We start from the raw sequence: 128,230 nt of genomic DNA on the forward strand, positions 1-128,230 counted from the left end.
TTGGATTAAAGGTCGCACTCAGGTACTAAACACCCTTGTACTGGTACTAAATACCAGTCCGTCCGGCTTGCTGTCATTTAGAAGAAATCAAGCATTGCACATGTCTTAAAACTGACGTGTTGAATCCAACACTTAGTGAGTTCGGTGAGAGTGACCACACTTTGAAAGTATTGAATTCAGCATTTTAAATATTCAATCCAGCATTTTAAATGTTACATCCAACCCTTAGGCCCTATACAGTTAATTCAACATTTGTCAAAGTTAACACTTTGAAAGCGTTGACTCGACATGAATGTTGAATTAACAGTTTAAGTGTTGGATTTAACATTAAAAATGCTGGTTTAAATACTTTCAAACTCAAAGTGTGGTCACTGACCGAACTCATGCAAGTGTTGGATTCAACTAACACTTCAGTTTCTATAGATGATTTCCAACGACCAGTCAAATAAAGAGTGCTATGAAAAGTAAACTAGTTGATGCAGCGTTTCAAATATAATTTTGTTTTCTACAGTATATAAAAACCCAGACGATCAACTTATCACATCCAAAACCAGCTAGACGATCCATTTATAGCAGATGTTACTCTTCTCACGAATCTATATCAGCTATTTGGCTCAAGGTTGTTATCTTTGGCACGTGATGAATGAAGATTCTTGTAGAATTACGAGCTAGCAACGGGGTCTGTTCATCATTTCACATTAGGGCCATCTTGGCACATCGGCCACGATTCAGCCAAGTTAGTCCACTTAAAGGCACAAGTTCACGGTACCTCTGTATTTTTTGAAATCTTGAAAAGTAAATTTATGCAAAAAAAATATAGTGCTTCAGAGAAACTGTTTCTTACTTAATTGTACAAAGAAAGTATCTTTTTATTATAGCCTACAAAGGACCAGCAGCGGATCTAGAGAGGATTGGGGATCGCAACCCCCTGCCAGTCGCTAATGTTACGAAACTAGTGAAATGGGGCCAAAAATAATGCTAAGACTTGTTCTCAAATTGCCTTAGAATGCAGGAGAAATCATCGTAGATTGCACAATTTCCCCAGAGGCAAGCCCCGGACACACCTATAACAAGGCGTGCTGCTGACCAGTTTTATATCAACTACCCCCTTCCCCGTTTCCCGAGGCTATAGATCCGAGCCCCTGCGAAAGACTGAACATCACTCATGCACGATCATTAACAATGCTTACCCAGTGTCATGTCTGCTTAGACGGTACCCTAAATAAGTAATAATAATAGCTTTAGTTACAGATGGTAGCCATGTCACCTGACAGATGATTTTCAATGGGCCATCTATCAATTAAAAACATAAAGATGCCAGCTCTAGGCCTTTACCCTAAGTTGACTCATTGGTGAAAAGTATCTTGCCTGAGAACACAACCAACGTGATCCCCAATGGCCGGACTCGAACATCCGATACATTGCCCCACTAGTCTAGGTCCCTTGACCCACCCCCTTTTTATTAAAGGGATGGAAGCGATGGCAGTGACATTATTATTATTATTTTTTGGTCCCAAAGGTCCAGCTCCGTTTCTCTTCCTCACTAACTGCCTGTCTGATAGTCACTTGTGATCCGGGCAGTGCTATCGAATAGGAATTCGTCATTAACGCTAATGAATGGGCTAAATGCAGCCCCACTGACCAGATGCATGGAAAGACTTTCAGTGAAAAGCCATTCCGGCTGAATCAAGTGAATACAATTTTGAGCGCTCTTATAAGTTATACCAACTTTACTCGGCTTACCTAATTTAGTTTTTAAAAACAATGCAACGGAAGTCTCATACTTTCAGTTTGCTCAGGCGTTATTATATCCCTTAGTGAAAAGGGTGTTTCAGTTTTATAGTCGGAACGTCGCGTGGATTTTTCATATTCTGTTTGGGTCCATCTTAAAAAGGGAGAAGACATTCCCACTAATTCACATCGATACGAGACTTCCTCTTGGCCGACTTACAACTGAATCGCACCGCCCATTGTGCTTGACTTTTGTTTGACTTTCATGTTGCTCTTGCCAAGTATAATGCAGCGGGTCCTTGGCATCTATGTTACTCTAACTTAATGGGGCACTCTCAATTTAGACACTTCGTCGATTAATTATTTAACAATTACTCAATAAGATTTGATTAATAAGCCTCAGATCACCCCTACTTTTCTACCAAGTGAGCACCCATTTACTGCAGTATACATCTTGTATACCTATGTGTTCTGAGTGTATCAATAAATGCAACCAACGCAGGCTCCTATAAACTGGTATTGCAAGTGTTATTCCTCAATCTTTTATTTTTTTTTATAATAAAGTTACTAGGGTACACCGCAACTTCACACTTTCATTTAATTGATTGAATTTTATGATTTGATGCTAACGTGCATAAATTACCTCTAGGCATACGGACAATACAAATGTCATGTAATCTTGCCCGAGGCTGCAAACATTGATTAGAATCATCATTGACTTTATATGGATTGCATGCCTTGTCTTTCCAAAATGAAAAGAAAGTTGCAAGACCGCCTCGAAATAAATCCCGAGTTCCAACTATACAGTAGGCTATTCGATCATCTTTGATAACTTTCAAGTATCCCAATGTGTGCAGACATCAATAATTGTTGCACTCTTTTGGCTTCGGATTAAACCAATTACCATTCTCCGACCCAACAACTTCAAACAAGCAAATATTGAAAGTGTGTGTGAAAGACCGAAGAGAGATCCGCTATGTATCCGCAAGCCAAGGGAATCCCTTATATGGCGGCCTGTATATCCGTACGGCCAACACGGTCTGGGAACATCAAACCACACGTCATACTACACATGCCTTCATTCACCGAGTGCCAGAAAAGGTCCTCAGAGACCGGATGCAGCCATTGGCTTTCAGCGTACCACGTGACGCCCTGCGCAACCGCAGAGTTCCTCCTGGCTGAGGTAATGTTGGTAAAGGACTGTTGAGTAAAAAAAAAAAAACTTCCCCCGGTCCTGTCTGGGTACAAGAACACCCCTGACATTCCTCGCACTCGGCAAGGTTACGGCAGAGATTGCGGCGGTCCGTCTTTTCCTCCACGTTCCTTGATCAGGGTAGTAGGCCGGCCAGCACTGCACTCACATTCCACGCTCCACTCGCCAACCATCAGTTGCACGGTGCTTTCTCTTTCTTTTTTGCGGGAGGCAAGACAGAAGGTTGGAACCAATACTGCCAAAATGGAGAACATAAAGAAGAAGATGCAGGCTCTGAAGCAGGAGAAGGAGAATGCTATGGATGCCAGAGATACGGCGGAAAACGAGATGAGAGCGGCCCGTGAGAGAGAGGAGGAGGTAAGTAAAAACCTGTCATCTCAGAAAACCAAACCAGGTACCAAGGCCTTTGAAGTACCGTCACCGTGTTCTTAATTCTAAACCTCATCTCATAATCTGGTATTGCGAACTTTGTCTGTGTAAGTTTACCAGGATTATTAACTTTATTTTTGGGATTATGCCACTAGGGACACCAAACACTGCAGGGTTAAAACAGAAGCATTTATAGTTATGACAACTGTGATCACAATGGCCGCGCTATTCGGGTATTTTGGGTGCGCATTTTACATGTCGTTTGCCGCACGTTCACACAGACTGCACCAGAAACCTTCTGACTCACGGAAACTTCCTGACATGTCAATTGAAGGTTCCAACATATGGGTTCATAGACCCTTGCGCTGCCAGACTCGCATTGTTTACACTGTCTGTACCCTCTCCCTGTTTACCGGGCCCACTCCAGTCACTATTGAGCCTTTTGAGGGCCACTGAAGAGGAACACGACCATCACTATATCAAAACAAATTCGTGAAACGAAAGTCATTCCAGAGTCTAAAAAATGTTTTAAAAAGGCACGAACGGCTCAGCCTTGTAATAGATTTTACACTACCGAGTCTGTCGTTCAATCAACTTAAAGCTTTAAAAAATCGGACTTCCGAGTCTTCCTACACTAACAAGAAAGTTTATTTTACGGGATATTTGCCGAATTTAGATTGGTAGCACCAATTTAATGTAATTGTATGTTCCGTTCTATTTTCGTCAACTAAGCTAAATTGTTTGGAAATAATTGAATGATCTTGATTAAATGGGAAGGGAAAACATAACTCTCGAATTTCCTGTATTCGATTTAGTCACAACTACCTCATTTGGGGAACTTGTTGAATGAAAGAATGCCAGAAAAAAATTCAACGTAGTAATTATCGGATCTTCGTTATCACAGGCACAGAACGGCCGTCGTATCTGCAGCTGCCCGTTGGTAGTCGCGTGTCCCAGTTGTATGTAGCAAGGGTATGCCCAAACGAGGCACATACCGCGCATACCAATCCACATTCCATGCCCAAATAAATAGAAAACAACGGCTGTTTGGAGGAAGCTCTTCCTAGTTGTTCCTCATGTTTCGGTTTACACTATGATCTTCTTGAACATTTTTTTAAAAAGAAAATTATGAATGCTTCTCTCACTTCGTCGTGACGTTTCTAAATTTTAATTTCCAAATTTAAAACGACAATAAATAAAGACAAAATCCAGACCGTGACCTTGATAATATTTTACCACGAATACGATGCTTATTGCATGGTCGCCATTTTGCCCAATGAGGACAACCTTGCACTGATGGCTATTAAAAATTGCCTCTTTTTTCTACTTCTTCATTTTACTTCTTGTAACGAAACAAAGAGAATGAAACGTCTTGCGCCAGTTTGATTTTTCTATATTTATTATTTTTTTTTTATTTCTTTTAATTGTTAGTATTTTGTTTTCGTAAATTTAACTGAATTTAATTGACATGATTTTGATTGCTAAATATAATTTACAGTACTAGGTGTTATAAAGACATTGAATTTAATTGACATGATTTTGATTGATAAATATAATCCACAGTACTGGGTGTTAATTATATAGACATTCTTATTCAGTAAATAGCCGCATCAGTTAAAGCATATTTGGAACTTTTTGGGTGGGGCACAGATCGATTAGATCATGTGCGGCACTCAACATAGCCTTCATCGAGTCGATTGGAACTCAATTTGATGCCACCTTTCTTCATATCGAAAGACCCACAACTTCTAAAGGCGGCTTCGATTGGCTGTATTTGGAAATAGTTTACTATTCTCTTTGTCCGTTTTTTTACATTACAGGCGCAAGATCAGATCAAGGAACTGCAGTCAAAGATCAAGACGATTGAGACCGAGCTGGATCAGGTGCAAGACAAGCTGGCAAGCAACGAGAGCAAACTGGCGGAGGCCGAGAAGGCACAAGCTGCGGTGAGTGCAATGGTTACCTCAATCTCTTTCACACACACACAAAATTACGGTGTGAAGGAAACACAGCGTCGCAGCTAAGCATTGTGGAAAGGTCACTTGCCATACACAATCCAGAGTTGTAACGAGTCACTGGATTTTGTGACTCGAGTTGGGTCGAGTCATTGTGAGGAACTGACTTGAGTCAAGTCGAGTCATTAGGTCAACAAGGTTGAGTCGAGTCGAGTCGAGTCACAGTGTGTGGCAGTGAGTCGAGTCGAGTCGAGTCGAGTCAAATCTATGCTCGAGTCAATTCGAGTCATGTTTTAAACACCATCTAACAAATTTAAAGACTTAAAATATGCAGCATGGTACCCAATATACAGCTTCTGCAGGACGTTTCTACCAAAAATCTACCAAAGATCTACGTAACAGTTAACAATGTATCTCTGGTTTGGCTTCGGATCTGGAATAATATTTTGTACAATGACAACGTCAAAACCAAATGCAATATATGAAACTGTTTCTGATTAGGCTGTATAGAAATTGTATCGAAAGTTTTTTTTAAAGCAGGACCTTAGCTGGAGTTCCATCAAGGGCTTAAAAAATCGCCCGAAGTCGATGATGAAACCAAGAATTGGGAAATGCGTTTAACGCCTGGTTCCGGGATAGTGGTTTGTGCACTATATTATAAGCCACGAGGTGGGAGTCGGTGATACGGCGTTTCTTTTTCCTCGATAAGCGGCCACAACTTGACGATAACACGAAGTACGCGAACAATAACTGTGTACTGTGCGATAATTAAGTTACCGCAAATATATTTTCGCACAGTTTTGGGACTCGAGTGTTCATTAGCCTTCGACTCGAGTCGAGTCTATGATGAGGGACTCGACTCGAGTCGATTTGCTCGCAGTGGCTCCAGTCGAGTCGAGTCGGTTACCCGTACGTTGGGATTCGAGTCAAGTCGCCAACTAAATTGTGACTCGAGCGGGACTCGAGTGAGTGGAGTCGAGTCATTGACTTGAGTCATTACAACTCTGACACAATGAGCGTGCAATTTCATGGGCATGAGTCGTGAGCACACGGAGGTATTGACCGTGGGTCACGCATGGCTAAATGTATCATTAATGAGAGCACCAAGACGTTACATAATAGTGTCACAAGCCCGTAACTCGAGCACAACTCGAACTGACTGTGTTGGGACGAGCGAAAGGGCAGAATTTCGCTCGTACCCCCGCCCTGCAAACAGGACGCTGGGATCATACGCTGATGAATTAACGCTCTGATTGGATAGATTTTGCGTGACCTGTGACCTGCAAGTCATCATGGCCACGACCCTGCACGGTTTTTAAACGGCCGTCGGCCGTTAAGATAGAGTCACTCTTTTATTCCCATTCATAAATGCTTTTTTTTCGTAGAAAAGGTAATAGAGTAGGAAAATCTGTAAAACGTGTCTGTTTTGTAAATTACAATTATTCACGTCACTTGCTCAGGCTCAGTTTCGAATTCACATTGCATATTATGCGACATTCATAAATACCTCAGACAGTTTAGCTATTCCTATTGGTCGAGAGCCCGTCACGTGGCCGGTCTTAAACGGATGATAAAGACATGGCTAGCTGGTCTTAAACACTTTTCCAGTGTCACAATAAAATGTGGACTCCTAAAAATCCAGTGCCTCTTACCGTTTCATTGGTTGAACGTTCATAATCCTCACGTAGGCATGCGCAACACTACAAGCGAGTCAGAATTTTATAGTTCTAAATTCAAAACGCAACGCCCCAGGTGCGTTCTGCGTGACATCGCGCAGAACATGTTACGCGCGCGTCAATCTCCATAAAAGGGTTGTTTAACACATTCCGGTATGTATGGTGGCCCTGAAGGGACATCGCATATCGCAAACGTGTGCGCATACGTATGCGATGTCGCGAAATTTATCGCGAACGTGTGCGCATACGTATGCGATGTCGCGAAATTTATCGCGAACGTGTGCGCACACGTATGCGATGTCGCGAAATTTATCGCGAACGTGTGCGCATACGTATGCAATGTCGCGAAATTTATCGCGAATGTGTGCGCATACGTATGCGATGTCGCGAAATTTATCGCGAACGTGTGCGCATACGTATGCAATGTCGTGAAACAATTCGCGAATATGTGCGCACACGTATGCGAATTTGTTTTGCAATGTCGTGAATTTTATTGCATACCTTGTCGCATACCTTTCAGTAAAATTCCTAATGAACTGGGGAGTTGTAGCAGCTAGTCTGGAATCTAGACGTACTGTTAGGTATAAATAGGGTCTGACTAATAAACCTTCGCGCGCACGCTGTTCCTCGTGCAATCGTTACTACTAGTACTGTCGAGCGCGAACTTGCTACTTGCGCAACTTTCAAATTTGCGCGCGCAAGTTTCAAACTTGCGCAAGTACCAAGTTTGCGCTCGACAGTACTAGTAGTAACGATTGCGCGAGGAACAGCGTGCGTGCGAAGGTTTATTAGTCAGACCCTATTTATATCTAACAGTACGTCTAGATTCCAGACTAGCTGCTACAACTCCCCAGTTCATTAGGAATTTTACTGAAAGGTATGCGACAAGGTATGCAATAAAATTCACGACATTGCAAACAAATTCGCATACGTGTGCGCACATATTCGCGAATTGTTTCACGACATTGCGTACGTGTGCGCACACATTCGCGATAAATTTCGCGACATTGCATACGTATGCGCACACGTTCGCGATAAATTTCGCGACATCGCATACGTATGCGCACACGTTCGCGATAAATTTCGCGACATCGCATACGTATGCGCACACGTTCGCGATAAATTTCGCGACATCGCATACGTATGCGCACACGTTCGCGATAAATTTCGCGACATCGCATACGTATGCGCACACGTTCGCGATAAATTTCGCGACATCGCATACGTATGCGCACACGTTTGCGATATGCGATGTCCCTTCAGGGCCACCATAGGTATGGAATGTGTTGAATTTCTATGGCAAAGTTTACGGATAGCATTTGCGCGCATTGACTAATGTAGCTGCAGCCAGGTGCTTTACACATAGGTCATGATAAGTTACCCAGAACGCCATCCCCAATCCCCACTTCCTTCACAAGATTCTGTGAAGCTCATTAGCGTATCCCAGCGCAGGGGGGGGGGGGGGGGTACGAACGAAGGGTAGAATAAACTTATGCATGATTCTCTGAGGGCGCTTTACCTTCGCGGGCCGTTCCCGGCTTCGGCAGCAGGTTCCAGAAATTTATTTAGCTGCCTGTTTTGAAGCCTGTGACTGAGGACACTCTGTCTCAAGGGTTCGGCCAAAGGGACGAAAAGCTGATTTTTAGAGCCTTACAATCAAGTTTATTTTCATATTTTTTTTCGAACGTTAAAGACCTTCAAATGGCTCCGGGTACACAAAGCCGCAGCCTAGCAAGGGACGAAGCAAAACGGAAACAAATTCCCCAGTTAGTTTGAGAAACGGCCCACATAATACGCATATCATATCATACGAAACCACCTCCATGTTTTAGTTTTACGGTTTGTACGCTCTGGCAGGAACTTCTACTTGTCACTTGGTGGTTTGTCTGTCTGTCCGTCCCGAAAATTTACCAAAAGTATGGTGTTCCACATGTGCCATCGGCGTCGCTCTTCGGCGTCGCATTTGTAATCTCTGGCAGAGACCATTTTGATCAATTTCATGCAAGACTTCTTGCAACACGGCCAGACCTTATTGTGCACTCACACTTGCTCTGTACATCTTCCGCGAACAAGGTGGACGCCATTTTGTGTAGTTGTTGGACGGCATCCAGAAGGAGAAAATGTCCCCAAAAGGTGGGCGGGTGCATTTTTTTTTAGCTCTGGCAGGAGCTTCTACATGTCACTTGGTGGTCGGTCGGTCGGATGGTCTGTCTGTCTGTCCCAAAAATTGACCATAAGTATGATGTTCCATATGTGCCAGCGGCGTCGCATTTTTCGCCAGAGCTAATTGTGCACTCGTGCTTGTTTTTTTCCCCTCCAGGTACACTGTTACGCTGCAATAGCGCCCTCTTGTGGCAGTTTAATTCAAATCGTATACTTCGCTCGTACCCCCGCCCTGTTTGCAGGGCGGGGGTACGAGCGAAATCGTATACATGCAATTCTGTCTTTTGGGTGCGTTCGTTTAGCTCACCCAGGTCGACACGGGTAAAGGCAGACGGGTCAGCCACGACAGCCGGGCTAATCGAACGCTCAACCGCGGACCATCACGATCCTCACGTGACACCCTTAGCCATGGCCGTAGCCACTGACAAAACGGGCGTTTTGTCAGTTTGAGATTTACTGCTTTTTTAGTCAATTGCAAAACTCAAAAAAGTTGGGCTGAAATTATAGCCTCAAAAAGTCACAATGACCTCATAAAATTAATGATTACAGACTTCAAATAAAGTCAACTTTTAAGTCCACTTGAGATTTCCGCTGTCTGGCCGCCATATTTGTCCGTTTCTAGGGAATGAACAACGCATGCGTGACGTACTTTCACCAGTGACTCTGCTCCACGAGCAGGGTCTGTGGTGGCTGACCCGGGTGATCCCCGAGTATGACGTCAGAGCTATTCGAACGGCATGGGGCTGACCCGTGTCGACCCGGTTAAGCTACACGAACGCACCCAATGCCAACCTGTGGTTAGCACTCTTTGCCAACCACGGATTGGTGAACTATGGTAGGTCAACGTTGCAAATAATATTAAAGAATAGCTATAAATGTTTCCAAACGTATCAATCGGTTGTTGAAAATACAAAATAACCAACAAAGACTTGCCCCTGGATGTAAGAAAATACCTCTTTCTTTAAAAAAAAATGAGGGTGTTAATTTGCAATTTTCGGCAAAATTTGGTTTAGCCCATACAAAATGGCGCCCAATCTTTGCAAACGAAAAAATAAGGTCTATATTCGAAAAATACTCGGACCATGATCATAATTATGGAGCTGCACCTTCTTTCTTGAGTAGCCGTTGCAAGTTCACTAAAACCCAGAAGTAATTTTGAAAGATAGACATTTTGAAGAGTACAACTCTCAGCTTATTTTCGCCACGTAAGCAGTGATGTCAAACTGATGTTATTTTTTTACACTTAGCCTGATATAGGTTTTCCCGGACAATTTTAGAAAACTTGTACATGAATTTGTAAACGAAGCATTCGTTTTCGTGCGAAATATAATGAAGGTTCAAAATGCCTGTTTCTTTTTAACAAAGGATAATTATATTTCCATGAAGGTGCATTCAGTCGTTAAAAAAAAAACCAGCGTACGATTTCCCGAATGTGCGCTGAATTTAGTATATTGACGTTTCATTTTAGCGCGAAATTGGAGGCACATCCCAATCCTGTTTTCCTTTAATTTATATATCTTCAATCTATTTCGCTGAATGCAGCCGATTTCCCGCACAGTGTTATTTATAACGTATGCCTGCATGGTCAAGCATTGGAATTCATTTAGACAGGTCATTGACGGATAGAGAATCGAACTGATAAAATGAGAGAGAACTTTCAAAAATACAGAAAGACATTAAAATACAATTATGACCAAAAAAACCAAAACAATAAAAAGTCCCCAGATCCCATGTAACATGACACGTGATGTTTCCCTTTACCGTCCCAATAATAGCCTACAAGATTATTTTGATTGATTATATTTTGGTCAGATATCATTTCAACATTTCATTTGTCTACATTTCACATAGGCCTTTGTGCATATAATAGTAAACGCATGAATGATTAATTAGGCCTACAATACATTGATTAAGTAATGAATCAATCAAACTTGTGTCATGATTTGTATGGGCCTGCATACTTATTTAAATTGAATGCAGAATATGCGAATTTAAATTATAACAAATGAAAAAGAATGTTCGATTTTCTGCGAATTGGATTGCACATTCGTAATAATCGGCAACGCATCCGTCAAACCGAAAGCCTTATCACGTATTTGTAATCCTTTAAATGAAACGTTATGCATATTCATTAATTTGAATGATGCAAAATGAAATCGAATGCTAGTTATTTCGAAAATGAAACCAGGATATACGTCGTTCTCAAAATCAGCGCCAAATTGAATTATGCTTTACAAATTCAAATGCACATTTTCCAAAATTGTCTGGGAAAACCTATATTAAAACTGAACTTCAATCATTTACAACGGAAATAAATTTGTGGTTGTTAATTCAACACGGAGTGGAGGTTATACTTTTCTTCCAAGTCTCACCAAAGAGTTAGTGGTATACGATGTATCTTAATTTTATGTATATACAAATTCATATTTTTTGCAGCAACACTCAAGAGTTTTAAAATTGAGTCACATTTTGAAAACCAGAGTCTGCGCTGTGCGTGGACATACAATTTGCACTCAATGACGTATATTTTGCTGCCCTTAAAGCTTATACCATAACGATTTCCAAATGATTATAACAAAATAATTCAAATCTCACAGTCGCACTTTGCGGTCGCCTTTAATACTATATAATTTCCTCTTCTTTTTTTGGTTTTATTATAATATAAAGGCTTAATTTTTTAGTGATGTTATTAAACCGGCGGGAGGTAGATCTAGAATGAAGGTATTGCATAGCATTCTACGTCATACCCTCTTATATGGAAAAGCCTCCCAGGACCTCGGTATGCATGCCTTTCATTCATTTTTCGCGGGAGCTATTTTTGATGGTGCCATTTGCAACACGAGTCCACGACCTGCAAAATGTGGGGAAAAGAGCTGAACTGCATTACTTCGTGTGACTTCCGCTATTTTAGGTTTTCGAACTAGTTTGTTAACTTCCAACACATCGGGGAGCTGATATCGGCTATCCACTAGTCTTTACTATCCACCCTGTTACTGTATAATGGCTCAGCCTCTTCTCCCAATATAATGGATAAATGGCTCAAAAATCATCCTCCGGGGCCAGTGTGGATGTGATGTGAGGGCCGTGTGACAATGAGACCCTTAATTTGTATACCCTGTTTTGAATTTGGAGAAGGGATCTGCGTATACGTAGTAACGCCCAAAAAGCGGCAGTCAATGATTTCCCTTCCATTACAACCGCGACAACAGCACCCTCTTATTTAATTTTTGACATAACTAGAACTTGCTCATTTCATTACTGACTGCAAAATGAAAATGACATACCAAAAATGTGCAAGTCCCGACCATTTTATATCAGCTTAAATAGTTCATGCACACTGATTCGATTCACCAGGGGCTAAAAATATATTGAATACATGCACTGTAGTGTGGTGACACACACTTCGGATTTCGTACCCATTCATTTGACACACATGAATACTAGGTACCGACACCGACACATCACCTGTTTTATCCATATCTCTCCGCGCAATTCCTAAGTATGTATTACACACATTTAGAGCAAATAGAGATTCCAACTTGCAGGCTTGATCTCGTATTTTGAAAGATCATGAGTATTTTAATGAAATCTGATGTATTTTGTCTGGAGAGAAACACACAATGTTCATTGTAATGTTGAAAGTAGTTTGTCGCGCAGTGTGGCATGTTATTTGGGTCAGTGACTCAGTCGTGAAATACCTTGTATGGGGGCACTCCTATTTATAAACGGGTTACATTGATACGTTTAATAACCATGCGCATGCTATTTTTATATATATATTTTATTTTAGGCACTGGATTTACTAACTGGTTGCCGCCGAATATTTCGTGAAAATTTGATACTGCTAGGAAATGTGTCTTGGTAGTAGCTGTATCAAAACGTTTTTTTAAATCTCTTTACAATACACAAATGACTCGCTCTATGCAAAATGAAAATTCTTCCTTTATACTATTTTGCCATGTGTTTGTTAATGAGCGTTTCAAGAATAAAATCTTGGGCAATGCATAGGGTGGGTACCCCCTTGGGGCTATGACATTGCTGCATAATGGCGGTGTGGCTATAAATAATTTAGCAAAAACCCGTGCAGGAAACAAGCTGCATTACTGTGGGGAGTGTCGCGCTTTATAGTGTGCAATATCTACTATGATCTGACAAGTGTCTGAAGCTGAGCTAGCTTTGGCAATTCCACACACTGACAGCTTGCCCAACTAAAGGCTGAAGGCTGTTGCAGTGTCGCACAATCCTGGAACAATATCCTTGAACGTCAGGGATTGTAACATTAGTGTGTAGTCTTTCTCTGGGAAATACCGTTGGAAAAAAATGGAGCAAATAAAGATAAAATTCGCGAAGCTGAAGGGAGAAGTTGAGGATGCCCAGGACGAAGCCATAGCACAGAGAAATCTCGCGATGGAGTTTAAAGCGCGAATGGAAACTGTAAGAGTCAACCTCTAAATTCTCTATTTTGTTTGGGTTTCTCCGTTGCATGGTTGTGCTGTTTTTTCAAGCATGCCCTTTTCCTGCCTGCGCCGGGGTCGATTACAGACGTATTTTTTCCCTCAAACATGTCAGAAAAGACGTATGATAAATACCATGGTCATGGAGGACTGTTAGGTTTTTAAACATAAACCCGAGAACGTCCTTCTCTTGCAAAACCAACATATTGTCAAAAGAGCGGCACAATATTGTTTAGTGAAGCATTATCGTAACTCAACATTTACAAGGGTTGTCGCTAGAAAATAAACATAATTTGCGAACGTTCTGGGAGGAGTAGGGGTTAGGAGAAGGGGTTTGATCGATATGAGCGCGCGTGAATAGTATGGTGGCTCATCATACTAAATTTCTCTTGTATACTTGAATACTGGGTACCAACCACCACCGTTGCAACACCTGTTTGAGTAATAAATAATATCTCTCCGCGCGATGCCCAAAATCCCATGTCCAATTAAAAATGAATATCTGCTTTATTGGTGTCATTTCTTCAAATTTAAAATATCAGCTGTATTATCAGAAGGGGACATTTTTTTCACTGAATGAGAGAACATGCCGTTTGTGGCAAAGTGGCATGTATTTGGCATTCTTGGGCCAGTGTGTGACTCAGTCGTGAAATACCTTTGCATGGGTGCACTCCTATTTACCAACGGGATAATTTTGTTGATGTATTAATTATTAAATTGAAGACAAGGGAGGGGGAGCCGGGGGGGGGGGGGGCTGGAGAACAGGATCGGAATACAGTACTGGTGTGACCACATGCGATTTTCCTAGAAATTTTGCTGAAATCACAGGGCAGTGGTACCTAAATTTATGCCCAAACTTCTCTTTTCTACTTGCATTGGGAATATATTTTAATTGAATTCTTTGCAAAAAATATTAGTATCAATTTTTTTGGTTTAAATCTTGTTTTCCCTACAAAAGTTGGCAAGTGATACTTGAAGTACATGTATATGGTTTTATCATTCACACAATAGCTGACCAGTTTACATATTTTTTCATGTAACTTCAAGAGCAACAAGGAAGAAAAACAGTTTGTAATTTTTGTCACATTTTAGTATGTTTGTTTATCGGTAGAGCGATGGAAACAAATTGAAAAGTTACTTGTTTGATCTTTTTATTTAATTTAGCGACCTCACGCGCGCAGGGGGCTTGACGTGTGAAAAACTGCCGTGAATATTAATGCATTTGAGCTTCGCAGCTTTGCATAGGGTGAGGTCCCCCGTGTAAAATGACACGGCTACATGTGGATATGGATAGCGGCGTGGGCTGTTATGGGTAAAACCACTGCATACAAAATCGTGTAGAAAACAAGTGGCGGTTGTATGTGGGAGTGCCGCCGATGATATAGCGTGTGTTGTATGTCAGACAACCTACCGGCGCCGAATCCTCTTTTCCACTACTCCAAGCTTGCTCAACCGAGGCCCATTTTTTTTCCACTCTCCGCCCGGATTTGTGTCTCAGAACCTCGGGGGCTACGTCGGTGTTTAGCCTTTTTCTGTGAAACATCGTAAAGTCGGCTTCAAAATGGAGAAAATTAAGGCCAAGTTGTCGGTCCTGCGCAATGAAGTTGACGACGCGAGAGAAGAGGCAATTGAACAGAAAAAACTCGCCATGGAGTATAAAGCACGGATGGAAGCTGTAAGATGAAGCATAATGTCTTCTCGAGACATTCTCAGTTTTCACTCACATGGGGATTTTTGTTTACATAACATATTGATAATTGAATCATTTTTTATCATTTCTTACAGTTTTAAAACGTTTTCGACATATTGAATCTAGGCTAGTTGCATTATGAATATGATAGGCAAATTGACATTTTTGAATGTCAATAAATTGATAATAACAGCCTAAATTATATAGGCCAAGTAAATTAGATCCCAATCCCATACAGTTGCAGTATATTTTGCACATATAGGCCTAGTCCTATTGTCTTTTTATTTGTTGCCAACAAAATGGTAGCTATGTCATGTAGGCCCTATGTAGAAAGGGTTATGGCTCCTTTGGACATAGCTTGAGTAACTCCAGCTGACATGCTCCATTTTCATTCATGTAACGCTGGAGGCATAACCTGTTCGTTAGCATGTGGTAGCAAGAGACCCTAAAAAAATGGCCTCTCAAAAATTGTTCATTTTCAACTCTAATATCATGAATATCCCACCCCAGAGTTCATTTACATACCTCATACATTCAGCAGTCATTTACGAAGCTAATGATCGACTTGGAACAGACCACAAAAAATCTTGATGATTTCGGTGGCTTGTCCGTCAATAAATGCCAGTTTCAACGGCTGTCTTCCATTTTGTTTTGGTAATAATGTAAATGTATGCATCACGTGATGACATCAAAAAAAATCTGCGCGAGCGATGTATGTGGGTACCACACCGCTTTCAGGCGCCGCAAGTGAGTTCAATTTTCGTCTGGTGCGTTGTCGCGTTGTCAAAAATGAGTGAACAGTTGATTCAAATGTGAAATTTTACGAATGCACGCCAAAAAACACAAACTTAAAAAAAAGTAATCGACAATCATCCCGCCCTAATTTTTTTTCTGGCTTGAAAACTTTAAAGCAAAAAATAAAATAAAAGTAAAATATTCAAAACCCACCCCCCTTTTTCCCCCCAATGTTATAGAAAGTACCACTTAAACATGCACATGTATACATTTACCATGCCTTTATATGGACATGTAAGACACATCACTGCATCTTGATAATATCCAAAGATTTTATCAAACACCTTAAACACTATTACACTATAAGCAAATGTTTGTTTTGGGGCTTTTGTACATGTGTGTTTTTCCCCTTTCTAATCTAAGGTCATTATAACCATGGAGCATGTATGGTACATGTACGTGCATGGTACATGTACATGTGCCAGTGCATAAACGACAAATGTACGCCATTTGCCGATTGCACGGAAGCAACCAGGAAAACGAGAATCACATTTCTCTGTAATGGAAAGGTTAAACAGCCTTTTAATTCTTTTTTTTTTTTTAATGCTAATCTCCTTTTTTGGTTTCGAAGTCTAACAGAAACCAATGGCTCAGTGAGTATAAAGCCAGTTGCATCCAACAATGATCCAACCATATTTCAGCAGTGAGAACAAATGGTTCTTTGTTCATGTTTCCAAAACTGAACATTCAGTAGGAATTGTCCACAAGTTGGATTGAGCATGCATGGGCGTCGCGAGGGGGGGGGCAAGGGGGCACTTTCCCCCCTCCCCCCCCCCCCCCCCCCCCCGGAAAAGCAAAAAAAAAAAAAAAAAAGGAAGAAAAAAAATGAGAAAAAAGAAAAGAAAAAGAGGTGCGAAGTCATAGTGGTGTAAATTTAATGGGGTGGGGGGGGGCCAAATGTCCCTGCCCTCCTCTAAAACTGATAAAATACAGGCATTTTTTGGCAAAAATATGTTTTGCCCCCCTCTAAAAAAAATCCTGGCGACGCCCATGTGAGCATGGGATAGGGTTTCAGTTACAGTTACGACCTTTTTGTAACGGGCACCATACATCACAATGTGGAACATGGACCCGTAGTTTTATGGATAGTTGCCAAACTAGATAGTGCAGTGAAGGTGTTGACCAAGACCAAACCAGCCATGTTATCACTTCTATCACGAGGTGTTGTACATGTACATGTACTTTCACAAGGCCCCCTTCAATGGAGAAATCATTGTGCATGCTATTGTACAAAGCAACTGCCCCATGCAGATTATCTAAACAACAGCTAGCGCAATGCTTTTCCAATTGACGGGGGGCTCATGGATGTGCGGTGATCACATGCCCGGAATCGTCTTTATGTTGCACTGCATTGTGGGACAGTATACAAATATAACATGGTTTGAGGGTGGACAGTCGATATTCGCTCCCCGTGGTATTGAAAAATGACCAACTAGTTCCCGAGGCGAAGCCGAGGGTACTAGTTTGTCAACTTCCAATACCGAGGGGAGCTAATATCGGCTGTCCACCCGAAATAAACCATGTTATATTTGTTTTACTATACTTCATACATATTCAGTTGCCGAATTTTTTTTATATATATATGCACCTAAAACAAAATTCGGGGAAACTTGTACAGCTCACCAAAAGAAGATTGTTGCTCAATTTCAATTACATACATGTAGTTTGGTTCGTTTGCAATATAATAACTACAGTTGTAAATACAGTTGTTTGTGTACAACTTTCTTTTGTACAGGAGACATCTTTACACGGTCCACACATTTTCTCCAGTGCGGCATCATTGAGCTCTGGAAATTAACATTTACCCGAACCATGCAACCATTCATAGCTCTCTTGGGCGATGTTCGCGCGTGCGTACTGCACCAGGGCGACAGTTCCTCGATTGCTCAGTAAAGCGCATGCGTAGTAGACTGTCGCACGGGTAACCCGTGCGACAGTCTACTACGCATGCGTATTACCCTGTGCGTGAATCCTCGTGAATCTGGCACGTGATGGTGAATTGACCAGTGAGAGTTCGGCTCTCGATCATGAATATGTATAAGGTATAGTAATATACGCTGCACAAAAACCCATTCATCAGCGTATGTCTTCACTGCATACTTCCGATCTGTCCTTGAAGGGTCTGTAGTGTTTTTGCCTTGGCCAAGTGCTATGCGCCTGAGTGTGTACATTCCTTGGCCATTTACTTCAGTTGGACTTGACACCTTTGTACATGTATGACACATACTAGGTACTTCAACTAATCTGTGCCTGTCATCATTACAGATTACCATTAACTAACCAGGTATTTAGTTGATAAGGAAGTTAACACTCTACATGCCTGAAGTTTACACTTGTACTTTTCTTCTGCCTGAATAAAAACAGAGACCAGGACATTGGTAATTTGGAAAACATGCTTTCTCAAGTTTTGTAATACATTGTACATACGTGTACATGTACTTAAAGGGAATGTACATCATTGGCTTTTGCTGTAATTTTCAGAAATGAACTATTTGAGGGGTTAGTAGGCCTATAATAGATCAAATATTGTTACACTGATATGTTTGAAATTTTGTGTTCGAAAATGCTGGAAAAACCAAGACAAACAAAAATGTTCAAGTAGTCTGGTTCCCTGACTCCACTAAAGATAAAATGGATCAATTTATAGATGCCAGAAAATTGTAAGGTAAGGGAACCAGTCTAGCTGCTCTGCACCCGTTAATGAACATGTAACAAATAGCAAACACAATTTAGACTGAAAAAATGGTAAATTTGGAGCAGTAGTTGAAAAATAGTTAGGTTTTTCCAACGGTGGTCGGCCGACCACCGTTGGAAATGTATACAAAAATACAATTTTCTTGAAAATGATTTCACACCTGGTGCCATAATTTAACAGGATGCTTTAGACTGTCATTTACCAACATCCTAGTAAGGTATTTTGTAAAAACTTGGTAGTTTTATTTTTCGATGTTTGCAAATGTTGTATATTCCCTTTAATGTTGTGCAAACCTGACCCGAAATTGACCGGACCGGAATTCTTCCATAATTTTGGTAACACGTGGAATACTGTTCTGTGCTTTGGTTGCTTGTGTTGGAAGCAGTCGGACACGCTTTGTGCTGAAAGAGGCAGATGTACATGTACATGTGTACAATGTCTGTACAGAGCAGCTTTCCATGCACACAACCAATCACAAGCTCAACACACTTGACCAAGTATACATGTACAGTGTACATGTAGGTAATGTGATTCAGGAATACCAAGGCCATCTGCACTAGTAATACATGCATAATTTCATATTCAATTGGGCTATGCTTGGGGCAATTTAAAGAGACTCTGTGTGTGCCCCATAAAGGTTTGAAATCATTGTCAGTCAATGCCAAAACACCCAGGTGTATTGACCTATCGCCGTTTGCAAGTTAGCCACGCCCCTTAGACAACCCTATGGAGTTTTTGTACACTAAGTTTTGTCTCAGATTTTGCGCGTTCCGCGTCCATTTGTATATCATGTAATTGGACAATATTTCACCAGCTGCATTGGCGCGAGGCTGACGCGATTCTACCGTGATAGGTCAATTGAATTTTAACCCTAACTCCCTTGGCATTTTTGCGAGGATGCAACCTCAATCCCGCGAAACCCTTCAACTGCCTCCATGAAAAAATTGCATACAGCATCAATCCTGCAAAATGCTCCGTTATTTCTTGAATGTGGTCCTCGGAGGGGTGATCACTACCTTAATCCTACAAAATCCTCCAGTAATCACTGCCAATATGTTGGGGCAGAGCTAATGATATCCTGGAGAAGTGTGGAGGATTTCAAGTATAAGGTAGACCTATATTTATGTACAGCTGAGCATAAACAACACAAGGTCCAGCCCAAGACCTTGACACAGAGCATTCTCCAAAATCAGCCACACATTTTTTGCCATATAGCCTCAATCCTGCAAAATCCTCCATTTTACAAAGAGGGTTTTAGGGGATTTGGGAAGGTTAGGGTTAATCCTAACCCACCTCAATCCTCCAAAATCCTCATGGCAGTTTTGGAGGATTGAGGATGAATAGTGTTTGAGAAACAAGAGGATTTTTTATACTAAAATGCATCTTTGTCAATTACTTGTGTTTAAAGTCGTAAAGAGGTCATAAGTAATGAATTTGGGGTTAACTTGATTTAAAAAAAAATGGCAGGTGACTATTTTTTAAGATTGTCTGAATTTGTTGATTATTTATTTTTTTTGCAGGCTGAAGCAGAGAAGGACGACTTGGCCCGAAAGGCACAGCTTCAGGATGACGACCTCACAAGAGTCACAGAACAGAAAGATGTGCTTTCCGCAAAACTAACGCAAGTAGAAGAACAAGCTGAACTACACATAAGGTAACGGGATGTCTGTATTTGCCAGCAAAATCCTCCGTTATTTCTTGAATGTGATCGTTGGAGGGGTGACCACTGCCTCAATTCTGCAAAATCCTCCGGCAATCACTGCCAATATGTCGAGGCAGAGCCAGTGACATCCCGGAGCAGTGCGGAGGATTTCGAGCATAATGTAGGCCTAAATGCACGGCTGAGCATAAACAACACAAGGTCCGGCCCAAGACCTTGACACAGTGCATTCTCCAAAATCAGCCACATATTTTTGCCATATAGCCTCAATCCTCCAAAGTCCTCCATTTTGCAAAGAGGGATTTTGGAGGATGTCAAATGATATAAGAAGTCATGAAATATCTGCACTAATAAACAGGTGGTTGTGGGTTCAAGTCAAATCTGAAAATGCTTTAAAAAAAATTCTCACATGTTCTAAGAAAGCTTTTTAAGCAAACAGTGCTTGATATTACACTGCGGCAGAGTAGGGCAATAAAGAATATTTAAAATCTATGTTTAAAATTTTTACATCAGCACAACACACCAAAAAACATTGTAAGTCAAACATGTACAGAGTGCATTGTAATTTTAGCTAATACTGAAGGTGTGCACATTTAAAGTACATGTATTCAATTGTCAGAGTTAGTTATAGGTAAGGTTACCACTCAGCTTGAGTCTGCCCCTGAACTGAAGGAAAAACATTCCATGAGTAGGCGCGGCCCACAACCACACTGAAACTTGTATTTGTACCGAGCTTCACAGAACATTCTGGAGAAAGGGGTTGGGTTTTTGTTGCATGTTTGTTTTTCTTAGAAGGAATATGCATGTACTTGTTCATTTCACTGCTTTAAGGGTTCATGACATGAATTTTACACTTGAGTATATTTGAAGCAATTATCCATTTCTCCGCAATGTATCAAGACATCCCTTTTTGATGAGATTTGAAGGTTTGCATGGTGGAAAGATACTAAGACAAGTAAAACGTTTTGCAAAGTGCACTTTTTAAAATCCTTTACAATATTTCATGCTTTTCCTGACAAGTGATGTCACTTTAGGAACACACTCTTCAGGTTAAGGTTTTTCTCTTCGAATTGTAAAGCCAAAATTTCGCACATTGAAAACATTATGCATACAATTTTCTCATTGTCTTACTGTCACATACTGAGACAACACTGAACCACCGAAAGTCTTTGGCCACATCATGTACCCTATGGTGTGCCTTTCCTGGGGCTAGACTGATAATTGATCTCCTTGGTATCTAAATGACCCTGCCTCGACCTCATGTGACCTTACCCCTTGAGGTCATCATCTTGAAGTATTGGTTAGTGCCAGCTCCCATGGAGACATTGAACAAAAAATAGAACATACAGTACACGTACACACTTCACGAGCATGGGCTTACTAAGTTCTGTGGAAATAAAAAATTACACATGTACATGTAGATCATAGATGTACAATGACTGTACATTATGCACATTGTGTGCAACTAATTTAATTTTTACATGGTCGATTTGTTAATATTGCATGCATGTTTTTGTAATATATAAATAAATTTCAGTTATTGTAAATTTTGTGGTGAATATATGAGGCTTTGATACTCATTTCATTCATTGAGCCATGTACCCAAAATGGAAAGTATACTTGCTCATTGTAAATTGAGCCCGTTTTGTTTTGTTTTGTTTTGTTTGGTTTGTGAAAAGTAAGTCAGGGTTCAGTAGTCTTTTCCTTGACTACATGAACAGGACATTTTGGGAAAAAATCTTGACTTATTCGTGTACATATGTCCTCTCAAGAAAATAACACTTGAAGGATACATTTGTAAATGCCCATTCAAAACTTTAACACCCAACACATTTTTCCACACCTGTGTTCCAGAATAATTTGCCAAAATTGACACGAATCCCGGTTTCCAATACATGATCATGGAGAACTGATCACGTCAATTTGAATAATCCAAACAAGAGATCTCAGGTTTCCTTCGCCTTGCGGCACTGTTTTACTACCCTTCGAAAATATTTCAAGAATTCCCTTATCCAGCTCTATGTCAAGGGCAAATTATAACCATGTATCCTGTTATGCAGCGTAATCCCCCTTGTATCCATGTACGTCAGCCGTGTGCGGTGTAAGTGTAACCCAAAAGGAATGTGGCACAAGCAGAATTCCAGCCTTTTGTGTTGACTCTTTGAATACAAACCCCAGTTCTTTTTTTACAGAACAACCCAGGTGATCACCATTTACCCAAATGTGCCTGACTGGGCCCTCTCAGCTGCACAAAGGGGTGGATTCTGCTGCCACCCCTTTATGAATTGGTCTGCACGGTTGGGTGGTCCAGATGAGGTTATTTGCCTGACAGGGAAAACACAATGCTTTTTACAGCTTTTTTGGATTGAATGAAACACCATCCCTGTCGTCAAAACTTTGTCTGAAGAAGTGGCAGAAAAAGCAAGGAATACAAGAAACATTAAACTTACAAAGAAATTGTGCTGTGCCAACTCCTCCAATTTTCCTACTATCTTAAAGAAGTACATCATGCACTGGCCATTTCATGGCATTTTCCTCTCAATTTTTTAAAATCCTAACCTCACCTGAAGCTACAAAATACTGGAACTAAAAGTAGTAAACTATGCAGTACTTCCGCACATAGGCCTATGTGGGCACAGCACTCATGGTATTTTTTGGTATTTGGTACCTACATACATAATTATTGTAGTACTCTTTACCCAAATGAACTCTTAGGGGTTAGGTTAAGGAGCTATTTTTGTAGCGACACAAAAGTTATTCAGTTTTGAAATTTGAATCGAACAGTCAACTCACAGGGCGGATATGTTTTTGTGCCAAAACAACCCAAAATTCAAAGCGTTTAGCAGGGTGTTACAGATGCCCCAAAATAGGGGGAAAATTGGGGGGGGGGGGGGGATATAAAACAAGTTTAAACATTGTGAGGATAAAATGAAATTCAATTTGTTGAAGAGAATGAATAGTCTGTATCCCAGTTTAGCTATGAATAACAAAAAAACGAATGCAATATTTACTGTAGTAACATTTCAACTATTGGGTGAAATGAACTTAACTCTGGAGTATTTGATAATGATACACACTGCAGTGTACTTTGCACATGTAAATCCACACACTGTGCATAGCTGATGCGAGTATTGATTGAATTCAGTGCTCACAGTGTTCATGTTCATTGAATGATACACCCCTCAGCTAGCCTAAGCCAGAATCACACATAGAACCCAGCATACAGTACGTACAATGTACATGTACATTTTGTACATATGCTCATGTAGCACACAGCATACATTGTCTGGTTGTTTGCGTTCCCCAAGCCATTCAAGCACCCCGCCCCATTCTTGTGTGTACTGGATTTTGCAGGATTGAATACCTATGCAACATAGAGAGCTCCTCGCCAGGGTCAAAGTAAAGGGTTCAGATGACCCCTTTGCAAACATGAACAGCTACTTTGTTCAGGAAAGGAAACTATGATCCCATTTCATTGTCTGGTTGATTCAGACTTCAGTCACCATTTTTATGATCAGACAGGCACTGCAACTGCATACCGCACTAGTATAGTACATCAATGATTTACATATGTACATGTACACACTCTGCATTTAGAACACCCCAATGTGGTTCAGCATGGAATCAAACAGTTAAGATTTTATCTTGCAGACAGGGGTCAGAGAGATTGGATTCTGTAGAGTTTCCTGTCACGCACTTCATAGGGTTAAATTAACATCGGCAGACCAGACTTTGACCTGGGTTTTTTTTTTCATCCATTTACTTTGCAATTGTAACTTGACCTTGGTACATATTTTATGAGGACTCACAAGAAACGTTGCTGTAGCAAGTAAAGATTCAACAAGATATAATTGGAGTCATGCCTTGGGATTTGCTTGCCCTAATTGATGATATCATATTTTTTTTACATCAGAAAATCAGATTATCAGAAAATGTTAAGGACTACAACTTTCTTGCCTTTTGTGTCAGTACAGTCATACTAGGATATCTCAGGATCTCATTTACCCCCCCCCCTCCAAATAGAAAGCCCGATAAAACCTGAGCTGCCAACATTGTACAACAAATTATTTTACAAATTGAACTATTTTTCATGCGGCCTTTAATTTACAGTACGTTGGTAAATGTCAGGGTTAAACTGTATTTAGCTATGTGCCCATCTTCTCTGCAGGCATACCCCTTGCGTGTCCCCGCTAGCCTGCAGGCCAGTTTGCATTATACATGTACACCGTCCTGTCTTTTGGATTGTGTGCAGTCAGGCACAGGGATCGCCTAGAAAAATGCGTCAACAAAATGGTCGAGGAATTTCAGTCCGAAGGCAGTGATTTGCATACGTGTACATTTGATGACCAGCGGACTGGCCTTTGAAATGCAAAGTATATTCAGTGAATGTTCTTTAAAGCTATAGTCTATCATTTGTAATTTGTGCATTTTGTTCGTTTGAAGCAACAAAAGAGTTCAAAATCTAATGAAGGATTCTGAACAACTAACCTGATGAAGTTTCAGCTAAGTTTCAGCTGTACATTCCATGAAAAACAGCATTCTAAGATCTCAATTTCAAATCAAAAGTTACTGAATCATGTTTTGTATTCGCACTGATCCGACGAATTATAACAACCGCGCGTGCGTGTGCGTCGTTCCAATACTTGTGCGCGCTGCGCTGAATAACAAACGAACTACTAATTTAAATTTTCCTACGGTGCTTCTTAAGAATCACCGTTGGAAATGCCTTGTTTCGTTGATTACTTCAAAATGACAGCTTCCCAGAAAGAATAATTTCACAGGGAGTTTAGTTCCCTCACTATCTTTCAACCAAGTTTGTTTTTCAACAATAATTACGCCAGTTACTTTTCGGATGGCTGCAAATGATGGACTATAGCTTTAAGTCTGACTTTAGTAAATGAACAGCCTAATTTAGTAATCAACCAAAGGGCTGGATTTTAAAAAAAAGTAAAGAGTTGACTATTGTTAATTGGACAAGGAGACAGATGGTTTGACAAAAACTAAATATATGGTTTTATTATCCTCAATATTGAAAGCACAAGGTCACAAAAATCATAGCTACATGTACATGGTTGCAAGTATTTCCAGGAATTATTATTAGCTCAGTCTGACTTGTTTTGTGCCCTGTGGGTGATTTTTGTGGTTGGCTTTGTCTGTTGTTTTGTGTGTACAGGCATTACGCTTGACTTGGCCAGTCTACTGTTTTATGGTTTTATGTTTTTATATACTGATTTGATTTATTGCTTTGTTCAGGTAAGTAGCAGTGGCACTGTTTATGCAGCTAGGGTTTTTCATGTCATGCAAAGTACCGGTACGTGGCTCTGTCTAGAGTTCATAGGTTTGTGATACTGCTCAAGTGTAATAAAATTCAGGACAGATGTTTGGGCCAAAAAGTCTCAATATACTGCAGTTACCGTGAAAAAGTAAACATTTGTATTTGCTCATACGAAGAGCTTATTGTCAATCATTTTGATTCAACCCTACGCTTCCTAAACCAAGCGAGATCCAACAGCCAAAATGTTCTGTTGGATTTGCATCTAGTTGATAGAAACAGTGGACGGCTGTACACATTGTTAAATTTGGCTGGGTCCTTGCAGAATTAATTAATTACATGTAGATCATCGGAGTATAACATCAATGTGAATAAAATACCTGTGTCAGCAAGATTTCCATGTATACTACGTGTAGGAATGGATCAGGTTGTAAAAAAGACAAAAGGGAAATGCAAATCATGCAAATACAGTATTGGGGGAAATTTGTAGGACACAGCTGTGGTCATTTACTGAAGGCGTGAACTCATTTCAGACACCTTGCATTTTGCCAGTAGTGTGGATCGCCTATTTACTGTTGAAAACACAAAAAGCTGGAAATTTCCGGCGATAAAAATGAAGACCACAAGCTAAGATAGGATGTCCTGAATCCCACCACTAGGTGGATTACGTATTAGTTGCATTTAAGGATATCCGATGTTATCCGGTAAAGATAAACCAAAATAGAGTGTAGAATGGCAGGAAGTGTGTGGAACTGGTGAGGCGAATTGTAGCCACCCTTATTGTAGCCGCACGTCCGAATTACAAGGCTACGGCTGGCGGTAACACACACATTGATGGGAAGTGGTTTCAGCCACTTCCTTAGTTGCATGTGTAGTTTCTAGCCATAGTCAAGTGATTCAGGCACGGCCATAATTTAGACCAACATGAACAAAAATTGCATCCGTTTATCATACAAAGGACATGTACATGTACGTATTCATGTTCATGTCTGACCGCATGGCTTGTGGTTTTGTGGAGTCTGGACCATACTGTCTGGACTCACTATTGAAATTTATCTTTTCCAAGGACTGTCTGTGCTCCGAACATTTTGGTTTTTTGGGGGGAATTTTGTCTTCATTTGACAAAAGGTATAAATGTTTAAACTAAATTGATTATCATCAGTCAATAATGAAGTCATTCAGTTATCAGTCTCCCCTCCTTTGAAGCCCAACTTCTGTTTCCTTTGGCTTTGCAGATCACCTGATATTGTGATTCTTGCTTTAAAAAAAAAAAAAAATATCAATCAGTGCTTTATATGCTGAGGCATTCATTATTTTGCCCTTGTGATGAAATCTGTACAAAAGAAATCAGAGACTGTGTTGTAGGTACTTGTCCTTCAATTTTCAACAATGAGGTTGGATTTGTGTCATTGTATTGACACCTGCATTATTCAGGTGAAGGTCATTCTGGATCCTCTTAAAATTGTAATGGCTTTAGCATCACTGCACAGTGCACATAGTAAAACAGACTCTTGCATAGAGGTACCGTATGTTTTAGTTGTTGTCCAAGAACAACCCTCATATTTCCATGCTGTCATTCGTGACACCTTGACCAAATAATGTATACATGTGTGAGCATTTGTAAGTTCTAGTATCAACATGGCATAAAATTTAATTGCTCCAATACATCCAGTGATAATATTGACTATAGGCCTACAATATTACATTAACCCTTCTACTATTTAAACAGTCACAGACAGTCAAAATTTCCATCCACTTCCCCTGTCGTACTGTTAACACAGGCTAGTCACCAGCAGTCAGATCATACATGTATGTGAAGGGAAGCACTTCGACTAGTCAAATTCAGTCAACAGACCATGAACAGACAAAGCAGGCAAGTTGTGGGTACAGCTGGCTTGCATACATGTACATGTATACATGTACATGTACACCCACAGCCAAAGCAAAGCTGTATCAAGTTACATGAACAGTCATAGTCAGTCAATCCTGCTTTATGTAGGCTGGGAATTCTTAACTGTTGAAAACAGTCACTTGATGGATTTTGACTGAAAGGACAACGTGGTGCAGAATGTACGTTTGCATAGGAGGGTTAAATCTCTTTTAGGAGTTTTTGCACGCACATGTATCCAACGAACCAGTGGGAAGAGTTTCCACTGAGACACGCAAAATCACAAAAGCGATTTTATGTCAGACCGTGCTACTGCAAACTTAACCCTAACTCCCTAGGCCTTTTTGCTAGGATGTAACCTCAATCCTGCAAAATCCTCCAATTGGCCTCATGGAAAAATAGCATATAGCCTCAATCCTGCAAATTCCTCCATTATTTCTTGAATATGGTCCATGGAGGGTGACCACCTGCCTGAATCCTGCAAAATCCTGCTGCAGTGACTGTCAATATTTTGAGGCTTGGCAAGTGACATCCTGGAGCAGTACGGAGGATTTCAAGCATAATCCAGGCCTATATTTATGCATGGCTGAGCAAAAACAACTCAAGGTCCCGCCCAAGACCTTGACAAAGTGCATCCTTCGTAACATTAGTAAATTAGTAACACACTTTTGCCATGTACCGGTACATGTACATGTAACCTCAATCCTCCAAATTCCTCCACTTTGGCAAAGAGCATTTTGAAGGATTCAGGGCAGTTACAAATTTTCTGATTGAGCATAAACTGTGACAAATATTGTACCGGGCACATAACTTGTTTTTTTCAGAATGTAGAATCCCTCTGGAAATTTATCAGAATGTAGATACGGTACAAGGTTAAAGGTGTACCGTAAAAGTATTTAACCTTAATCCATTGTGATCCTTTTGAGTATGAATGGGCTTTTATTTACTGCTCATAGCTCATTACATGTCTGTTGGAGTGTGTTGGATTCAGTAGACATTGGTAAAGGTGTATCTTCATGTAATCGATATCGCACAGCCTTTGGCCATGAAACTCAAAAACAGTTTATCTAGACATTTAAAAAAACACTGATTAGACAGTGAAGAGTAGACTCCTACAGTTGAATATGTACATAAACTGCATGTACATGTATGCATGTCCACTGAATGCAATGATTCATACATGTATATACATATTCACATTCAAAATGAAACGAAAACCGATGATCACACCCATACATGCACCATGTACATGTTGAGTGCACTGTAGGCCTACATGTACATTTATCTGCATGTCGGTTGTCAATGATCATATACATGTATGTAAGTGATACATTATTTATGTATCTGTACATGTACACCGTATACATTTCACATATTTATGTATGTCTACATGTACACAAAGAAGACAGCTTCAATAATTTATCATTTGATGTTTAGCATTTTGGTAAAATTATCTCCTGGACCTTGAGAATGTTGTGTAGTACAAATGTATGTGCATACATGTACCGTACATGTACACAAGGACTAATTTGTTCATATGGGTCCTTTCAGCACATCACATGCATGCCATGCCCTAATTGTCAAGCAGTGTGTGATTCCTGTCCATTGATCATATGTTCTTGTGTGTCTGGCTTGCGTACATGCAACGACCCAAGTGAATCTATAATTATTGCTGCATTAGTCACAGACTGCACATGCAATGTAGTCATGGCGACCCCTGGCCAGACACAGCCCATGAATTTATTATAATGATTATTATCCCAATTCTCGCATTACTTACGCGCTATGTAAATAACACCTGTTGGAGCAGTGTAGATTCCTTTGCCCTACATATTAATTCTACATCAACGCTTGCATAAATTGTACTTCATGAAAAAAAAAAATGAAAACGAAAAATCATGAGAAAAAATTGAATTTGAAACCTAAAATATAAATGGTATATGTTGAGAGCATATCTGTAGCATGTAGAGATAAGGCAAAAAAAAAAAAAATTCTGCTTCCGGTTACCCTACCCATCCTTTCCCTATGCTCTACCTACCCTATTTTGACAGCCCCTACCCTAATTTGTTTGGGAAAAATGAGAAAAAAAACCTGAAAATCATCAATTACTACCTTTTACCCTTGACTACACGCAGACACCTCCATATGATCGTACGCACACAAAATTCCCCCCCCCAAAAAAAAACCCCCAAAACTTCCCTACCTACCTACCCTATTTTCAAATGCAAATCGGAAGCAGAGCCTAATCAATAACTGTTTACAGATAATAATGTTTACAATAATGTTAACAGATGAGTGTTCATGAAAGTGTATTAAAATGATTACATTTTAATTTACACCCTCCCTCTCTGGCTGGCAATTTCAACAAGGCTAGCCCAGCTGTCAAAATAAATCAAGCGACTGTTTTTAACAGTTGAGTGCTTCTTGCCTTCATAAAGCACATTGACTGGCTGTGAATGATATGAAAACCTGATATGGTTATGCTTTGACTGCAGGAGATTGATAAGCTGGCTGTGCCTACCAGTTGCCTGCTTTTGTCTGTCATGTCTGTTGATGGAATTTGAGCATCTGACTGTTGGCGACCAGCCTGTGTAAAACTTATGGCATGGCAGGGGAACAGGATTATAATTTTGACTGCCTGTGACTGATCAAACAAAGGGAGGGTCAAAACATTGTTTAAAAAGCCTGTTCAAACCCATTGTGTATAATAAAAGTTTTGAATTATTTTTTTTTGTCTTTCTCTTTCTACTAGGGCAACCAAGGCACTGGAAACCAGAAGCATTGCCGATGATGACAAGGTTTGTACGCATATGGAGAGGCTTCAAAACCACAAAATTACCGTATTTCAGTTTCCACTTCGAGGAAGAATTGTTTCAAACTTGGTACCAAATCGTTACTAGACAGTGAGCACATGAGGGCAATTCCACGGTTACTCACGTTACATTTTCGTAACATGAGTAACCAATTTGTGCGTCTTGTTTATCATACATAACACATTTTTCTGGATGTCATCTTTGGTGCTTAGGTAGGTCTAGGTCTACTCTATCTGTTATTAAACCTATTCAGTAAGGTAATTACAGCCCAAGGAAACTCAAAAGTACATCAAAAATGTAACGTGAGTAACCGTGGAATTGCCCATGAGCTGAATTGTCCAAATTTCTTTACAAAAAAAATTGTCTTCATAAAAACTTTTGAATTGGGCCTTCCATGCCCAGTGTCTAAAAATTTAGACCATTGGACATTTTTGAACCTGACGAAGGTGAACATTCCAGTTATACTTACTTCGCTGAACTTTTTAGGAATGTTTTTAATTTCGTCACCAATTAGAGAGCTGTGAAGAAGTTACAAAAATGTTTGTTCCCTTTCACATTGACGTCAAAATAAAATTTGTGAACAATTTTCTTCTAACCTGCACTTGATCCACAACTGATTCTCATACATCGTATTTCGTTTTAGTATTGGATGCTATTTTCTTACAATGTACATTAACATGAATATGCAAAAACTAAAGCCAATAAAAAGTTTTAAAAAAAAAAACAAAAAAAAACTATTAAGAAAAATTAAAATGTGAAGAAAATAAGAGGCCTCATCATTTCTTGAAGTGAGAAGTAACAATTATTGACTGTTTCATTTGCCAAATAAGAAGCAACAGAGTTGCTCTCTCAAATCCCAGCTGCGATTCCAAGTTTCTGTAAACTATGCATTGTAAGATGGCTTCTGCATGTACATGTAATGCATGTTGGTGTAAAAAGCAAGGGCTTGCCCCACCCAGTTCTGTTAGCTGTGTATGCGTGGAACTTTTACGTATTTCTGAATTTTAAACCTTTATTTACATGTACCTAGTCACTTAGGGCCACCCCCAAATTGAATGCATTTTGAACATTTCTTTATATTATAATGAGCATGTAATATGGTGGTTAACTGCTATAAACCCCTATCTGGTGTTGTTCTAAGTATGTTCAAACCAATTCCCAACCAAAGAAAATGATTATGAACGGAAATGAAATTTCAAGCATAACATGTGTGTGATATGATCTTCTAAAAATATTTTCGACGTTCAAGCTAGCCTGCTGAATGCAAGATTCCAAATGTTAGCTTTGTGTCTTCTTCAAAAATACTTGATCTTTTGTTTGATTTGGTATGTGTGGTGATTTCCTTTTGATGCATATTTTCTGATGTACCGTACATGTGCTAATTTTTGTGCTTTATGTTGACAGTAATGTGGAAAGTTCGTGGAATGATTTTAGTTTGCTTTTACTCTTATTTATTTTATCCTTTTTGTGTTTGCTTTCTCAATCCCAACTTCTTTCTCCCCCCCCCCCCTTGAACTCTCTACCTCCTCTGCCCTGCATACCCCCACCCCACCCCATCCCTCGCCTTGTTGGATGTTCACTGTCTTCAACTTTTTCTTCGCTGTCAATTGGGGACTCTGTTGCCTACACCTGCTGCCTGGTTGACCTCCCGCCACTCTGCGAAACGGACACGCCCCTCCTCCTCCTCCCCTGCCCTCCTTCTAGATCAATTCACTAGAGAGCACAGTGCGATCGTACAAAGAGGCGGCAGAAGAATCCGATCGTAAATACGACGAGGTATTGATGAATTCATCTTGTCATCTTTCAAATTAACCTTGTGTGTTTGTTTTGTTTTCTCCCGTCATGGGGGTTGTTTATTTTTTGCTCCCTTGCCATCGCAATCATATACGGACTGTGTAAAAGATTACACGTATGGAGAAGGAGCTGATTAAGGAGAAGTCGTCTGCCGATCACAATAAATTTTTGTACGATGAGGTAACGTAATGTGCAATTGAGCAGAATCCTGCTGATATTTTGGTGAGGGTATCATTCAAATGCAAATTTGTGGTTTCCCCGTCCAGACTACCCAGAAATCTTGGTTTGAGTGTTTTCAGTGTGGATGCAATCCGGGTGCAAATTTCATGAAGCTGCTAAGCAGAGAATGATTGCTTAGCAGATATTAGCTGGGAACCAGTCACAAGCAGTGTACATTGCATGACAGTTTGGCTGGTTACCTGTTTTTGCTGAGCAAATAGTTTCTGAGCTTAGCAGATTTCTGTGCTTAGCTGCTGCACACAAAAAATTGTGACAATGTAGCAGTTGGGAAAGGGAAATAGCTGAAAATGTTGGTCATGTACAAGTGTAGGGCATGTGTGGTGAAATTGACAGAAACTTCTACATGTGTGAACCGGGGGGACGTAGCATTTTGTACGCAACTTGGGCCGCGTCCGAATTGCTTGGCTACGGCTACGGCTTGCAGTTACTTACCCATGTGCCTATGGGAGCGGTGGAAGCCACTTCCCATAGACACTTGTATAAAGGCCGTCTGTAGCCACTAGCCAAGGTAAAAGTGTTCCAATGAAGGCAGATTACAAAAAGATTTGGGCTCCGTGCACAAGTACTCTCTTGCCAGCAAGAAAGGGAGGGTTGGAGGAGACCATCGGCTGAGACACTCCAATGCTTGCAGACGATGCCTGACACTCACGCGAAGATGGCATTGTGCACATTCACAATGAAATGAGTCGTGCGAACCAGTACGCGCACGCGGTGTGTCCCGTGCGCGGGGCTCTCAAAAGTGGTACAAATACGCCCTCTCTTGTTGGCACACGGAGCCCATACTATAAGCCCAAGTGTCTGGTAGTTCGGGTTTTATCAGTTGCCAAATATTACGTTGTAAATTTTGTATGCCTTGACATTGTGTTTGAATGTTGGAGGAATTTAATTTCTTCTCGTTGTGTTGTTGTGACTTGTCCAGCTTGCCTTGTGTATGAATATTACTTTATTTATACATGTACTTGATGATGCTTGACCAGGAACTGTTGGTGGTGACACACTTCTGTTTATAATAAGTGCTGGGAATTTACTACAATTTTCAGTTGAATATTGAATATTTTGTATTTTTCTAATGGGAGACTTTTGAGACGTTGGTGGCCGAAAACACACCGGTCCTGTTTCCATTGTTCGCGTCATATTGAGCATGCCCACTTTAGCTTAATAATGACGTAAACAATTTAAAACCAGTGTGTTTGCTGCCACCAACGTCTCAAAACGTCCCCCATTGACCAGCACCAAAATGTTCCATTTTCTTTGCTTGTGTCGAGTTACATGTACATGTGGCGAGGATTCTGCAGTTGATGTTTTCTCTGTGGTCCTTTATGTGTTTGAATCGTTGGAAAAATTTTCTTTCCATTTTGTATCAGTGCTGACAATTTTCTCTGTAACAATTTGTTTTCCTGCAAAGGTCCTTAGAAAATTCACTGTTGCAGAGCAGGATTTGGAGCGTTCAGATGAGCGTTGCAAGGACTTGGAGGGGTAAGCTAAAGAAAGACGGCTCGGTTTTGTGGAAAGTCGTCGTTAAAAATCCAGCCAAAAAGGAATGTTCTTGGCCTTGGAATAATTTGTGGGGCACTGTGGTCCAATGGTTACGGTGTTTGACTCGTGGGCCGTGGTACATGGGTTCAAACCCTGACGGGGAACATGGTGCTTGTGTTCTTGGGCAAGGCACTTTACTACGATTGCCTCTCTGCACCCAGGAGTATAAATGGGTACCTGTGAAGGTAGAGACCAAATTGCGCTGATCTTGAGCTGCTGCAAGAAAAAAAGGTCTCATTTCTGATGAACAGGGATAATAATTGTAAAGCGCTTTGACACCTTAGATGTAAAGCGCTTTACAAGCACCATATTATTATTATTATTATTAAAGTTATTTTTTGAATTGACGATACTTGCATATGGCACATGAAAATCTTGGTTTTTTTTCACATAGGCATGACACGTAACAGGATGATGAAAATTGCTGTCTAATTGCGAGAGATAAATGAGGGCCTTAAATGAGTTGTGCAGTTTATATGAGCAAAAACAAAACAAAAAGTCGCACGAGTGTTGTTTACATTTTCATTTTCACTTCAACAAACTGTTTACCCAATTAAGATTGTTCACTGTTGTAGTCTTGAATCCTTCCGCAAACAGTCATCTGTGAATACTGTCCCTTGTCTCTCCCACAGCAAGCTCAACGAACTTACAGAACAGGTCAGCAACTTGCAGGCAGCCAACAAGTCGGCCGAGGCTCGATATGAGAAGGCTTCGGAGGCTGAGGAAGCATTGCTGGTCAGAGTACAGGAACTGACCGCTGAGAAGGAGGCTGTAAGTATTGACCCTACCCACCATACCAAACTCCCAACTCCCCCCCACCCCCTAAAAAGCAAAGAAGAAAAAAAAATGAATGGCACATTGGCTGAAATCTAATTGCAATGCACCTTGGCGATGATGCCACCTGACCTGTAGTGTCGGCATGTCACCTGACCTGTAGTGATCGACATGTCTCCAGCATGCCGATCTCAATGCCAGTTCATACTTCATGCGAATGCAAAGCGAAATTTAACGTCACAAAACAGTCACTGGGAAATTCTCCAGACTTAAAACGTGTTCAGCTTTTGCGAATTCTCAGCGCAAATACTTGTTGTGACGTCATAAATTCGCATTCACGTTCGCTGAGTATAAAATGGCCCTCATGCAGAATTCTGTACCCTATTTTTTTTTGTGTACATCAATATTTAAATTGAAGTTGAGCTCTATGTCACGGGTAAATCGACCAACAACCCGATGGTCGTTCCGAGACTCAAAATCTGCTGTGAGAAATGTGGAGGTGTGTTCAAACTAGGCCTCAGCTCATTGTCCAGCGTTTGATCCTAAACTGACTGTCCAGATTTTTTTTTTACATGAAGATCACAGTAGAAGTAATCGGAGCCTTCCATTAAAAGCTTATCAAGTTGTGACCGGAACTTGTGATGGATGTGTGATGAGCTGGGCTACCTGCTTACAACACAGGTAGTGGGGCAGATAAGGCAAACATTTGGGGAATTGTCCCATCACCTATTTGCCTATGGGATCCATAGTGCTTAAAATTACACTTCATTTGTATTTTGCATCAAGTGTTTCTAATTTTATTCCGTTTCTCCGTTTCTCTCTGACTTCAGTTGGCGAACCAAGAGGAGTTCACCAACCGGTCATTCAAAACTCTGCAAGTCCAGCTGGAGAGCGCCGAAGGTGAGTGTGGCACTCGCTATCAGAGTGCATCGTGGGTGACTGAAACTCGTTACCCACCATGCCTAGGGTGTAGAACGGGCGCGGTTCGCACGCGTTGCGTGGAACTTGCCCTGCCCGTCGTGAACTTGGAGGACAAAGGTTTGCATTGTGGGAAAATTTACCCGCAATGCTCAGGTAACAGTGTAGGTTTGTTTGTAAGTGTCCAGGTGATGTTACTTTATTATTTGTCATTTTGTTGAGTAGAATGTTAAGTGTAATTACGTTTTGTCGCACATAGTTGTTTCTAGTTGTGTACAAGTTGTTCATGGGTCATCTTATAAATTTGGGGTCCACTTTTTCCCCTGTCCCTGTTACATTGACACCTATTATTTTTATAATTCCGATGCACTACTTAATGCAACAAATAACAAAAAAAAAATTTTGAAGTCATTCTTAATGATACTTGAATGTCAAAGTACCAAGGTAACAGGGACAGGAATAAATGTCACACTTTGGACCCTAAATTTATAGAGTAGCCGTCATCTAATTACCAAGCCATTTAGTGGCAACGAATAAAACTTGGACGTTCCTCAACATGTCTGTGTTGAGAAATGCAATGACGGTGTAGGTTTTCAGTGCGAGGTTTTGGATAAAGCTTTTTGTTTGTCCTATGTGTGGGTCCAGATTTTGACAGATGTTTGCAAATAGTGCACAAGAGTAAAGAAAAAAAAACCACCAGCCATGTCTCATGCAGTACTCTTTACTTAGCACAGTATAAAATGTACCGCAATGCAGTTAATTTCCAATTTGATTTTTATTTTGCATTTAAGTTTATCTTGTTGTAGAGGATTTAGTCTTTCCTCGCAATATCTACGTCACTAAGTTTGAACGTCCTTGCTATTGGTGTTGGACACGATCACTGATTAATACTGTCGAATAGTTTAGGATTGTTCGACATCAAACTGCACAAAAAGGTACATTTTACATTGTGTTCTTTTTTACCTTCAATGTTTCATTTTTTTGATGAATTAATGTTCCCTTCTCTTCCAAATTCCCTCAAAATTCTGTATTTCTGTTGCAAAAATTGTTTTCCCTCTTTCTACACAGCTCCTATGCTTAACCCCCCAATTCAACTGATATCAATCTGTTCGATTGCCTTTATTATCGATGTTCTTCTTTCTCAGGCAAATTTACCAGTTTCTTAACTTCCAGCTGAATTTTCTCGATTAGTTTTTTATTAATCGCCAAACAGCAATCGCTTAAACATGATTCATTCTTTGCATAAACTGACTAATCTCACCAAACTAACTGAGTGAACATGATTAATGCCCAATCTCCTTGCTATTGTTTGTTGTTTGTTGTTGTTTTTTTTTTTTGGGGGGGGGGGTATTGGTAGTTTATGTTTTCTCTTTTCAATCAACTGTCAGCATTTCTGTCTTGGTTCTGTTGCTAAATGTCTTTATGTTGTAGACTGAATGATGCCAGTTTCTCATTTTTGTTGTCACGCTGCTTTTAAAAAAATCTCAGAATGATGACATAGCCCCTTTAAGATAGGAGTATTACTAGGAATCATGGGCAGGCATTCCTGACGTGTGTATGATAATCTGGTGGTCAGAATGCCAGATATTTTCCCCTTGGTATGCCTGCAATGGGCCATACGGGCTGCAGTCACAGCCGGGCCAGCCTGTGGAGTATGTCCACCAGGCTAGTAGCACTGGAGATATTTTTTCCCCCCTCCACATTACTGTGGAATAGGAATTGGTGATGTCACAAATATGCATCACCAAATATGGTGTGGAGCCTTAAAGATGATTGAGGACACGGGGGTGGGAGGAAAAAAGTGTTAATTGTGTGTCAATTTACGGGAATGGCGCAGAGGTTTAGCTCTTTAAAACTTCCCTGGTTAGATAAAATGTGATTAGAATTAATCTAATATGCTCCAGTTTTAATGAGAGTGGAGCAAATCATGCCAATAATAACTAGAGATTTTCATTTGAAAAAAAGACCATACCAATGAACATGAAAGTACATGAAGAGATTTTATCCCACTTATATGCTGTAGGTACTAGTCTTCTGCATAAGACTTAATTTAATAAAGAGTATAATCCGTTCAGGGATTGTAAAAGCACTCATAAATATCCAGCCCAGAAGAGTTTAACCCTTTGGGAATGAAAGGAATGCACTGGGAATTAAAATGAAAACTGAAAAAAAAAATCCTTTGGAAAAAGCTTGTTAAATGGAAAAAGGGATGGTCTGTGTGTGTAGTATTTTCTGTTTGTTTTTTTTGTTGCTGTCAGTTATGAAATGTCTGAATTTGCTTCAAAGACTGTCGGAAAAAAATCCATTTGTTAAGTAATTCTTCTGTTTGTTTTATGGTTGTGTGTCTGAAATTGTTCCACGTTCTCATTGCTTCATCTGCAGCATTTGGGCTTCACTCAACTCATCTTCATCTCTCTCTTTTTTTAACATCAATCTTGCAAAATGAATCATTTACTTTGCTTTCACATCACCATTCATTGAGTTACTTCATGTTGTTGCCTCTTTTACTAGAGTCCTGAGCATTCAGATGTTATCTTTTGACTAGGCTTCCATTGCAGTACTAACCACCACTCCCCCACCCTTCCCTCTGTTTTTCCTTCCCCAAAAGATAATCACGGCACAATATCCGAAGACTGTAGTTTTTCCCAAACAGCTCAAGACAAAGCAAAATCATAGCCGACAGAAAGAGAAACTTTCAAATGCAGATGCAAATCTTCCAACGGCACTGTTTAATCACAAGTGGAGCATCTATTAACGAGCACATGTATTGCTTGGTGATTCGATAGAATTTGTTTTAAAAGTTGATCTTTTTTGCATCGTCTTTGAAAACCTGATCTAGATTGAAACTGAAAAAATAATTAGCAAAAGATTTTTCTACAAAACGATGATGAAATTTTCTGCTTATAATAAAAAGCTACAAATTATTTGTTTTGGTCTTTCTGGTTAAATTTAACCATGAAAGAACTCTCCAAATCCTGTGGCATTCTTGATTTGTTTTTTCCCCTGCCCATTTTATCATAATCTCCAAAAGACTGAAATCCAGGCATTTATTCAGTGTTTAAAACAAACCACAGCGATGTTATTTTTTCAGCTAAAAGCAAAAATCCACATGAATCTTGGACTAGTGCCTTACACCTTACTTGCCTATCTATCCCTAACAGTTCTGTTCACACGTTCCTATATTAACCCACCTTATTCTTGTTCTGTATTATTTTGGCATGGATGGTGGTTTGATAAATATAAAGCAGAAATGCTTGAATCCATTGTGTGATCATAAAAATTAACGAGTTTAAGAAAAAAAGTAGTGGCGTAATGGGAAAGAACTCCCATTGTGTTGATTTGCATGGGATTTGCGGTGCAGAATTAGTTCAGTGATTAATTGTTGTTAACGGCCGAAAGAGCCATGCATCTGGTTGTCACACACATAATAAGTAGTTACATGTAGGATACCTTTTTTTTGTTTACTTAGGAAATGATATTATGTTCATGGATCATTCATACATGTATGTCTGAAAGAAATCAATCCACAAGTTTTACATCATCGATGACCGTCGTCAAATCGTTGTGGTGCTGTCCAGTAGTAGTGCAGTATGAGGACCGGGCGCCCAGTCTGCCGTTATCAGTACCTTGTGTCATGTTTTGTCATCAGTTACGTAGTTTGGTGTTGTAAGTTTGTTACCCCCAGGAAAGAGCTAACGGAATCCATAAAAACATAACGTGTTTCCGTTTAGCGGACCAACTAACCGTAGTTCGTTTTGACAAAAACTGCATGATTAGCATCGGAGGTTTATGGTAATTTGCTGATACAATCGAATATTGAATGGGAAAAAGGCAACAAAAACCCCTCTATAAGGTAGACAGTTGTACATGTACTTGTCACAGTTCTGAGCAAAGCACCTGGAGGATTGATATTGTTTGAAGAAAACTCCTTCACTGTGTTCAATTTTGGCTTTAATTTATGTATGGCACTGAATCTTATGAGTAACGTGCATCCTGCTCTTGGCATGGTTTGACTTTAATATCGTCATGTACAATACGTGCATCAGCGATAGTGAAGAGATTATGGCAGTCATGATGTTGTTAATGTTCAACTGGGGATAAGAGTTTCGTCATCAGTGGCCCTTGTGTGCAGTGTACATGTACCACACAGACAAGGAGACGCACTAGTTGTAGTGATGCCTGTATGCAGCAAAGAATACAAGTTTTTCCATCAGAATTAAGCTGTTCCTTGTGTGTTCTAAAGCCAATTTGATTTTATACACCGAAAGCCAACTTTGATTTTGGAAAAAGGAAAAATGTTATTTTTGAAACCAACCTTTTGTGAAAGTTTGACGAAGAAAGTGTCAATTTTTTTTTACTGCAGATCTGTCAAGATCATTATTTAAACTATCCTTTACGTATGTAGAGGTCAGTTTGAGAGAGAAACACTGAGATTATTTTCACCTTTAATCTGTAGCGTGAAAACCTTTTCAAGGGTTATCATCCAAAATGCCATCCAGTTACTTTAAGAAAAAAAATCAATTGTAATTGGCTTAAGAAAGATTAGGACATCAAAAGAACAAGTTAGAAATGGAGAAATTGGACAATCATTAGAGGTACATGAACATCCTGATCACGTTCATTTGATTGAGATTTTGTAGTAAATATACACGTATCACCTGACGTATGGACTTACGCAAAAACTGAGGGAACAATTTCACCCTAGTATTAAAACTTAAGGGAAATGTTTTGCTATTTTGTCTCTTAACCCTAAAACTTTGAAGTTTAAAAAGGTCTTGGCATTTCTGATTCAGTATTACATAATGACATAATTCTTGCACGTTGTCGGTATTAATACATGCATTTCATTCAATTGAGTCACCACTGAGGCATGGAGATCGCTAATGTCCGCCATTCGTCCGAGGTCTGAACATTTTTGACTTCCTTCGGTTAACTTGAGTCTAGTAATGAGAACCTGGAAAGCATTATTTTGTTTACCAACTGAGCCTGCAAGCATGGGTGTGGAGTTTTTTTCATTAATCATTAACAAAAAAGACAAAGGGTAAAACTGAAATGAATCGATACAACATGAGAGCTTGCTGCAACCCGGCTGGTATCTAGAGACGTCCCAACAGCAGATTTCAGGGGGCGAAGTTAAAAACCAAAGCTCGGGCTCGGTCGCACGACAGGTTCAGTCGGTAAGATGGATTTCCACATTTTTGTGTGATTATTTTGTCCAAGTTTTTAAATAAGCATGCCGATTTGAGAGTGAGGATTGTTTTTGGAATTCCGCGGGGAGCAGGCAGTGATAGGAATGGATCTTTTTTAATATTTCCCAAATTTCATTCCCAAAAAAAAAAAGTTGACTGTTCTTTAGTCGAGCCTTAAATTTGAAAAGAGATTCAGTGTAGTGAAGTTTTACTTATGCGGAATGGCCTCAATCTCATGCATGATATGACCATTCGTAGACTGCGCCAAGGAGGTATGGTTACCAACTCTCTCAGCATAATGTTTGCAGTGGGTAGTTGTTCCACTGGTACCCTGTGCAGAACACCCTGATCTGTGTTCAGTGAATAATTATGGAATACGCCACGCGGTTGCAGATCTGCCACGTGATGAGCTTTTACCGTCTTCATTCCAACATCGGTGAAACTTGGCATCAACGGTTTTGAAATATCCACACATTCAACATGTGTGGAAGACCAATTTACTATAATATACTTGATCTTCAAATTAATTTCAAGTACTTGTCTGCAATATTCATAAGATAATTACCTTTGAAGTCAAGACTCCACCGAGTTATTATACATGTAGAAATCTTTTATGGGCGAGAAGAGCAGGTGTAATAATGATGTGTAGTTCCTTCAGAACCAATACCACTGTTATACCGCCCTCAATCCCATACACAGACCTGATAAGACTTTACATGTCTGGCCTGCTCGATATCAAAGACGCAGTGTGTTATTGTGGTCAGAGAATGGAATGTTTTGTACAAAAAGGTCATAGATGTACATTTATGATATACAGAAAGTATTAGTTCCAATTTGTACGGTTGGATGGCATTACATTCCCCATTCCTTTTCCTTACATTTGGGAAGAATTGGCAGAAACTTCAGTCATATTTCCAATGACATCCGCACTGTACACCCTTCACAGGCATCTTGACCATGCGTTGTAGTTATTTCTCGACCGATCACTCATTTTTTTTTCAATGTCAGCCCCGTAAGCATTCATCTCCCATTGCTGTAGAAAAACTGCTGTTTCCTCCATGATCATTGTAACGTTCATAGAACGTACCAACCTAGAAAGAAAATAGTTCTGTAGAGCGTAATGCTAATGCTTATTCCGACTGATCACTAGCTTTTGCAGGTGGAATTTGTAGACTCGTTATACACTTGCTAACTTCCTGGCATTTGCTTAAAAATTGAAAGTTCCATTTCAATCTGTAAAAAATAATCACGGGTTAACAGGTTTGCTAAAATTGGAAATTTGAACTCTCTGTCATGTTGAGTACTCGGACCTGTCACATCAAGCACTTCATTTTAGGACAGTGTTTGTCCCTAATCTTGGCACCATTCATCAGTGAAACTTGGAAAACTAATTGCCTTTATTCAAATGTTGCTTTAGTTTGTATCTATAGACTATTGTGCAAAATGTCATTAATCATTCGCCACGAAAGTAGTCGAGAAATAAGAATGTTTCAAGAAATTTGAGGGAAAAAAAATTGGAATTTCTTAATATGTTTTAGAATTTTGAACTCAGTGGTTCAGCTCTGATAAGTTTATTTAACAAACCAAACTAGACATCCACAGTGTATTTTTAGTATTACAGGGAAGCGTATTTAAGTATTAACAAAAATAATTTCTTGTGTGGTCTTTTACTAAATAAAGTCATTGTTATTAAAGATGAAGAGAGGGTTGAGTAATTTTATCCCAGCTATAACTGTAAAATTGTATAAATCTTGATGAGATAATGTCGTAGTTTATAAAAACAAGAACAAAATTTCAAAATGTACAATATTGCCCTTGTTATTATCAGTCCCCAATCCTGTTCTGAGATCACAAAAGACTGGGTTAGTCATTTTGCTGGAGCTGGCTAATACCCAAAAATGATAATTTCTTTGGATACGAAATCAAAACTATTTACAATATCAAAACCTTTCTGCAATTAAAGAAAAGAAAAAAATATTATCAATTTTGATCAAAGCTTGTGAGCCATCTTGGCCATTATATAGACCAACTTTTTAAAATTACTGGGCTGGCTGTCCAGCATTACTGGGAAGCTCCAATTCTGGCTTAGGGATTTCACTCAATGCACTCGAGACGTGTTCAGAGTGTTAAAAAACACACATGCGATGGGCACACCGGCATGGAAGCGTCCCAGTAAGGGCTACCAGAACAGCCACCATCAATTTCAAAATCAGATTGGCGTAAACTTCTTAAATTTGGGTTGAACAGCTAATAAAACCACCGTTTGGAATAACCAAATGGTGCACGAGGAATTCCAAGCCAACTGCGAAATGACTAAACCAGACCTCTGTCCGATCTTAATGTCCCTCTAACCAAAAAAAACCCCAAAACCCACACTCTTCTCAAGTTTGCATGTAAACATTTCCGCAGACATGTTGGAAAAAGAACGCCTGAAGTCGGCAAAACTCCAAGCTGAGCTGGACGAAGTCAACACCGAACTCAACCTGCTATGAGCTACCTGGCCAGCCTCTCGCCTTTTTCCACTTCCCCCCAGCGGTCTGCATCCAATTTTTATTGAAATACGTTATACTTTCGTAGATATTGAAACGTAGTGTTGGATTCCAAGCGAAATGAGGACATCAGTGCGGTTGCCAAGTGAAGATCAGTTCAGTTGTGGATAAAATGGAGGGAATAATTTGGAAGCATTAAAGTACTTTTAACAAACGTGTTTTGCTTTAAGAAGTACATGTACCGTATCAAGTAGATTCATGACTTACAAGATACATCTAGTTGACATGCAAAAGTGTGGAAATTTAAGTACCTTTTTTGTTTTTAAGGTGTTCATTTTTTAAAAATTTCAATTCAAAGTGCTTTAGGTGTGATTCATAGTACTTCAACTAATAGACATGAAATCTATCTGCTCTAAAGCTAGGAGTGTCACTTGGGTGGTGGAAAAATAATTCCCACTCTAATTTTTTGTGAAGTCAAGAAATGAGCCGTACGAACTTGACCCCACAATCAAATTTAATTTTAAAGCTTCTCCACACATTTTGTATATCTGGCCTCCTTGAACTGGTAGGCCAATTTCAAATTCTTAACTTACGCTTCTGCACTGATCTGCTACTTGCTTGGAATCCCCCTTGCGTTCTCCTTATTAGAATCTCTCATCCTGCTCGCTCGCTCTCTCTGAAAACTCTCTCTCGCTGTTTTCTTAGACTAGATGCTCGCCTCTGAGTGTGCCCATCTGTGCAACAGAGCCCCTTTGTGCCCTAATGGGCCACGCCCGAATGACTTGGCTGTGGCTTGCAGTTATACATGCACCTATGGAAGCCGCTCAAGCCTCATCCCATAGACACGTGTGTAATACTGCTAGCCGCAGCCAATCAATTCAGATGCTGCCATAGATTGTTTTCTCTTTGTTCCATAAAAAAGAATCCTAGTAATGGAACGATATTAGAATTTTTAGGCACTTTGTGTGCAAACTGGGATTTTTTTTTCTGCCTGAAAAAAAAGAGAGAAAAACTGATGCAAAATTTATTTTGGAGAACCATGATAGTTATGGTACTCTCGTTTTATGCTTTCTTTCTACTCTGAAGAAAAGTCAAAAAAAAATATGCAGTTGAACAAGTGAAACGATTTCACAATCATGAATGTACAGTCCAAGGCACCGTCTGAACAGAATTTCAGAAAATAATACAAAGGGACCTAGAGATTAGTGTTTTAACTAGCTATTTGGAACAAACTTTATTTGTTTGCCAAGGTTTCCATGATTGTTTTTTTTTTCACAAGTAGCACCCTTGTGGCTTTGCAAACTGGTGGTGACATGCCTTACAGTTGTTTCCCAACCTTAGATGTACCCACAACAGTCCTGGATCAGTAAGATCCAGATTATCCCAAATTTCCCCCCAGTGGATGGTCCCATATATTTCTACTCCTTATTTTTTTGAAATGTCAGTTTGCTTGACCTATTCCAGCTAGTGTCAATCTGATTGTAACCCTCAAAAAATTGTAGTATATCTGCGTAATGTAATGTATGCACATTGACCCCTCTTGCAGTGTCGTCTCTGTCATGGAATACTTCGTATCATAATCTGTTTAAGGAATGTGGGCACATTTCTATTCCAATGTACCTGTGATTTCCAAAGGATAAAGTAAATTTTCCAGTTTGCTTTTTAAATAAATTCCAAAGGTTATTTTGAAGGTTGTGGCCCTCCATAAACAGATTGTGTATCTCTAGACCTTGGCACTCAGTGAGGCTGGTTTACTAACATTTTCCTTGACTGCTGTGAATTGCTGCTGCTTAAAAATGTGAAAGCGTATTTTGTTTATTACAGGAAATAACCACAAGGCCATAACTTTCAAAAATCCTGAAAGCAAAAACAAGCTTGAAATCAAGTAGTTTTAAAATATCTTCTTCTTTTTTTTTGTTTTTTGGAAGATTATTTAGTGCCCCATTACATTACCTCGTGCATATTCATGACCTAGCCACGCATCATTGGTCAAATTGCCATGACTGGCTCCCGGTGCCTCTTGTACAGAATGCATGCTTGTTGACCTGGTTCCCATCCATTTGCAAAATATATTCCATCAGTGGTATGGTTTATTGAAATAATAAACCACACCACTGCATTGGCAGGCTGAATTTGTTACAATTTGCCAGATTTTGATGAGGCAAAGTAAAAACAAACAAACAAACAATGCAGATCCTCCTACTTCCCCAAGTACCTCCAAAAAAAAAAAAAAAATTTAAAAAACAAATTACCAACAAACCATGTTAAATTTGTATAATTTTTACTAAACCAAATTGCTCTCGGGTAAAAAAAAAATTGTACAATTTTCAAAGGACACTAGCAAATAAAAGCATTGTTTTAAGCATCTTGATAAAAATTGCTCTTGAGACAAATTTCCAAAGCATATGACATGGTCCTTGTCTTCAAAAGTCGCTAAGCAGAAAATGTACTTGGGGAAGAGAATCATGCTAACCACCAGCCAGATTCATATTCACATTTGGCCTAACTGGTTACCATCACAATATCCCTCAAAACCACTTTCTGCTTAGAGTTGCATTTCATGTTGTGTGCTAAAGCAGTATCTTGGGCCAGATCGGGTGGGTGGTGGTATCATGGCATCTATCTCTCACGGCTGTCAACCTTCATCTGAATCCACTTTTGTTCATAAACTATATGACCAAAGTGTACCATGAATGCTAATAAAAAAAAACAAGCTACTTCTGTCAACTAAAACGACATGGTTTTCTTCATTAACAGAGTAATGTTGACTAACGTGACTGCTATCCTAACGTTGAGTTGGTTTCATGAAGCTTTTTGTTCATATCTTGGCCTTTTTTTCCCTTGGTGATGTGCAAATACTGTCATGTACCTCGGCACGTGGATCACTGGGTTTACCGGAACTGTTTAAGTTAGCTGCCACCGTCTTAGCCGCAGGCCTTAGTGGCTAGCTACCGAGGCTAGGACTAGTTGTTGTCACAGTGAGTGGGACTGCTCACTTTGACAGTCACATTTGCTCGAACTAGAAGCCGCTTTATTGTCTGTGGCTATTTCGATTACCAGGTCCACACTGGTGCTACCTACAAATGTAAATGGCCACAACAATTTGCGTGCAACAGCTGCAGCTGGCGTGTGTAAAACTTGTTCAGAGAGTTTCAAGTATTCAAATATGTGGTGAAATGCAGTTACGAATAATCAAGTTCTAAATCATTCGAAATATGGACAGTCCTATTGAAAGCACTACTGAATCATGGGTGTAGAAATATTACACAAGGTGTTTGAGTGCATGAAGGTGTATAAAAGTTCAATTTGGTTTGGGTCTCAATTTTTTTGGCATTTGGGACAAGATCACAACACAAGAAAAGAGCAACAAAAGCCGAGGTGGTGGGTTTGGAGTCATGGGTTTAAAGTCGTTTTTCTATTTTAGTTTTTTTCAGTAATGTAGGATATGTGAAACTTAAACTTCGAACAATCATAGAAATGTCCTGTGGTTTTTGTTGGCAGGAATAGACGTGTCAACTTTTACCAAATGTAGAAATGTGTTACTCAGAGAAATGGTTTATTAATTTAAAATAAGCATCAGCTTAAGTTGCTAGGTATTATTTAGATCTTCATGGAGTACTAAATCCAAAAAGTGTTTCCTTTCAGTCCTCCCATTTGCTGATGTACTAATGGTGTACTAACATACATGTACAAAGTTGTGCTGTGCTGTGTTGCGTGTTGGTGTGTGGTTGTAATGTTACAAATCGCAAGTAAATTTTTTAGGACATTTCGATATTATTCTGGCTATATTTTTCAAGAGTAGACACTCGAGTCTAGTATCGTGGTAATTCATAAGTTTTTTTTATTCCTTCCTATTTATTGGAATCAGTTGATAAACAAGTATAGACAGTACATCGGTTTTGAGAGTTGAACATTTGTGCTATAAATATTTTGTCACGTTATGGTAGGAGTTCTACTAATTTCATTTTTTTTAAGAAGACGGCAAATGCTTTTTGCAGCATTAACACCTGGTTAACTCTTTGCACTGCCTACCTGTTGGTGGTTTTCTTCCCGCACCCTCACTTATTAACAACTCACTACTCACCCCCAGCCACCACTGCCTGACTGGTTTGAAAAAGCTTTGATGAAAAACCTTCCTATTTTTATAGTAGACCCTGTTTTCTCTTTGTCGCTAGCCATCAACCGAAAACCCTCTCCCAGCCCCCTGGGGCTTGAGTTGTCAGACTTCAAGGGCGGATCCAGAACACAATTTTGGAGGGGGCCCAAAAAAATTTTGGTCCCCCAAAAAAGTGGGTCAAAAAATTACGGGCTGGGGTTCGGGGCCCGCTTAAGGGCCCCGACAATTTTTTGGATTCTAGATGCTCTGTGGTGCGATCTGAGGCAATTTCTGACCACTTTAACCAATGTTTTTTTTTTAGGAAAAGATGGTGGTACTCATTGCCTGCCTTTATTGCGATGTTGCATAAAAGAAAAAAAAAATTGGTTTCGTTTTGGGGGGGGGGGCCATGGCCCCCTTTGGCCCCCCCCCTGGATCTGCCCTTGTCAGACTTGTGCCGAGAAACGGTTGTGTCCATTCAAACACAGCACGATATCCTTAAAAAAAATACCATTGTTAAAGTTAAGCAAACAAATAGTTGCCAAAAAAACCTCCAAAAATAAATGAACTTATCAGAAACATGTTAAGAACACACATCTTTATCAAAATGTGCAACCTCTCTAAGCATTGCCATCAACATCAAAGTCATAAGCAAGGCCAACAGTCTGGTGTCCGCACTACCAGCACTCTTCCTTTCGTAAAAAAAAAAAGTTGACACCAACCAGCTTAGTCTTCAGTTAAAACATTTGTTGTTTAAGAAGTGTGCGATAATATCGTTTCTTGGCACAAAGAAGTTACTTAACCAATCCAAATTTCATGCATATGCATGGGCAAAATAATGTCTAGCTGCACCAACCTGCACGCTCTTTAATCCACTAAAACCACCCACTACAAGCTTCCACATATGCCTAACTTCATACAAGTCACAAACTACGGCCAAACTTTAAAAGTGTTATTGTTCAACACTAAAAAATGCAAACAAGGGTCAACAATCAGATTGCAAGTCCTCAAAACGCCTGGTTTTTTTTCTTCTTTCTGCTTTCGGCCGTGAACCACACGGCCAACTCAAAATACATAGTCAACCATGCCATTGCGCTTTACTTTTACGGATGCTCTTGTTTACGTAAACAAAATGATATCAATTTGCATTTACTATTTCCACCAGTTTGAAGGCTGAAAAGGGTGTCCTACATCTTTTTGTCCTACTTTTGATTTGTCCTCAATGTATCCTGTATTACTAGTTTTGTGTTGTATTGACCATGCGATACTGAACATGCTTTTTTTCTTTCATTCTTTTCAATCCATCTCCCCTCCATCTCAATTCCATCCCCTCATCCTCCCCCACCGAATTCTGCCTGTGGTCTTCCCCTTCCCTCCCCCACCCCAACCCCCTCCCTGCTCCCATCCCCTTCCATCCATACAGATGACTTAAACTCAACCAAGGAGAAACTCATGCGGATGCAAATAGAGCATGACCAGGCTCTGAGTGACTTGGGAGACTTCTGATGACATTGTCCGTCTTCTGGAAACGCCTCCCCCCTCTCTCTACCATCCTGGCAATCACGGGGACCGTCACCAAGAGCAACCGCATACGGATCTAGTGGGACTTACAGCTGCGAGACCTTTATCCTTTTTTTTTTTAAGTGTTTGTCTGTCTTCTAATGTTAACGCCTTAATAACCCCATTCTGAACCTTCAGCTAGAAATGTAATTATACACGGTTTTTCCGAGGTTCCTTTCGTCATGGCTGAGACGACTTTGAGAGGATATGGGATATTTTGTTTTCTTCCGTCTGTAATTTACTCGTCCTCAACTGTCCCTTGTTGTTGAAAACAGTAATTCCATTATTTCATTTTCTGGTTTACGCCTTCTGGTTTACGCCTTCACGGAAACCAGGGAATCGAATGTTTAGTCTGAAATTTGCCATCAAAGCAATTCATCATTGGTAACTTGACATGCTTTTGACCGTCACATTGAGGACTTAAAAGTGAAGATCTGAGTGAACGCAAAAGCCGACATTCTTGAGCAACACTTGTTATATTAACAAAATAATCAGGAATATCTGGAGAGGGGGGGAAGATAAAATATTCCATGCTCTCTCAATGTTTCAAGCCATGATCAGAAACTGCTACGATGGAAAGCTGTTTTCAGACGGTGCCTTTCAATGTTCTGCACCGCCTGTCAACAACCTCGGTCCATCAAAGCGGCCGATAATTGCACAAAGTGTAAAATGTCATGAGACTGGTGGTGGTGGATTTTGTTTTTACCGTGCACTTTTTTGTGAGTATCTGTGGTGATGCTAGTTGACATACCAGTAGCTCAGTGATTTGTAAAGTATGTATCTGCCTTTTTCCCTAGTTATAATGTAAACAGAACATAGGTCGTAGGTTTTCCAAAAAAAAAAAAAGATTAAGATATTCAGAAATTTTAAGATTTAATTTTTGTACTTATAATAATAATACATAATACATTGATTCATTCCAAGTTGCATAGTTTAGGCTGTATATTAGTTTTTTTTGCGTGTTTTTGTTTGTTTAATGGTTATCTTTTGTGTTGAGGTTTTTGGTGCCTATGCAACTTAAATTATCACATTCTCTTTATTTTTTTTCTCTCTCTTCATTCCCGACTATGTCTGTGTCTCTGTTGCACCTTTTACCCATTAACACCTCATGCTGTATGTGATCTACGATGACCTACACCTGCATGTGATCCACACCTTCATATTAACCATCTCCTTTGAATCGTTCTTGTCTGTGTCAAACTCCTACAATCCAACCGTCTTGTGATGTATTCTTACTATCCCTTGTCTTTGCAACCTTTTTGTGCGTCTGGAATACCTCTACCAACCTGCCATGTGACTTGTCCATGTTGTCTCCACGGCAACCTTCCATCTCCCTCTCATCTTATCTGTGGCATCCTCCATTGTGGCAACGTCTCATCTCTGCTTTGTCTTCATCCCCTATGGCAACGTCTTCCTCATTGTGCTCCTTGTGGCATCCTCCTCCCATTCTCAACCAACAGATGAGCTGCTTCAGGAGAAGGAACGTCTGAAGGGGATGACGGACGAAGTCGAGAGGGTCATGCAGGAACTGGTGGAGTACTAAACACCTCCCTCAACCATCATAACCCCTCCTCTCCTCAGCTTTGCCCCCCCCCCCCCCTCAAGGCTTGCCTTCACCACAGACAGAATGCACCACTTTGACCCTTTGGCTAAGGGGTCAATGGCTTGTTATACACGGCTGGCATAGCTAAACTAGTCACCCTTGCTAGAGGTTGCATGAGTTAAAAAAACTTTGTACAGTTTGCAGCAAAATAAAAAGACAAAGTTACTAGTTTGTTTCTAACTGTAACAGGCAGTAAGCACATGAAGATTAAAGTTGCATTCTGGAGTGGCTAGAAGGCAGCCTATTTCCCAAGTCCATATATATTAATATTTTCCTTTTCTGAATTAGGAATAAAAATTTTTTTTCTTCTTGCAAAGTGTGTTTTTTCTCCGCTGTATCATGTTTATTATTATTTTTTAATAGTAGTTGTTAGCTTTTTTTGAAATAGCTTAAAAATTCATGTGTCCCTTAAATTATCAATGATTGAAGTACCTCAAATCCCCCAACAAATATCTTCATGAGACAATTATGTTTTTGAAGCTTAATGCGAAAGCATCATCAAAGTAATAAAAAAAAAACCGTAATAATAAAATAAACGTAATTTAAAGGTGCAAATTTGTCTGGAACAGATGCTTGAATCCCTTGATGTATTAAGACTACTAAAATATTTATAACTGCTGGTATAATTGTCATTCAATGCTTAAATGAATCATGTAACTTGAGATCTGTAAGGTTTGTATTGATGTATTAGCATAATCTGTAAATTGCCTTTTTTTCCCAAACATGACAAAAATGTATCATCACAGAGGTTTCTTTTCTAAGTGTTTTGCCTAGATTCATGACAGCTGTTTCTTTTTATGTTATGTTGGTAATCATTATTAACGCCTAAATAGCGTATCTCTTCCTGATTGTGATAGTTATTAACACCAGTTATGCGAGACAATGATGCGTGAAAACATGTAACGTAGACGTTCATTTTCAAGAGCAGTATACATGTACATTCTTTCTAGAGAGACTTTTTTTCTCAATCAGAAGCAATGAGTCAAACATACTGATTGGCTATGAAGTCTGCTACATTGAGCCTTTGACCAATCACCGTGATCGTTGCTCAGAAGGCTCTATCGAATAGATATTCTCTGCAAATATTGAGTCTTTATCCTGCAAAAAAATATACTTGTAATCATTCATCTTGTACATTATGGGGAGTGGTGTATTTTTTATTTTATTTTTTAGATTTTGGTTATTTTCAAAAGCATAAATCCGTCGCTTTCGGTTTATACAGTAGTTGGACTTGAACAGTTTTCATAATTTTTGGGACTTCGTTTTGACATAGTCAACCCATGTGTTTTGAAAAGTTAGAGAGAATTTACGAGAACGTGTGTTTTAATAACGTAGATCGCTTTGTAATATCTACCTACTGAGTAGCATATCTGCCCATATCGAGTATCACATACTCGACAGGCATTAGCCTACCAGAGCCACTGTATCATGCGGTATTGTGTAGGCTCCATGTAGCACATGTAACACCAGTTCTGATTGGTTCATTAGCTTATCTGCATATTGCTCACAGTTTTATTCTTTAACATTTGATATTGGGCCTTACCCATTCCTGCGTAATTTAAACAGAAACAAAAGAAAGGTTATTGAATGTAATTAATGGCTCTGTAGTGTGTGTTGTGCTTTTTGACCGTAAAGGAGCAACTTATTGCTAGTTGATGCTAAACCCTCGGCTGGCTCTGGTAGGCTGCTTGTAACAATCTGATGACGTGTTCATAACTTTATTATACAGCAAATCATGAATCGAAACCCTCGCTTTGTTCTCATCTGAAAATCACGCGCCACTTTACCAAAGTATTGTAATAATTGTAATCTAACTTTCATTTATTTTTTATTGAAACTTCATTTATTGTATGATTGTGCATTAGAGGCAGATAAATAACGCCAAGTGGAAAGTCGTGTAGTTTTATCTATTAATAATAGTGTACAGTTAATGTCCGTAGAATTCAGAAGAAACAAAATTTACAGTAAATTGTGAGCTAAATCTTGGAGATTTTTGTTTTGTTCGGTCGTGATTATCCGACTGTGAAACAAGAGCTTCAGTCATAGTGGACGCATTAATTAATCGTATAATTTCTGACAAACTGTAAAAATTTTCTTCAACTATAAAGTGTTGCATGAGAGAACTTTGTTTTTGGTTTGGCTGCAGAGAGTTGTATTTCATCAGAGGAAACTTGTAGTGCTGAATTTGTACGCGGCTAAAAAAAAAAAAAAGTAAATGAATCCAAAAAGTGAGAAACAAAATAGTACTAGGAAGACTTGCATGCATCTATTCTTTAATCTCCTATTGTAGACAGTGGGGGAAAAATAGTGTGAATGTCATTGTGGATTGAAGCCAAACTGTCAACAAGGCAACAAGAATTGACGCACACCAGAAAAAAAAATTAATAAAAAAACTCTTTGAGATTCGATAGCTTACATGCTGTTCGTGCAAGCAGTTGGCAACCAAAGGACGAGCAACATCCAAATGTCCTGGAACGGTCACTCGGACCTGTCGCAGTCTATAACATCTTGTATTAACAGATAACCCAATTTTACTGGGTGTTCGGATTTAAGAGTGGCCGACTGAATATTGTGTATTGCCATTGCCTTTTGTCTTAAGTACCAATAAAACAATACTGTCTCGTACACAAAAAGTGGTTGGTGTCACAGTTGTTATTTGAGTCGAACTCGAACTGTTCTACGGTGACATACTTCTGACATGATAAAGGATATTCTCCAATAGCTGTACTGAGGTGAGGAGTTATATGTTTTAAAATGACAGGCCGGCCAAATCATAATTTCTATTCCTTCCTACCTTCAGATCAACTATCTAAATAGTAAATTACGTATAATAGCAATTTGTTGGCATGCCCTGGAAGATTTAAATGCATAACAATGAACATTTCATTTGCTAAATTATTCTTGAAAAGGACCAAGTGGAATTACCAATAAGCGACTAGAGTGGAAAGTTGCCCTTTCACTGATGTCAAAGCATTTTTCTTGTTCAATTTGCTTTTAATGCAATCCTTAAAATTGCATCTTTGTGTCCCATTTAACCTTATTTTGAGTTTCGTTTTGCCATTTCCAAAGGTATTTTTTGTGCATTTTTGTTTCTATGCTAATGCGAATTTCCATATTCATGAGCCTCAGTGTGATGTTATTTCAGGCAGAAACCTCAATGTTTAGTTATTCAGCACCACAAGGTGCCATAATTTTGGATATTTTGCTGTTGTAAGTGTTCTTTTCTTTAGTGATTCGTTGCAAATTTTTGGTTCACAATTTGAACAGAAAACCCCTGAAGTGTCCTCTGGAAAAGCATGGAAATAGGAAAAGTTTTTACGTAAAGAAGTGCACTTTTCAATAAAAATAAACCAAAAAAGGATTGTCAAATAGTTTCCATACATTTAAAGAGGAGAAAGTTGCACAAAATATGTTCCTAAGAAAACATAATTGCATGGACCTCTTGAGAGACTGGGTTTTTTTTTAATTTGGAGGGAAAAGCTAGCCAAGGCATCCCATTTCGACCGCCAACTTTAATTTTAATACAAGTGCAAATACATATATACAAAATGTAGTGCTACACCACGCACCTAGCACGTCTAAAATGTCTCGGTGTGTTTTCAGTTTTGTTTTGCACCGTTACGGCGAATTGGCTTTGTTCAAAATAAAGTACGCCACTTCATCGAGTGGAACGGGTACATTGCGAAGCCACTGTCCGCCTTCCACACTATCGCCTTGTGGCATGCGTGTCCACAGTCCATCCACTGGAGGGAGGTAGACATCCCTGGAGTAGGTGGCGTTATTGACGATAGGCGCCACCAACAGGTCATCACCAACTAGGAACTCTGTGTCCATCTTCAGGGAGTCTTCATCGGTCGGTGCGATCCACCATAAGGGTCTGATCAGCGGCTGACCAGGCTTTACGATGGTCTCCTCCCGGGCGATCTGGAGCAGCTTAGGCGTGATGACATCCTCGTGGAAGGTGACCCACTTCTTGGAGATGGTCACCACTTCGTCATCGTACTGCCAGGGCGAGATGGAGAACTGCATAGCCGGCATGAAGGCCGTGATTTCCAGCCATCGTATGAAGAGCTCCCGCGGTGGTACTTCCAGGCCGTGGAATTCTGAGTCCGACTCGTAAGAGTTGCCACCAATCATGTCCGGTAGGATGTAAGGATAACCCATCAGACCGAACGTTAGCGCTGTGGTGATAAGTGTCTTTAGTCCGTTATCCCAGCCCCAGCGGGAATCCTTATCCATCATCCTAATAAAGATTGGTAGGTTCTGGTTTTCGAAGGCAGCCCTGACCTCGATTTGACCTCCAAAACGTGCTGCCATCTTAGCGTACAGGGTCGTATACTCGCAAGGATTGACAAAGGGAACGTAGGTTTCGAAATCATCGACTAAATAGTTAGTTTCTCCAGCGTCAAATTTGAAGGAATCAATTCCTGTATCTTGTTGAAGCTTCTTGAGTCTTGCTACAAACCAATCGACTGCGGTCGGATTGGTCACATCAAGCATACCACCCAGGCCATTCCACCACTTGACCACGCCCTCATTCTGCCCCCGTTTAGTCACCCAGTAGCCTTTCTCCTTACCTTCTTGGTACGCGTTGGTGTCAATGTTAGCAAATGGTATCACCCAGAGAGTCACGCGAAATCCCTTGTCGTGAAGTTTCCGAACGGTGCCTTTCACGTCCGAGAACTTCGTGTGATCAAAGTCAAGTTCACCGTACTTCATGGAGTATCCATCGTCGATTTCTATTTGGCTGTTGGTGAACCCATGGGCTATGATCTCATCTGCATAATCGTTCACTACACTGTCATTGATGAAGATTTTGTATCGTGCCCAGGTTGACCAGATAGGAGACCTGATCATTCTTTCGTCCGGTAAACCAGTCGGTTTCCCGCCAGCTGGGCCAATTTCGCGCCAAATGGCGTCATGCACGAGGCGCACATCGTCATGCGTGCAAACTGTGTAGTCCAATAGATGCAAATTGTTCGTGAAGTTCGGATAGTAGGAATTGTCATATGTGCTCTTGAAGCACAGCATCCCATCGCCATTGTCATTCAGACTGATATGCAGAGGGGTGTCATGGCTGACACGAATGGCAACCCCTCGGGACGATAACCAGTACCTGTCCACAACCGATCCATACCTCTGCAAATTTGTGTACACGTCTCCAGATGCAAACATTGTGCTTGATCCACTCATTTTCTCTATTGGCCATACCTGGCGGTACCGCTCACCTGCACCATACCAGTGAGCCCCATCGAGTGAATAGCAGTCTCGTAGGGGTGTGTCGGCAACAAATGACTCCCATTGCACGTGCGCACACGTAAATGGCCTAGCTTCATTCGTGTCAACCAGTTCAATCTTGACTTCAGCTATTCCCGCTTTCCAAGTATAGCAGAGAGCGTTCCCTTCGGCGGAGCATTCGAGGCCTTTCACACTGGCAGGCGAGCTAGCAGCTAGGCTGCCACTCAACACCGTGTTTCCTTTGTGGTTTTGGATCGAGATTTTCCCGGTCGTAGCCTCCACACCAATTAGCTTCCCAATGGCAGGTGAGGAGAAGGCGGAGCTGTCAGGACTGGAATTCATCGACTTCAGGTTTAAAGTGAACAGAGAGCCGGAAAAGACACGGGCAGCTATCAAACACACTAACAGCACGGCCACAGCCCGAATAATGAGGCGCCATTTTGTAATCATTCTGGAAGCAGAACCCGTACTCGATGCTGATGACAGTGTTCGGCAATGAAGTTGATTAGTCCACCTATAGCAGTTAGGCCTATACCGCTTTCAGTTAAAATAACGTATTCAGTTGAAACTGCATATGCGGGCACTTTAAAAAATACTGAACGTATCGTGGTCTTTACATCCTGTAATAACGTGCACTGTTTATCCAGTAGTGCTGTGTTCACGTCAAAGATAATTTGCAAAACAGATTACTACATATTACCACAGAAGTATATTGTATGCCTGGTATCGAGCAGGCAAAGTACGGATAGTCAAGCCTTGCCGTACCAATATGTAAGTCATTCAACCATCCATTGCTGACTGTCTGTTCTCGATATGCATTAGACTTCAAATCAAGTCGGTAATTGGCCGGGTTTTGTTCGTCTGCCGCGCACCGCACCGCGACGGACAGACACCTAGCCAGTGGAGTAGCTTGGTTATTTTTATTGGGGGACTGGGCACTCGCCTCATTCCTGGTGAAAGGTAGACAGGTTTTTTTAACCGTCACCCAGCCTCTGTAACATTGGAAGGGGGGGGGGGGGTATTACAGGACATCATCGGACAATAGGTGACGGCGGCTGCGGACAGTAATGCGCTTTTCATGGCGGCACATGCACACTTGCCGACTTCGCGGTCAACGTTAAGAAACGGGTCACTCGTGAAAAAAGGCCTTTTTTAGATAGTGTCTTTTTTCATGAGTACCCTTGCCAAAAAGGGGGCACGGCTGGTGAAAAGGGGCATCCCCCCCCCCCCCCACGACGTCACTGTGGCAGCGGTATAGCTTCATACTAAGACCAAATAAAAAAAACATGTTTGTGTCCCAGCCCGTTTCCTTTTTGGAGGCCGCCTCCTTTTTTTTTTTAAACCGAAAAATGAATTTGAAAGAGTGACGTCATATTATTAGCCGCTTTGTCTATTGCATGAAGCCCATAAGCTGGTATGTCATTTCCTGAGTCCCAGTGGCGGCCATTTAAAAAAACAACCTGGCGGCCATCTTGAAAAATAGCCCGGTGGCGGCGGCCATTTTGGAGGGAAAAAGGGCCTCCTCATCCTTCCTTTTTTTCAAAAAGGCAGGACGCTAAACATGGCGTTTTTTAATTTTTTATATATATACTTGGCCTTACAGGCGGGGACGATTTGTGCATACTCGACCCCAGTATTATGCGTGTACGGATCGACTCCATGTCGAACCCAGATTACCGTGAGGTAGATATTGGGGGTGCCGACCGACAAAACACGACTGTTTAGCGACTTATCCTCAAGTCTAGCTTTGCATGTGGACCATGACGTCTGCTTTGTGATATTAATAACGGGGCGTAATTCAATAGGTTTAAAGAAATGATCGTTATCAAAATGTATTACCGATGCCTTTGTGCACACATGCACTGTTATGTTGTGTAAACCTTTTCTTGAAATAGGCTATATTCACCTCGTCGCTCAGTCTCTCTTGACTTACCTGCTTTTAAGATAAGATTAAGGTCACGGATATACTGCCTTGTAGGTCGCCGACAAAAATAACCTTTAGCGGCTAATTAAGGGAACAGCGGCGTTATAAAATGGTGTCATAACTATAGCTGTCATTAATAACCAATGTGTACGCCAGCGTATTGCAAACAAAAGTAATGTAATAAAATGTTTTGAAGTTACCCCCTTTGGACCTTAGATTTTTGTTATCTCTAATCAGACCACCGAGCATATCACCCCACTATGGTTAGCCTATCAACAGTGATAACATAATGAACCCGGAGCAGACTATTATTGTGCAACAATATTAATAAGAGGGAAATTATGCATTAAAGGGGCTGGGACATCAAATTTTATTCGGACAACTACGAAAATGGCAAACAGAAACTTCCATTCATTTTTTATTGGCATCTGATAACAAAGGTACACGTAGCAATAAACAGCAACCATTGGCCTCGGCAATAAGATATTCTGCTTCCTTATAGAAATGATTATATCATAATTATCTCCCATTCGGGAACTCATTGATTACACCGTTTCGAGGTAAAGGAAATGTACACCATCGGCATTTGAAGCATCTGAAATGAATTTTCAACATATAGGTTTGATTTTGTGTGAAAGATTACTGTTTATATTTACTTTTTCTCATGGGAGGCTATCGCCAATCCCTTTTTATAAATCTCAATGTCGGTATCCTTCAACGTCGATAACATGTGCATAGTAGGCCACGGTAATTTTCATTCAGTTGTCTTCGTTTAACATCCCATTTAAAAAATTAATAATAATTTTCGAACCTGCGGGGAAATTCGGAGATGGCCTTTTTTCATTGTTTTTAATGTTTACTTGGCGTTGGTCCGAGTAAAGTACGCCACTTCATCAAGTGGAACGGGTACATTGCGAAGCCACTGCCCGCCTTCCACACTATCTCCCTGTGGCATGCGTGTCCACAATCCATCCACTGGAGGGAGGTAGACATCCCTGGAGTAGGTGGCGTTATTGACGATAGGCGCCACTAATAGGTCATCACCAACTAGGAACTCTGTGTCCATCTTCAGGGAGTCTTCGTCGGTCGGTGCGATCCACCATAGGGGTCTGATCAACGGCTGACCGGGGTTTACGATGGTCTCGGCCCGGGCGATCTGGAGCAGCTTAGGCGTGATGACATCCTCGTGGAAGGTGACCCACTTCTTGGAGATGGTCACCACTTCGTCATCGTACTGCCAGGGCGAGATGGAGAACTGCATAGCCGGCATGAAGGCCGTGATTTCCAGCCATCGTATGAAGAGCTCCCGCGGTGGTACTTCGAGGCCGTGGAATTCCGACTCGTAAGAGTTGCCACCAATCATGTCCGGTAGAACGTAAGGATAGCCTAGCAAGCTGAATGTCAGCGCTGTGGTGATAAGTGTCTTTAGTCCGTTATCCCAGCCCCAGCGGGAATCCTTATCCATCATCCTCACAAAGATTGGAAGATCCTGATTCTCGAAGGCTGCCCGGACCTCGATTTGGCCTCCAAGGCGCGCTGCCATCTCAGAATGAAGAGCAGTATATTCGCAAGGATTGACTAAGGGAACATAGGTCTCGAAATCCTGGACTAAATAGTTGGTTTCTCCAGCGTCGAATTTGAAGGAATCGATTCCAGTATCCTGTTGGAGCTTCTCGAGTCTTGATACGAACCAATCCACTGCGGCTGGGTTGGTAACATCAAGCATTCCAGCTAAACCATTCCACCACTTGACCACGCCCTCATTCTGCCCCCGTTTAGTCACCCAGTAGCCTTTCTCCTTACCTTCTTGGTACGCGTTGGTGTCAATGTTAGCAAATGGTGTCACCCAGAGAGTCACGCGAAAACCCTTGTCGTGAAGTTTCTGAACGGTGTCATTCATATATGGGAACTTCGTCTGATCAAAGTCAAGTTCTCCGTACTTCATGGAGTATCCATCGTCGATTTCTATTTGGCTGTTGGTGAACCCATTGGCAATGATCTCATCTGCATAATCGTTCACCACGCTGTCATTGATGAAGATTTTGTATCGTGCCCACGTGGACCAGATAGGAGACCTGATCATTCTTTCGTCCGGTAAACCAGTCGGTTTCCCGCCAGCTGGGCCAATTTCGCGCCAAGTGGCGTCGTGCACGAGGCGCACATCGTCATGCGTGCAGATGGTGTAGTCCAAGCGCTGCAAGTTGTTTTCGAGGTTGGGGTAGTAAGAGTTAGCATAGGTGCTTTGGAAGCACACCTTTCCGTCACCATTGTCATTCAGACTGACATGCAGAGGGGTGTCATGGCTGACACGAATGGCAACCCCTCGGGACGATAACCAATACCTGTCCAAAACCGATCCGTAATCCTGCCAGTTTGCGTACATGTCACCAGATACGTACATCGTAGTGGTCTCATTCCATTTTTCAATCGGCCACATCTGATAGAACATCTCGGCACTCCCGTACCAATGAGCCCCATCCAGGGAATAGCAGTCTCGTAGGGGTACGTCGGCAACCAAGGATTCCCAAACCACGTGCGTACACGAAAACTGCTCGTCTTTCACTTCCTGTGTGGCAACCAAGTTGATGTTGACCTCTGCAGTTTCTTTCCAGAGATAGCAGAGTGCGTTCCCTTCAGCGAAGCATTCAAGACCTTTCACACTGGCAGGAGAGCTAGCAGCTAGGATGCCACTCATCACGGTATCTCCATTGAGGTTCTTGATGGAGATTTCCCCGGTTGAAGCCTCCACATCTACCACTGTCCGTATGGCAGGCGGGGATTTGGGGGGAGTCGAGTCATCCCGGCCCACGGTGAACACAATGGCACATATAACGCCAGCGCCCACGGCGCACAAAAGCAACACTACTACAACAGCGAGAATGAGCCTCCGTTTACTCAACATAGTGGAGGTCATATCATCATTAGCGTGACGAACTTCAGTAATTGAACACCCGTTTCTCACAAACTGTCAAGAGTTATGCCGTGATGATTTTTCGCGTCTTTAAAACTTCCGCAATCGAATGTGTATGTTTGAAGATGCAGCAAGACCGATGGCTATTAATAGACCACTCAAGTATCAGAATAGAGTACCGTTAGCTCTCCGGCTTAAGATGCACTCAACCGTATAGTCGGTACTCTCAGTCCTTGGATCATGGAGCTATGTTTGAATCCACCTACATGCCATAGGCTATCATTTTGTGTGTCTGTTTATCTCAGCTAGTGTTATTTACTTTAAGGATGAGCGCGGTCCAGATTGAATCAAAGGTCGTTCATCATTGCTATTTTCGTCAAGTTATGCTTAGGTTTCAGGTTTATTGAGGTTTTATAAGGTTTAAAGATGCATATCACCGGGCCTGTGCTCTTCAAAAAGTTGAGTTTCTTCTCCTAACGAATTTTCAACGAAAAAAAAACCTACTTTGATTTAAGTTTGGGCGTCTGCAGCCCCCGAGTCCCTCTGAAAAAAAAAGGAATTTCATTTGGTGCACATCAGCGTGCAAAAAATATTTTTGCGACGAAATAATTCAATATTAAACGTTGGCTTATTTGTTTTCGTTCGATGTCTCTTATACGAATGTGAAAAACTTTTATGGGCGATTCAGAATAGTCAATGTTAAACAATTTCGACCTTTTTTTTCGAAACTGTTTCGACCACCCACCTAAGATTTCGACTTGAAAATGTTGAATGACCATTCAATATATCCCGTACACTTACGAACAAAGTAATGCTTCCAATGAAGTAGCCAGTTTAGGTACAGTGAATGCTCTCCCAGCCCCAGCTCAAGAGTTTTCAATGGCTTTCCGGCCCGGTTTCCAGCATGCAAATATTGTAGTGGGAACAGAATAGGGCTCTGAGTGGGCAGTATTGACGAGTCGTTTTATTGATGATTGAAAGGCCTCTGATGTTTTCATCCTTAACCATTTATTCCGACTTCGTTTCTTCTTTACAAATAATCCGAGGAGGAACCGACCGAGGTTTCCTGGAGCCTGGTAAGGCGGCGCTTCATTAGGAGCAATCCAGCCCCAGTGGCTGTTTTGGGCAAAGACGGTTAATCAGTTTTAAGAGACTGCATTGATGAGAAGTTGATATGACCGTAGAGCAAGGAATTGCTCTATGATATGACGGATGATATTCTTTTAGTAATTTCCACCATCACATTTTATTTTTTACTTCTCTGAGTGGTCATCTCCACAGAAGAAAGTCATCAACACCATCTATAGAAAAACGGGTTGGCGGGATTTATAAGTGAGCCGATGAAATCTTCTATTCATTTGCACGCCAGTTTTCACCGGTTGCGATGAGTTACCAATCAGAAATCCAGATTCAAGAACCATTGAGTTTAAAGTAAATAGGTTTGGGAACCAGACATCAGGGCAATGTAAGGAGCTCCCGGATGTCATCGCCTAGCCCGACTGCGTCTGGCCGTACAGTACTATCGCAAGCTCTGTAGTACGGCCAGACGCCCGATGCTTCCACAGAGACTGAATTTTGTTGGCCGCCGATGTAGCGATTTTGCTACATCTTTCGACCGCGATTATCTTTTCATCCAGGACACAAATTTCCAAAGTTAAGGTTCGTAGTCGTAGAGCAACTCATACCTTTTCGAAAAAACGTTGTTTGGTCTCAATATTTTCATCCATCTGGCCACAAGACAAATTTCAGTCATCAGATTCCACAAATATCGTCCCCCATGCGATCCCCCATGCGATTTCAAAATGGCGGCCGCGCTGTAATGTATGCAATATGCAGGCGCGCCCGCGCAAACTCATGAATATGCATAAACAGTCTGTGACGTATGACCTCGTGTTTTTGGACGTGCGTGCGGCGGGGCCGTACGTCCAAAAACACGAGGTCATACGTCACAGACTGTTTATGCATATTCATGAGTTTGTGCGGGCGCGCCTGCATATTGCATACATTACAGCGCGGCCGCCATTTTGAAATCGCATGGGGGATCGCATGGGGGATCGCATGGGGGACGATATTTGTGGAATCTGATGACTGAAATTCGTCTTGTGGCCAGATAGATGAAAATATTGAGACCAAACAACGTTTTTTCGAAAAGGTATGAGTTGCTCTACGACTACGAACCTTAACTTTGGAAATTTGTGTCCTGGATGAAAAGATAATCGCGGTCGAAAGATGTAGCAAAATCGCAAAATCGCTACATCGGCGGCCAACAAAATTCAGTCTCTGTGGAAGCATCGGGCGTCTGGCCGTACTACAGAGCTTGCGATAGTACTGTACGGCCAGACGCAGTCGGGCTAGTCATCGCCCCCCTTATAGAAAAACTGATCATTGATATAGGAGTTTCATTGATATTTTCTGCCGTACAGTACATGCTCTGGAAAACTTCACACTGCATGCAACTAAAGATCTCCTTTATATCTGGTAATCGGGGACATGGTGATGATAGTGTCGTGAGTATATTGACCAAAGGGAACACGGTAAGACCAGAATATTTCATAGAGCTGTAAGCACAGAATTCTGCTAAGCACAGAAGATATTTGCTTAGCAAAAACATTTTACCTGCCCAATGTTAAGGCAGGCATATTGTTGTTGACTGGTACTCGGACAATTTCTGCTCAGAACACAAATTTGCTAAGCGGTATTTTCTGCTTTTTTTAGCAGCTCAATCAAATTGGCACAGCTGAAAAAAAAAGGCAACTCTTCTTCAGGGGTGGGGATTATCACAGGACCGGCAGTTTGCAGTAGCACTTTTTAATGGGGGGGGGGGGGGGGGGGGCAACACCCCGTCTCCCGCCCCCTGTGTGGCGGTACAAGTCTGCCCCATTCTTTTGTAAGTCGATCATTGAATATAGGGAAAGCATTCTTGAAGGCATTCTAAAGGGCAAAACCTAGTTGGAAGACATTCTTAAAAACGACTGGTTTCAAAATCAAGAAAATCCCCCCCCCCCAAAAAAAAAAATTGATCCTAAGGCCAAAAAAAAGAAAGTCGGTCTCTGGTCAGCGCGCGCGTCGATATTAATCATGCGCGTCGATCTTTTTTTTTTCCAAAATGTTCCGCGGTAGCTCCAACAGCGCCCTCTATTTCCGCACCTCCTCAATTTTTTTTTACCAAAGAGCACCAAGGAATGGGAAATTGCACCAAGGCAAATGATCGAAAGCACCAAGGCAAATTATGGAGGACACCAATGTACATGACGACACCAAAAAAGCAAAATAGTACCCCACCTTGTCTGTACAATCCAAGCTTGAAGAAAAAAAAAAAAAGCCGCATGGCCACGTCAATTCCGGAACTTTGGTCTGACCAGAGACCGAATGTATTTTTTTGGGGGCCTAACACGATAAATACAAGTTAACCAATTATGACTAATACCAGTTACTCCAAGCTTATATAATGAGATATTATTGACAACATATTATTAATCAGTTGATTTTATTTGCAACAATCACGGCTGATATCTAATCATGGACACAATATCTCATCATTGCATAGCTCTACTAATTTCACACTTTACACACCATGACGGACATTGATTCAACACAACAGCGAATGCGGATATCTAGAAATTGAGACAACCTACTTTTTACAAATAATGAATGTTTTGATGAGTGCAATGGTAAGAATAGCTTCGTGAGGTGACAGATGGAATGTTCCATTTCACGAGGCCAAGCCGAGTGAATTGGAACATTCCATCTGTCAGCCCATGAAATTATTCTTTCCATTGCACGAATGTGAAACATTCATTATTTGTTGTATACAACACCTGAATAAATCCTTTTCATCTGATTCGACAGAGCCACCAATCATGTGACCATGCAATGAAAGTTCTGTTTTTGTGGTGCAGCCGGGTCGTGGGTTGGGATGAATAATTCCACGACATGTGATCAACGACCCACCAATCAGAAGCAGGGATTGATTCAGGCGTTGTATAATAACTAAATAAGCACCAAATTTGGGTCTCATAAACAAGTCTAGACATAAATAATGAAAGGTTTGCGGAAACACCATGTGCGAATAATTTCTCAACTAAGAGAATGGTTGCAGAGGTATAAACTCGACGTTCCGGTGAGTATGCTCTGACCGTCTTCTGACCGTCTCCTGAAGACGGTCAGAGCATACTGACCGGAACGTCGAGTTTATACCTCTGGTTCTTTTCAGAACCATTCTCTTAGTTGAGAAATTATTCGCACATGGTGTTTCCGCAAACCTTTCATTATTTAGTATCTCCACCATGCAAAGCCTCAAATGTTACTTAAGTCTAGACATCACACAGCACAATCAAAATGGTATATACATGTACATGTATGTATACTTGTATTGGAAAAATTCTGAGGATTCTATCCTGCCCTTGATTTACTCTTAAAGTTGCATACCCAATGAGTTTTCAATCAAATGTACAATTTAGTATGTTTTGTTTTAATGAAAAAAAGAAAGATTTATTTCGATTTTGGGCGTCTGCAACCCTCTGAATAAGGGCTTGGAAAGATTTCCATATACGAAGTTCACTCAACACCCTGTGTACAAACCCTATGAGATTGGACTGAAAAATTTTAAGTGTTTTCTAAGAAAATGCTTGTATTTTCTCACTGCTCAAATTGACTTTGATGACATGAGATTGCTATCTGGGGGCTTGTTAGTCAATACAGAGGAAAATTAGTGAACTTCGTATATGGAAATCTTTCCATGTGCTTTACTAAACGTCTGTGATTTTTTTTCTTTTGGTGTCTTATTCAAATGTGAGTAACTTTTTTATTCCTCAGAAAACAGCAATGGAAAAAACAAATTTTATATTTTTCGAGGTGAAACTTGAAAATAGCACGGGTAATGCATCTTTAATGTAACCGTCCACATAAACAAGGGCAACATAAAGAGTACTATTACAAGTATGTCTTCTTTAGAAGGTCAAACAATTATTTCACATTTCTCATGCTCCATTCTGGCGGCCACATTACAAGAAGAGGAACACAATTTTTGGAATGTCATTTCATATACTGGCCTTATAAAATTAAAGTACACTCAAGAGTAGTGTCCATATGCACCCATTATCCACATTACATGTATTACACGGGGACTATATGGCTCCCATTCACAATAGTGGTGTGCATTTATACGGGAACCGGGTACCCTATTGAAGTAGTTTTTATCAAATCTGAAGTTGTCTGAAGGGCTTTATAGCTTTACAATGTCAACTGCAACTTTGCAAGCGCCATCTGTTGCGCATTAAAACACACATAAGCATTTAATCTGTTTTGGTTTTCCATGTAGCCGGGTTTTCATTTGGAACATTCCCCACAAATGGCATTCAAAATCTGCCTTTTTAATTGCCTGAGAAGTTACCGAGTAATTTGTAAAGTTGGTTACGGGTACCCGATCCCATAATCTGGAACCAGTTCCTGACACCAGTGGTCGGGTACTCGGGTACCTGGTTCCGTTTGCACAGCCCTAATTCACACGCTACCGTAATTTCCTGCGGATAAGGCGCGCGGCGGATAAGGCGCAGGTCCCTAAAATCACCCCAAAAAAAATCAAACGCCAACAGATAAGGCGCACCGCCCCATAAGACGCATGTTTGACCGCACACAGAAGAACACCAGGCGTCACCCGGTGTCGGTACATCGCCACAAAGGGGCCATTGTGTTGCCTTAGAACGATCACACTATTCGGAGGATGAATTAAGCCGTGTCCGCACTGGACTTTTTTTTTGGAAGGTTTTACCGAGACGATAGTAAAATGAGAAATGGTCAAATGTGACCACTGTCCGCACTTGGACTTTCGACACGGGAAAATTTACCCAGACCGCGTGGGAGAAGTAACCGAGCTGTCACAGTGTCAGTATAATTACTCACCGTACACAGAAAACAAATTGCCGATCACATTTTCAGCCGCCGATACGCACAGTAATATTACACACGCCATTTGCATGCACAACATAATCGTTTACACGATATTATTTCATCTTGACACGCTAAATCTTGACGAAAAGGCCTGTAATTCTGACGCATTTGTGATGCACGTCGTCGAAGCCATGCCGCTGTACGATGTTCCGTGCGGCAGCAGTGCCATCAGTATTCGTTGGTTCCCATCGCATGCTTACAGAATCAAAGCTATGATGTGGGCCAGGAACCAGTGACTACGGCCTACATACGGTACCGGACCATGATGTTCCGTGCATGACTACAGTAGCGTATCAGGACGAATTTGGATCGTAGAAAATAACATACATCGGTGGAGAAAGAGAATTTCCGCAAATTAATTCTCAGAACGTGATCTCTCTTCTCTGTGTATGTATTTGTCCATTGAAATATATATTTTAACGAGATTTTACCGCTCGGACTTGATGATACACCGCAGCGTGTTTCTACAAAATGTTCGGCCACACGTGCACTGAGGTTCGCGCGGTCTCTGTATGCATAACATGGCGCTCGGGCCGGAAGTACGCTTTCCTGAGCCGCTTTTACCGACTCGCACTGTTTTCATCTTGATCTTCAGGCTTGCAGACTTCGAAGATATCCTGTACAATAAACACCCTCAACGTTCACACAATAGAATTTGAGTGAATGCGATTTCCAAACGTTTAAGTAATTCTGATTGCAGCATTTTCGGAATGAAAAAACGGCCACAAAGAAAAACGTTTGTATGACGGCATTGTTGGAACGAAAGCACGATCACTATTAAAGGGGGATCAACGCATTGCGGCATTGTTGGAAGGAAAGCACGATCATGGGGGATCAACACATCGCGGCATTGTTGGAATGAAAATACGGTCACAATGTCTGGAGAGTTGAGCCTCGGTTGACCGCATTATTGATTGCGGCATTGAAAGAATTCTTCACACAAAGACTGTCACTTTGAACTCAAGCGACACCAGATAAGGCGCACCTGTAGATAAGGCGCAGTGATGTTTTTGTGGTCTAGAAAGTCAGATAAGACGCGTCTTATCCGCAGGAAATTACGGTATATGTGGAAATTCAAGGAAGTGAAGTTTGAACTTCTCCCCTGTGATCATTGTTCATGTACATGTAAACACCCAGTTGAAGTCCAATAATGCAACACACAATGAAGCTCGCATGCTTACATAATATTTACATGTAACTTTAGAAAGTTCAGAACTCCATGCCAGTGTGTGTAATTCATAGAGCTATATTAAATTACTAGAGCGCTAACTTCGTGTACAAAGTAATGCCTGCTGGGCGCATCCATGTTTGTGCACAAACCTATGGAGACCTGGAAATTTTGTACGGCTTTTGTACGGCTATTATCTGCGTGCGTTATCGAAGCCAATACGCCCAAAACCGAAACGCACGATCAGCAAATGAGCGTGTCATTTTGCTCTACGCAAACAGCGAAACACATGCGCGTATTCGCTGCAGATGCTTTTTGCCATCACGTTTTTTGAACCGTCAATGACGCGCTTAAGTTGTTTGCGTGTGCTCTACTTGCGCGTTGCATGTAGAGTACACTTTCAAAATTCAATCCATCTAATTTCATTATGTTCTACAAACACGCACATGAATTCAAAATGTCTGCGCCCAGGACGGCTTCAAAGCGTCTCCGCACGCAGAATGGCGATTAGCGCTCTAGTAATTTAATATAGCTCTATGGTGTAATTATAACTCCCCTAACATTATTGTATGCTTTACAGGCCTTTGGGTAGAAAGACAGATGCTGACAATATTTCAATGACAAAATAAAATTCTATAACAATCATGTATCAACAAGAACTAAATAGAACCTAACAGACAGTTAATTAAAATGTAGATCCCACACATTTTAAATGTTAGACAGAGAAAATCTAACCAAATTCTAAATAAAGTGTTAATAAAAATTTACTTATACAAATTTGTTTGTAATAATATGTAAGCAATAAAGATCTTTTACATAAATCAAAAAATGTCTGTACAATATATATTTTTTTTACCCCTGCTATGTTAAAATTTGTACCAAACACTTGAAAGTGCTTTGTACAGAAGATTAGCTTGCACACACATTCATATTGAGCTCAATTAAACATTGGAGGTAAAGCACACAGTATAATGTCCGAATGTTTAAGGTATTCCACATTTATCATGTCTACAATTATTATATACATGTATATTATAATGCATACGTACTAAAATGGACCTGTTGTCAAGATATTTGTGACCTGCCATATCATAATGAGGAATAACCCCCACTTTTTAACCCCCAACTTTGACTTTTCAAGTTATGTACATCATGTTTAAGTGCAAATCATTGGCTTTCACATGATACCAAATTTATTTATGTAGCTTAATTCATTGCAAAGGTACATGTATGCCACAGAAACTTCAACAGTGTCCCGCTGAACTCCGCCAACCTCATTTCGAGAAAAATGGCTTTGAAAAAAAATACGCAAAAAATAAGAAAAAAAACATATTGATTTCCACATGAAATTTCTAGTGTATCAGGCATTGATTACTCAAAACATGGTTTTGGGGGACATTCCTCATTTTGCCACAGTACGTCACATTTATCCTGCCTAGTCCAGTGTAGGTGCGGGGCGGGACGTCAACCGATGAAAACAATGTTCATCTGCACACCAGTTTTCTTCGGTTGCCATTTGTTACCATTTGGCACTCGAGACTCGCGGACCAATGAGTTTCAAGAACATAGGTTTTGGAGCTAGATATTAAAGCCAATGTAACAAATTCCTGGATGTCCGCACCCACCTAGTGTGGCCATCACAAGTCCATCACAAGTCATCCGTTGCATCTCATAAGTCATCTCACAAGCTACACAAATGTGGGACGCTGTGGTCCAATGGTTATGGTGTTCGACTCATGTGCTATGGTTCATGGGTTCGAACCCCGACGGGGAACATGGGTGCTTGTGCTCTTGGACAAGGCACTTTACTACGATTGTCTCTCTGCACCCAGGAGTATCAATGGGTACCTGTGAAGGTAGACCAAAATGCGCTGATCTCGAGCTGCTGCAGAAAATAATGGTCCCATTCCTGATGAACAGCCTGGATAATAATTGTGATGTGCATTCGATCAAAGAATTTGCGCAATATAACTGTATTAAAGGTATAGTCCATCATTTGTAGTTTGTACATTTTGTTCGTTTGAAGCAACCAAAGTGCCTAAAATATCTAAAGAAGGATGCTGAACAACCAATCTGATGAAGTTTCAGCTTAGCTTCAGCTGCATTTTTTGAGAAAAACAACATTCTACAATCTCGATTTCAAATCAAAAGTTGCCAAATCATATTTTGAATTGGGCATGAATCCAGCGTCCGAGACACATTTTCACTAGCCGATCGCAGCTACGCGATGTCGCGCACCGATTCGATGAATTATAGCAACCGCGCGCGCGCGTGTGCGTCGTGCCAATGCTTGTGCGCACTTCGCCAAATAACAAAACGAACTACTAATTTGAATTTCCTACGGTGCTTCTTAAGAAGCACCGTTAGAAAGGCCTTCTTTTGTTGATTTCTTCAAAATGACAGCTTGCCAGAAAGAATAATTCCACAGGGAGTTTAGTCCCCTTATCTTTCAACCAAGTATGTTTTTCAACAATAGTTACGCCAGTCACTTTTTGGATAGCTGCAAATGATGGACTCTGGCTTTAATGAGCTGTGACAAAGGCATTTTTCCTTTGTTATTGTTCGTCTCGTTTACTTGTGACGGACTTGTGATGGAGGCGACCACAACATTGTAACCTACATTAATAATGAAGGTGGGTGTTGGTTTCAAAGTGTTTATTCTCTGGAAGGACAAAAAGGTTCCTCAAAGCAAGTATTGTTAATTAGTTGTTAAACACACAAATGTACAATCCCAATATCTTTAAATTTTTTTTTTGTCAATGGGAAGTTATGATATATAACTTGCTATGTACATGCTATTTATTTCCATATGTATGCTCATCAATATTTTTGACCATCATAAACAAAATCCATCGAGACAAAATATTTAAGCCAAATACATCCATGTAAGCCTAGTTACTTCACTTCATGAAATATTGAATGTGCATTTATGACTAAAATAAAACTGTGTACATGTATTTGTTTATACAGAATCCCCTTACTTGCACACAGAACATTTACCAGTTGTAGTCAACAACTACATTCAAAAGACGGATAAAATTCACAGTATTTAAGTATGCGGTGTGCCAACAGTTACAGCCGAGTACATGTACATGTACAAATTGATGTATTTGAATAGCCTTTTTAATGCATAACTGAACATTGTACAATATGTACGTACATGTACATGTATGTGTACAGTAATAAAACATGATGTCCCAGCTACAAATGCACATGTGGAAAACGAATATGTAGATGGAAAGCAAAGCAAACCTGGATTCTTCACCATTGTGACCAATAAGAATAAAATATTCAATACACTGATTATTGTGTGCTTGTGGGGACATATCTCATGTCAAGTTTTGTCATATTCATTTGATAAAACACAATTGGTAGACATTACAGAACCCCCACAATCCTCCCCAACACAATTCTTTTGCAGTTAAGTAATTTTCGTCCAGCCTTGTTACTCAACAGGTGATAAAACTGATTGGTTCAACTTTAGACTGAAAGCACTCGAGGCCAGAGGGCACTCCATACATTAAACCTTCTGTCTGGTTTCTCTACTTTAGTGCTTGATTTTGATAACCTTCCTACTTTGGAAAACGTACTTGATACTTTACAACCCTTCAGTTTTTGACAGATGTTGTGATTCTCAAATGCAAATTTGGAGAGATTTTGGATGTGGTTAAGACTGCGACTCTGCGAGGGTAGTAAATGTACATGCCCAACATTTAACTGACTATGAATCACATAAATATACATGTATTATGTACAGACTATCCTTCGCAATACAAAAGATAAGGTGTGTTGCGCATGTGACCAAATTACTATGTACATGTTTCTTAACATTCTTGTAAATAAGTACATGGATGATTTACTTCCCAGTAATTAAAGTAAACAGGTCTAGAATATGGACATTTGGTGCTTGGTGACATCATTCAAACCAGTCCAGTGTTACTGTTTACTGCAAAGTATGCATCTTTTATCATTCTGATCGTTTTTTTTTTGTGACCAAAAAAACATGTGACATCACTCTACACGTACAATGTACTCTCATCAAGAAATTCCTCTGCTAATACCCCAAATTCCCAAAGAATTTACACTAGCCTTCGCCAGAGACATTACCAAATAGTTTTACAAAAGTCCATACATTTCTCCAAGGAAAATCAGTCACAATCCTTGTTTGTTACTTTTTACAAATCAAATTCATGAGGGGTTTGAATATTCATAGGTTTGAGTAACTATTATTATTTTTTTAAATCAATTAACTGGAATAATAACTCAATCATTTACGAGTCATTAAAAAAAAATTTCGAGCATGAAAGCTCGTTTCCATTATTATTTCCATTATATTGACCAATAAAGATGTGCTAACTTTTTGTGCTGAGCCTCTCATGGATTTGACGTGCAAATAAGGAAACCCTTGATTTGACAAAGTGACGAACTGGAGAAAAACAACAGTCTTTGAATTGATTCAAGCATGAATCAATCAAAAACGATGCCTCATGCCCTAGTAAAATAGGGCACCTGATTAAGCGAGGCTTCACATTCAACCCATGCACCGCCGTTGACAGTTGTCCCATGAAGCTGATCCACCCACTTCCCTTCAGGTAAATACACCTGTCGCTTCACAAGTCCAAGGTCTAAGACAGGTGCTACTAGCATGTCATTACCAATCAAGAACTCGGAGTCCATGCTTTGGGCGACCGGGTCAGACGAGGCAGTCCACCACAGAGGCCGGATGACAGTCGCTGTTGTGTTTCCACTTTCTGTGGCGACCTTTACCACCAAAGGAGCGATGGTTTCCTGGTGGAATTTGATGAACTGGTCCGCGATGTTGACTGTTTCCTGATCGTACTCCCAGATGGGGACGTTGATTTTCATGGCGGGAAAGAACGCGATGACCCCAAGCCATCGAAGGAGGAACTCTTTATCCGGAAGACAATCCACGAAACACGAGGGGTCGTAATGTTGCCCTCTGACCTCTAGATCCGGCATGGTAAATGGATATCCGAGAATGCTCAGAGTTAATACTGTAGGAATGAGAGATTTCAACCCGTTTTCATAACCCCAGACTGACGTCTTTGGAATGGTTTGCACAATAAATGGAATGTCTTGGGACTGGAAAGCAGAACGCATGATGACAGGACCGTTGGTCTTATCAGCAAGTTCCACATAACGCTGTGTGAATGTACAAGGGTTCCTGAGATCCTCCATGGTTTGGAACTCGACTGGGAGGTAACTGACTTGACCATAGTCGAAGGTAAAGAAGCTGACCCCAGAGGTATTCTGGAGAGTCTTCAGTTGACTAAGGAACCAAGACGTGGCATTGCTGCTGGTGACATCTAGGAGACCTGCGACACCGTCCTTCCATTTGGTGAGTCCCGGAACTTGTGATCTAGGATCTTCTACCAAGTACTGATTCCGGAGACCTTCCTGGAAGGCCTTGGAGTCGGTGTTCATGAAGAGAGTAATTCCCACGGCCACGTCCATTCCAAAGTCCCGGATCCGTGAAATGGTTGTGGCTATGTTTGAGAATCTTTCTGCATCAAACGCTACATCTCCTTCACTGGTGGTATAATCACATTGGATTTCCAGAGAGTTTGCCCCCAATTTGCTGTCGCGAATAGCACTTGCGAACTGCAAAAGGGTCGTCTCATTAAAAGTGCTTTTTCTTGAACATGCAGGCACAGACCACATGGGGCTCTTTGATAAAGCTTGCTGGGGCACAGCTCGTAGCTTCTTACTGAATTTGTCCATCATCTTTTGATGGACCGATGGCATGTCGACAGCAGCACACAAAGTGTATTGCAGCTTGGGCAACTCCTCTTTAGGATTTGGAAAAGGCGAGTCATGGTATGTAGCCTCAAAACAAAGTTTTTGATCGTCTTCATTGATGCTGACAAACAGAGGCGACTCGTCATTAACCCTTATCCCAACTCCATGTGAGGCAAGCCAGAAGCGTTCCACGACTGGTCCAAAACTGTTTGTCTTATGGCCGGAAACAAACGGTGCACGTGATTGGTTCATCTTCTCCAGCGGCCACTGCTGATTGGCTGATACACCTCCCCCGTACCAGTGGATATTTTCAAAGCTGTAGCAGTCTCGGTGAACAAGATCGTGAGACAGAGCCTCCCAGGTTAAGTTGTAGCAGTCCATCCCTGAAAGCTGCTCCACGTGAATCAGCAATCTTGCAATGTCCGGGTACTCCAAACACAGGTTCTGTGAGTCGAAAGGGTCACACGATGATGGCAACATGTCCGGCAGGTTCATCCCGATAAGTCCCCTCGTGATGTTGGCACCATTAAGATGGACATCAAACTCCCTGGAAACCGCGTAGAACATGGCATTGCCGACCTTGTAATGCAAAGGCTCCTCGACGTAAAGCACCAGGATGCAGGTGGTTGAAGCAACAATGAGACAGAAGAGAAAGATGATGCTGATCTTGAGTTTGATCTCGCGAGGCTTCTTCAAGATTCTTAAGGGCTTGGCAATGTCCACTTTGTTTGGATCAACGGTGGCTTTTGTCCGCTTCTTGACCTCGTGGTGGTCAATGCTAGGCACCTCTAGGGAGATGGATCCGTTCCCCTCGGCGTCAACGACGACTTGAGATGTGGAAGCCATGGGTGATGGCGCACCCCCTGTCACCAACAAGGAAGTGTGAGCATTAACATTAGGTTCAGAGTTCTCCCGCACTTGTAACATGTTTGCAGACTATGATGTGAATCAAGCTCAGTTAAGGCTCAGTTGTTAAATCTCAGTTAGATGAAGCATGTATTTGTTGTCAAGTATCCACAGCAGAGGCCAGAATGTTAGCAGGGTGGTCAGTTATTGAGCTTGGGAATGAGTGGGAATACTTTCACAAAAACATGAGCACTACAGATGTTTTGCATCCAAACGTTTGAGATCTGTAAGAAACAAGTGGGGAAGCAAAGCAAAGTGTGAGTGGATCTGGTTGCCAATGAACAGCATGCTAATAGGAAAAAGGTAGATGATAATGTTAACGCAAAGCAAAGCATTGGAGTGTTTTGTATGTTAGTTTTAACCAGAACAGAACCATCAACTGCACTGCGAGTCTGCGACAAAGCAGATCCATTATATACAGTCCATTCTTCTTCCAGCTTGGTGTTATTATTTCCTCATCTTGTACAGAGCTCTTGCAATAATGTTATAGTATCAAGGTGTATTGTAACTGTACTGTTCTAAAACTTTTTGTATAAAATTTTATGTGAAGTCGGCTTGTAAATTTAATGAGTAATACTATTTTTTTGTGTAATTTTCAATGTGTGAGTTACTTAATGCTAACATGAGGATGCTCTGTAATGGGCCAAGATCCATATCAAATACTTCAACAAGAAATTAAAACATGAAGAACGAACCTATTGTTATAACGATTGCAATTATGATGATGACTTCAATGATGATATTGTTCAGGTTGTGTTTGTTAGGATTTGACAGAACATCTAAGTGGTAATAATGGGAATTGAGGTTATAGAAGCTGTGACATGTACACTCTACAAATAAAACATGGTTTGAGGGTGGAAGGTGACGCAGTGATAGTACTGTAAAGGTCCACTTCCCCCCCCCCTTCCCACCAGGCTGGCTCAGGCCTGGGCTGTTAGTGTAACTACTACTGGATTGGGCCAAGTAAACAAGAAGCCAGTTTCTCAACCCCGCCCGCTTCCTTTTCCTGCCAGCTTCTTTTTTTTTTCAAATTCTTTTTTCTTTTTTTTCCCCAGCATAATTGTTGCCATGTATGCAACTCCAGAATCTTCGGAAACTAAAGTATCAGTTGAGAAAATGGCAGAATCCATCCACCGTCTTTGCAATCCGCCATCTTAGGCCAAAAAAAAAAGTCTCTGGTTTCTGGTAAGGAGCTTGCCCAAAAAGTGGTGCGGCGATGCGGCTTTTTTTTTTTACCTGTTTTTTTTTGCTTCAAATGTCGGCGGATGACTGCAAAATGGTGCCCGACTAAACTTAGTGCAAATATATGGGAGTTCAGAGAGGCCACATAAAGCTTATTCTCGATCATAACCCCATCTAAAAACACGTTGAAATTGTGCAGCAGCAGGATTCCAGTCAAACCAGTGAGTTTGGTGGTTTTGAGACATCATCTTTTATTGAAATTTTTTTTTCTTTTCATTTTGCCGACGCGCATGGCTACGGCGACGCGCGCGCATACCAGAAACCGGAGACTCTTTTTTTTGGCCTTAGGGGGAACAAATGGCCCCTTCCTTCCCTTTTAAAAAAAGCCTGTACGAGAAACCTTTTTATATCTATTTTTTTACTTGGCCTGAGTTTAGAAAGACAATGTTTTGCTAAATTTAAAATGTTTTTCACAAGAAAGGAACTTCAACGAGAACAAGTTCGTCCTCCTAATACTAGTCTAGGGGCTAGATGTTGCATGGTTTGATACACGATAACCCGCCGCCGTGATAACCCGTTGCTGCAAGAGGGTGCTATCACGACCAACCAATATCGCACACGGATTTGTCGGTAGCAACGTCTAGGGCATCTCCTGGAATCTCCCCCTCCCCCCCCCCCCGAAAAATGGGGGGAACTAGCACACATGCGTGAATTCTGCAGGTAATTACCGTCCATTTTCAGTCCCGTATACAGCGGGTTATCGCGGCGGAAGGTAATCACACAAGCAACGTCTAGCCCCTAGACTACCTCCTCACCAGTGGTGCATCCATCAGCTCCGGTGACTTTATCCAGTTCAATGAGTTTATCATCGTAGTCATCCATGATGAGGACCTACTGCATTCTCACCTCTCAAAACAAGAGCGACAAATGATGAGAAAATAATGAAACTTCAATTCAAGTAATAATTACAAAGACAAGTTGTGACCACAGTAAAGAGTATGACGAAGTTCTCACCCAATTTTTCCAGTTGATGTAATCATGTAGTGATAATTCATGCATTCATGATATATCACAGACATGACACTTGACAGATGAGCTGGCAGTGGCACTATCTCCAACTTCATACGTAATGACGGAGTAAATATGACATAAAACAAACAGACCTCATTAGATGTCATCATGTACACAGATTGACTGATTTTTTTCCAGAACCTCAATGGATATGGCGCATGATGATGGAGGTTAGAATTTGTTAATCTTGTCTCATTTGCACATGCACTGATGCCGACTCCGCCCACAAGTTGGTGCATGACTCGATCGGCAGGTAAGGCGTGAAAACCATAAAAACTAACGACAAAAAATGCAACTGTAACCTCACTATATTCAATCATCGGCACAATTGTATTATGATATATTATTAGTTTCGTGAACCCAAGAACAAGACTACATTTTTACCTCAAGTCAGATCCGGACTTCAAGTCAGATCCGGACTTCAAGTCAGGTGAATCATTACATGGGTGAAGTGAATCTTGTGTTAATGCTGTCAATAGTGTCACTGGTTCCATGCATGAAGCAACATTGGATAGCAAAGTACCAGTGTAATTTTGGGTAAAGGCGGAACGCCTAAAATACAAATTTAATAATGTTCTTCTTAAGAAAAAAATTTCCATCTTATAAATGTTTTTCTTAAAAGCTCGCCAATTTTATATTTCAAGTACAGTGGTACATAATTAAAAAAATAAACATGCACGTGTGTATTGTATTTTTTCTTGATCGATTGCGTTAAAAATCATGAAGATAACTGTTTCGAATGTTCGAATTAAGTGCAAAGCAAATTGCAAAGAAACATTGGACTATTCCTTCCTCCATGGTCAACCAGCTAGTGTGTGTAAAAAAAAAAACCCAATGAAAATACAACTTTTGTATACTTGTTACAGAAGTGATCAAAAACATGTTACCTCCACACGAAAAGTGAGACATTTTCCAGCTGTTGCTTTATTCGCGAATTTCACCCTTTTTTCTTTCATGCGAATTGTGTTGTACAGTTGACGTGATGTACAGACACCGGACAGCACCGGATTTGTTCGGTAGTTTCCGTATGCAAATAACACGTGGTTTTGCCGTCCATAACTTTGTGCATGTGCAAGCGCGCACGCGCACGCAGCCGGTGACGCCATATTTTTCTCTCGTGTCGAGTGAGGAATACATCATGGCATCTCAGAACTACTTCGGTTTTACTCATGGCGGTACACAGTACACGTAAGTCAGTGGTTGTTGAAAAGATGATTTGCAAAAGCAGTAATATCTGCAGTTCAATTTGATCTTAGTCATGGGAAATTTGTGTGATTAATAATGCTCGAATTTGGCATTCTACTCAGTTCCCGATGGTCGAGAAATAATGCTAGCTATGCATGCACGCTATTGCAATGCGCGCTTTCTCTGTGTGCTCGCGTCTGAGCGGGTCCGCCGCGGCAGCAGGAAGGAACAGGTAGGGGGCCTAAAACAAACCCGCCCTCTCCAAATGTTCATGTATTTCATTGACATATTATTCCCTTTTATTTATCACTATCAGGTTGTGCTGAATTTCCTGCTCCAATACTTGTTAAAATAATTAAAATGTTGTGGTCTTTTAGTTAATCGAAGTGGCTATCAATCATGGCTATCGTTACGGCAGCCGTTGTTTAGCGCCCTCTACGATACTTTTTTGATACGCACGCATGTATATAATTATTTGTTTCCCCACGTTTTAGCGAGCAGTGCGACAGCTCAGTCGATAGAGGGTAGGATTTTGCACCGCGAGGTTGCGTGTTCGCATCTCAGTTTTGCACTCAAATTTTTTTCCTTTTCTAACCTGAGGCTTTGGAGGATTTTTTTTAAAAGGGAAATAAAGTCCGAATTTCATAACGTTTTTTCCTTCTCATTTTATATTTTCTTCGCATGTTTTTATAAAAGTTGCAGTACTACCGTAACGATAGAAAATGGGAAATGCGTTACGGCTGCCGTAACGATAGCCACTGCGTTTAAAAACTAGGCATCAGGTTTAGCGGCAAGAATGTAGGTCCAGACACGCCACTTCAGCGGTTGTGTACAAAGTCTATGGAGAGTCAAGAAAACAAAACTGTCTATGGAGGGTCAAGAAGTCAAGAAAACGGAGTAATTGCAGAATACCCCGCCACTCGGAATACACCCCTAAAATCTCTGGCTACGAGGTTGGAATCACTGCAAAAGAAACAATTCAAGTCCATGCCAGCTACGTGGATACTGAGTGGGGGTCCATTATTTGAGAACGAAGCAACACAAAAAATGGGAGTTGTTGAAAAAATTCTAAGTCCAAACCAACCACCCTGTTGCCGGCTACGCGGATACGGAGTGGGAGTCCCCTTGAATATGCTTGAGAACGAAGCAACACAAAAGGAATGGGAGTTGCTGAAAAAATTATGTCCAAACCAACTACCCTGTTGGCAGCTACGCGAATACGGAGTGGGAGTGCAGTGGAGCATGACGCATAGTACATACAAGTAGCGCTTAGATTTAGAAGGTTTATTGAGGGCAATCAACCATGACTCCGTAGCCGGCTACGACTTACGAGGTGGATAGATTGAGTGGCGGGGGTATTCTGAAATTGTGCCAAGAAAACAAAACTGTCTATGGAGAGTCTTATCACATGTATCATGAAGAAACTGCTTTGCAATGACTGACCTTTATTGAGCATTGAGATATATGAAGAAAAAAGTGGTGTCAGTTTGCAACATTTGGAAAAAATGTTGCAACCTGACGCCACTTTTGGAAAGAGTTCCATACTGGGCCACCTGATGAAGAAGCACTATTTAAGGAGTGCAAAAATTCTTAAAATACTTAAAACTTTCTCTGTCATGGCCCATAGACTTTGAGGTCTGAGTGGTGGCCCAGTATGGAATTCTTTCCCCACTTTTTATGCCCCGCGGCGAAGCCGAAGGGGCATACTGTTTCCGCCTTGTCCTTCCGTGGGTGGGTGGGTGTGTGGGTGTGTGTGTGAGTTTGTCTTACATACGCAGTGTGGACTTCCGAACAAAAGACGTCCACATAATGTAGGTAGCACCGACGTTGTGTGGACTTACCCCACGTCCACACAGTGTTTCCCCATTTCTGGAAAACAGGTTTAGAGGCATTTTTGGGTTAGGTTTATCTGTAGCAGAATGAAGAGAAACACTAAAGGGAATCATAGAAAAAAAATTGGGTTGAAAGATTTTTCACAGTTTGAGAAAAATGAGTTTTTTCACTGGTTTTTCTTAACTACACGAAAGCAATGGAAAGTCCACACTAGTCATGTGAAACAAGTATGGGTGGGTGAGCTTGTCTTACATACGCAGTGTGGACTTCCGAACAAAAGACGTCCACATAATGTAGGTAGCACCGACGTTGTGTGGACTTGCCCACGTCCACACAGTGTTTCCCCATTTCTGGAAAACAGGTTTAGAGGCATTTTTGGTTAGGTTTATCTGTAGCAGAATGAAGAGAAACACTAAAGGGAATCATAGAAAAAAAATTGGGTTGAAAGAGTTTTCACAGTTTGAGAAAAATGAGTTTTTTCACTGGTTTTTCTTAACTACACGAAAGCAATGGAAAGTCCACACTAGTCATGTGAAACAAGTATGGGTGGGTGGGTGGGTGTGTGGGTCCGGATAAATCGTGTCAGCGCGATAACTTGAGAAATACTTAACATATGAACTTCAAATTTGGTTTGTGGATTGTTCTTGGTAATCCTAAGAAGCCTATTGCATTTGGGGCCGAAAGGTCAAGGGTCAAGTTCACAGTGGCTAAAACAATAGAAATCTTGTCAGCGCGATAACTTGAGAAATACTTAACATATGAACTTCAAATTTGGTTTGTGGATTGTTCTTGGTAATCCTAAGAAGCCTATTGCATTTGGGGCCAAAAGGTCAAGGGTCAAGTTCACAGTGGCTAAAACAAAAGAAATTTTGTCAGCGCGATAACTTGAGAAATACTTTACATATGAACTTCAAATTTGGTGTGTGTATTGTTCTTGGTAATCCTAAGAAGCCTATTGCATTTGGGGCCGAAAGGTCAAAGGTCAAGGTCACAGTGGCTGAAACAAAAGAAATTTTGTCAGCGTGATAACTTGAGATATACTTTACATATGAACTTCAAATTTGGTTTGTGGATTGTCCTTGGCAGTCCTAAGAAGCCTATTGCATTTGGGGCCGAAAGGTCAAGGGTCAAGGTCACAGTGGCTAAAACAATAGAAATCTTGTATTTATTCTGAGATCATAGGGATTAGGGATTAATTCATATAAAACCTACAGAAGACACTAATGCTGTCAATTAATGAACGTTCCATGTGACCAAGGTACATGTAAGTTGATGTTAAAAGAGTGGTGTTATGTCATGGGAACAGTCACGGTTGCGGGGCATTTGTGTTTGTAAACACACCTGACTTGTTTCATCATACTATCATAGGCCTATATCATCTCAATGAAGGTCATTCATTGCAAAAAATGATGATAAGACATGAATCTGGCACTGAGAAATATTTCCAATTTTTGTTAAGAAATACTTAATTTCCTTGAGTCTCCATAGACTTTGTACACAATCGCGGAAGTGGCGTCAGGTTGCAACATTTTTTACCAACATTCTTTCCGGTATAGCCCATAAACTAGCCTGATGTCCAGGTTTTTAGACCTCTGCGCAGTACGACTCAAAAAGGAAAATAATGTTACTCTTGTTTTGCCTTGTTGAAGGCAATTTCACATCTATGTATTGTGTCAATATCAGATGCCACATTCAGCCACAATTAAATGGATGTATTTTGTTGTCAAAAGAACATTTTTTACTTTTTTCTTCTCAGCAAATAAGTCAAATGAATTCTTAAACATTGCTTTTCTAGCCAACCACAGCAGAGTGGCTATGCCCAGCACACGGCCCAACCCAAACAGGGCACGTCTATCAGGCAGCAACTCCTGTAGCCGCCCACCAGACTACCTACGCCTCCACGGCCACCCCTAGACAAACCCAGGCAGCCTCTGGCTACGAGACGGGGTACGCGACTGTGGCAGCTACACATCAGACGGGGCAGTATGGCTATGGGTGAGTTCTAGGCTGTTGGCTCATGCCATTGGTCAAATAAAATAATAGAATTTACAAACTGTTTAATGCGGCCTTGCATTTCAGCTGGATAACAATGCTGTTCATAAGATGAAATTTGCGTCAGGGTGATTTTCAATCAGTTCAATATTGAGTTTGCCCTTCACCGACATATAAATGCTGTATATTCAGTGTGGTCCTGAGGGATTGTGAAAAAACTTGGTGGGACTCGAACCCACAACGACCTGCTTACTAGTGCTGATGTCATACCACTCGACCACTGGGGTCGGCTGGATGACAATACTTATGTAAATATGTTTATGCTGTGATACAATGTGACAGAAAGCCTCTTTTAAGACTGGCAGAGCGTACTTCCCAAAATGTTCTTCTCAGAACCACACAAACATTACGTAGAGAGATTTCCTATATCAAAGTGTCATTGCAAATGTTACACCTTTTGCTGGCTTGCCATACAATCCTTCTAATCTTCAATGCTTATTCCAAGAATGGGCTTGACTCTGAGCTGGGGATTTGATGCTGTAATCATTGTCAACGTATTTGAGAAACAAAATCAAGCAGCACAATCTATTTTGAGCTGTTCCACTTAGAAAGCGCTCTCATTTTAAGGTTGTACTGATCCCATTGGTATTTTAGGTGGTAAATGATCAGTAAACGCTTGATGCTTGACAAAAATTTCACTCTCTGAATGTATTGTATTTTTGTGCACTTTAATCATACAGCACCCAACAGCGTCAGGATGCCCAAACACCCTCACCCGCGACGTCCCAAACCTATCGTGAGTCATACAACTACGTGCAGTCTACCCCGGCTGCCACGTCCTACGAGAAGCAGTCCTACTATCAGCAGCCTCAGGCTCAGCAGACGGCCACCGATTCCTACTACCAACAAGCCAACAAGTATGGCAAGACAGGTAAGTAATACTCGGTGTGTTTTTCTGCCAAGGTATTTGAAATGGGTGTCTTAGCACGTAATCTACTTCAAGTTTTGATATTCAGCATTTTGGTTTCTCATTTCAGTACATTAATTAACTTTCTCCATCTCTGGCTGGCAAATCCAACAACGCTTTCCCAACAGTCGAAACAAATCAATTGACCGTTTATATCGTTCAAGTTCTCCCTGCCTTCATGACGCAGTATTAACTGGCTGTGACCAATTATGTAACTTGATAAGTTATGCTTTGATTGATAAGCCAGCTGTACCGGTACCTACCAGATACTTGCTTTTGTCTGTTGATGGAATTTGACCATCACAGTGCCTACCAGAAAAATGATCAGATTGTTGGTGGCTAGCCTGTGAATTAAGGCATGACACAGGAAGAAGATTGATTTTTGTTAGCTGTCTGTGTCTTCTCAGACTGCAGGAGGGTCAAAACTTAGCTCCTCAAAAGAGTGTTAAAGATCCTCGGATCCACTGATTTCCTCGTTTTTAACTTCTCATGAATGCCATTACAAATTGAAATACACTGTACAAAGTCTCGTGTGGTTTGGAGTTTCCTCGTTTTTTTCCCCTAAATTCCCAGTTGCATGCTTGTAAAGGGTAGTCGTTGTACATTGCAACAGGTTTTAGGTGGCCAACATTTTTTTATTAACCCTAACCCCTAAGGCCTTTGTAGTGCATCCTGAGTCCTCCAAAATCCTTCAACTGCCTCAATTTGCACATGACTAGGCATAAACAGCACCAGGTATAGGTGAAGACCTTGACGCAATGCATCCTCCAATATCAATGCATGCATATAAAGCAGGTAGCCTCAATTTTCCCAAGTCTGCCAAAGATGCCTGGATAATTTTTGAGGTTTGATGAGGGTCAGGGTCAAGAATAAATGTTTTGTGTGTTCTCTTTCTACAGCTGCAACCAAACAGACGGCGTACCCCAACACTGGCTCAGCATCGGCCTACACCACCCACCACCAAGCTGCTGTCCAGAAGCCCGCGCAGACCAAGACGGTTGTGACCTACGCGTATGCCCCTCAAACCACGACTCCAACGTACGCGAACACCCCGGCCACAACCTCCTACACTGGTAAGTTCATGATTGTGTCAGATTATACTCCTATGGATGACTGCTGTCTATACAATACAGCATGTATTTGGTTAAAGTCGGGCACAATGATACAAGTTGAATCTAGAAATTAAGTCAAGTTCTTGGGGAGCAAATTTTTTTTCAAGAAATTGTATCTGATCAACCCAACAAAATGAGGCATAAGTCGCCAGTGCTACTTTTGAGCAATAGGCCTTTGAACAAAATCCTACAAAGTATAAGTCAAATAGAGACCAAAAACATTTTCGCCCACATGTTTCTGTACGTATTAAGATATCAACCTGAGTGATAAACAAAAAGTAAGAGTAAATTATGGGCTTTTAGTGCAGGTTAAAACATAATTTACCGAAAAATTCTTCTAAAGACTCATTTTGTGGGATTGGGTGACATTTGCCAGGTTGGAGCATTTCCCAACCAACATGTTCACGATAACTTCTTCATTCATTGGAATGTGTGGGGACTGTGCTTATCTCAAAACCATTATAAGACGAGAATACAGTATTCCTGTATAAATCCACATACCCATGGTCATACCCATGGTCATACCCATATCCGTTTCACAACTTAAAAAAGGGACAGATTGTTCACAAAGTCTTTATTGAAGTGAAAAAAAGGCAGGGGGTGCTTCCCGTTATTTAAAAAAAAATGCCTAGCTCGAAGGTTCTTTCATGTAACTTCTGACCATTCCTACAATTTGATTTCTTTTCTCCATTTCCCCTTGTCCATTTCTCATGCATTCCTCACCATCTCAATTGATACAATCAGCCAAGGAGCCAGGTAAATTAACAGGTGACATATAACCGTTGATCAGTTTCTTACGCCTTGCATGAAATTGTTGTAGTAGATTTGGCTTCCCCACTACAAGTTGTGAGCCAGCGCACTTTCCAAAAGCAATCAGTGCCAGCTTTTTTTTGTTTATAAAGCTTTGTAAATCATTGGTGTTTTCTCATTTTTTGGTTTTGCCGGTTGGCATTTGTATCATTTGTCAACCAATGTATGTTGAAGTTTTCTGTTATTGAAGCAATTTTGTCGTGGCAAACGCTGTGTGACACTTACTTTTATCAAGTCAAATTTTTTCTTAAAAAGATTTTGTCAATCTTTTCACAACCTAGTGCATGGCTGCATGTGCCTATATGAAAACTGTCAAATCATGTGCTTTAAATGAGCCAGCCCCAACTGTCCGACGTTTTGTGAATTAGAATTAGAGGTTTTGGCAATCGCTTTGGCATAATGTTTTGGTCTGTTAAAGTTTCACTGGTAAATTCAACAATCCCCCCCCCCCCCCCCCCCCCCCCCGCACAAGAATAGAATCATTGCTTGGAAAAATGTGCAGTTCCTTTTCAACACATTCTTGTTCTTGCCAATTCCTGTTGCTGAAGCCTTGTCCATGATGTACCATTTGTTGCCCACTTGGATGTGTTTTGTCTTGTTGGTTTTTTGCCAGCTGTTGCGTTTTTGTTTTCAGTTCGCTGAAGTTTTGATCCAAGTTTTTGCAATATCACTTTCAGTTTTGACACTTTGCCCAAGTATGAAACAAAAGGACCGCAGTGCTGCATTTCGTTGAAGGGTGTTTGAAATTGTTTACTTTATTCTGTTTTCCATTGGCCGTTTTGGGGAGATGGGGGGGGGGGTGCTTAAAGAGAAAAAGGTTGTGAAATGTTGCTGCACATCAACTCCGGATGCTTTTTTGATCTGTTCAGATTGTTTTTAAACTAACTTTGCTTTCATATCTCATGTATTGCAATCTAATGTGTTGGTCATGATTGTATCTTAAACCAGAATCGGTCAAAGATACTCGAGCAAAATAAGAAATGAAATCTTCATTTATCCGAATGATGGATCCGATTTGTTTGTACAAATTGTTGTGAAATGCTCTTTTTTGTGATTTTTTCCCCAATTTTGCAAACATCAGCTTGTGTTCAGTGTTCAGTGTAGCATTAGCTAAAATTCTTTTAAGTTTTTGTCCTTTGATTTCCCTCCTTTGATTTCCTGCCCATATTCGGATTGAATGCTGACATGTCTTTCACAGTCACAGTAGTGAGTGGATTGCCTCTACATATTGTTACTGGTTGCACTGTCTGTACTTTGTAAACAGGGGAGTCTTAACCCCAACACCCTAGGCCATATTGGCTAGGAACCATCCTCAATCCCACTTGCATCCTCAACCAATATTTTCGTCCCCAAGCATGCGTGTGTGCACGCGTGTGTGCACATGCTTCTTTTTAAAGGTTTTGTCAAATTGCTGGTTATCCCTAACCTACAATCCTGGCCAAATCTCGCTGGGCCCCCAACCCCCCAGCCCCCGCTCAATGTTGTCTCTCATTGCGCGGTGTGTGCTCCATCCGCTGAAGAGAACAACATTGACCGGGGGAGCGGGGGAGTTGGTGACCGTTGGAGGCTAAGGTTATTTCCAAGTGTCCCAACCATTTTGGCCGGGATTGTAGGCCCTTTTTGCTAAGAACCATCCTCCATCCTCCAAAGTCCTCCAAAATTTTGCAACAGCACCTAAATTCTTCAAAATTGTCAGACAGTCCTGCCTCAAAATGCATTCATCGTCAATCCTCCAAAATCCTCCTCAGCCCAAAATTTTGCACTCATGTTTAAATGAAGGATAACCAATGCCTAAATCCTTAAAAATCATCAGACAGTCCTGCCTCAAAATGCATTTCATCCTCAATCCTCCAAAATCCTTCCATCCTCAATCCTCCAAAATCCTCATGTGCTTCAATCACCACTCATCCTCAATCCTCCAGAATCCTCATTTGATTCAATCACCATTCATCCTCAATCTTCTAGAATCCTCCAAAACCGCCAGGAGGATTTTGGAGGAGTGAGGTGGGTTATGGTTATTGCTGGTTAAAAAATATATAATATATATAAAATTAAAAGAATCAATGATGAACGTGGAGTTTTCCACATCTCACATTGGGATTTCATAGAGAGATTTTTGTAAACCAAGTAGAGCCCTTGCAGTCACCTTTTATTTTTCAGTTGTTTTATCAAACAAACATTTTAAATTGTTTTCATACTCGTTTATTCACGGAATAACAAAAAATTTGCCGAAACTCTTCAAGTTTGGTATTAAAAGCCATCGTAAAAACGGAATTAAAACGGTATGTTATGACGTTTGAGCTAAAATATTGGCTCTGCTTCTTTAGCCGGCATCATTGGGTGGAAATATTTGGCTCTTACGCAAAGATCTAAGCTAATCGTCTATAAAAATTTTAATATGACTGTTACGTTCATAATTTAAACCTAACTCCCTAGGCATTGTTGCTACGATGCAACCGCAATCCTGCAAAATCCTCCAATTGCCTGAATGCAACAATTTCTTCCAGCCTCAATCTTCCAATGTAGTGTAATGAGGCAGAGCCAGTGACATCCTGGAGCAGTGCAGAGGATTTCAAGTATAATCTACGCCTCTACGCCTAAATTGAATAAACAACGTAAGGTCCGGCGACCCTCCAAAATGAGCCACACACTTTTGCCAAATAGCCTCAATCCTGCAAAATCCTCCCATTTTGCAAAGGGGATTTTGGAGGATCTGGGAAGGTTAGGGTCAAGAATGTCCGTAATTTTTCCCATCACAGCTGCCGCAGCAGCCGCCAATTCGTATTCCAGCTATGACTCCCTGGTATACTCTGCAGCCAGTTCTTACTACCAGCAGCAGCAGCAGGGCAAGATGGGCGGCTCCAGCTGGGGCTTCAAGGGCGGCAACAACAAGCCCAACTACACCCAGAACAAGTTTGTGCAGAAGAAGGACCGCATGCCGCCCAAGCAGCCCCAGATCCACTACTGTGAGGTCTGCAAGATCAGCTGTGCTGGACCCCAGGTTGGTAGCTCGCTATCTGTCGAGTCACACTCAGCTCAGTTTGACAGAGTATGAAACTTTGGGTCAGACAATGTTGGCCCGAACTCCCTACTGGCTGTTACTAAGTAGAAGACCATGTCCGTCAAAATCCATCACTCACACAGCTTCACACATTTCTTCAGGGCCAAATCCGTTGAAATCCACCACTGGTGCTGGTGGATTTTGATGGACTTGGTACACATGATTTTCTGCCAAAATCCCCCCAAATGGGGGTGGGGGGGGGGGATTTTGATGGAGTTGATAAAGTTAGGGTTAATCAGCTTTGTCCAAACAAGTTTTGTACGGTGAAAGTTTACTAACTTAAGCACATGTATGTAACATGTAAAATGGCTGTGATGTGTTTAGTTTTTGTTAGTACAGTTTCACCCTCTGCTTTTATCATTGTAGTATTTTGATTGATTCTGAACAGCACAGCCACTAAACTTGGGGATTTGATGTTGCCATTTTGATCCAAGTACAGAGATCATGCCACTAGATTAACTGAATAGCATTAGATTCTTGAAGATAAATGGAACTTGGTCACAGAAAATGCCCAAGGAGTTATGGTTGCAGATTGAATGATGTTGCAAAATAGTTTCGTTTCAGGTAGACAAGCAAACCCTTAACCTTCTGTGTGTTGTAAGAGCCAAGAGACAGGACGTTTTAACATCTTAGTGTTCTAAATGAGATGTAAACAAATGCTTTTTGTTCTTCTTATTGGATTCTGCAAGATTCATGTGGCATTGTACTTCAAAAGCTGTTAGCATTACAGATGACCAGTGTGCAATATGGAGACTTGGACAGGTTCTGGTATGTTTTAACCGCCTCCCTACTTTTGTCCATCCTAGACCTACAAGGAGCATCTGGAAGGTCAGAAGCACAAGAAGAAAGAGCAGAGCCAGAAGGAAGCACCGGGCCGGCCGGGCATCGCCCTCCGCTGTGAGCTCTGTGATGTCTCCTGTACGGGCCAGGATGCTTACAAGGCTCATCTCAACGGAGCTAAGCATCAGAAAGTAAGAGAAACAAATTGTCTCAGATCTCCTGTCTCAACTGTGCAAATTAGATGTGTCTCAGAAAAAAACGAACACAAAAAACGCCCTTGATGTAGTAATAATGGAACACAAGTATCACTCATGATGGATCACAAGTCTATCAGTAGTCATCCAGTCCCAGTTCAACTCGCAAATTATTCAAATGAACTGTGACAAAACTTCCCTTTTTATTCATTCCCTGTTACCTGTGATTAGACTTGTGATTTACTTGTGACCGGATACGTGATGTAGTTGTGATCTATCATCAGTCCCTTGACGTCAACTAAAAAAAAAGGGTTGGTGTGAATTAATTGGAAGCCTTAACTTGGTAGGGACCATGAGTTGGTCATAAATGAAGTTGTAGGGATGATGCAAGGCTACCTTTGACTAACAGAATTACCAAAGTGAACATGCACGTCACGTTTACAGAGTTTGCTCAACGTGCATGCAAGATGGCAACACTTTATTAACTTTGAAGATTTAGAGGATACAATGTTTCCCAAATCCGTAACAATTTTGATAGCATTTGCTGCATTTTCTCAACTGTCCTGTGTTATTCTCAACTGAAAGAGCCGAACTTGAAATAGGGCCGTACACAGATGTGTGGGTATAATCCAAAGGTCTGAACAGCAGTATTTTACAAATTCTAACAATGGATAGGTGAACAACTGTTTACATGAAGACTTACGTTGCTTATTGCAAACTTTGTTGTACTCGGGTTTTGTGGAAGCATGTCCAATCGCCAATCTCTACCACGCACCTGTGTTATTCCCCCAGGTCCTGAAACTCCACACCAAGATGGGTAAGCCCATCCCCTCCTCGGACCCCATCAAGATCAACACGGCCACCTCCTCCGCTGCGCCGACAATGGGAGGCAAGACTGCAGCATCGGCCCCTACCGTGGGCGCCGCCGCTGCCAAAGCCAAACCGCTGGTCAAGAAAATAGTCACTCCAAAGATCACATTTGTTGGTGAGTTGGAATTCCCATCAACCCTAAATCTGCTTAAGTCCAACACTTGGTGCAATTTGTTTTTAGATCCGATAAGCAGAAAATAGTGCTTGGCAAATGTATGCACTTAGCACAAAAAGGTGATAACCAGTCAATCTACACCCCATGGGCAATATAGGCCCTGTGACATATTTTGTTAAGGGACCTGTTTTTGCTAAGCGAACAGCTTCTGTGCTTAACAATTTTGTTGATGTCTAGTATCTATATGCAATGTGCTCCAGGTTCTAAAATACGAATATAAGCATTTACAATGTGTACATGTCCACCTAGGTGTTCGTGGTAAGGATATGTGCTCATGGTAAGGATAGGTGCTCATGGTAAGGATAGGTGCTCATGGTGCAACCTTAAAAAACAAAGGAATAAACCAAACGAGAAAAAAACCTTTACCTCGGCTTTATGTCCCAATTTTGTCACTGCAAGGAATTAGCCGTAGTTTCTGTACCACGTGCTCTTGTATAAAAAAAAAAAGCGCTGAGGTATGGTTCCAGAGTCAAATCCAGAGTGAAAAAAAAACTGCAGAGGAACCACCATAGTTAACCCTCTCCAGTATTCTTGATGTGCTTTTCAGAATAGAACAGGAAATCTGGCTTTTTTGTTTAGTAACCAAACAAACCTTTTAGTTGTGATATATTAGTAATAATTTCAATCCTCTCTATCCAACAAGATCCATCAGTCGGTAATGTCTGTATTTTTTTTTTAATCAGTGAAATAAACCATGTTCTCCATGTTGAATATTTCTAAAAAAGGGGTAGAGGGATATGATTAGGTATCACTGAAACTTCAATTTGCATGCTGTCATCTTCCCATGTAGGGGGTGCTAAGTTGACCTCCACTACCCTGGAGGCTGACAAGAAGACCGATGTGAAGATGGAGACTAGTGCTGCCACTGCAGAGACTGCTGGTGCTACTGCTGAAGGTAACAGCATTTTCAGCCTCGACTCCATTGGCGCATGGCGCGTTCTTTCACTAACCCCTTGCTCCGAGCTCCTTATGAATACCCAAGACAGTTAATCAGAGAACATCCTGTATTTCATAAACTGCACGCCCTGTGCGCTCACTCGGTATCTGCTGCGCGTCATGTGCGCGTCATGTCACAGTACGAACCTTGTTTTCAAAACTTCGCGATGACTGAACGATGCGGATTCTGGATGCGTCGTATTTTTTAGTGTATTCAGATTTGCTTGATCCCATTAATCCCAATGTTTAATCCCCTCAGTCAAGGACGAGATGGCGGAGTTTGAGAAGGAGATCATCCCCGTGGGAGAGGATTACATCGAGGAGATTAAGAATGATGAAGGCAAGCTGCTCAGCTTCAACTGTAAGCTGTGTGAGTGTAAATTCAACGATCCCAACGCCAAGGATATGCACATGAAGGGACGTCGCCATCGTCTGCAGTATAAGGTAGGTTTAGCATTTTTCAGGAAATAGTGAACATTTCTTGAAAGCAAATTTACTAACACCTTTATATAAATAGGATTTGAAGTAGACTTACTGAAATTCACTCTTTTTAGAATTAGCCATCAGTAGTTTTTTCCATAATTGATGAAGTATACTACAAACTAGTCATTCCTGACAAAAGTCAAAGCAGTCACCCAACCGATATTTCATTCAAGCTCGTCATGCTGTGAAACAAAATGGACGTGCGGTTTGACAGCTTTTAGTTGGTTGAAAATTACGTATGACTTCAGATTTGGTCCTATTTATTAAAATTGCAATTGGCTGTGGCTGGACCATACTTTCAAAATCCACCAAATGACAAGCTACCCCATTGGGGAAAAAGAAGGGAGCACAACTTCTCATTTCAAATTATGCATCAAGAAATGAGCTGTCATTCGAATGTCAAAATTCACTTGCTTCCGTTTCCAACACAGAAAAAAGTGGACCCCAGCTACCAGGTGGACATGAAGCCGACCTCTCGGACTCGCAAGGCCCAGGAGGAGAAAATGAGGCGACAGTTTGCCAAGGAGGAGTTCATGAGACATCGGGAGGAGGAAAACCGCTGGAAGGATGAGATCAGGTGAGAAAGATAGACAAAAAGAAAGGAAAAGTGCGAAGGTGCCGTCTCAGCAATGAAAATACAACATGCTGTTGGTGTGCTGTGAGTTTTGTGTGCTGGTTAAAACTCGGCCTGAACATGAATGCGAATTTGTGACACAGCAGCAAATTTTTTTTGCATGATATATGAACAGGCCTTTATACATTATATATAAAAATTGATTATAATTTTTTTTGAGAACACACAAAGACAGGCAAGGTAAAGCGCTCCTAGTCCATACTGTACCCATCCCCCTTTCAAAGTTGGAAAGAAAGTAGTATCCAGACACCACTGCTTTGGTTGTGTACAAAGTCTATGGATAGTCGAGTGCATTTTCAAAGGTTTGTTTCAAATGTTTCTCAGTCCCAGATTCATGTCTTTTCAACATTTTTGCAATGACTGACCTTCATTCAGATGATATATGATGAAAAAAATGGTGTCGGGATGCAACATTCTTTGCTGTGATAGACATGTATTCAACCAGCCTGTAATAATTTATTAACATCATTCTGCCAAAGACTGCCCTTCTAGATTATCTATATTTGAAGAAATGAACAGTGCACATAAAGTACATGAGCCAATGAAACAGCAAAAACCAAACTTGATTGGTAGAAATTGGTAGTCTACCGTTAGACTTATACACACACAATTATTGATGATTGGTTTTTTAATTTTTTAAATATTTTTTGGGTATCACTCCTTTTTGACATTTTGAATGATGTGATAAACAGAGAGGCGTGAACTTACTCTAATTAATTTCTTCCCTGCATCCTAAGACGCTATGAGGAGGACATGTACTGGCGTCGCATGGAGGAGGAGCGTTACTGGGAGGAGCGTCGCCTCTTTGATGAGGAGATGGAGTTCTTTGAGTGGCAGCGTCGCCGCGGCATCCCGCATCCCAGGCCTGTCCCACCCAAGATGCCCGGACAGATGGACATCATGAAACGGCCCGATTCTGAGATCGACCGCCACGTCATGGCAAAACACGCTGCCGTGTACCCATCGGAGGTTGAGGTAAAAAGGAAACAATCCTTTCTGTGAACATGATTTTGAAACGTAACAAATATTGAGATTTTTGAAGATATTGAGAATGTTGAAGATTTCTTTATTTCTTTTTGTTTTTGGCATCACAGCTCCAGCAAGTGCAGGCCATGGTGTCCAACTGCGAGAAGGCCCTCAAGATGGTGTCGGACTTCCTAGCCGAGGCAGACACGCCTAAGGAGAAGGAGGAGCCCAAGGCTGAAGTCAAGACTGAAGTCAAGACTGAGCCCAAGGAAGATGCGGAGAAGATGGAAGGAGACGGGTAGGGTGCTGGCTTAAGTTAATTCCAAACTATCAAGGAACATTCCTGAATCCTCCAAAATCCCCTACTGTTCAGGAAACAAATTGCAAGTTCATTGTACTCAAAGAGGCATCAAGTCCCATGTGCATGGCTGTTACTTTCCTCAATTTTTGTGACATCTTCTTAAAATGTCTCGATGGATTTTAAATATCTTCTTAAAATGTCTTGATGGATTTTAAATATCTTGGAAGATTGGATGGTCTGTCTGTCTGTCTGTCCCCGGAAAATTGACCCAAAGTATAGTGTTCTGTCTGTGCCATCTGCTTCGCATTTTTCGGCGTCGCATTTTTCAGCTCTGGCAGGGATCATTTTGATCGATATAAAAGCAAGACTTTCATGCAAGACTTCTTGCAAGACTTCTTTCAACATGGCCAGAGCGTATTGTCCACTCACACTTGTTACCTGCCAACTTCTTCCACTCTAAGACTCCATCCGAACCTCTGGTCTAGAGCTATTGAGTAGGTAGGTCTTCAATAATTGGCACTTGTGTATGAACATGCCTATTACAGGTACAGCTGAAGCTCTAGACACCTGTTTCAGACATAGCCAAGTCAAAGTATCAATGGTACCATTGATTTTGCCTATATGATTTACAGCCAAGCAGAGAAACCAGACTCCACTGTGCGTGTCCTGAAGGGAGTGATGCGCATCGGCGTCCTGGCCAAGGGACTTCTCCTGAAGGGGGATCTCAACATGGGCCTGGTGGTACTGTGCGCTGAGAAGCCCACACGCACTCTGCTGGAACGCATCGCTGACTGCCTGCCCAAGCAACTCAGTGTAAGTCATGAGGCTGATAACTCCACCAAGCTGACAAATTCTTACTTGAATCTGATGGATTCACTAAACTGAACCTAGTTCCCACCAGTGGGGAATGATGCTTGTTGCAAAGTTGAAAATGTTTGTAATAAGTTGAAATTCATACCAGAGTCATTAGCTGCTGGTTGAATGTAGAAATAAGGATGGTTGAAAATCATGATTTCAATTAAAATTTATCAAACTGCAAGCCTTTTCATCACATGAATAAATGGCACTCCGTACCTCAAGCTGTTCGTGGATACTTTCAAAAATCCTAAATACTATCAGTTGGTATATGGATGAAATATGGGGGCAGAATGTACAAAGGGGAGAATGCGAACTTGAGGCGGTAACCTCAGGTTCGCCTCGAGGATATATAGGGGTAAAACCTCGAATCACCGCTTGTTTAATATTGCATTCTCCCCTAACATGTCAGCTTGTTGAAAACCATTCAATGTATGTGTTGTTTGTGTGTTCTGTGTGAGGTTTCGTTGGAAATTAAACAGGCGTTAACTCGAGGTTTCCCCTGAGGTATTCTGATATTGAATGGGGTTTTATGGGGTACCTCGGGGTTCACTTTGAGTTAACACTAACATGACAGCTTGCTGAAAATCACTCAATGTATGTGTTGTTTGGGTGTTCTGTGAGGTTTCGTTGGAAATTAAACGGGCATTAACTTGAGGTTTCCCCTGAGGTATTGTGATACTGAGCTGGGTTTTATGGGGTACCTCGGGGTTCACTTTGAGTTAACACTAACATGCCAGCTTGTTGAAAACCACTCAATGTATGTGTTGTTTGGGTGTTCTGTGTGAGGTTTCGTTGGAAATTAAACAGGCGGTAACTTGAGGTTCCCCTGAGGGGTATTGTGATGTTGAATGGGGTTTTATGGGGTACCTCGGGGTTCAACCTTGAGTTAACACTTGTTTAATTTTATTGACTATAAAAGTGTCCTGGGCACTAGGCGTCTTGCCGACTTGAATGGTAATGAAGGTGTTATTAAAGTGTCTTGCATTGTGCTTGCTTTGCTGTGTAGGAGGTGACGGAGGACAAGTACGACATCAAGCTGTGTGTGGAGGAGGCGGGCCTTCTTGTCACCAGCCCAACCTCCAAGATGACCATGAAAGTCACGCTGACGTCTCCCGTCATGCGCGAGGCAGCGGCTGATGCTGCAGGTTTGTGGTTGGATTCCATCAAAGAGGGGAAATCCCCCAAACGACAATGAGCCAGGCAAATCTTGCCAATGAAGAGCTTGTCCAAAAAAAAAAAAAAAAAAAAAATATTACAGAAATGAATTTTGAAATGGATGAAATTTCCCCAACATTGTGCAATTGAAAAGAAGTCGCCAAATTTATCAAACCCTTTTTTGGGGATGGTTTTTGTAAATTATAACGAGAGCCGTCGTAAAATAATTGTGAGAAAATCACTTCTTGGCAAAAGATGCTTTGTGTTCTTGCTCAAGACTGCCTGGCACAGATCAACTGCTGCAGATGGGTAGTTTAAAAATGGTTGTATTGATTTTTTTTTTTTTACATTCTGAAAATATGGAAAATTTAAGATCAACTCGGTTTTTTGAGTCGAGGACAATGGTGTATGTACAAGAGTTTTGATTCTGTCGTGCTGCCTTTTGTATATTAATTGTTTGCCAATTGTATTGCCAATATTGCCTACTAACCTGACCGTTTCTTACAGTGTATCAAGTCTGCTTTACTTTCGAAGTTCAAATTGTTTCAAAGGAGGTGCATGGTTTGCCCAAAACCTCAATCCCATGTGTTTTAAGTCAGATTCTTGGTTCCTGTTTGAAAATATGAAGTTTGGAGGCAGATATTTTCTGATACAGACCTTGTACATGCAACTACAGTTTGGGAAAGAGCAAAAATCAAAATTGTGAAATTAAACACTCCTCTTTAAGATTTAATCGGATTTTGCACCAGAAAAGGAAAAGAAAGAAAAATGAACTCACCATCTTCCCTATAAACTGATGATTTATGTTTTCCATATTGACATTTGATTGAAAGAGGCTGGCATTGCTAGGCGGCCATCTTGTATGGTCTCCTGACTCTGCCTGTGTGTCTCTTTTGTCTTTGTTGTATTTTTTGAATCTACCCCTTTGCATATTTAGTCATCTGCTCTTCATTTCAAGCTCTCCGCCAGTCTGTTAAGATGTGTGGCATCAGTGAGGAGGATTTTTGATCATCCGTCGCACTCGCGTACGGGGGGACGTGGCGCCCTCTATGGTCACAATCGGCAATGTGGTTCCTGGGGATACTCCTAAAAATGTTTTGTGTTTGACTGTGAACAGCAATTTGCCAACATTTGAAAATCACTTTAAAAGATTTGTTCAGAAGTTTTGAAATGAAAAAAACTTTAGTTGAATATTGTCTGTTTCCAATAAACGTTGAAAGGCAAAGTTATTTGAGGTATTCAGTCTCAAAACTTGGAATTCCCACAAACTAACCCTTACACCAACTCTTTGTATGAAACCCTTTGCAATATACTGTCTTGTTATAGGATAAAAGTATGAAACATCAGTTTATATGACTTGAGCAAAACGTTCCTAGGGTTTGTTCTTAGTTCCCTTGGTGCACTCTTGTGGGGTTTGGTTACAAAAGTCCATCTTTTGAAACTGTTTTTGTCAGGTTGCTTAAAAAATTTTGAGAGAGGTTCACCTCCTATTACACAAACACATATCTGCGAAATTCTACAAATCACTAAATTGTTAAACACTTAGCTGTAAATTCCCACACCCCTGTTGGTCCGAAACCACACCCCAAGTGCCGAGTGTGTTCCCAGGGCCTGCCTGTCCCCCCTCAGCAACCCGCCCTGCCGGTCAGACCGTTTGACCGCGACTGGGTTGCGGCGTGAGGTGTTTTTCTCAAAACATTTTGCGGCGTGTTGGTCAAACACCCATCCCGTCAAAAGGCTGTGTCATGATTTATGCTATAGATACGGCTAAGGACCCACCCGACGTCTTGGACAGGCAAAAATGCCTAGAAGCCTTGGCTGCATTACGCCATGCTAAGTGGTTTCAGGTTCGATTCCATTCAATCTATTTCTCTCTAGGGCATTGTTGTTTCTAGTGTGCTCTGTTAGGAGTTTGACAAGTGAGGGCCAAGTGCTGGAATTTGTGCAGAAGACTGTCAGAAAATTTTGTGGGGAAGTGTGTCCAAACTACGGTTGTGTAAACATTACAAAAACTTAAAGGGAATATACAACATTTGCAAACATCAAAAAACAAAACTACCAAATTATTGCGAAATAAGCTATTGGACTGTTTAATAGTGAATGACATTTTAAAGCATCCTGTAAAATCATGGCACCTGGTGCGCTGACATTTTCAAGAAAAATGGTATTTTTTTTAATAATTTCAAAATCGGCCTACCAGCATTGGAAATTTGAATACTGCTCCCAATTTACCATATTTAGTTAGTCCCCATTTTGTTTGCAATCAATTACACACCTGTTCAAGGGTACAAGCCAGCTGGACTAATTCTCTTCCCTTACATCTATAAATTGCTCCGTTTCATCTTACGTGGGGTCAGCGAACCAGACTACAAGAACATGATTGTTTTTCTTGGTTTTCCAGAATCTGGAAACCCAAAACGTCAAACAAGTCAGAGTAACAATATTTGCTATAAAATACTAACCCCCCAAATCCATCCATTTCTGAAAATTACAGCAAAAGCAAATGTTGTATATTCCCTTTAAGTTGATGCAGCCATTCAACTGCAACACCGTAAGGTTACAAATTACCTGTAGTGTTATTTTGGGGTTTTTTTTGGTTTTTTTCTTTTTAGAAAACAAAGTCAACTTCACTGTAGTTGATAGTGAAGTAATTTTTTTACAGCTGGAAAAACAAACCGAAAAACAAAACTGAAATGTGAAACACTTGTCAGATTTGTAGCAGAGTTGAAGCATATTAATCTGTGTTTGAATGCACTGTCGCCGTACCCAGGTAAGTTAAAACAAAAAATTAGCCGAACTTGAATAACCACCTAGCATGTGACTTTTAGCGATTTGGCAATTTAAAATTTAAACAGGTAAGATATAAAAGGGGGGATAGATTGTTAAATTGCCGAATTTTATGAGAGTTTAGTTTGTCATTTTCATGGTTTTTTTTTAAAGAATTGTATGGGTACATAAGCATTCAAATCAAGTAATGTGTATGTATGCATATTTTTCACGTAATATTTTCATTAAAAAGGTCACAAGGGATAAGAATCCGCAGTGATTGTTATTCCTTGATAAAAGTAGATGAAAAACAGGATTAATATTTTATAAATAACATTTTTTTTAAATGTTTGTTTAGTTGAGACACTATTTTATTTGATATTAAAATTAGGAGCATTTTTAGAGTGATTCACAATAACTTGTTGAGTTCTTTATGGGTCTGTCCTTGGACCTGTCAGTTGTCCACACATTGGCCTAATTAACCAGAGAGGTTTTCATTCAAAATGTCATAGTTTTGATTTTTGAATTTTGGGAGACTTTTGAGATGCTCGGCGGCAGCAAAACACACCAGTCATTTTCCATTGTTTATGTCATTTTGAACAGGCACACAATAGCTTAAACAAGACGTAAACAGTTTAAAAGAACCGGTACGTTTGCTGCCATCAAGCGTCTCAAAAGTCTTTCATTAATCCTTCACATTTTGTGACACTGACACAGTGTAGACTGAGTGGTTATACTGATATCACATCAACTAGCATTTGCTTTGACGTCTTTCCCTTCTGTGTTTGTCCGTGATTTGTTTTTGTGATCAGGCTAGGGCGACGGGGCTGCAATCCTGCGTGATGATCATCCGGATCCTGAGAGATCTCTGTGAGCGCATCCCTACTTGGGCACCTCTCAATGGATGGGTACGTTTTCAGGGGTTTTTCCCTTGAAGGTTAAAATAATTTACCAGCTTTCAAATTTTGAAAGTTAAGTCTGGGATGAAAACTCATATCAGATGATGCAACATTCTTTTCTATTCAGAATTTGCAATTTTCGAAAAGATCCTAGAGACTCAACGTGCATCATTTCTGACCTTTAAAAAGACTCTTGTTCTACTTTACTTATTGATACTAAAATCATTAAGCTTGAATTTTTGCAACTTTACATTTTGTGAGGGCAGGACAGGTTGTATATACCTTTGGTTAATGTCTTGAACTTTTCGTACTTTAACCCTTACTCTCTGAGGGTAGTTTACTGCATGTCAGTTGGTTATGCCAATGCCCTCCAGCTGCAGTTAATTGGAGGATAAACTATCTTGACTGTGAAGGCTCCAATTGGCAGGAGTTGGAGGCCCTGGAGGGTGCCTGATACTGACCAGCTGGGGGCACTCACTTTGTTATCAGAGGACTCTCATTGTTCTCTGTGGCATGTATTGGAGTGCCTGTCCAGTTACCCTTGAAATGACATGGCAGATATTGGAGGGCCATGCAAAAAACATAGGAGATTTTCTTGAGGCACATATTGGCATGCGTTGGAGGGTCTAGTAGGGTAAGGGTTAATGACGCACAGTGATAATGATGTTGTGTTTGTTTAAGCTGTGAACAAAAGATTGGTCATGGTAGCTTTGAAGTACAGCAGGCTGCCAGTCACTTACGGGTTTGAGGTTAAGATTTAGAAGTACGAAAAAGAAATGGTAAAATCTATAGAACACGTCACATTAATAAATGCAAGAATCAACATCGGAACGTTTTTGTCAGGTTTATTTTTTTAAGTGATTTGGGGGACTTCGTTTTTCTCTTAACAGCCGATAGAGCTACTGTGTGAGCGCGTCATCGCAAGTCGTGGTCAGCCCATGAGGCCGGGAGATGCTTTACGTCGCATCTTTGAAGCAATCGCTGGAGGGCTGCTTCTACCAAGTAAGGAGAAAAAGCCCTGGAAAAAAAAATGGTTTCATGGAAATTTGGTATCAGTAGTTGTTACTGGAACGGAACCACATGGGGCAATTTGACATACCTGTTGTCAGGTTTTGAGGATATAGGTTTGAATATTGCCTTTGGTACGAATTGCCTTTGTCATTGAGAAAGGTACTTCTAATTTTTCCCTTCACTTAGGAGCATTGTCACAACCTCTGAGAGCAGAGTTGGTAACGGTATGGATGGTTGATAATTGTTCCAATTGCTAGAGGCTACCTATTAAAGATAGTTGTGTTAATCATAAAACAGTAAAGATCAAGGGGAATGACATATCACCATTTTCATCACCATTTTCACAAAGAGATTTCTCTTTGTGTACATTGAGCCACTCAATATAGTGGTTTCAGGTGGAGACAGCGAACTGATAAATCGACTCAGATGCAATACCTTGTTTCAATTCCATGTCACTCGGGCACTCACTGTGATGAGTGACGATGTGGCTCATTTGATTGATCGGTATACAACCTACACGTACATGTAATAACGGCTGATATTATTTGTATTTATTCAGGTGGGCCTGGATTGTTTGATCCGTGTGAGAAGGATCCAACTGATGCATTGGCTCATCTTGACAAGCAGCAAAGCGAGGACATCACAGCGAGTGCACAGGTAAATTATTATGAAGAGATGAGAAAGACACAGGGGAAATTGTTGTCCTTGTTGGCATCCAACAGGAATGATGTCACATGTCACATGGTCTATAGACATCTTTAGAAGTCATACAACTGCAGTAGTAAAAGAAGTTGTTTGCATATGTAAAATACTCTAACCCTAACTTTCCCAAATCCTGCAAAATCCTCTTTGCAAAATGGAGCATTTTGCAGGATTGAGGCTACATGGCAAAAGTGTGTCGCTGATTTCGGAGGTTGCACTGTGTCAAGGTCTTAGACCAGACCTTGTATTGTTTATGCTCAGCCTAGCATAAATTTAGGCCTATATTATACTTGAAATCCTCCGCACTGCTCCAGAATGTCACTGGCTCTGCCTCAATGTATTGGCAGTGATTGCTGGAGGATTTTGCAGGATTGAGGCAGAAGTCATCCCTGCAAGGACCACATCCAAGAAATAACGGAGGATTTTGCAGGATTGAGGCTGTATGCTATTTTTACATGGAGGTAGTTGGGGGATTTTGAAGGATTGAGGTTGCATCCTAGCAAAAACGCCTAGGGAGTTAGGGTTAAATAAAGTGAAACATTAGTTCCAGGAAATCAGTAATATGAACCAGTTCAAAGGAGCCCATCAGCCAGCTTTCCAGTATATCATTCGATGAATGACATAAGAGAAGAAACATCAGAAACTAATAAGCACATCATGCATGATTCTAACTTGCTCTTGTTTTCTCTTGCCAGCACGCACTGCGCCTGATCGTGTTCCGCCAGATCCACAAGGTGCTCGGCATGGAGCCCCTAGCGGTGGAGCAGCGCACTCCCAACCGAGGCTTCCGTCGTAAACGCCGTCACAACGAGAGCGAAGGCGGGGAAGACAGTAAGTGTGGTGCCCTGAAGACTGTCAAGTAGTTGTAATGAGGCTGGCTGTACATCACTGGCACCAGCCTTGATGATTGCACGAGTGTCTTTTTCATTCTCTTGAGGTTTTCGAAACTTAAGTTTTGTTTGCTGCTTTGGATTAATCTCTGGCTTCAGAACAGCCTTTACTTGCCCCTCCCAAATGTACATCCTCTGTCGTCCAGATAAGGGCATATATTTTTGTGAAGCAGAACATGAGCCCATATTGGGCCGAAGTTCCCTAAGTCAGTGGCATAAAATTTCCTAACGGCCCCATCTCAATTCATATCCGGGATGAGTTCTGATCAAGTTGCGGGAAGAATCATTCACTTTGTCCAGAAGAAGCTTTGCATTTGTCTCGGACATGTTCTGGGGAAATTTATAACTTCATTGCAGAAAGATTGCGGGGAAGTTGTTTGGGAAGTTGTTTAGAATCCTGCAACTTAATACCCGATACAATGTCTGCAACTTGTCCGAAACTCGTCCCAGATATGAATTGAGACCAGGCCCCAATGTTGAGGTTGGAGACCCAGCTGGGGTTTCAAAAATGCCCTGTCAATTGGCCAGTTTGGTTCCATTAAAGTATTAAAGATATAGTCCATCCTTTGTAATTTGTGCATTTTGTTTGTATGAAGCAACAAAAGTGCTCAAAATCTAATGAAGGATACTGAACAACTAACCTGATGAAGTTTCAAAGCTCAGCTTCAGCTGTATATTCCGAGAAAAACAGCATTCTAGGATCTCAATTTCAAATCAAAAGTTGCTGAATCATGTTTTGAATTGTTTTGAATTGCAGCTATACGCGATGTCGCGCACTGATCTGACGAATTATAGCACCCGCGCGCGCCTGTGCGTCGTGCCAATGCTTGTGCGCGCTGCGCCGAATAACAAAACGAACTAATTAAAATTTTCCTACGGTGCGTCTTAAGATGCACCGTTGGAAACGCCTTCTTTCGTTGATTACTTAAAATGACAGCTTGCCAGAAAGAATAATTTCACAGGGAGTTTAGTTCCCTTACTATCTTTCAACCAAGTATGTTTTTCAACAATAATACGCCAGTTACTTTTTCAGGTGGCTGCAAATGATGGACTATAGCTTTAAATCATTGTTGATCAGTCTTCCTAATACTGTATTTGGCATTTCTGTATTTGAGTTCAATACATATTGATAACAATGCAGTTGAAAGTAACATCACAGGGGGTTTATGAAAGCTTGGTGTCATCTCTAGTTTGAGCTATGGGCTCCTCCAACTACATTATTTTAGGCGTCCAACTTGTAATACCCTGTTAGCATCAAGCATTTATGGATAGTTTAATGTGTCTTTGTGTAAATTTATTCTTGGGTTTTTTTTTTCTCATGTACTTTCTCAGGCGAAGGAAAAAAAGACAAGAAAGATGACGCCTCGGAAGATAAGATGGAAGCGGCTGAAGTTGCTCCTGAGGCAAGCAAGTAGACATCTCCCTCGGTGCTGATTTGACATTCTATTTTTGATCTGAACACGTTATACGTGGCACACTTCTTTCTTTTTTTGGCCTGGGCCCAAAGTCCTGAAGCTATGGAGCAGAAAATATTGTTCACCAAAACTATGTGCTAAGCTAAGTCAGCGGAAAACAAGCAGTATATACGTTGCATGGCAGCTTGGCCCGTAACCAGTTCGTTATAAGCAAATATTTCTGTGGTTAGCAAGTTTCAGCATTAAGCAGCTCATCAGTTCCACACTGCATGTTCTGGCCGTGCGCATTGATCGCACAAGTACATACTTTTGTGCACTGATATTGAGCACAAGTTGCCGCTGCGCTTGGTCAGGACATCATGGGGTGGTGCTAAATGGATTGGTTGTACTGGCCCCTGGTCCCGAAACCTAAAACAGGGGTTGAACAGTATAACTGTCTGCATGTTTAAATGGCTTCAATGATCCTGACTTTAGGCGTTTTGAGTTTGTGTAGAGTGCACTATGCAATGCCGTTGACCCGTGAACCTTGACCTTTGACCTTGCATTCCTTGATGGTTAAGAAATAAAAATTTGCACTCTTAACATTTCTGCATTGATGTAAACTAATGCGGTTGAATGATATACATGGAAATGATGTGAAAAGCAATGCTGTTGTATTTTGTCTTTTGCATTCAGCGCACGATTTGCATACTTGTGTGTGTTTTTGGTGTGAACCTGTAGCGTTCATTTGGTATGTAAAAAAAACTTTAAATCGGGAGAGATAGTGGTATTGTTTTGGAAAATAAATGAAGCATTTTTTTTTAGGGCAAAGGTTCTTTGCATTAGTGTTATATTGTTTGCAGAATTTGAAATAAATTTAGTGTATTTTGGTCGATAAAAAGGCCTTTTGAAATTACAGTCAAGCTGAATTAATGGAGCAAAATGTGGTCCTCGAAAAGTGGGAGAATTCTAGATACATATGTAAACTACAAACCTGCAGTAAAAGAAAACTAAATGCAATGCTGACATTGGAAACTAAACTACTTGTCGCCAGTATTAAAAAAATAAAAAATTTGTGAGTAACTGCATTGTATTATAAGCCAGCATTTGTTAGATACACACTGTATATATTCTGATTTATCTGTTTTGTAGAATTAGTTTTAATGGAAAATTTCCCACGCACAAGTGCTTTAGAATTACATGGGAGGTTTGTCGAAAAATGGTCAATTGTAAAAGTTTTTGTACTTAGTAGCTATTTAGTTACGTTTTAGTGGAAGTTGTTAACTAGTTTCTGACACTTTTTTATTCTTTGCAACAGGATTTTCTTTCATTTTAAAGACGTAAGTGGTTTTGGGAAAAGCGATTTAGTCGAAACCCCACCAGATGTAATATTGATCTTGTGTAAAAATTACAACCCAAAATTACAACCCTAATATGGAAACAATTTTGTCGAAGTTGGAGCACATTGTGATCGTACGGTATTATTAATGATTATTCCGAATGTTGTGTACTTTGTAGATTCTTGCAGCTGATCTTTTCAATCATTGTTACCCAAGAAAGTTTTTTCTCTAAAATTCCTTTGCCTCCATGTGAAAAAATAGCCTGCTCTTAATATGTACTGGATATAGTTAAATTAGTCTTTTTCCCCATTGATTAGGCGAAACATTTTTTCAATTTTGTCCCAAGTTTAGACGTGAAAAATCAAACTAAAACAGTTGTTTAATCGCTTGAAGTTGAATTTTTGTCATTTTACCTTGTATTGTAATTCAGTATGTTTTATTTACACGTCTATAACATCTTCTGGTGAGCAACAATACATCAGTGATACAAATGGTTTTCTTTCTGTTCTTGAAAAAAAGTGTACTGCGTAAAAGCTGGGTGAATAAAATAGTTGGAAGCAGAATGTTTGTCTTTTTTTCTCAATATTTTGTGTCTAGTCTTGTCACAGATTTACAGGACTTGATTTGTTAAATTGTTTTCACATTTGAAAGTTACTAAAGTTTTATCCGGGATTTTCTTCGTGATTTATAAACATGATACTAATCTATGAGATGAAAGGAGTATTTTAATAAGGATGTGTAGTACATGTATGAAATAAATTTTGGCCGATCTAATTTCCCGAAAAGTTCAAAATCTTATTCTCGATTGATAATGTGATTTAGGGGCCGTGAACTTCACACATTGCAAGAATTCCAGCATTAATTGTAAATTTTGTAATTTTGGCTTTCGTCGAAGGAATGTTTTTGCATAGGCCCGTAATGGGAAATCATGAAAATATGGATGGCATCTAAGTAAAACAAAAGACCACAATACGATGGGCACGATGCAACTCAATTTTGCTCGGATCAGATTTTATCGTTTTTCACTTTACAAGTATGCCATTACAAATGGCTAAAAACTGTAGGCCTATAAGGTCATGTATAGCTTGGAATTTCCTAGCTTTGTTTGTTCCTTCCCAGTGATTGCTTTATTCGGGTTTGGCCTTATTTCCTCCATGGTTGGAACATAGAGCAAGAAACGGGGAACTTTTAATCACATCAGAAGAAAGGTTCAAGATCCTTTTTTTTTACCCACTTGCTAAGATTTAATAGCGCCCTCATCAGACTACATACACACGTCCACCGGGTCAAGATATGTGTCGCTGGCCGTCGATCGAATTATTTGTGATCGCTGAGACAGTTTTCGTGTCAAATTTTCATCTGTAGGCACCGTGGAATTCTGTACGTGCAGCCTGTTCATTCTCTATTCAACTCGAATGTTGTAATATCGATCTCCTTGTATATATTGATACTGATTAGAAGATATCAACTAGGGATTGTTGATTGACGTTTTTGGATCAGATGTCAATCAATTTTGATTGTGTGCACCGCGCCCACGTGTGCAGCATATTCAACGGCTGTCGGCGGCGGCAGGGTGATCTTGTGCGTGTTGTGAATGTAAGTATAAATCAGTAAATTGCATAAAGGTAGATATATGTATATATTTTTTGTATTGCGTTGAAGGGGTAGCGTGTTTGGAAATCTGCTTTGGTTTTTTTTTTTTTATTAAACCTCGTGACGGCGACGGTGACCTTGTTTACATATATATGCAAATGTTGGCACATTTAATCATTTCATAAATTAAAGGGGTATTACGGCCTGAATTAAATCCCTGAAAATTTCATGTTTTTCGATTGTTTACTTAATTTCAAAGGTACTAAAAGGAAATTTACTAACCTATATTTTTGTCTGACCATTCCCGAGAAATGACGACAAAACCCGGTTGTTTACATCGGACGTGGTGGACGTTTTGTGGCATACGCATAAACATTTTAAGCCGCACGCACACACGACACATTCGTATACGTTGTGTGTGTGTGTGTCACATATTACACACAGTACCAATACATGTTGTTTCTTACACGTCTGCCATATCATGTCTGTAGCTTGAGTAACTCCAGCTGACATGCTCATATTCATTCACATAATTATGAGCATGTCAGCTGGAGATCAAGCTACCACATGACCATGTCTGCAGAATGTGAACCACTGTGCGGCATATGGTGGCCCTGAAGGGACATAACCAGTCGTGACATTTTTTGTGACATCGTGAATTTATTCACGATTAGTCGTGAATATTTTCACGATGTCGTGAATATTTTTGCGACGACGTGAATAATTCACGACTGGTCCTGAATATTTTTGAGACGTCGTGAATATTTTTTGCGACGTCGTGAATAAACTCACGACTAGTCGCGTATTTTGTCGCGAATATTTTTTTCAGTAGCTTGGAGAGTATTTAACCAAACGGGCGCTAGAGGGCATTATTACATAATGGTAGTTGTTGAATAGAATGCTCCTTGTGTGTCAAAAACTTCAATGGACATGATGGAGGGGAATTCAGATTGCAAATCATCCCATTATAAATGCAGCTGTAGAACCCTTCAAGTTACCGGAAAAATATTTACAACAAAAATTCACCACTGGTCGCGAATAAATTCACGACTAGTCGTGAATTAGTTGCGAATTTATTCTTGACTTCGTGAGTATATTTTGCGACATCATCAATTTATTCACAACTAGTCATGAATATTTTTTGGGACGCCCTGAATTTTTTTCGTGACTAGTTGTGAAAAATGTTCACGACGTTGCAAAAATATTCACAATGTCGTGAAAAATTCACAGCGTCGCGAAAATATTCACAACTAATCAGAATAAATTCACAACGTCGCAAAAAAATATTCACGACTGGTTATGTCCCTTCAGGGCCACCATAGCAGCAGGATTCACAAAGCTCTAGCAGACTAGCACTGATCAACAGCTCGATTTTTGAGAGTAGAAAGTTTGACCCTCAGAATTTGTTCTCACATGGTTCTTGCAAGAATAACACAAAAACACCCAGTTTTTAAATGATGGTTGTGTGGACAATAAATTTACAAATGTATATCTTACTTTTATAAAAAATGCTCTTTCAAATTGATAGGCCTATCATTTCATTTAAATTGCCTTTTGTAGCCCTATTAAAGGTGTGAGTGATATTTTGAGTCTCGGCAGTGAGCCAGAAATTTGATTCAAACTGTGCTGCTCGCCTACTGGAAGATTTGATGATTTTTTTTCCCTTTTAGAAAAACAATCCGAGTGGCCTTGTATGCATGCAAATCCCAGGGGTCTTCTTCTTCCTGCAAGTTTTTTTCTTTATTGTTTTAAATCGAATCCAACATTAAATTACCACATATTTTATCTTTTTTGTCCTGTTTCGTGGCTCTGGAGGAATTTTTTTAAGGGAAGTGAAGTCCGAACTTTGCTATATGTCTGATTCCCATCTCCTGAATACGAAGTCACAACAACAATATTAGCGAGGATTCAGATGAAGATTTGTCACGGTGAAAAATGTCCGAGTCCCAAACACATCCACTGCGCATGTTCAGTGCAGTGCAAGGGCGGATCCAGAACACAATTTTTTGGGGGGCCAAAAAAAATTTTGGTCCCCCCAAAAAGTGGGTCAAAAAAATTACGGCGTGGGGTTCGGGCACGCTTAAGGGCCCCGAAAATTTTTTGGATTCTAGATGCTCAGTGGTGCGATCTGAGGCAATTTCTGACCACTTTAACCAATGTTTTTTTGAGGAAAAGATGGTGGTGTACTCATTGCCTGCCTTTATTGCGATGTCACATAAAAAAAAAAAAATTGGTTTCGTTTTTTTTGGGGGGGGGGCATGGCCCCCTTTGGCCCCCCCCTGGATCTGCCCTTGGTGCAGTGCCAGTGCAAGAGTGGCAAACAGTTGGGGATCCGCCCCCCCCCCCCCCAAAAAAAAAATTCTGGCCATGCTGTACGGTCATACATTGTACATGTATCTTTGTCATTTTCTTTAAATTTGCATATGTCAGATGGAATAATTTCACAGGTTGTAGACAGCTCCATTTACATATGTTTGTATTTTGTAGCAGGTTAAGACGACCTGTTTGTTTGAAATATGCAAAAATGTTGACATACACTTTGTAATTATTTCACTTCAGACAGCACTTTTCCTGTCTGTCCTTAGGAGTTGTGACTTCTCAGAGGCCTACGAATAGAGCTTAGAACTTAAGCCAGGAGCCGACAACACTGGAATTAATCAACGCCAATATACAGCAGGAATAGAAATTTCCTGTTCTTGAAATTAAAATGACATTAAGAGCCAACCACAGGAAATTGCTGTTTGTCTGAGGTACAAGTAAGGCTGCCCCTTGCCATGCCTTGCGGGTGTGCAGTGGTATTTTTTTTGTTAAACCTCCCTGTGGCATTACAACAGCTTGACGTTACAGATTTCTGTCAAAGTCGAGCCCTTTCAAAAATGAAACTCTTGAGCCCAGTTCGGCACACACAAAAATGCCAGAAGCAAAGAGCATCCTCCTTTAGTCTGCTGAAATCGTCTCTCTTTAGTCTGCTGAAAGCGTCCTTCTTTAGTCTGCTTGAAGTCTATTACAACCCCTTGATAATTCTCTCGCTTCTGGCGAGTGGCATTCAGATGTATCTTGACGCCCGCAGTCTGTGTGAATTTTAACGATTCCCCAAGCGCACTTTCTTTTTTAATCTGAAAAAAATAAATCAGGGGTGCCGCAGAAGTGTGAAGACTCGCTGTTGCCCCCGTCTTTTGAAGACGGCTGGCGGACAGATTTTTTTTTATATTTTCTTGCAGCCTTGCTTGATTTGCATAATGGTAAAGATGAGCCTAGGACATTGCTGTTTGGAGAATGAGTATTGTGAATATTTTTATTTTGGTTAAGAATAAAAATCAATTCTGATTCAAATTAAAGGCACTGGAATATTAGTAATTACCCAGACACAGACCCACCGATTTCATGAGGAAAACCTCGCTCAAAGTGGAGATACCCTAGGGATGGTACTAAATATACCCTGTGAAATTCTTCCAGCTGAAATGGTAATCCCAGGCCATTTCAGAGTGTTAAAAGGCGATAAGTTGGGTCCAAGTTAATCGGACTACTGAAATGGTATCATTTAGAAGAAACCAATCATTGAATGTGGATTAAACAAGTGTGCTTGTAGGCTAATTTATTTATTTTTTTTTAATGTGCATTAACCACAGAATCCAGTTATGAGACCCCAAAAATTGTGCAGTTTTTTCTTTCGTATTGTTTGGTCAAAATGTATACAAAACACTGAAAACTTCCACACCCTACATGTACATGTACGTAATATTTTGAACTTTTTGTTGCTACAAGCCCTAAAAAATTCACAGAAAGCAACAGGACCTTTTTTTACCTTTGGGAAAGTTTTAAGAACTTCAAATTCTGCCCAGTATAGTTTTGTTCGAAAAAAAACCTACAAAATACATTGACTGTCATTGCTAACGTTGTTGACGTTTGAATCATTGTAGAAAATAACCTGTGTAGCAGCATGATCACATTCAAAATATTGCCCATTTTACAATGTACTCATGTAGGTGTACATATGTTTAACAAGCTATGTTTAAGTGTTTGTGTTAAGTTGTTCCTGTAATTTTATATTTATGTCTATCTAAGCAATGGACAATGTATTGTTCCTGTTGGACAAAACAATGAAAAAAAGAATGATTCAAAAAATAAATGTGATCAGTAACATACATCAGTAACATGTACCGGTACATATGTATCATGCACTTCACATACGTGATCAATCACTTTCAGGGCATGGAATTAAACGGCTGTGCAGCCAGAATGTCTCCTGCCAGATTGGAAACCCTAGCATGGCAAATAATAAATTACAGATGTAGAACAATGCATTATGAGTACTATAAAACAGAGTATTAAAATTAATATCTACAGGGGGTACGTGAGGGGGATGTTTCCTTATCTTGTTGTCATGTAGTGTAGTTGTGCCGTCTGTATTCTGTTGTTTTCTCTATGTTAACTTTCTTCTGTTATTAAATGTGCATTCTCCTCTTTTCCCTCTTTTGTCTACAAGGGCGTCAAGGAGGGGGGGGGGGGACACAAGTCCCCCTCACTTTTTAAAGTAGGGGGATATATCGTTAGTCCCCCCCCACACTTTTTTTGTCCCCGAAAAATTTGTAGCCTACATACGATTCTTTAGCTAAGAATAGCTGATTGAATGACTCCAAACTCGAAAATAATGTTTAAATGATATTTAAATGATGATCATTTGCTCAAAAAAAATTGGTTAAAGTGGTCAGAAATTGCCTCAGATCGCACCACAGAGCATCTACATGTAGAACAAAAATTGTCCGGGGCCCGCTTTCATGCTTCGCGCTCGCATTAGTTCTGATCAAGGTACATGTATGTCTCCCCCCCCCCCCCACGCACTTTTGACAAGCGATTGACGCCCTTGTTTGTCTAGCTTGTAATTGTAGACTTTCTACATTTTTCTTGACAATTTGCTGCTGTTACCGGTATAATACTGTTTTACGTTTGCCCTTTTACTTCTTTTGTGCGTGTACAGTATCTGACTTCTTTATTTTTATTGGGGTGGGGGGGGGGGGGGGGGGTTGAAGAGATCGAGTGAAGAGTATTGATGAGAAAGTCATGCAGTTCAGGAAAACAAGGATATTTTTTCTCAGCTGAAAAGCCCAAGGGAATACAAAGCGATAATGTGACATTTTTCAATCAGGTTTAAGGTGTCGCTCAACAAATTGAACATTCGCATCTTTCGGGGAAGGGCGCAAAGTGTAATCAAAATGCAAATAAAGAATAAGACCATTCTAAAGGCACTGTGTTTGGTTTACCTGGAATAAAAAAAGAGATAATTGATGGAGGTTCAGGTTACAAGTTAATGTGTTTTCCTGGCATTGTCTCTTAGGACTACATGTACGGTATACTCTCAAATATACATGTAATATTGTGGAAAATTCTACAAATAAGCTCTTGGAACTAGTTGATCGAAATTTATGGATCGACTATCTTATGTGAAAAATATTCCCGGGATTGTAAACTTTTAAGTTTTGTTTTCAGCAATTGTTTGATGTTTTGAATTACAAAGAAATATGTGAAAGTTTGAAGCTAATTGACATGTTCTCTTTGTTGTTTTCTGTTTTGTTTGAAACTGGAGATTTGAAAACAAAACATAAGACAAAGGTTTTGTTTAGTTAAGGTATTGAAATAGAACATATTTGACAAAAAAAATGGAACGAACAACATTTTGACAACAGAGATCTACATGTAGTTCTAGCAAGATCATTACTGAACTGGCACTTCAATCACAAGACTCAGTGATATCATGGAGAGTTAAACAAAACGAAGCCCAAATGGCAGGACCAATTTCTGAATGAAGTTTTGCCTGTAGCATGCACTTTTAAAATCTAGGATATGAAAGCCCAGTCATTTAGTTTTCTTTTAGTACAAGAATCATTCAAATCACTCATGTACTTTTCAAGCTATGAAATTTTGAACACAAACACCGTTTTAAAGTTCTGTCCACAGATTACAGAAAAAGTAAATGTTCTTTCAGCCAAACGAACACAATTCTCATATTGTTTTTGTTTTGCTGAAAGAACAGTTACCTTGTACTAAAAGAAAGCTCATTGATTGGGTTTTCATATCCTAGATTTTGAAAGTGCTACAGGCAAAACTTCATTCAAAAATTGGTCCTGTCATTTGGTGGTTTTTTTTACTCACTCTGTAATATGAAGAGTGCAGGAATAGGGATACTTATTTTTCTGAAGAAGATTGGGAAACATTTGGGAGGTTTGACAATTTTTTTTAGTTATCAAGTAAACCACCAGAACATGAATCTTATAAGTACTGATTGTGTGAAACAAACCAGTTTTGTATAATATAATAACTTAATAATAATATTAATAATAATGTGTAATTTATGTTGTGCACGTATCCTCCATTATTGGTGTTCAAGGCACTACATCATTATTACCCTACTCATTTGGCCAATGAAACATTCCAAAAACCATCTCAGCTCCCTGGGGAGATTGTTAAAGCTGGATGCTAGCTGCCATTTCAGCGCAAAACAGCTAAAATCAATCACAATAACCATCTCTGCCCTCTGGGTGGGGAGAAGCAATTAGTGACAAAGTGCCTTGCCCAAGGGCAAATGCATAACCCTAGGCTGGACTCGAACACACAACCTGCAGAATTACCTGCAGACCATGAGTTCAGTCATAAATATCGAAAATATGTCAGTCATAATTGTAGAAACTTTGCAATTCTAAGTTTTCAATTACAAATCAAATTTATTTCAGTACATGTAGTCCTGCCTGCTCACCATTGAATTTTTGTTATCAAGTTTTTGAGCAAATTCGTATCTTTAGAACATGCACGAAATTTAAGTATTTAATGTTGGAAACCCTCAAATTCATCATTTTGAATTTGAATTATTTTTTGTTTTCAAAATTTCAGCAGGGATGTACGTGTACATGAATGGATGTCTGTTCGTGTCTTGAGATGATTATGTGCAGATGCACATGACTCACCCGTTCTCTATTGATTTGGTGTGCATGCCGAACTTGAGATCGACCAGAGGAAATGCCGAGACTGGGATTTTAGAGACATGTACAGCCTCCGCAGCCCCCCCCCCCCCCAAAAAAAAAGTAAAAGGAGGAAACAAAGAAATAAGAGATCATAAACTTAGGCCTATGCAGTGCATTGGTCACCTTGTGAGACTGAATATGATTTCACTTGTTTGTAATGCAAGAAATTTGAAGAAATCTCTCCTGATTTTCACACAGTAGTTATTCCTACATGTACATACAACCCTCTATACCATTTCTTCTTGTTCTACTTTCCCAAATCTTTTCCATGATGGGCACATGTATGACAAGTTTGTGATTTCCTTAGTACATGAGCAGCCCATTCACCGTGGGAATGTACCATTGTTAAATTGTGTTTGTTCAATACACAAATTCTATTTTTTTTTTTTTACAGCACAATGTGATTGCATTTGTTGAGTGCTTTGTTCCACACAGACGTGCCAGAATTTGATTACTAGGCCTGAAGCTTGATCAATTCAATCAAGTGCTCTGCCGAATTAAGTATCAAGTTCAGCTTATTTGCACAAATTCAGTATTTTTGTGCACATCAAAATGCATGTCTAGTTTTTTGTCTACTGCTCGTGCTCATGTACATAACATTATACATATTCCTCTGCACTTATAGATTAATGTGTACATGTACTTATACATGTATTACAGATACATGCCTATAACTGTTTCATGAAGAAAATGCATGTGTCTGAACCCTGAATATAAACAAACTTTTATGTATCTTGTGATTTATGCATCGTACATGTTGTGCACTCAGTCGCTTTATGGTCACTTTGCAAATCTTATAAACTGCAGTAAAACATTGCTTCTCTGTTAACTATACAGCCAAACTTTGCTAAATCAACAGAGAAATTTCACAATTTTTTTTTAAATTGTGTATCCTGCGAACATGCAGTATTTCTTTATTACATAAGCAACTTCATCCTACTTGTAAATCTGACCAATGTTAACACATGAATGTTCCAACAAGATGTCCACATTTTTGATATCAATGTTCATGTTAAAAAATTCTCAGTATTCCTTCAGACTACCAACATGCATCACAACTGCCCTTTGTAATCATAAGACTTGTGTTACTTCTAGTTTGTTTATTAATGTATGTGACATTTTGTCAACTTCAGACTACCGGGCTCATGTAATGAGCCACAAAATTTGCTGCATTGTAATTCAAGTACCATTGTTTGTAATTACATGTAGCTCATTAATGCACGGCGAAGATGCTGAGTGTTAAACCATCTTGCTGTTTCTCTGGTCTGTCTCGCAATTTCCAACCTCGTCTCTAGCTGCTCCTAAGAGAGGCAACCCTGATTGACAGCATGACTTTTTTCCCGCATGTCTGCAATTGTCCTCCATCGTCAATCCTTGGGGGAACAAGTTAATGCATGTCAGTATTTCCAGGAGCGAGTGAATGCAAGACATCAAGTGGTTAGAGAGAGAGCACTGGGGCTTGGGCGATCCAGAGCTCGCTGCCCAAGATGGCTGAACTACTTGAAGGTTTCCTTGTAACTCACTGAAGTACATGACCGTAGCAGTAATTATTAAGCATGGCATTTTAAAGGACCTGGTTTAATGGATTCCTCCATGCTTGACTGAAGATAAAAGGATTTTTCTTAAAGCTAAAAAAGAAGTGTACACTTAAGTGAAAGTACAGGTGAACATACAGTTAGAGTATTATTTGTACCTCGGTTAAATTGTGTTAGTCATACGTGTTCAAGCTTCCAGTCTAGAAGGGATTAAAAAGGGTCAAATCCTCAAGTAATTATTTACATGAGGCAAAAGTTAAAGGTACTACACAACATTTACTTTTGCTGTAAATTTCAGAAATGGATGGATTTGGGGGTTAGTATTTTATAGCGAATATTTTTACATGGACCTCTTTAAAGTTTTGGGTTCATAAATGCTGGAATATCCAAGAAAAAAAATGCTGTTTGTTTAGTCTGGTTCCCTAACCTGGCCCTACTTCATACGTAAAGGAGCAATTTATAGACATTGTCAGATCAGGGAACAGACTATCTGGTTTGCACCTGTTCACGGATGTGTAACCGATTGCACACAAAATGTGGACTTCTTACTACACTTGGTAAATTTGGGGCAGTACTTGAAAAAAAGTTAGTTTTTTTCCAACGATGTTCGGCTGACCATCGTTGGATATTGATACAAAAAATTCACTTTTCTTGAAGATTACAGCACACCATTTGCCATTATTTTCACAGGATGCTTGTCAGATACTATATTGTTCACTTACAGTCAAGTTATTTCATAAACATTTTTTTTTTTATTTTTTTTTATTTTTACAAATGTTGTATGTTAACTTTAAAAAAAAAAAAAAGAGGAAAAGGGTCCAAAGAGAAGAAATCAGCTCTTCATTTTTTCTTCTTTTGACATCAATGAAGAAAATTGTTAGCTAGCTGCACCTTTTGAAAATATTACTGAAAGGGGATTTTTTGTTAATGTTTAGGTGTAACCTTAAATGAAGTCAAAATAATTTCTTTTGACATCAAGTACACATGACAAAGCTCATGATGGAGCATTTTGGTTGGTGGATGGGTAACACTTGAAGATCAATGGAATAAGTTCAGTTTTTTAACCCTCCTGCTATTTAAGCAGTCACCGACAGTCAGAATTGACTTCCACTTCCCCTGCTATAAGTTTAAACAAAGGCTAGTCACCAGCAGTCAGATCGTAAGTCAACAAGCACTGTGACTGGTCAAAGTCAGTCAGACCATGAACAGACAAAACAGGCAAGTTGTGGGCACAGCTGTGCCACATCACTCACTCCGAGTCAAAGCATACATGTAGCTGTATCAGGTTACTTAATCAGTCCAAAGCAGTCAATCCTGCTTTATGTGGGCTGGGAAATCTCAAGGGTTGAAAACAGTCACTTGATTGATTTTGACTGCAAGGGCAACTTGACACAGAATGTATGTTTACATAAGAGGGGGATGTTGATATACAGTGCACTGTTTTTCCCAAAAAAAAACCACTTAATTTTGCTGATAGAAACTTATTTTTTTCACATACACGTAAATGTACATGAGGAAGTTTGTGTAGTTTTGTTTAAAAAAGATCAGAAATGCTCCTGCATGTTTCAAAAGGTCATTTCACAAGCACCTTTTAAGTATCTTGCAAGGTGTTAAAATAGAGATCAGCTCACACTAATGACAATATTTCCATCTCAAACACATACAATTTTCATCAGCTTTTCATCCCTTTCTGAACCTAATATCTACTATTCAAGTTGGATATGGAGGGGGAGTGTCTTTATTGGATTGTGCTTTATGCTTTAGATGAATAAATGGACTGAAGAGTGAAGAATATTTATTGCTTTGTTTTGACATACCGCCAGTCTTGAATGTCATTGTCAGAATATCTGAATTAACGACCTGCGCCAAGCTAGCCTCGCCATTATCCTAGGAAAAACATTAAATAGGTAAAAATAGACACAGAAGGATGTAGCAGTAATTTTTTAAGCTCGGGCAGGAACTTCTGCATGTCACTTGGTGGACGGTCGGTCAGTCTGTCCCCAAAAATTGACCAAAAATATTTGACCAAAAATTGACCAATTAAATGCCATGCCTAGTCATAGAAATACACTCATGCCGAAAGGTGTCGGAAGATTGGTTTTGTTTTGATCGATGCGTATGCGCGTCTATTTTGCATATATCTATCCCTGGAAAATAGACCAAAGATGAGCCTCTTAAGTTTCCCATAAAATATAACTGCCTAATTTTAATTTTCAAAAAAAAGCAAACAAAATAAATTAAATACTTGACAAAAATTGTTTGTAACAATTCGTAAATAGTTGTTTATGAAAATTTTGTAAACGTAAGCAAAATATGTGCAGTAATGTTACAGTCATGTGGTAGGATAGTGTGCTTTACAGGGTGGATAAAAGAAAACAAAAAAACGAGATATTATTGCTAATTGGAACAGAAGTAGGGCAAATGTGAATCAAAGGAAGATATCCTCTGTTAGGGTTGAATCTCCTCTTTAAAATTAAACACCCCGATCACGTCCTTACATTCACGGTTGACTGAGCAGTGACCAATTTTATGAAAGGGTGAAAATCATGGTGAAATCTCTCTTTTTTTTCCCCACCTGCCTTGATTGGCAACCATAGCCTTTCACTCTGTGACAATTGACACAACAAAACCCACAATTGAAAAGTGGCGCAAGTCTCCAAATAGACCCTTTTGTAAACTTGGTCACTGCTCAGTCAACCATGAATGTAATGACACGACCAACGTGTCATTTTAAAGAGGAGATTCAACCCTAACAGAAGATATCTCCCTTTGATTCACATGTGCCCATAGTACTTCTGTTCCAGTTAGCAATAATATCTCGGTTTCGGTTTTTTATCCACCCTGTATATATACCGCCCTATATAGCACGCTCTATTTTATGGGAAACTTTTTTTGGGGGGGGGGGGGTATTTTGGTCAATTTTTGGGAACAGACTAGCGTGATAGCGCAACGTGATTTTTGCGTGGGACGGCGGCCCGGGCTTGTACGCACAATCATTTCATGCAAGACGACCAGAGCTTGTGCACTCGCACTTGTTTTTTAACTGATACACTACATCCTGTGCATTTAAATATATCTATGGATCCATATTGATTTTGGAACATTTTGACAGACATTTGGGCGATTCCAAATGTTAGGCATTTTGATTGAGATGAATTTGGGGCAAGGGAAATTTTAGAGATTTTTTAGCTGTTGCTGAAGAAACTTAAAGAGAAATATGTTCCTGTCACTAAGAAATGTTCTCTATATTTCTTGAACAAATAGCTGAGATTTTTTGCTGTCTTTCGACAATTGAAAGCTTATTTATTGACATTTTAAGCTTCTTTTATTGTCTTTTTAGTGTTTCAGTACCTGTTAGTTACCTTAATTGTTTTTGACTCATTTGTGTGTGTTTTCTTAATAAGTGGGTTTAGTTATTCCTGCTTTCAAAGTAATTCAGTAACCCAGTATTTTACATAATTGTATTGTCAAGCTCTTTGAAACTTGGAGAAATTAGTGCTCTACATGTACAAGCATTCTTTCTTGTTTTTACCTCATAAGTATTTTGAATTTTTAATGTTCTGTCATCAGCAAATGCATCTTCAGGTGTTATAAATTTATACAAACTTCATATGTGATGCGATTAAGCTAAATGAGTCGTTTGTCAGGAATATTTATATGGAGATACTGGCCAAATTTAGGGCCACTTCTTCACATCACTTCATCACATCACTTCATCACATCTCTTGGTGTTCCAACTTCCATAATTTTTTTTACTAAAGATGGTACCAGCATGCAGTTTTCACAGCAGTAATGCTAAGATTATGCTCTTTTCAAATCTGTAATAATTTTTTGGGGACAACAAACGACTCATGAAGCTTAATCACATCGCATATACTTTATGTACAGAACTAAACTGTTCATTTTATGTACTTGTAATAGTTTTTTTGTAATTGGTTTTTTAAGTTGATCATTTATTTTCACTGAGATAACGACCGATGTATGTTTAATGGCCTCCCATGGCTTGAAATGACCAGGCATGCTTGCAAGATTCATGGACTGCGCGCCACTTATTCCATTAAGTATAAAACATTCATCAAGTTTTTCAGCAGGGAATTGTGGGCATTCGTTCCCTGACGACTCATGTGATACTCAAGGAGTGTAATGGGACTCATTAATGCTGCATGCGTTTTGTAGGGCACCGGTAAATAAGTAATGTCACTGCCAAGTTGACAGTGCCAGATGCGATGAAAAATTGAAATGCGAGCTGTATTACGGCCCCCGAAGATCTGGCCATGGTGTGTTGGCATCTTTGGTGAGCAAAAATCGATCCAGTTTATTTAGACCAATCGAAGTACGCTTTCATTGTACACTCATGAAGGCCCCCTTCAATGGCGAAAGCATTGCGCTAGCTATTGTTCAGATAAGCTGTCATGGGACAGTTGCTTTGTACAGTAGCTGGAACAATGCTTTCGCCATTGAAGGGGGCCTTCGCGAATGTACAGTGATAGTGATGTGTACATACATGTACATGTTGACAATTTGACACACCGGTACCTACCGGTACGGTACATGGAAAAGTGTTGTTGAATGTTATTGGCATGGGTGGGATTACGTCATCCAATGAAAACATCTAGTTATGTGCACCCAAGTTTTCATTGGTTGCTATGTGATGCCATTTAGCACTCCAGACTCAAGAACTCAAGAAAAATTGAGTTTCAAGAACTTGGGAGCTACATGTACAATGTGGTATAAGCCAAAAATGTAAAAGAATTCCTGGATGTCCATGCCCACCTTTATGTAGCTCAAAGGGCAATTTGTCAGGCTGAACAGTCTTAGAGGGATATGCACGAGATGAGACGACCTCTTGTTCGGGGGGGGGGGGGGGGGGGGGGGGGGTGTCCCCATGCCCCCCCCCCTCCCCCTCCCCATCCTCTCTTAGTTATATGCCACTGTGATCAGCAGGTCTCATGACAGGAGTTTGTGTTGTGTGGACCTCTTTTATTCTCATGTCAAAAAGTGCCGCCCGTTCAAACACCTTGCACTTGTTTTGAAGGTGACTAAATGCTCATCCATGCTTCATCATGCAGTTTGTTCAGTTTAATTATTCAAAAAAGTAATTTGCAGAGTAAGCCACCCTGGGAATATTCCTGGTCTCCCCTGCAGGTGGAATGGAATCAGCCCTGACAGTTTCAGGGCTGTTCCCAATCCAGCAGGCGTGTGAGTATAATAAGTCTGTGCGCAGGGGTAATGTGTAATTGCATGACTCATACTTTGCCTGTGGATTTGTAGCGGCTTTAAAGCAAGGCGCCTAGGCAGTAGTAGGCACAGCGCGTGAAGCATGCTGCTCTGTCTAACGATAATGCAACTAGTGCTGAATCATTTGTGTTCAACTTCTTGCAGCTGGTGCATCATTTGTATCAGTCCAGACGATGAGAGCAGAATCTTAATGTTGGCAGTGTGAGAACTAGACTAGAATGTGCATGTACAGCGTGAAAAAAGTACACCGGCTTCATTGTTATTGCCCTTGGTAAGTTCTTTTCTGCGTAATGTACTGCTGACTTTTTGCACTTTCAAGGTGTACTATCAGCAACAGTTACCATGGTAATAAGAATGATCTGCCTGAAAACTACCACCTTACTGTAAGATTGAGATAAATTCACATTCAGTTCCTCATAATTTAATTAGATTTTCCCAGTTGTGTTTTTTTTTTATATGAGTGCCTGCAAGAATTTTTTTTAACTTGATCATACCGTCTCATCAGTTTTGATCAGATGATTAAGTGAATGTTTATTATTTTGTTTGTTTTAAACAAACAAAATAAGGACAGTTACACTTGGATTAGTGGCTTTCACAGTGCAACACATACAAGACATATAGTATATATGCAGACATGTTTTACTTTGCTTCTTTTCTAATTCAGACGATACTTAGTCAATTTCAATGTTTGTAATCTTCACCCATAATGTGCATTACGTCTTTTGAATGTTTTAGACAAGCTCTATCATTGCGGCAAGCTGCTTATAAAAACATGTGCGTGTGCTTTATTGCTTTGGCCAGTCTGCCATTCAAAGATACTTGACTAAAAAGCTGTATGTTTCAAAGAATTTCTACGTGTAGTGTTATTTCTGTCCTGCCAGGTTACATTAACCCAGTTTCGTTTTCGGGTCCTACTAAAATGCGTCAACAAACGTCAACGGTCGTCAAAAAGCATCAACAATATGATAAGTTTTGGAACATCAAAAGACATTTTTTATGGTAGAAATAGTGACAAAGGAAATATTCTGCATGTAAAATAAAGTGAAAATTAAATTTAAAAACTTGGTTTTTTTTAACGCGAAATGTACGACGAGTTTGTCGATTAGTGTAGGCCGCCATCTTGTTTGGATGGCACTGTTCACTTCGCACATGTGTAGTATGGCTCTGTACACTTCACGCATGCGTAGTACGGCTAGCTTCACTTAAACAAAACGGCGGCCACCCCAAACTCGACAAACTCGTCGTACATTTCGCGTAAAAAAACACAAGTTTTAAATAATTTTAACTTTATTTTATATGCTGAATGTGTCGATTGTCACTATTTCTGCCATAAAAAAAGTCTTTCGATGCTCCAAAACTTATACAAAATTTGTTGATGCTTGTTGATGACCTTTGACGCTTTTTGACGCTTGTTGACGCATTTTAGTTGGACCGTTGTTTTCTTTTTCCTGATACAATACATGTGCGTTGTCTTTCTGTTTTATCATTAATCTGCAGAATCATAATATTCAAAAACCTTGAAAGCAATGATTGTGTCTGTGACATCAGCATAAAAGTGTCTGCAGTGCAAATGAAATGCATGGCACTTAAAATAAGTGGGTTGCTAAGAGCAAAAGGATGCAGGATAAATTGACATTGAGGGTAGGCCTACCAAAGTCCAACCTGGGGGTGAACTGTCTCTAAAAAAATTAAGCTTTGTTGCCTGCCACTGCCAGATAGTGTACAATTCACATGCCTGTAGATAATAAAATGATTTGAACAGTTTTGATTGAACTTTGACTTTCTAGGCTGTAACCAGCTGTTTTATACATGTTCAGTGTGTTTGTTTCAAATCTTTCAAAAATCTAGAGTCAAGGGTAGTTCCAAATTGTAAAAAAAATGCCTTCGGTTGAAGGGTACTCTTTGCTCTTGGTAGACTCTGTTTTGGTTCCAAGCAACAAAATTGCTTGGAATCTAAAGTAGGGTGCATAACAACTAACCTGTTGTGGTTTTAACTCAATGGCTACTATAAATATTGTGAAAAAAAACAGACACATTACTGTATTTATATTTTTGGGATCCCGTAACTGAATTAATTCCGTTGCACACTTTTTTAAAGTCACTCTTTCTTTTTTACCCATCTTCAATAATTTTTTTTTTTTTCCTCTTTTGTGCTTTTGAATCATTTCCAGCAGAATATATTTATTTGAGGGTATATTTATTTGAGATCAGCCCTTTCTCTTCACTTTGAGTAAGGTTTTCCATTAAATCAATAGGTACTTTTCCAGATAACTGCCTGCCTTTAATGTGTTCATATCACTACACCTTTCAAATTCACACCTCCCAAAAGAGACCTCCAGTCCTATCCACTAAATCCGAAATCGTGTATAGCGTACAGAGATGACATTTTCATCTGACAAATTCTTGGATGAAATAGAGAGTTATTGTATGCCCTGTCTATGAAACTTCACGCTATTCAAAGAGCTGGTATATATTGCAGAAAGTACTGATTAGCAGTATACAATAATCCCATGCCATTTTGCATGGTAATCTGTGCCTAGAAATTAGCCCCTGATCAGACCTGAAAACTTTAGAAATTTAGAAAGCAAGGATGAAACTTTTAAAGGATTTTTCCAGATTTGTGGCTTTTAAGTGAGAAGTTTCCATCACTAAATTTTTTTAAAAAATTTTGGTTCCAAGGTTTCTTTGAAAGATTTAATACGCAGTTTTCCTGAGTGCAACGTTATATGCAAATACATCATGTTCCATGCTCTGGACGATGTTTGTTTGTTATTAAATGGTGGCAAACTTCATGCAAACATGCGCACAAAAAATGTAGTATGTATGCAGTGTGCAGAATGTGCCGTCTGCTTTTACATTTTTTAGGGGAATGACATTGTGGATCTTTTTTTTATCCAAATGATAGCAACAAGATGTTAAAAGCAAAATAATAACACCCTTGAAGGCTATATGAGCACAAAGCAATTACCACAGTACAATGTGCCCGTGCTCTCAAGATCTTGTCAATATTTGTCTGTGTTCGTCAGAAACAAACATGTTGACACTCATGGACCACTTCACTCTTTGATAAATCTCACCTTTCATGTCAAGCTTCCCTTTGACATTTTCACTAACATAGAATGTGGCCGAATGTTTCACTCATTAAACCTGTAACATTCAAAAGGGGGATTGTGCTTTTTTGTTTGCTTTGTTTTTGTGAAAGGTGAGATCAAGGGATGCTTGAAGTATTGAGAGACTGTAAACATGTTCAGATTTTGAAACTGAGAAGTACATTTCTGTGGTTTTTACGATATGTGCTCAGATAGTAGACGCTATTTTGGGGGATTTATTTAGGGCAGTTGCTCATCTCTCCAACTGATTCTTCAAAATTTCTTTGAAGAGGGATTAGGCAGGGGCGGATCCAGGAATTTTTGCGGGGGGAGGGGGGGGGTTCATCAGCAAACAAATCTGAAAATGTAGACATTTTTTTTCCCGGACACTTGACCTCCATAAAATAAAAAAACTGGAGGGGGGGTGGCTGGTACTATATTTTCAATAGGGGGCGCTGTTCAAATTCGTCGATTATTAACACTAGATTACAGAATGGTGTACAAATACCCCTATCTAAGCTGCCTCTGTCCTTATTTTGAACAGGTGGACATTACACCAGTATTTTTTTTTACATTCACTCATCATACATGTATTCAATGTTTCTTTTCAAGAAAGAAAAACATGTAAAGACCCCATTAGATCTCAAAACAGTTACTATGATCATTACAGTTGAAATTAAAACAAACAAAAACCTGAAATACAAATTGTTGTTATTTGTTTGTAGTTTTCAAAGAACTACATTGTGCAAAAATAAGTCAGATCAACCAATTTCTGAAACTGAATCTGGTGATTTTCCCTTTATCTTAGTGTGAAGGAAGAAGTCCCTTCTTACTCTACAAAAGGAGTTGATAAACAGATCATGCGTGCAAGTTTCCCTTGGATCAGCTGATTTCCTCTTCGTTTTCTCTTTCACTTCACAATTATGCAAATAAAAAATTGAAAAACAAGGTATAAAGTCTTGTAAAGATTGGAATATTCTCTTTTTTTGTTACTTCCCAGTTGCATTCCTGAGAGATCTATCTCACATGCAGCTGTGCATTTCACATCCAGACAGTACGACGATATTCAAGTTTATATAACTGACATACAGATCCTTTGTACTATCCGCCCATGGGGAATGGGAAATACTACTCAACAGTTAGGATCATGCTTGTTCCATGAAGCGGTATTTGTGTGCAAATGCATGCTGGTGTGCACGTTCAGCGTTGCGCGTAGCGCGTATTGTTCCAAAGAGCCAGCGCTACAGCGTTGGGTTCAAACATTTTCGTGAAGGGGTGGTTTGGAAGAGAGAAATACATTTTTCACCAATTTTGTATTGAAATAAAACTAAATGTTCAAATATATCAATGACAAGGATCTATGTTAGTTATATCAAACAAATATTGAGTGGCTTTAAATTGTGAAATGGGAGGAATATTATCACTTGGTAAAATCTGGACTTTTCCAGTTCACCCTGCTTTGCCTCGTGAAATGGAAAAGTCCAGATTTTACCGAGCGATAATATTCCTCCCATTCCACTCTGATCCACTCAATATTTGTATACTAGTCAACGATGAGCGTCCATGTTTGAGAACTAATTAGCTTACAACCTAATTAATCACCTTGCCATTCTTCAAGGACTTAATTACTTGATTGTAATCGATTGCTTGTATATAGGGCAGGTGTGTACATATACTCTTGTACTTCAGTAACAAACATTATTGATCTTTTTGAGTGTCACATGGCAGCACTTTCGAGTTTCACTCACATTGCAAAAGCAAATATTGAAGACATTTCTTGGACAAATGTTTCCCCTTAAAATTTCCCCTTAAAAAACGCTAATTGGCTTTGCTTTCAAATGCGCGAGACGCCCATATTACTCAGCAATTATTAGCCAACGAATGTTGAGTTTGGCGATGGGTTTTTTCTGAAGGCGAGACCAATTATTTGTGGCTGCAAACGGTCACACAAGGGTGAGCACATCCCGGTGGGGCGTAGCTGCAGATAGCTTCAAACTCATCAAAAATGCATCAAAGCGTGTGACCGTTACCATGGCGAAAGGAAGCTTAGCCATCAGACCTTTTTTAACGGCATATTAAAAGTCTAATAAGCTGATGAATTAAATTGATGCAATTTTTTTTGTTTTACTTAAAACAACAAAATTCCACGTCAGTCCACCAATAAATGTAAAATCACATTGTCATGTATTTGTACACGTTTGTCGTTTACATATGATTTTTAATGTGATTGTATACGAGTGTAATTGCACGAAAAATTTGACTTTTGGATATGTTTAAGCCATCCGTAAGAGCTAATGAGGCCCAGAAAATACACACAGTACATGTACATGATTATCATATACATGTACATGTATCCTACTTGAACATACATGTGAACATTCATGTGGAGACATGAGCTACGTGACAAGCTGTCATATTCGACTGTGTTGCACTCTGCTACAAGCTTATTATGGACCCTAGCTAGCAAATATGGGAGCACATAGTTCATAAATTCACAGACGTCATGTTAAGATTCCTTTGTAATGATGTCAACTCGCAATTTTCCTGTCTGTGACGTGGGGGGGGGGGGGAATTATTCTATGTAACTTTCTGTTGAGAATTTTAATTTGCCCTTCTCCTCTGGATACCGCAGAGATTATTTTACTCTCTCTCTCAAAAAACAATCATATAAACCAAATTATTGACCAATTGTTTAAACTGAATGTTATCATTTGCAAAAAGCAAATTTGAAATGTTACATGTATTTTCCATTTGGCATGTTGATCAAGAAATTATCTTTCTTTTTTAGTAATTATGCGAGCAAAAATACATCATTTTAAATGGAAGTATAATGTACTAGGTCACATATTTATAAAATGAAAAAAAATAATAATACTCAACCGTTTCCAACCTTTCTCCAATACAGGACACCTAAACTTCACTGCACTTTAATATCAGCAGCTAATTTTGTTTAATATTTGTCATATATTATTGGAATAAGTAATAAAATAAAAAAAGGGAAATGTTTTACTGGTTCTTAAATGATTTGGCCATTTGAAGTCATTCCCATACCAATACATGAATTTGGTCATTTGTAATTTCCACCATCATTCTCAATGTCGGAAAACCCTTTTAAGGGCCTCGCCTCGATCAACCTTACAATGTATCTCTGTGTAGTCCCTCTCCAAAACAAACCCCCAAAACAAACATTTCCTCTTCAACGAGATTGAAAAACTATCCATGGCACCTAAAACGCTGATTTAATTGTGCCTAAAGCAAAACAGACAGCCAGGAACCTCTTGGAGTACCTGCATGTCAGAAATGAAAAGTCAAATTTATGTCAAATTTAAGTGCGATGCAATGTACATTTTTAATGCAGTCCTTGAAAATGCACCTTTTGTATCTCATTTAACCTTATTTTCAATTTTTGTTTTGCCTTTTTCAGGGGTGTTGTGGTGCCTTTTTTGTTTTTTTGGCCAATGCAAATTTCCATATTCATGAGCAAAAGTGTGATGTCATTTCAGGCAGAAACCTCGATGTTACAGTTACTTCAGCCCCAAACGTTTTTAGATATTTTGGATATTTTGCTGTAGTAAATGTTCTTGTCTGTGGTGACGCGTAGGTTTGTCAGTACATGGCAGTAAGCCAATGATGAGCAAACTTTTCTCACACACATGTTGTCAAAGAACAATTTTTTTGTCCACAATTTGAACGGAAAACCCCTAAACTGAACAGTGACTTCCTGAAATAACATAATGGCAACAGCCTCCTCATTTGTCCTGAAAAGCATGGACAATTTTAAATGACTGAAGTGCACTTTACAATAAAATTAACCCCAAAAAAGGATGTCAAATAGTTTTCATACATTTAAAGGGAATGTACATCATTGGCTTTTGCTGTACTTTTCAAAAATGAATTATTTGAGGGGTTAGTATAACAGATCAAATATTGTTACACTAACATGTTTGAAGTTTTGTGTTAGAAAATGCTGGAAAAACCAAGAAAAACAAAAATATTCTAGCAGTCTGGTTCCCTGACTCCACTAAAGATGAAATGGATAAAAAATACCGGATAATTGTAAGGTAAGGGAACCAGTCTAGCTGGCCTGCATCTGTTCAAAAACATGGAACCAATAGCCATGATAGCTAGCAAAACAAAATTTAGAATAAAGTAAAATTGGTCAATTTGGAGCAGTAATTGAAAAATAGTTAGGTTTTTCCAACGGTGGTCGGCCGACCACCGTTGGAAATGTATACAAATATACCATTTTCTTGAAAATGGCTTCACACCAGGTGCCATAATTTTACAGGATGCTTAAGCATGTCATTTACCAACATCCTAGTAAGGTATTTTGTAACAACTTGGTAGTTTTATTTTTCGATGTTTGCAAATGTTGTATTTTCCCTTTAAGAGTAGAAAGTTGCACAAAATATCTTCCTTAAGAAAAATTCATTTTATGGACCCTTTAAACAAAACCTGCTAATATAGTCTATTGTTTGGCTGGGGAGTAATAATGCTGTAAGCTGATGAATTTATCTATGAGAATGGAGTCGAAAAAATGTTGAACAAGTTGACAGTTAGGCTATTTAGCCATGTCATACATCACTAAACATTTAGACTCTTTCCACGGTGCCCCATGACAGTGGGTAGGTTTTGTTATTGAAAATCAGTTACAATGAAAGCACAAATTACCTAATTAAAGGGAATGTACAACATTTGCTTTTGCTGCAATTTTCAGAAATAAATGGATTTGGAGGATTAGTATGTTAAAGCAAATATTGTTGAAATGACTTGTTTTACGTTTTGGGCTTGTACATTGTAGATACTAGAAAAACCAAGAAAATCATTCATGTTCTTGTAGTCTGATTCCCTGACCCCACTTAAGATGAAATGGAGAATTTATCTAGCAGGCTTGTACCCCTTCACAGTTGTGTAATCAATTGCAAAGAAAACACGGAATAACTAATTATGAAAAAATAGGAGCAGTTTTGGATTTTTCTTGAAAATGTCAGCACACCAGGAGCCACGATTTTACAAGATGCTTTAGACTGCCATTCCCTAACAATCAAGAAGGTATTTTGTGATAATTTGATCATTTCGTTTTGTGATGTTTGCAAATGTTGTATCTTCCCTTTAAGTATATCACACAGGGACAAAGACCTGCCCTCTGTCATGGTTCAAACTGCAAGGGGTCTATTGAAAGTAGAATTCTGCTTCCTGCTTTGTGAGCTTTTTGCATGTTTTTGGACTAACTAAGTAACAGCTTATTTGGGTGAAATGTTGCCATAAACACATTAATGTCAATCAGTTCTGAGTCCCCTCTTTTATTCCTTCCCACAAAAGGATGTGTAGTACCGGTATTCCCTGAAGCAGAGTTGATGAGATTTCAGCCATTTCACGAGAACCTGTTGTCTAGCATCCTCACCAGCACTGATGGAGCATATCCAATGTCAGCGTGTGATGCTGACTCAAGTGAAGAGCTAAAGGGTCTTTCTAGAAAATTCTGTAGAGCGAAAAAAAGAGATGATTTTTGGTGGTTTTTTTGGGCACTGTCTAGTTTAAAAGATTTAATACTCGGGTAAAAATTAGGTTGTCGTGAAAAATGCAGTGTCGTGAAAAATGTTGCGATGCCGTGAAAAAAAATTGTGATGTCATGAACACATTTGTGTTGTCGTGAAACATTTTGTAATGTCGTGAAATACATTATTGACATCTTGTTCATGTCCCTTCAGGGCCACTTTAGGTTACAGTGTGTGGGGTTGAATCCACCGTCTCTTAAAAGGG

At 40.2% G+C, this 128,230-nt stretch overlaps 5 protein-coding genes across 13 annotated transcripts; 2 read left to right on the top strand and 3 right to left on the bottom strand.

The window, feature by feature from the left end:
• Window positions 1-2,995: 2,995 nt before the first annotated feature.
• Window positions 2,996-53,206, top strand: LOC119745877 (tropomyosin-like). 5 transcript variants are annotated; one of them, XM_038222526.1, is made up of 10 exons: window positions 2,997-3,301; window positions 5,134-5,259; window positions 20,262-20,395; window positions 30,314-30,359; window positions 32,079-32,150; window positions 33,814-33,884; window positions 34,577-34,715; window positions 35,549-35,618; window positions 43,235-43,360; window positions 48,834-53,206. In XM_038222526.1, the coding sequence occupies exons 1-9, from the start codon at window positions 3,188-3,190 to the stop codon at window positions 43,315-43,317; spliced, it is 855 nt and encodes a 284-aa protein (XP_038078454.1). In that variant the 5' UTR covers window positions 2,997-3,187; the 3' UTR covers window positions 43,318-43,360; window positions 48,834-53,206. The 5 variants fall into 5 exon arrangements, with proteins under 5 accessions (XP_038078456.1, XP_038078454.1, XP_038078455.1 ...); XM_038222528.1 differs by lacking the exon at window positions 43,235-43,360 and having other exon boundaries at window positions 2,996-3,301; window positions 50,431-53,206; XM_038222527.1 differs by lacking the exon at window positions 43,235-43,360.
• A 722-nt stretch (window positions 53,207-53,928) lies between these two features.
• On the bottom strand, window positions 53,929-56,613 carry LOC119746127 (myogenesis-regulating glycosidase-like). Its single transcript, XM_038222926.1, has one exon. The coding sequence runs from the start codon at window positions 56,259-56,261 to the stop codon at window positions 54,192-54,194; it is 2,070 nt and encodes a 689-aa protein (XP_038078854.1). The 5' UTR covers window positions 56,262-56,613; the 3' UTR covers window positions 53,929-54,191.
• A 1,499-nt stretch (window positions 56,614-58,112) lies between these two features.
• LOC119746128 (myogenesis-regulating glycosidase-like) lies at window positions 58,113-60,946 on the bottom strand. The gene has a single exon (XM_038222927.1). The coding sequence runs from the start codon at window positions 60,647-60,649 to the stop codon at window positions 58,592-58,594; it is 2,058 nt and encodes a 685-aa protein (XP_038078855.1). The 5' UTR covers window positions 60,650-60,946; the 3' UTR covers window positions 58,113-58,591.
• A 3,724-nt stretch (window positions 60,947-64,670) lies between these two features.
• LOC119745843 (zinc finger RNA-binding protein-like) lies at window positions 64,671-104,559 on the top strand. Its single transcript, XM_038222471.1, is given in 23 exon segments — window positions 64,671-64,692; window positions 77,657-77,870; window positions 81,496-81,536; window positions 81,539-81,695; window positions 82,433-82,623; window positions 83,559-83,732; window positions 84,516-84,527; window positions 87,341-87,582; window positions 88,449-88,613; window positions 89,409-89,601; window positions 90,452-90,556; window positions 90,857-91,041; window positions 91,512-91,657; window positions 92,452-92,689; window positions 92,809-92,978; window positions 93,614-93,794; window positions 94,846-94,984; window positions 96,756-96,841; window positions 98,573-98,668; window positions 99,550-99,661; window positions 100,230-100,327; window positions 101,068-101,203; window positions 102,595-104,559. Coding segments are annotated over 23 exon segments (3,171 nt in total). The 5' UTR covers window positions 64,671-64,685; the 3' UTR covers window positions 102,678-104,559.
• On the bottom strand, window positions 70,404-77,670 carry LOC119745845 (myogenesis-regulating glycosidase-like). Of its 5 annotated transcripts, none has more exons than XM_038222474.1 (3): window positions 77,570-77,670; window positions 76,427-76,519; window positions 70,404-74,386 (listed from the first exon to the last, which is right to left on the bottom strand). In XM_038222474.1, exons 2-3 carry the CDS (start codon window positions 76,491-76,493, stop codon window positions 72,249-72,251), a joined length of 2,205 nt encoding a protein of 734 aa, XP_038078402.1. In that variant the 5' UTR covers window positions 76,494-76,519; window positions 77,570-77,670; the 3' UTR covers window positions 70,404-72,248. The 5 variants fall into 5 exon arrangements, with proteins under 5 accessions (XP_038078402.1, XP_038078400.1, XP_038078401.1 ...); XM_038222472.1 differs by lacking the exon at window positions 77,570-77,670 and adding an exon at window positions 77,085-77,426; XM_038222473.1 differs by lacking the exon at window positions 77,570-77,670 and adding an exon at window positions 77,067-77,426 and having other exon boundaries at window positions 76,427-76,517.
• Window positions 104,560-128,230: the final 23,671 nt, after the last annotated feature.

This window comes from Patiria miniata, unplaced genomic scaffold (genome assembly GCF_015706575.1).
Source record: "Patiria miniata isolate m_02_andy unplaced genomic scaffold, ASM1570657v1 HiC_scaffold_7, whole genome shotgun sequence".
In the NCBI taxonomy this organism is placed as follows: Eukaryota; Metazoa; Echinodermata; class Asteroidea; order Valvatida; family Asterinidae; genus Patiria; species Patiria miniata.

Bases quoted from the DNA above. Each gene is read 5' to 3' on its own strand.
- LOC119745877 (XM_038222528.1), top strand. From the start codon at position 3,188: ATGGAGAACATAAAGAAGAAGATGCAGGCTCTGAAGCAGGAGAAGGAG. The intron at 33,885-34,576 runs GTAAGCTAAAGA...TCTCTCCCACAG, and splicing joins CGTTGCAAGGACTTGGAGGG to CAAGCTCAACGAACTTACAG. The intron at 34,716-35,548 runs GTAAGTATTGAC...CTCTGACTTCAG, and splicing joins TGACCGCTGAGAAGGAGGCT to TTGGCGAACCAAGAGGAGTT.
- LOC119745845 (XM_038222474.1), bottom strand. From the start codon at position 76,493: ATGGATGACTACGATGATAAACTCATTGAACTGGATAAAGTCACCGGA. The intron at 74,387-76,426 runs GTGAGGAGGTAG...TGTTGGTGACAG, and splicing joins AGCTGATGGATGCACCACTG to GGGGTGCGCCATCACCCATG.
- LOC119746128 (XM_038222927.1), bottom strand. From the start codon at position 60,649: ATGACCTCCACTATGTTGAGTAAACGGAGGCTCATTCTCGCTGTTGTA.
- LOC119746127 (XM_038222926.1), bottom strand. From the start codon at position 56,261: ATGATTACAAAATGGCGCCTCATTATTCGGGCTGTGGCCGTGCTGTTA.